At 43.7% G+C, this 144,179-nt stretch overlaps 2 protein-coding genes across 6 annotated transcripts in view; one reads left to right on the top strand and one right to left on the bottom strand.

The window, feature by feature from the left end:
* TENM1 (teneurin transmembrane protein 1) overlaps window positions 1-53,777 on the top strand; it is a 1,354,271-nt gene extending 1,300,494 nt beyond the window's left edge. For all 5 annotated transcript variants that reach the window (XM_075323916.1, XM_075323915.1, XM_075323914.1 and 2 more), the window contains 5 exons: window positions 32,336-32,632; window positions 35,682-36,069; window positions 40,313-41,533; window positions 45,707-45,849; window positions 46,180-53,777. In XM_075323916.1, coding sequence (XP_075180031.1) covers window positions 32,336-32,632; window positions 35,682-36,069; window positions 40,313-41,533; window positions 45,707-45,849; window positions 46,180-46,938 — 2,808 coding nt within the window. In that variant the 3' untranslated portion in view covers window positions 46,939-53,777. The remainder of the gene's footprint in view (window positions 1-32,335; window positions 32,633-35,681; window positions 36,070-40,312; window positions 41,534-45,706; window positions 45,850-46,179) is intronic.
* Window positions 53,778-85,042: 31,265 nt separating this feature from the next.
* SH2D1A (SH2 domain containing 1A) lies at window positions 85,043-139,960 on the bottom strand. Its single transcript, XM_075322703.1, has 5 exons — window positions 139,901-139,960; window positions 139,644-139,822; window positions 95,427-95,490; window positions 92,463-92,595; window positions 85,043-85,220 (listed from the first exon to the last, which is right to left on the bottom strand). Exons 2-5 carry the CDS (start codon window positions 139,778-139,780, stop codon window positions 85,216-85,218), a joined length of 339 nt encoding a protein of 112 aa, XP_075178818.1. The 5' UTR covers window positions 139,781-139,822; window positions 139,901-139,960; the 3' UTR covers window positions 85,043-85,215.
* Between the last annotated feature and the right edge of the window lie 4,219 nt (window positions 139,961-144,179).

Raw genomic sequence — 144,179 nt, 5'->3', positions numbered from 1 at the left:
ACAACGCACGTGCTGTGCCACCTGTCCGGTTGTGCCCCCTACGCGCACGGACAGCGTACTCCAGGACCCCTGTGGAGTTAACAGGGTGTTCCTTATTTTCCTCGGCTTCCCGGTCAACGCTACTAGTGTACCCATCTGGCCTGACGTGTCCTACACACACGTGGCCAGTCGAGAGGTGGCCAGAAACGCTAATCGGAGGACCGTTCGGCCTGACGTGTCCTACACACGTGGCCGACAGGGCGCTTTCGTGGCGGTCTTCCGGTCAACGCTACTTGGTTACCACCCGGCCTGACGTGTTTCCTGCACACGTGGTTGGTGTAGCGCTAGGTGCACCAAATCGCTAATCGGGTTGTCGTCCAGTCTGACGTGTCCCAACACACGTGACTGGTTCCCAGAGTTCCTGGGTTATCTCAGAGCCATCCAGCTCTATAGTCTCCGCCTAACCCTCAGGTGCCAGCAGCTCCATTGTCATCTGGAGCACGGTGGGCCCCGACTGGCGATTAGGATATATACCCCCTGGTCCTAATCTGCCGGTCCCCCCGTAACATAGATCTTCATCATTTCCGATGCTTTCAATTATAGTAAGATGAACTAATTTTGGAATTTTTTTGAGGGTGAGATTATGTAAAGAAAAAAGAAATTCAAACACAATCGCAGATTAAAGTAAGTTGGAACATTTACAGCGTAAACGTGTGTAACAATGGAAAGTAGAATCCGACACATATTTCCAATAAAGTGTTTCATTCTGAATCAGAGATATTATCTGTTCTGTTGTGTTCAGCACAATTCAGAGCCTGTATTTCTGTATCTCTGCAGAGGTCAGTGCTCATAATACCACAGATCAGACAGTTTATGATGTAGCTTATTATTTGCAACATAAAAGAGTACAAGTGTCAAGGATGGATTTATGTCCCTACAGTGCTTTGCAGCCCAGACCTATCATTTCGTAATAAATTGTATCTGCTCGTTACGCACGTACGTGTCTCTGCATTAACACGTGCTATAGTGAATTTCTTAAAACTTAACATCTCTGAGCATAATGGGGTCATAAATTGTAACTGTTACGAGAATGCGGGTAAATGAGTCATTTTTACAAGTTTTACAAACAACAGTCATTCAAATGTACGGCAGAAAGTGAAAGCAGAAAGCGTAGATGTAGAAATGATACGCTGTATCTTCTGCTTCATGTATAATGATGCCAGGCTGGGCTCCACATTACAGATCTAAACCAATTGAAACTAATGTTATGTATGAATAGAAAATTTGTCAAAAAAGACTATCGCTATTCTATAGACGTGAGTACGACATGGACAAGCACACAATACCACTAATCCCTAATTGGCATATTTTATGAAAGAAAGAACTATATGAGCTCGCGCTTCTACATTACAGCTAGGCTGTGTTCATTGTCATGAATGAAGAGGTCACCGTGCATTTTTCAAACCTACCAAAGAGCTGCACATACATGTTTATGAGATAGACAATGATCCCAGTGGTGTGACCTGCATATAACGGTCCAGGGGTGGACATATCATTGGTGCAACCTGTGCAGCCGCACAATGGCCCAAGAGGTTGGGGGGGACCCATATATACTTACAAAACAGGTGGAATTGTGAATTTTCAATGAGTTATTCGACTGAAAAGGGTCCATATACTGTTTTTGCACAGGGGCCTTTTTCTGTCTGTGTCCGCCAGTGCATCGGTCAATAACTCCATATCCTCTCAATATGATGTAAATGTTCTAGGTGGGCTAACCTCTTTAAAGGGGTCATCTGAGACTTTAATACTGCTAATCTTATTTTAGAATGTCATCAATGTCTGATCAGTTGAGGTGCAAGACCCAGCACACCTGCTGATCAGCAGTTCCTGGTCGGAAATACTCAGTTGCGGAGATGCACAGCTCCTTCAACTGTATAAAAGCTGTGCCTAGGTACTGCATATCCTCCCCTTATTCAAATCAATAGGGAGCAGTTGTGCAGTACCTGCTGCAGCCTACTGGGTTGTGCAGCGCCTGCATTGAGTAGTTCCAGCTGATGGCAGCACCATGAGCAGTTGATCAGTGCGAATGCTACTTCTTGCACCCCTTCCAATCGGACATTGATGACATATCATAAGGAAAGGTCATCACTGTTAGGGGTGCTTTACACATTGCGACATCGCTACCGCTATATCGTCGGGGTCAGAGTTGTTGTGACGCACATCCGGCGCCGGTAGCGACATCGCAGCATGTGACAGCGAGGAGCAACGATGAACGAGCGCAAAACAGTCAAAAATCGGTGATCTGTGTCTCGTCGTTCATTTTCATAATGTCGCTCCAGCTGCAGATATGATGTTGTTTGTCGCTCCTGTGGCGTCACACATCGCTGTGTGTGAAGCTGCAGGAACGACAAACGTCTCCTTACCTGCGTCCACCGTCAATGCGGAAGGAAGAAGGTGGGCGGGATGTTATGTCCCGCTCATCTCCTCCCCTCCGCTTCTATTGGCCGGCCGCTTAGTGATGTCGCGGTCATGCAGAACGCACCTCCCCCTTGAAGGAGGGATTGTTCGGAGGTCACCGCGACGTCGCCGAGCAGGTATGTGCATGTGAGGCTGCCGTAGTGATAATGTTCGCTACGGCAGCAATCAACACATATCGCATGTGCGACGGGGGCGGGTACTATCGCGCTCGACATCGCTAGCCGATGCTAGCGATGTCGCAACATGTAAAGTACCCCTTAATGTCCCGGACAACCCCTTTAATTCTGAAGTCAGGCAGTACTTTCAAAGATCAACTCCCCTATCTACTTTGATTTTGTATGCAAGTATGCACTGTTTTAGATCACTTTAGGGTCTATCTTTAGGTGGGTATTGCTTTAGTTATCTGAAGTTGCCTACTGGTGGGCCACTTGCTAATCAGAGCCTCTTTCACCCACAGCATTTCCTAACAGTCCAGCTCAAGAAACATGACCTTTACCAAGCCTGCATACTCACCACACACACCACCTGCAGCTGTTTCTTCCAAGAACCAGTAAAGTTTTCTTAAAGGGAATCTCTCAGAAGGTTTTTGCTATGTAATATGAGAGAAGCATGAAGTAGGGACAGAATGGTGTAATTCTAGGGATGTGTCACTTAGAAGTCTTTTTGCTGCAGGTTCAATAACATAAGTGCTTTATCAGCAGGAGATTATCACTACTGGCCTAGCTATCAGGTGTTTCCTAGACCTGATGTTCTGTGTAAGCCCATCCCCCACCACTAATTACCAGCTTTCTCTCAATGTATAGGGTACACAGTTGCCAATCAAGGGAGATACATAGACCAGCTTTCTGAGCCCTGCTACATCTGCAGCAGAGAAATAATGATTTTACGAAAACTGCTGTAAACTAAGTTACACATCACTGGAACCAGGGTCTCTGCCCTTAGGTCATGCTGCTCTGAGATGGAGTAACCAAAACCTAGTGACAGATTCCCTTTAAGTATGATGAACTACACTGTGATTGCTTACTGTTAATCTTGGCCTCATATAATCCCCTGGTGGTACAGTAGCTGCATCCATCTGTGTCCCAACCATCATTATTACTATCCGCTATGCTCTTGTAACACAACTGTGTAGAGGAGATATAGCTTATTCTTCTTCACGGGACGGCTTTCATCCCTAAATATTAATACATTGACTAAATTCTCACCAAGAAAAAATATTTTGCAGACATATTCTTTGTAAAGTTACTGATATCTTCAGAGAAATAGCTTCAGTTTTATCAAGCACCATTGGGCTGGACTATTTCATATTCCAATTCACAAGTGAGTGATATGATATGATATGAGTAATATCAGGTCAAAAGATTAAATCTTTGTGATACAGTTCATAAGGATATCAAGCAAAAGCAAACAATTACGGTATTTCCAAAGATATTACTTCATAGCTTAAATGTAAATCCACCAAAATAACTCATTCAGCAAATACTAATGTGTTATGTAAATTTGCAGGCTTTTACATGTTGGGGACCCTTCTAAGAAGAAAAGTCCAAACTTTGATGTCTTCATTGCAGGTGGCAGAGTTCAGCAATGTTCAGTCTAGGAGCTAAGTAAACATGAATGCAGGTTAAATCATACATGAAACTGCATTTAGTGGGTCATCCGCCAGGTTCATGTGGTTTCCTTAGCTCATTATCGCAAACTGATTATGCCCCAGAAATGAGTTTAGCGGTAACAACCAAATGAGCTGAGGGTTCTACCAAAAATACCTCTTGAGGCTGATGAATGGCAGGTCAACTGTAAGCTTTTAAACCATTACTTAAAAATCCAAACCCAGAAAGAACAATTCCCAACGTCCCAGCAAAATAAATTTGCCGAGAAGACCAAGTTTTAATAGACTTTTTATCTATCAATTTACAAATCACTTTTAGCATTTTTCCTAGTTGGAATATGACAGAAATATTTTTTAATGTAGTCTGTCTGAACAAAATGACATTTCAAACCAAGCACAAGCACTCAGAACACCACTTACATAGCCAAGCAGTCAAGTGCTTCTTTCCACTTATTGGTTTTCCCAAAAACCAAAGCCAAAGCAGGGGATAACACAGGGTATATAAATCAGTGAAACCAAAGGGAAAAAAACCCTGTTAAAAATTAACTTTTAATAGATTAGTTTAAAAGGCCCAAGACAAACAATACATATAGAGTATAAAATATAAAGCAGAACAAGGTACCACAATAGATCAGGGGGGCAATCATAGTCACATATAGGATCTCACAGATATAGTATATAATACACTCAAGCTAGGTAGGTGAAGCAGGGAATAATCCCTTCCAGTCAATAAATACAAAAATTCAGGGCAGATGACCCTATTAAGCCTTAGAAATCCCTACCTAGCAATGGAGGGTGTGACACCATAAATGTTTTGGGCGCCCCAATTCACCGTCGGGAAGCCCTAGGCAAACCCTAACAGTGACCCTGTCCAGAAATGACACACCAAAGGGTTCATCAGAGGATGATGATCAGGAGTCCCAAGTCAGAGGACCAACGAAAAAAGACAGCTGTGTGCCAAGAGGATGATACCTGTATCATCCTCTTGGCACACAGCTGTCTTTTTCCATGGGTCCTCTGATTTGGGACTCCTGATCATCATCTCTGTTCCCCTGATGAACCCTGGCATATTGAATAACAGGGAGAAACGCGTCGGGACACTTCTGTTGGATAACCAGATAAGTAATTTACCTTTGGTGTGTCATTTCTGGACAGGGTCACTGTTAGGGTTGGCCTAGGGCTTCCCGACGGTGAATGGGGGCGCCCAAAACATTTATGGTGTCACACCCTCCATTGCTAGGTAGGGATTTCTAGGGCTTAATAGGGTCATCTGCCCTGAATTTTTGTATTTATTGACTGGAAGGGATTATTCCCTGCTTCACCTACCTAGCTTGAGTGTATTATATACTATATCTGTGAGATCCTATATGTGACTATCATTGCCTCCTGACCTATTGTGGTACCTTGTTCTGCTTTATATTTTATACTCTATATGTATTGTTGGTCTTGGGCCTTTTAAACTAATCTATTAAAAGTTAATTTTTAACAGTGTTTTTTTCCCTTTGGTTTCACTCACTTATTGGTTTTCCCAACTATATCCAGTCTTCTCTGGCTCCTGTAAAAGCCAGCCCTGCCAATCATGGAAGAGGCAGGCGGAAATAAATTATAAAAAAAAGCTGGGAAGCGACATTGAACTGTTTGGCCACATTAAGGGTGCACTGTGCAGCCGCACACTAACTATAGGTTAATACAAGGTTTCCAAAACAAGACCCCTTGGTACTTGGTCAGGAGTAGTGTTGATTGACCCGGGGATATTCGGATTCCCCAAATCTGCACTGACTAAAATAGGTTGGGTTCAGGAACTGAACTTGACCTAAACTTGACCCCGGATAACAAACCCCATACAAGTCAATAGGGACAAGAAATTCTGTGCTGCAGGTCTGATGTAAGCAACACAACATCTTATGACGATCCCAGCTCTGCTACTTCTGGAGTCTGTTAGTGATCGAAAACATTTTCGGTCACTACAGCCTCTGTGACACACTGATGAAAGCAGGGAGCTGAGGGCTTCCCTGCTGCCATCAGTGAACTCAGTTGAACCCCCTTCCAGATTGCGGGACATAGTGGCACAGCAGTTCGGTAATGTGCCAGTGGTTTCAACAATCCAGCAATAGTTCACTCAAAGGGGAGTTGAACTATTGCTGGATTGTTGGATTACTTGACACAACAGCACAACAGTCCGGCAATATGACAGTAGTTCAAATTAGTTCACAGCTGTAGGTTTCCACAGTGTGAACTAAGTTGAACCCGATGCCAAATTGCCAGACTATTATGCAACTGTGCCCCAGAATCTGGGAGCGGATTCAAGATTCGAGTTCACTGAGAGCAGCAATGGAGCCCAAAGTGTGAACTTCGGTGACCTGACTGCCAGACTGTCAAACTGCAGGACACAGTGGCACAGCAGACCGGCAATCGGCAGTCAGGTAAGTCAATTGGTGCCATAAAAGTCTAACAATCCAGCAGTCAGGTCACTGGAGTTCACACTCAGGGGCTCCCCCGCTGACCTCAGTGAACTCAGTTGAACCCGCTAACGCTTGCTGGACTGTAATATTGCGGGACATGGCTGCACAGCAGTCTGACAATCCAGCAGCGAGTTTAACCACTGAGGGCGGCAAGGAGCACCCAGTGTGATCTCCGGTGACCTGACTGCTGGATTGTCAGACTTCTATGGTGCCGTGTCCAGTAATCTGGCAACATGGTAGTGGGTTAACCGGCAGTCACATTTGGTATCATGGGAACCCAGCTGTGACCTCCAGTGAACACACTGACATGACAGCTGGAATCCCTGCGTTTTCCTTCACTTCAGCTTCTGGATGTAGCAGAGCCAGGATGATTGTGGAACGTTGTGTGGATCATGTCGGATCTGTGGTGGTGTTTGGGAGGTTAATAAAGTGGTGAAAGAGGGAGTGTGTTTTTATTTCAAATAAAAGGATTTTTCTGTGTGCTTTATTTCCTTTGACTTGCAGGTTAGTAATAGGTGTCTTGTAGACTCCTCACCATTACTAACATAGGGCTTGATGACAGCTGTGATTTTTGATGAATCACAACTGCATTCAGTTCATATATTACCCCGATTGCCACCACACCAGGGCAATCAGGATGAGCCAGGTAAAGTTCCGAATTGGTGCACCTTATGGATGCCCCACCTTTTGGGCAGCTGTGGGCTAGTGTTTTTAGACTGAAAGGTGCCAATTACCATGGCTCTTCTCACCTTGATAATACATGCCACCACCATGGCTAGTTATCAAAAATGGAGGTAACCCCAGGTTGTTTTTTTAATTATGGGATCTCCTCTATTTTAGATAACAAGCCACGGTAAAGCAGACTGCTGGTGGTTGCAGCCTGTAGCTGCTGCTTTACCTCCACTGCCTATCGAACTTAGAACGGGAGCACATGTAATTTTTTTATTTTTTTTTTTACAGTGGTGCGCTCGCCAATGATAGCCATGCCAAAACTTCACATGAGTGTGATGGAGTCAGAAGTGCTCAAACCGAAAAAACATGCTTATTGGCTGTTTTGCAGCCTTTCAACCAGCTTTATTTTTATGACAAAACCGAACAGGAACTGGACGTACAGTAAAAAGTTCACGTTCGGATTCAGCACCGGAGATTAGGTATGCGGTACAAATGCCAAACTTTACAGTTTGGGTTTGCTCATTCCTAGTCAGAAGTTCCTTCCTAACGTACATATAGAATTTTACTGCAGAATATTTATACTGCTTAATCTATGTAGCTATAATCTAATATAGCAGCAAATCAGTGCTAGTAGTGAACAATCCAGCAGTAAAACTATTAAAAACAGTGATTTTGTTTTACTTATTGTAATCAAAATACCCTTATCTTGGATAGTAGATTGTGCCTACAAAAACATGTAACTATAAATATTGCATTAAGTACTTGACAGATTCCATAACAGATAATTAGGAAATCTTACCGCTGCCAGTTTATATAATATCACATCAGTACCTATTACATCTACAGTTGAAATCAAAATTATTCAGCGGGATTACAAATTAAGTTCATCAGCAAAATTTCCAAACCGTCTATTCAAATCAACTAAGGCTAAGTTCCCACTTGCGTTGTTTTGCATTAGTCACAATCAGTTGTGTGACTGATGCAACGGATGCGTTGCAGATAGTGGCACAACTGATGTGACTGATGCTGCAAAAAAAATAATCCGTTGTTTTTTATTTTACCGTTTTACCGGCAGCCGGCTTTTTTGAATGATCAGCTGATCGCCCGGCAGCCGGCTTTTGTGAACGATCAGCTGATCGTTCACAATAGCCGGCCGCCGGCTGATCAGCTGATCGTTCAAAATAGCCGGACAATCAGCTGATCGTTCACAATAGTCGGCCAATCAGCTGATCGTTCACAATAGCTGGCCACTGGCCGATCAGCTGATCATTCACAATAGCCGGACGATCAGCTGATCGTTCACAATAGCCGGCCAATCAGCTGATCATTCACAATAGCCGGCCGCCGGTCGATCAGCTGATCATTCTGGCCGCTGGAACTGGAACTCAATTTACAGTCGATCATGGATTTTTACTGTGCGCATGCTGGCAGTAAAAAACCGATCCGCCGCACACAAAACTCGTTACAGTCAGCGTTGCTCCCGCCTGACGGTCAGTCAATAAACGACTGATCTGTCACACGGCAGATGCAATGCAGGGCCATCAGTCACAATGTGTCGCTAATAGAAGTCTATGGGGAAAAATCGGATTCCTGCAAAATATTTTGCAGGATACCGTAATTCTTCAAGGCGACAGATTGTGACTGATGCAAAACAACGCAAGTGTGAACTTAGCCTAATACAACAAGTGGTTTCTCTAAATTCAACACAAAATGCTATTTTTAATGGCTATTACAGTCTCAGCAGAATTCTTCACTTTTAGGACAAGCATCTTTAGTACTTAGTAGTAGAGTTGAGCGCGGTTCGTGGTTCGTGGTTCTCCAGTTCGCGGCTCGAGTGATTTTGGGGCATGTTCTAGATCGAACTAGAACTCGAGCTTTTTGCAAAAGCTCGGTAGTTCTAGAAACGTTCGAGAACGGTTCTAGCAGCCAAAAAACAGCTAAATCATAGCTTGGTTTCTGCTGTAATAGTGTAAGTCACTCTGTGAATCAAACTATTATCACATTTCAGTGTATAGTGTGCGTGAACAGCGCCTTCAGATCACTGCTGTTTCTATAATGGCGATCGCCATTTTTTTTTTTTTTTTTTCTTGTCTTCCTTCCCTAAGCGCGCGCGTCTTGTGGGGCGGGCCAGCATGTCAGCCAATCCCAGACACACACACAGCTAAGTGGACTTTGAGCCAGAGAAGCAACGGCATGTGTGATAGGATCTGCATGTCACATGTCCCTGCATTATAAAACCGGACATTTTCTTCACGGACGCCATTATCTGCCTTCTGCGTCTTTGGTGTCAGACATCACTGTCGCAGCTCCGTCTTCCTGAGTCCTATAGCCGATACAGCTGTATGCGCTGCATACACAGCGTTAGACAGCTTAGGGAGAGCACTTTATAGCAGTCCTTTTAAGGGCTCCAACCGGCAGGGTCAGAGAGCCATAGGTGACAGGTCCTGCAAACAGCAACAGCGTCTGTGTAGCCCAGGTCAGGGATTTCCTACCTGCATTTCACCATTAGGAGGGAATAGAAAGGCAGGCTTCCATTCCTCTACCCAGAGCACCACAATCCTGCCACTGTACCCTCTTGTCCTCTGCACACTCCAACTGATAACTAAGCCATTATACTAGCAAACACTCAGTGTACCTAGTGGCATCCTATACGTGGCTATTGGACTTTGCTATAGTCCCACTAGTGCAAAGACATTTGCAGAGCGCGTCTGCCTGCATTGCACACTACAACTCATTCTAACCAAGCCATTATACTAGCAAACACTCAGTGTACCTAGTGGCATCCTATACGTGGCTATTGGACTTTGCTATAGTCCCACTAGTGCAAAGACATTTGCAGAGCGCGTCTGCCTGCATTGCACACTACAACTCATTCTAACCAAGCCATTATACTAGCAAACACTCAGTGTACCTAGTGGCATCCTATACGTGGCTATTGGACTTTGCTATAGTCCCACTAGTGCAAAGACATTTGCAGAGCGCGTCTGCCTGCATTGCACACTCCAACTCATTAAAACCAAGCCATTATACTAGCAAACACTCAGTGTACCTAGTGGCATCCTATACGTGGCTATTGGACTTTGCTATAGTCCCACTAGTGCAAAGACATTTGCATAGCGCGTCTGCCGGCATTGCACACTCAAACTCATTTTAACTAAGCCATTATACTAGCAAACACTCAGTGTACCTAGTGGCATCCTATACGTGGCTATTGGACTTTGCTATAGTCCCACTAGTGCAAAGACATTAGCAGAGCACATCTGCCTGCATTGCACACTACAACTCATTCTAACCAAGCCATTATACTAGCAAACACTCAGTGTACCTAGTGGCATCCTATACGTGGCTATTGGACTTTGCTATAGTCCCACTAGTGCAAAGACATTTGCATAGCGCGTCTGCCTGCATTGCACACTCAAACTCATTTTAACTAAGCCATTATACTAGCAAACACTCAGTGTACCTAGTGGCATCCTATACGTGGCTATTGGACTTTGCTATAGTCCCACTAGTGCAAAGACATTAGCAGAGCACATCTGCCTGCATTGCACACTACAACTCATTCTAACCAAGCCATTATACTAGCAAACACTCAGTGTACCTAGTGGCATCCTATACGTGGCTATTGGACTTTGCTATAGTCCCACTAGTGCAAAGACATTTGCAGAGCGCGTCTGCCTGCATTGCACACTCCAACTCATTAAAACCAAGCCATTATACTAGCAAACACTCAGTGTACCTAGTGGCATCCTATACGTGGCTATTGGACTTTGCTATAGTCCCACTAGTGCAAAGACATTTGCATAGCGCGTCTGCCTGCATTGCACACTCAAACTCATTTTAACTAAGCCATTATACTAGCAAACACTCAGTGTACCTAGTGGCATCCTATACGTGGCTATTGGACTTTGCTATAGTCCCACTAGTGCAAAGGTATTAGCAGAGCACATCTGCCTGCATTGCACACTCCAACTTTTTTAAACTAAGCAATTTTACTAGCAAACACTCAGTGTACCTAGTGGCATCCTAAACGTGGCTATTGGACTTTGCTATAGTCCCACTAGTGCAAAGACATTTGCAGAGCACGTCTGCCTGCATTGCACACTACAACTCATTGTTACTAAGCCATTATACTAGCAAACACTCAGTGTACCTAGTTGTATCCTAAACGTGGCTATTGTACTTTTGTCTATTCACAGTATTGGAACGATATTTGCAGCACGTCTGCCTGCATTGCACACTCTAACTTTTTTAAACTCAGCCATTTATAGTAGCAAACACTCAGTGTACCTAGTTGTATCCTAAACGTGGCTATTGTACTTTTGTCAATTCACAGTATTGGAACGTTATTTGCAGCACGTCTGCCTGCATTGCACACTCAAACTTTTTTAAACTCAGCCATTTATAGTAGCAAACACTCAGTGTACCTAGTTGTATCCTAAACGTGGCTATTGTACTTTTGTCTATTCACAGTATTGGAACGATATTTGCAGCACGTCTGCCTGCATTGCACACTCTAACTTTTTTAAACTCAGCCATTATACTAGCAAACACTCAGTGTACCTAGTGGCATCCTATACGTGGCTATTGGACTTTGCTATAGTCCCACTAGTGCAAAGACATTAGCAGAGCACATCTGCCTGCATTGCACACTACAACTCATTCTAACCAAGCCATTATACTAGCAAACACTCAGTGTACCTAGTGGCATCCTATACGTGGCTATTGGACTTTGCTATAGTCCCACTAGTGCAAAGACATTTGCAGAGCGCGTCTGCCTGCATTGCACACTCCAACTCATTAAAACCAAGCCATTATACTAGCAAACACTCAGTGTACCTAGTGGCATCCTATACGTGGCTATTGGACTTTGCTATAGTCCCACTAGTGCAAAGACATTTGCATAGCGCGTCTGCCTGCATTGCACACTCAAACTCATTTTAACTAAGCCATTATACTAGCAAACACTCAGTGTACCTAGTGGCATCCTATACGTGGCTATTGGACTTTGCTATAGTCCCACTAGTGCAAAGATATTAGCAGAGCACATCTGCCTGCATTGCACACTCCAACTTTTTTAAACTAAGCAATTTTACTAGCAAACACTCAGTGTACCTAGTGGCATCCTAAACGTGGCTATTGGACTTTGCTATAGTCCCACTAGTGCAAAGACATTTGCAGAGCACGTCTGCCTGCATTGCACACTACAACTCATTGTTACTAAGCCATTATACTAGCAAACACTCAGTGTACCTAGTTGTATCCTAAACGTGGCTATTGTACTTTTGTCTATTCACAGTATTGGAACGATATTTGCAGCACGTCTGCCTGCATTGCACACTCTAACTTTTTTAAACTCAGCCATTTATAGTAGCAAACACTCAGTGTACCTAGTTGTATCCTAAACGTGGCTATTGTACTTTTGTCTATTCACAGTATTGGAACGATATTTGCAGCACGTCTGCCTGCATTGCACACTCTAACTTTTTTAAACTCAGCCATTATACTAGCAAACACTCAGTGTACCTAGTTGTATCCTAAACGTGGCTATTGTACTTTTGTCAATTCACAGTATTGGAACGTTATTTGCAGCACGTCTGCCTGCATTGCACACTCAAACTTTTTTAAACTCAGCCATTTATAGTAGCAAACACTCAGTGTACCTAGTTGTATCCTAAACGTGGCTATTGTACTTTTGTCAATTCACAGTATTGGAACGTTATTTGCAGCACGTCTGCCTGCATTGCACACTCAAACTTTTTTAAACTCAGCCATTTATAGTAGCAAACACTCAGTGTACCTAGTTGTATCCTAAACGTGGCTATTGTACTTTTGTCTATTCACAGTATTGGAACGTTATTTGCAGCACGTCTGCCTGCATTGCACACTCTAACTTTTTTAAACTCAGCCATTATACTAGCAAACACTCAGTGTACCTAGTTGTATCCTAAACGTGGCTATTTTACTTTTGTCTATTCACAGTATTGGAACGATATTTGCAGCACGTCTGCCTGCATTGCACACTCTAACTTTTTTAAACTCAGCCATTATACTAGCAAACACTCACTGTACCTAGTTGTATCCTAAACGTGGCTATTGTACTTTTGTCAATTCACAGTATTGGAACGTTATTTGCAGCACGTCTGCCTGCATTGCACACTCAAACTTTTTTAAACTCAGCCATTTATAGTAGCAAACACTCAGTGTACCTAGTTGTATCCTAAACGTGGCTATTGTACTTTTGTCAATTCACAGTATTGGAACGTTATTTGCAGCACGTCTGCCTGCATTGCACACTCAAACTTTTTTAAACTCAGCCATTTATAGTAGCAAACACTCAGTGTACCTAGTTGTATCCTAAACGTGGCTATTGTACTTTTGTCTATTCACAGTATTGGAACGTTATTTGCAGCACGTCTGCCTGCATTGCACACTCTAACTTTTTTAAACTCAGCCATTATACTAGCAAACACTCACTGTACCTAGTTGTATCCTAAACGTGGCTATTGTACTTTTGTCAATTCACAGTATTGGAACGTTATTTGCAGCACGTCTGCCTGCATTGCACACTCAAACTTTTTTAAACTCAGCCATTATACTAGCAAACACTCACTGTACCTAGTTGTATCCTAAACGTGGCTATTGTACTTTTGTCAATTCACAGTATTGGAACGTTATTTGCAGCACGTCTGCCTGCATTGCACACTCAAACTTTTTTAAACTCAGCCATTATACTAGCAAACACTCACTGTACCTAGTTGTATCCTAAACGTGGCTATTGTACTTTTGTCAATTCACAGTATTGGAACGTTATTTGCAGCACGTCTGCCTGCATTGCACACTCAAACTTTTTTAAACTCAGCCATTATACTAGCAAACACTCACTGTACCTAGTTGTATCCTAAACGTGGCTATTGTACTTTTGTCAATTCACAGTATTGGAACGTTATTTGCAGCACGTCTGCCTGCATTGCACACTCAAACTTTTTTAAACTCAGCCATTTATAGTAGCAAACACTCAGTGTACCTAGTTGTATCCTAAACGTGGCTATTGTACTTTTGTCTATTCACAGTATTGGAACGTTATTTGCAGCACGTCTGCCTGCATTGCACACTCAAACTTTTTTAAACTCAGCCATTATACTAGCAAACACTCACTGTACCTAGTTGTATCCTAAACGTGGCTATTGTACTTTTGTCAATTCACAGTATTGGAACGATATTTGCAGGACATCTGCCTGCATTGCACACTCAAACTTTTTTAAACTCAGCCATTATACTAGCAAACACTCACTGTACCTAGTTGTATCCTAAACGTGGCTATTGTACTTTTGTCTATTCACACTACTGCAAATCTATGTGCAGCACCTCTGCATGACAACCTCGTGCTCTGTTTTTAATAAGCTATAATGATAGCACAAAATACTGCCATTTTGTGGCATCATAGAACTGGCTGTTGTATTCCATTAGTGCCCCACTGGTGACAAGCTATTTCTAGCACCTCTACATCACACCCTCATGCACATTTAGCTACGCTAATGTTATAGCAAACTCATGGAATTCATTGCTGCATTTCATAATTCGGAGGGATAGAAAGTCAGGCTTCCTTTAGCTTTTCCTTCTGTTCATAGACAGCATCTCCAAGACAAATTTCCCCTCCACGTCTAAGTGTGGAGAGGCAGCTAGTGCGCATGCGTGTGCCGATGTACCCCAGCTGCAGCATAATTACAGTGTTTCGCCTAGTGAGTATGCTCAGCCTGACTGTGCCATTCCTGACGCTAAGTCTTCATTTCGGGATACAGCGCATGCTCCCACACTAAGTGTGAAAAGCCTCTTTGCACAGGTGCTTGCATTCTGTGCCGGGTCTAAGTCCTGTTTTGTGCCTAGACACCATGCTAAAGCTGATAGTCTTTTTTCAGAGACTGTATTTCATGCTACTGAGCATGCTCAGGCACTTCCTGCATCAGAGACTAGGTCCGGTAATGAACTCTTTGGCCCTGGCCCTGATGTGGGGGTCCCATATAGACCACAGGGCATCAGGTGTCCTCCCAAATGGCTTGCAGAGGCCCACACCTATGACTTGTCACCGCATTATTGATGGTCAGACGATGACTGGTGAGGTGTTTGGGTCATGGCAGCCATGAGGTCATCATTGAAGTTGCGTTTCCAAATAGGACGCTAGTTATGCCACTCATGACGTGTCACTCTGCTTTTGTCTCCAGGAGGTGCATTGTGGTTCACCCTGGTTTGGGGCGGACCCAGGTTATAAAAGGGGCTGGAGCCAACAAGGAGGTGCGCAGTCTTCTATTATGCTCCGAAAGAGCACACCTCCATGTGTTGAACCCATTGCGGCTTTAGGCCAGAGGTAGGCAGGGATAGAGTGGTGGATGCAGGCCACCACCACAGTTGGTAACGCAGAACGGTTAAGACCAGCTCCTGTCCTAACAGTCCTGCTTGTGCAGCCCAGTGGCATTAACAGGCCTGCTGCTGCTGATGCGCCTGCTGTCCACAGGTGTGGCCCCTACGCACACGGTCAGCGTACTCAATGGCCCCTGTGTTGTTAACAGGGAGTTCCTGGGCTGGGTGGGCATGTGGACCCTGTGACGCTAACAGGGCTCACAGTCTCCAGATCCGAATGGCGTCTAACTCGGTTCAGGCTACTATTAGTTTCATAGCCACACAGCTCTGTATCCTCCACCAAACCTTCAAGTTGCCAACCTCTCCTTTTCCAACTGGGAGCACGGTGGACACTGACTGCTGAAGGTGATATATACCTTTCTCTTTCTTTTCTTATTAATTTTTGTTATATAGCGGTCACAGATTATATACCACTTTATCCAAATCTGCCAGTCCCACTGTAACAGATGTTGTTTCTTCAGCAAATGTTACAGTTGTTTAACCACCAAATCCACGGACCAAAATTTTTTTCCCCTTTCCAACACACCTGTTCCCCTTTCCAACAGCATCTGTCCTTTTTCAACTCATTTTGGGATATGACCAAAAGTGCAACTATGCAGGGACACCGTACTCAACGCCATCTCAGCACAGCAGCCATCCCTCGGTCCCTCCGATGTGGACAAGTAAAAGACCATTTCCTCCTATCCATGACAAAGTGTTGAGATTCACTCTGTGCAGCACTGGTGTTTAGTGGAAAAGTAGATCTAAGATTGCGTACCACATTCTGCAGATACTCCTGTATACGTGCGTCTATTTCTATGGCAGGAATTAGTTCGCCAAATTTTGTCTTGTACCGGGGATCTAACAGTGTGGCAACCCAGTATTCAGGATTACTTCAAATTCATACAATCCGAGGGTCATGTAGGTAGTGCAGCAAGAAGGCGCTCATGTGTCTTGTGCATCCAGGAGGACCAAGTCCTTGGTGTGTTGGTGGCAGAGAGGTGAGAATCGTGCATCCTTCCTCTGCCCTCTACCCACAACCTCGCACAACCGAAATGTGAGCAAGCTCTCACTCATCTGCTGAGTCTTCCATGCCCATCGCCAGTTCGTCCTCCATTTCTTCATGGGCTCCTGCACTTTCATCAACACTTTTTGCTGATACTATGCGCCCTTGTTAATCCCTCTCCCTCACCATGACTGCCGCATAGGTGCCGCTGACCATCTGGACCTCGTAGATCTTGTTATCCCTTCCGCATATGACTCCTCCTGTACTTCCTCCCCTTCCTCTTGTCCCAACACCTGACTCCGAATAATAATTACAGTGTGCTCCATCATGTAGATGACCAGAATTGTCACGCTGAGAATGACATTGCCAGTGCTAAACATCTTCGTCGACATTTCAAAACTGTGTAGCAGGGTGCATAGGTCCTTGATCTGACACCACTCCAGCAGCGTGATCTGCACCACCTCTGGATCAACTTATCCCAGGCTATATGTCTTACCGTATTTCAGCAGGGCTCTGCGGTGCTGCCACACACGCTGCAACATGTGCAGATTCCAATTCCTGCGTGTCGGAACATCGCATTTCCGGCGTTTAACTGCCAGACCCTAAGACTTCCGGAGTGATGAAAGTTGTTGAGCTGCTGTGTGCGTGTGGCGCCCCTGACCTGGTCAGGCACCACTGAGTACTGCACCCATGCTGGGGACAGTACAATACAGGTAATCCAGATGGCTGACAGGGGTGTGGAACACAGGCGCATAGTGATCAGGTCTCACACATGTACCCATGAGAGGACCCCTGGGGATCCCAGGAGGGGGCAAAGCCTATACCTCCACTGGAATAGTGGCAGGGGGTTAAAAAGCCTCCATCTCCTCTCAAGGGGTGTGGTGGAGAGTCTGGTTGCTAGGTGGCGTAGGCAGACACAAGTGGGGAAGGAAAGAGAGATAGGAGGAGTTAGTTAGAGCTGGGAGCTCGGACTGAGGAGATGTCAGCAGAAAGAGCAGAGATGGAAAAACCCACCAGTGAGTCAGTTAGAGCAGAGAACTCCAGAGGGCTCAGTGAGGAGCAGACCTGTGGGGCTGATGCTGTCTAACAGCGCCCGCGCAGTGACTACAGACGGGGGAGAACGGTCAACTAGAAGTGCTGCCTGAAAGCCAGCTTCAGCTAGAGAGTGCACGGAGTGGGAAGTAAGGAGACTTCTAGAGAGCACCAGGCCCAACCGGGCGGCAGATCCCGAAGCGAGGATAGATTCACCTTTCCCTGCTAAACCTGCCGGTGTGGGGCTCTTACAGCCCACACCACAACAACCAAAAGCCGCAGCCACGTAACCGCAAGTAGGGCCCATAGGTCACAGGAGGCAAGAGGCTGGAGTGGCCTGGCCCGGGGAACAAGCACACGGCAAAACAAGAAGGGGAGAGAGGCTTGGAGCATCTTCCCTGGGTGACCCCCATAGGGACTCAAAGTCGGGGTCACCCCAAACCACCAAGGGCTAAGGAAGGCGAGTTTGTAGTCACCCTCATACAGTCAGCCGGAAGGATACCTGGTTCCCACCTGGTTAATCCCAGCTACGCCCGGGTTACTCACCCTGCCACCTGAAGTGAGTAAAAACCCTGAAAGACACTCTGCCTGTGTGTGGTCATTCTGCGACTTGTGGTACTACAGCTTTACAAAGGGCCCTGGGGCTTGCCTCACTCTCAGGAGGCTACTACACCCGACTGCACCCACCATCAGCCCCAGGTGCCTCCTAATCTGCAGTGGCGGTCCCCTCTGACCGCAAATCTGAGAGTGGCGTCACGATCAAAACTGAAGATTCCCTACCTGTGACCAGCACCAGCTACGTGGAGTCCCTGAAGGTATGCACTGATACAACACCGGCGGGGCTTCACATGCGCACGATGGAAGTGAGCACATAGCGAGCGTGCCCGCTGCACAAGGCCATGTAGGCCGTGATGGTGTTTTAAAAATTGCTGGAGAATTCGGATCAACACGTGAGCCATAAAAGGCACGTGTGTCACATTGCCCTGAGGATGGCCCGCAGCCAGGTTTGCATCATTGCCGCACACGGCTGTTAAGTCACCAACGGAGTCCGCTCCGTCAATTTGTACTCCGGTCGCCAGGTGACAACGTGTTCCTTTCATGAATAGTGCTGATGATGGGAGAGTAGTCGATGCCAGCGGCGCAGGTGGACGCAGGTTATGCTCACCCACTGGGCTGCATTACCTTGACAGATGCAGAATCTCTGGCTGAATGTAGCTGGTGGGTATCTCACAGATGAAATACCATCATTCAGCTACAACCAATGGGAAGACACCACACCCTTTTTTATGCCCATCCTGTCTGCAGACCACTGCCAGACATAGCTATGAACCTCTGGTTAATTTTACCCCCAGTTCAGTTTTATGATTTTGTGTGCTTGTTACCTGACTACTTTTCCTGCTTGCTGTTTATGTACCTTGTTGGCCGATACGCATTTCACCTCTGCTTGTTTTCTGATTAAGTCCTGGCCGTCCCATTCTGTTCCTGTTCCTCAATTAATGTTTTGACCCTGCCTGACTACTATTCTCTGTAATAGCGGTGTGACTCACATTTCCCATACATTTCAAAGTAAAACTTTGACCGCCTGATGGCATTGAGCTCTGCTGCCAGCATAGTAAGGAGGTGTGTGGTAGTCCTTGTGCGCAGTTGCAAGGAAGGGTGGCCTGACCACACAGGGTTTGCGCAAAGGTAGAGGACCCACACGAGGTTGAAGAGGCAGAAGCAGTGTATTAACTTCTACATACAGAACAAGGATTGAAACAACTCGTGGGGACGGCAAGACTTGTACAGCAGACCCTTCTCCATCTCTCACCATAGTTTGCCAGTGCCCAGTCAGTGACATGTAATGACCCTGTCTATGCTTACTGGTCCAAGTATCTGTGTTGAAATGCACCCTGTCGCACACAGATTTTCTCAAGGAAGTGGTGATGTTGTGTGCGACATGCCGGTGTAGCGCGGGCATGCTTTTCTTGGAGAAGCAGTGGTGATTGGGCATCTGGTACTGGGGCACAGCGACAGACATAAGGTCTGTAAAATCCTGTGTGTCCACTACGCGTAAAGGCAGCATTTCGGTAGCCAACAGCTTACAGAGGGATAGAGTCAACCACTTAGCTTTGTCATGGGTCGCAGTAAGTGGCCTTTTATTTGACCACATCTGAGGGACAGAGATCTGGCTGCTGTCTGTAGACGGTGTTGAGTAGGGTGTCCCTGGAAAAATGCAGGTTTGTGAGAAAAGTGCAGGCGGAGACATGATGTTGGCTTCATCTTGCCTTCAGATCTGTTCATCTTGTATCATTTTTAAAAAACACAGCAAGCAAGGGTTACTCCAAGCGGAGTCTCCCTTTTTTTCCAAAAATTGGGCCCCACACAGACACCTTATCAGTGGCAGCACTTGTGCCCTAGTTGCAAACAGGATGTTTTGATTTGCATCAAGCACATTCCAAATCCACAAGCATTTACTCTCCCCAGGATGACACAGGGGTAGTAAATTCCTTCTGGATCCATGACTTGTTCATTTTGATGAACGTCAGTCTGTCCACATTGTCACTGGACAGACGCGTGCGCTTATCTGTCAGCACACACCCAGCAGCACTGAAGACACGTTCAGAGACAACGCTGGCAGCTGGACACGACAAAATCTTCGAGGCGTAACTGGAGAGCTCTTGACATTTTTCTAGATTTGAAGCCCAAAAGGAGCAAGGCTCCATTTGCAAAGTCATTGCATCGATGTTCATTTGGAGATACTCCTGTATCATCCTCTCCATCCGTTGACTATGTGTCAGACTTGTTGTCTCTGGTGGCCTTGCAAAGGAGGGTCTAAAAAAATTATGAAAAGATTCCATAAAATTGCTGTTACCAGCACCAGATACGGTCCTACTGGTACGGGTAGACTGTTGAAGATGACGAGGCCGTCCCATGTTTGTCAAGTTACAACTGGGAGAATCACTCCCTTCACCTGCACGGTTGTTTGGTGGAAAAGCCGAGCTAAGATCGAGTAACAGCTTCTGCTGATACTCCTGCATACGTGCGTCCCTTTCTATGGGTGGAATTATGTCACAAAATTTGGACTTGTCCCGGGGATCTAATAGTGTGGCAAGCCAGTAGTCATCATCACTTCTAATTTTGACAATACGAGGGTCATGTTGGAGGTAGTGCAACAAGAAGGCACTCATGTGTCTTGCGCAGCCATGCGCACCAAGTCCACGCTGTGTTTGTGGCATAGAGGTGCTAACCGTTCTTTCTTCCTCTGTCATCTCCCCCCAACCTCTTTCAACTGAAATTTGACCAAGGTCCCCCTCATCTGCTGAGTCTTCCATGTCCATGGACAGTTCGTCCTCCATATCTTCATGTCCTCCTGCACCTTCCTCAACATCTCACCTGCTACCATGCGCCCTTGTTGATCCCTGTCCCCCATGGTCCCATGCCTGCCGCGTTGGTGATGATGAACGTCTGGACCTTGGTGATGTTGTTGTGTCTTGCGCATATGAATCCTCCTGTAGTTCCTCCCCTTCCTGTTGTCCCACCCCCTGACTACGAATAGTGTTTAGCGTGTGCTCCAGCATGTAAATGACTGTAATCGTCATGCTGATAATGGCATTGTCAGCGCTAAACATATTCGTCGCCATGTCGAAACTGTGCAGAAGGGTGCATAGGTCCTTGATCTGAGATCACTCCATCAGGGTGATCTGCCCCACTTCTGCATCTCGTTGGCCCAGGCTATACATCATGACGTATTGCACCAGGGCTCGCCGGTGCTGCCACAGTCGCTGTAACATGTGGAGAGTTGAATTCCAGCGTGTCGCCACATCGCATTTCAGGCGATGAACCGGCAGGCCGAAAGACTTCTGGAGCGATGCAAGTCGCTCAGGTGCGGCGGTTGAACGGCGGAAGTGAGCACTGCAGACAGTTTCCGTGCCCTGGTCAGAAGGCCATCTAGGCCGGGATAGTGTGTTAAAAATTGCTGGACAACAAGGTTAAACACGTGAGCCATACAAGGCACGTGTGTCACCTTGCCCAGGCGAAGGGCCGCACCCAGGTTTGCAGCATTGTCGCACACGGCCTTACCAGGCTGCAGGTTGAGTGGAGACAACCATTTATCAAAATCAGTCTCCAGAGCTGCCCACAACTCAGTCGCTGTGTGACTCCTATTTCAAAGACATGTCAAGCTAAAGACCGCCTGATGCCGTTGCGCTCTGCTACCAGCATAGTAATGAGGGGTGCGTGATTCCTTCTGCGCAGTGAGAACGCTGGTGGCCTGACCAGGCAGGCTTGGGGCGGAGGTGGAGGACCCAGATGAGGTGGAGGATGCAGAAGCAGTGGCGGAACTTGGACAGACAGAGGATTGACACACAAGTCGTGGGGACGGCAAGACTTGTGCAGCAGACCCTTCACCATCTATCACCATAGTTACCCAGTGGCCAGTCAGCGACATGTAACGTCCCTGTCCATGCTTACTGGTCCAAGTATCGGTGGTGAAATGCACCCGTTCACACACAGAGTTTCTCAAGGAAGCGGTGATGTTGTGTGCGACATGCTGGTGTAGCGCGGGCACACCTTTCTTAGAGAAGTAGTGGCGACTAGGCATCTGGTACTGGGGCACAGCGACAGACATAAGGTCTCTAAAATCCTGTGTGTCCACTAGGCGGAAAAGCAGCATTTCTGTAGTCAACAGCTTACAGAGGGATAGAGTCAACCTCTTCGCTTTGTCATGGGTCGCAGGAAGTGGCCTTTTATTTGACCACATCTGAGGGACAGAGATCTGGCTGCTGTGTGTAGACGGTGTTGAGTCGGGTGTCCCTGGAAAAATGCAGCTTTGTGAGGAAAGTGCAGGCGGAGACATGATGTTGCCTTCATCCAAAGTTGGTGCTATCGATGTCTGAGAGAGCTGTACACACTCACTTGTTTCCCCTTCCAAACCAACTGACGACCTACCAAGCAAACTGCCTGTTGCGGTTACAGTGGTGGAAGTTGTGGGTGGAAAAACAGGTGTGACAGCTGTCCCCACAGTCCTAGAAGATGACGAGCGCGCGGATGCACTGGAAGGGGCAGGCGGTGGATGGTTCGCTCCGCTAGGCCGCATTGCAGCACGGTGAGCTTCCCATCGGGCCATATGATATTTATTCATGTGACGATTCATGGAAGAAGTTGTCAAACTGCTGAGGTTTTGACCTCTACTAAGAGAACCATGACAAATTTTACAGATCACATAATTTGGGCGATCTTTTTCTATGTCAAAAAAGGACCTGGCTAGGCAAGGCTTAGAGGCCATGCGACCTGTTGATCCACCCCGAATAATGCTCAGAGGCAGAGTGGTGGCTGAGGATGCAGTTGTAGACGTGCTACCAGTGCTCCGACTGTGTCCAGGAAGGCGCCAGGTTACTTCGACGTCGGTTGCATCCTCCTCCACCGCCTCTGTTGACCTCCTCGAGTGTCTGACTGTGGGTTGACAGTAGGTGTGATCTAGAACTTAATCATCAATTGTTGTGTTTGCACTCCCCTACCCCTCAGACCGAGTTTCTTCTTGCCCTGACCGAATATTTAAGTTGTCATCCCAATCGGGTATCTGCGTCTCATCTTCATCAGTATGTTCCTCATTGCCTATAACCACAGTTGTTGGAAAGGCAGCATTTTGGTAGCCAACAGTTTGCATATGATGAAAGTCAACCTCCAAGCCATTTCATGCCCTTCTAAAAGCATGTAAAACACAGCGAGGGGACTCCAACCACAGTCTCCCTCGTTGCCACTAACTGGGCCACACACACCCCACTTGACTGGCATCGGTTGAGCCCCCTTTTGAAAAAGAAAAAGATGCTTTGCATGAAGCACTCTCAAAAATACGCGTGCCTTTCCCGTCCCCTGGCTGACCCAGGGGAAGAAAAGTCCTCTGAGAGCCATGACTTGTTCATCTTGGTTCTTTTAGAGACACAGCGAGGGGACTCCAACCACAGTCTCCCTCGTTGCCACTAACTGGGCCACACACACCCCACTTGACTGGCATCGGTTGAGCCCCCTTTTGAAAAAGAAAAAGATGCTTTGCATGAAGCACTCTCAAAAATACGCGTGCCTTTCCCGTCCCCTGGCTGACCCAGGGGAAGAAAAGTCCTCTGAGAGCCATGACTTGTTCATCTTGGTTCTTTTAGAGACACAGCGAGGGGACTCCAACCACAGTCTCCCTCGTTGCCACTAACTGGGCCACACACACCCCACTTGACTGGCATCGGTTGACCCCCCCTTTTGACAAAGAAAAAGATGCTTTGCATGAAGCACTCTCAAAAATACGCGTGCCTTTCCCGTCCCCTGGCTGACCCAGGGGAAGAAAAGTCCTCTGAGAGCCATGACTTGTTCATCTTGGTTCTTTTAGAGACACAGCGAGGGGACTCCAACCACAGTCTCCCTCGTTGCCACTAACTGGGCCACACACACCCCACTTGACTGGCATCGGTTGACCCCCCCTTTTGACAAAGAAAAAGATGCTTTGCATGAAGCACTCTCAAAAATACGCGTGCCTTTCCCGTCCCCTGGCTGACCCAGGGGAAGAAAAGTCCTCTGAGAGCCATGACTTGTTCATCTTGGTTCTTTTAGAGACACAGCGAGGGGACTCCAACCACAGTCTCCCTCGTTGCCACTAACTGGGCCACACACACCCCACTTGACTGGCATCGGTTGACCCCCCCTTTTGACAAAGAAAAAGATGCTTTGCATGAAGCACTCTCAAAAATACGCGTGCCTTTCCCGTCCCCTGGCTGACCCAGGGGAAGAAAAGTCCTCTGAGAGCCATGACTTGTTCATCTTGGTTCTTTTAGAGACACAGCGAGGGGACTCCAACCACAGTCTCCCTCGTTGCCACTAACTGGGCCACACACACCCCACTTGACTGGCATCGGTTGAGCCCCCTTTTGAAAAAGAAAAAGATGCTTTGCATGAAGCACTCTCAAAAATACGCGTGCCTTTCCCGTCCCCTGGCTGACCCAGGGGAAGAAAAGTCCTCTGAGAGCCATGACTTGTTCATCTTGGTTCTTTTAGAGACACAGCGAGGGGACTCCAACCACAGTCTCCCTCGTTGCCACTAACTGGGCCACACACACCCCACTTGACTGGCATCGGTTGAGCCCCCTTTTGAAAAAGAAAAAGATGCTTTGCATGAAGCACTCTCAAAAATACGCGTGCCTTTCCCGTCCCCTGGCTGACCCAGGGGAAGAAAAGTCCTCTGAGAGCCATGACTTGTTCATCTTGGTTCTTTTAGAGACACAGCGAGGGGACTCCAACCACAGTCTCCCTCGTTGCCACTAACTGGGCCACACACACCCCACTTGACTGGCATCGGTTGACCCCCCCTTTTGACAAAGAAAAAGATGCTTTGCATGAAGCACTCTCAAAAATACGCGTGCCTTTCCCGTCCCCTGGCTGACCCAGGGGAAGAAAAGTCCTCTGAGAGCCATGACTTGTTCATCTTGGTTCTTTTAGAGACACAGCGAGGGGACTCCAACCACAGTCTCCCTCGTTGCCACTAACTGGGCCACACACACCCCACTTGACTGGCATCGGTTGACCCCCCCTTTTGACAAAGAAAAAGATGCTTTGCATGAAGCACTCTCAAAAATACGCGTGCCTTTCCCGTCCCCTGGCTGACCCAGGGGAAGAAAAGTCCTCTGAGAGCCATGACTTGTTCATCTTGGTTCTTTTAGAGACACAGCGAGGGGACTCCAACCACAGTCTCCCTCGTTGCCACTAACTGGGCCACACACACCCCACTTGACTGGCATCGGTTGACCCCCCCTTTTGACAAAGAAAAAGATGCTTTGCATGAAGCACTCTCAAAAATACGCGTGCCTTTCCCGTCCCCTGGCTGACCCAGGGGAAGAAAAGTCCTCTGAGAGCCATGACTTGTTCATCTTGGTTCTTTTAGAGACACAGCGAGGGGACTCCAACCACAGTCTCCCTCGTTGCCACTAACTGGGCCACACACACCCCACTTGACTGGCATCGGTTGACCCCCCCTTTTGACAAAGAAAAAGATGCTTTGCATGAAGCACTCTCAAAAATACGCGTGCCTTTCCCGTCCCCTGGCTGACCCAGGGGAAGAAAAGTCCTCTGAGAGCCATGACTTGTTCATCTTGGTTCTTTTAGAGACACAGCGAGGGGACTCCAACCACAGTCTCCCTCGTTGCCACTAACTGGGCCACACACACCCCACTTGACTGGCATCGGTTGACCCCCCCTTTTGACAAAGAAAAAGATGCTTTGCATGAAGCACTCTCAAAAATACGCGTGCCTTTCCCGTCCCCTGGCTGACCCAGGGGAAGAAAAGTCCTCTGAGAGCCATGACTTGTTCATCTTGGTTCTTTTAGAGACACAGCCAGGGGACTCCAACCACAGTCTCCCTCGTTGCCACTAACTGGGCCACACACACCCCACTTGACTGGCATCGGTTGAGCCCCCTTTTGAAAAAGAAAAAGATGCTTTGCATGAAGCACTCTCAAAAATACGCGTGCCTTTCCCGTCCCCTGGCTGACCCAGGGGAAGAAAAGTCCTCTGAGAGCCATGACTTGTTCATCTTGGTTCTTTTAGAGACACAGCGAGGGGACTCCAACCACAGTCTCCCTCGTTGCCACTAACTGGGCCACACACACCCCACTTGACTGGCATCGGTTGACCCCCCCTTTTGACAAAGAAAAACATGCTTTTCATGAAGCACTCTCAAAAATACGCGTGCCTTTCCCGTCCCCTGGCTGACCCAGGGGAAGAAAAGTCCTCTGAGAGCCATGACTTGTTCATCTTGGTTCTTTTAGAGACACAGCGAGGGGACTCCAACCACAGTCTCCCTCGTTGCCACTAACTGGGCCACACACACCCCACTTGACTGGCATCGGTTGAGCCCCCTTTTGAAAAAGAAAAAGATGCTTTGCATGAAGCACTCTCAAAAATACGCGTGCCTTTCCCGTCCCCTGGCTGACCCAGGGGAAGAAAAGTCCTCTGAGAGCCATGACTTGTTCATCTTGGTTCTTTTAGAGACACAGCGAGGGGACTCCAACCACAGTCTCCCTCGTTGCCACTAACTGGGCCACACACACCCCACTTGACTGGCATCGGTTGAGCCCCCCTTTTGACAAAGAAAAAGATGCTTTGCATGAAGCACTCTCAAAAATACGCGTGCCTTTCCCGTCCCCTGGCTGACCCAGGGGAAGAAAAGTCCTCTGAGAGCCATGACTTGTTCATCTTGGTTCTTTTAGAGACACAGCGAGGGGACTCCAACCACAGTCTCCCTCGTTGCCACTAACTGGGCCACACACACCCCACTTGACTGGCATCGGTTGACCCCCCCTTTTGACAAAGAAAAAGATGCTTTTCATGAAGCACTCTCAAAAATACGCGTGCCTTTCCCGTCCCCTGGCTGACCCAGGGGAAGAAAAGTCCTCTGAGAGCCATGACTTGTTCATCTTGGTTCTTTTAGAGACACAGCGAGGGGACTCCAACCACAGTCTCCCTCGTTGCCACTAACTGGGCCACACACACCCCACTTGACTGGCATCGGTTGAGCCCCCTTTTGAAAAAGAAAAAGATGCTTTGCATGAAGCACTCTCAAAAATACGCGTGCCTTTCCCGTCCCCTGGCTGACCCAGGGGAAGAAAAGTCCTCTGAGAGCCATGACTTGTTCATCTTGGTTCTTTTAGAGACACAGCGAGGGGACTCCAACCACAGTCTCCCTCGTTGCCACTAACTGGGCCACACACACCCCACTTGACTGGCATCGGTTGACCCCCCCTTTTGACAAAGAAAAAGATGCTTTGCATGAAGCACTCTCAAAAATACGCGTGCCTTTCCCGTCCCCTGGCTGACCCAGGGGAAGAAAAGTCCTCTGAGAGCCATGACTTGTTCATCTTGGTTCTTTTAGAGACACAGCGAGGGGACTCCAACCACAGTCTCCCTCGTTGCCACTAACTGGGCCACACACACCCCACTTGACTGGCATCGGTTGACCCCCCCTTTTGACAAAGAAAAAGATGCTTTGCATGAAGCACTCTCAAAAATACGCGTGCCTTTCCCGTCCCCTGGCTGACCCAGGGGAAGAAAAGTCCTCTGAGAGCCATGACTTGTTCATCTTGGTTCTTTTAGAGACACAGCGAGGGGACTCCAACCACAGTCTCCCTCGTTGCCACTAACTGGGCCACACACACCCCACTTGACTGGCATCGGTTGAGCCCCCTTTTGAAAAAGAAAAAGATGCTTTGCATGAAGCACTCTCAAAAATACGCGTGCCTTTCCCGTCCCCTGGCTGACCCAGGGGAAGAAAAGTCCTCTGAGAGCCATGACTTGTTCATCTTGGTTCTTTTAGAGACACAGCGAGGGGACTCCAACCACAGTCTCCCTCGTTGCCACTAACTGGGCCACACACACCCCACTTGACTGGCATCGGTTGAGCCCCCCTTTTGACAAAGAAAAAGATGCTTTGCATGAAGCACTCTCAAAAATACGCGTGCCTTTCGCCTCCCCTGGCTGACCCAGGGGAAGAAAAGTCCTCTGAGAGCCAGGTCCACATTGTCAGTGGACAGACACGTGTGCTTATCTGCCAGCAGACCCCCAGCAGCACTGAAGACAGGTTCCGAGAGAACGCTGGCTGCAGGACACGACAAGATCCTCAAGGCGTACGTGGCGAGCTCAGGCAATTTATCCAGATTGGAAGCCTAAAATGAGCAGGGCTCAAGTTGCACAATAATGGAATCGATGTTTCTTTGCATATACTCATATATCTGTGTGTCTCCCTCTTTTTCCTTGTCCAGCTGTTTTGTTTTCACATGAGTATATGTCCTTGTCACTTTCCCATGTGTTTGTGTTATGTTGTGAGTTGTTTGTCACCTTTTGGACACCTTTCAGGGTGTTTTCTAGGTGTTTTACTGTGTTTGTGATTGCCTGCCATTGTTTCCTATGGGCTCGAGTTCGGTTCGTCGAACGTTCGACGAGCCGAACTCGAGCCAGACCCCCCGTTCGGCGAACCGCCTCGAGCCGAACCGGGACCGGTTCGCTCATCTCTACTTAGTAGACCACCTTTGGCAGTTTTGACCTTCTACAAAATTGAGGCAAAGGCATACACTAGATTCTGCCAATGTTCCTGGGGAATCTCAGCCAAATCTTCATGGACAATAGAATCCAGTTTACTAATATTCAAAGGTTTACGTGCTGCAATTATGTTCTTAATATCCCACCAAAGATTTTCTTTGGGGTTCAAGTCAGGTGACTATGACAGCCAATCTAAAAACTTCCAGAATTTTTGGTGGACTATGGGGTATGATTTGGATCATTGTCCTATTGGAAAGTCCAATGATGCCCAAATTTCAGATTCCTTACAGAAGGCATGATGTTTTTTGCCTAGGATTTTCTCATACTTGATTGTATCCATCTTGCCTGCCATAACTTGCATGTTCTCAGCACCAGAAGTGGCAAAGATGCTTCATGGACAAGTCTTCCTTGTTGCATGATCCTTGTCTAGCTTTTAAAGGAATATTTTCTCTGAAATATTGCAGCATTTTAGACTAAAACTGCAATAACTGAGACAGTCTCTGATACATGTTGTTTGTGCTTTAGTTACTTTTAAAGGCAATATGTCAGCAGGTCTTTTCTATGTAATCTGATATAGGGGATGAGACTCTGATTCCAGTGATGTGTCACTTAATGGGTTGTGTGTTGTTGTTTAAAACAACATGTGTTTTATCCATATCCGCAGAACATTATCACTACAGAACTTGGTGCCTCCTGCTATCTAGTCCTGCTGCTCAGCTCTGCCCTGCCCCATCACTGATTAACAGCTTTCTATAAATATACAGTGTACACTCCCTGACAGAAGTTCTGTCGCTTATCCATGTTATGCAAATAAAAGCTTATAACCTGACTTTAAATTCATCCATTGGTTTTCGGGGTACTTTATATTTTTACTCTTTTGAAAACTGAAACCCTCCCAAATTTGGTTTAGCTTTTGTAAATAAAGTTGCTGCAGAGATGAAATATTGATAATTTCATGAACACAGAAAGGTCAGATTTTGGCAAGACAAAAATGTTGTCGCCTTGTCATATAATGCACCCAATCCTAGTTTACATCCTCACCTGTGCTCACTAAATGACCGGTTAATTAGTGGGTATGTATAAAAAGAAACCCAGCACCCCAGACCTTCAGTTGAACTGCAACTTGACCTCTGACTACATACCAAAAATCCACCCTGCAACCAAAGCCTTGATTATTAAGAGGCTGAAGACCAGATCCACTGCAGAGGTGGCTGGCACCTTTAATGTGTCTCAGCGTCAAGTACAAAGAATTAAAAAAAGATTTGAAGAGACTGGAGATGTTTTTGACAAGCCCAGGTCCTGGAGACCCTGCAAGACAACTGCTCAGGAGGAACATTTGTTGGTTAGAAAATCCAAAGTCAACCCTCTTACACTGCAGCAGAGCTCCAACAGGCCTGGTCACCTCAAGTCCTTGTGTCAACTAAAACAGTTTGTAGGATTCTGTCTCAAAATGGCCTCCATGGTCGAATCAGTGCCCTGAAGCCAGCACTAAACAAAAGGCATTTAAAAAAACGTGTGGCATTTGCCAAGTCCCATAGCCTGCTAAACAGATGGATGCTGGAAAAGTGGCAGAAGGTGGATTTCTCTAATGAATCTTCAGTTGAATTACACCATAGCCACCGCAAATACTGCAGGAGACCTGCTAGAGCCCACATGGATCCAAAATACACCCAGAAAACAGTTAGGTTTGGTGGTGGAAAGATCATGGTCTGGGGTTACATTCAGTATGGGGGTGTGCAAAACATTTGCAAGGTGGAAGGCAATATCAATAGACTAAAATATCAAGAAGTATTAGCTACCTCTTACATTCCCAATCATAAAAGGGGTGACATTCTGCAGCAGGATGGTGCTCCATCTCATACATTCATCTCTACAACAAAGTTCCTCCTGGCAAATAAGATCAAGGTGCACAAGGACTGGCCAGCCCAATCACCAGACATGAACATCATTGAGCATGTTTGGTGTAGGATGAAAGAGGAAGCTTGGAAGACAAAACCAAATAATCTAGATGAACTCTGGGAGGCAGGTAAGACGCATTCTTTGCTATTCCTGTTGACTTCATCAATAAATTGTAGAAATCATTGTTGAACGCATGGATGCAGTCCTTCAAGCTCATGGAAGTCACACAAAATATTAAATATGGCTCTAATAGCACCACAACTTCATTCACCAATGTTATGCAACATATCTTTTTACTAGAAGTTAATTATTTGTTTAAATCACATTATTTTCTGTGGGCGACAAAACTTTTGTCTTGTCAAAATCTGACCTTTCCGTGTTCATTAAATGATCAATATTTCAGCTTTGCAGAAACTTTATTTTCATAACCTAAACCAAATTTGGAGGGTTTCAGCTTTCAAAAGAGTAATTTATAAAACCAATGGATGAATTTAAAGTCAGATTATAAGCTTTTATTTACATAACATGGATAAGCGAGAACTTCTGTCAGGGAATGTACATACAACGCTACCAATCGCTGTTGTAGGCGGAGTTATCCAGAGCTCAGCATTCAAAGTACTGCTAGATCTATAGCAGAGAAAACTGTGATTTTATTACAATCCTGGCACCTAATAAACTAAGTGAAACATCACTCAAATCAGGGTGTCTTCCCCTTTATCATGCTGCTCTTAGATGGGATAGAAAAAATATGGGGAAACATTTCCTTTAATGTCTATCTAGGTTGCAGGTATGCTTCTGTAGCGATGGCAGGCGGACCACTGACGTGTAGAGTATGACCACAAAATACAAGTTGAGGTTGCAGAAACATAGGTTTGCTTTATTTACAGGCAAAACACACAACAACGGTAAAAGCAGTCATTGGGATATTGCTCAGTGAACAATATGTTTTCCAATCTTAGGCTACTAGCTGGGGCCGGCAAATTGCACCTTTCCCCAACTATCACAGATGCAAGATTATAATTGTGCAACAAACAAAAACAATGCAATTGCTATGCTACACTACAACCTAACTGACCTCTGCTAACAGGGCCATGCAGTTACCACGCTGTGGCTGATGAGGCCTAAGCTAAACCCTGTATAGTACGCACACAGTACTGACTCATGGTACCGCTGAAGGGAAATCAGTCCAGCTACTAGGCCTTTAGTGTCGGTGTAAGCTTTGGCACACACATCTCCAAGCGGGGCAGGGTTCTGCTCTGGAGTCACTCATGGTCCAGTTACGGTTAGATGCTCGCACTTGTCCCGTAATACCTCCTACAATGCAGTTCTGCAAGGTTATCCACTGGATGGTTCCTCTTCTCCTGTCCATGATCTGCAATACTCTTCAACAACATGTCTCAGCCCACGACACCCTCTTGCGCCTCCTTTCCTTCTTTTCGCTCTTTCAGCAGGCTCAACCAAGAGTCCAGTTACACAGGAGGGAAAAACAAGCAGGCCCAGAAAAATCGGCCAGTCCATGAGAACTGAAACAGGGGTTCTGTCTTTTAAAGGCAACACGTACCTCTTGTAGGGATACCCCTTACACTTCCTGTAGCCAGAGTCATGTATCCTATGGGGCTGAATATCATTATACAAATCATTTCTTTCAAGCTAACTCTATCGAGGCGAGCGTGAGAATGTCCTGTTTTCATTTCATTTACTAGTTGCTTCTTTGGGATTTGTGTTTATAACTCATTTGTGCTTACATTTTAGGCTCACAACCGAAACTTATTATCCATTGATTTTGACCACATCACCAGAACAGGAAAAATTTATGATGATCACCGAAAATTCACACTTCGAATTCTTTACGATAAAACTGGACACCCCATCTTGTGGTCCCCAAGCAGCAAGTATCAAGAAGTTAACATCACATACTCCCCAAATGGACTGGTTACCTCGATTCAAAGAGGAACGTGGACTGAGAAAATAGAGTATGATCAAAATGGAAAGATGGTTTCCAGAATTTGGGCCAATGGTAAAATTTGGAGTTACACATATGAGGAAAAGGTATGTAAATGCTTAAATCCTTGCAGGTTTTTTCTGTATAAGTTCATTAATAGCGAGAAGGAAGAAAAAGAGATTCAATGCTCTAACAATGAACTGAGTGAAGGCTTATTTATTCTTTTACTAAAGAAGAATAATCGTTAAACCAAGTAGCACAATAGAAAACAAAGAGAAATGAAAGGATATCACCACAATGCCTTCCAGCTGTCTTTTATGACTGAATAATGGTTCATTCCCGTTTACATATAAGTCTCTTAAATAGTCAATTGATCACAGTACTTTCATAAGATATAAAAGGAAGCAGATGTCATTAGTTTTATAAAAGTCTTGCTGCTAAACCATCTCCTAAATGGCAATCTATTAAAGAAAGAATAGAAAATGTGCCTTAATTCAGATATGTTCTATAGTAATAAAACAGTGATTTAGTAATATATATAAGCCATATCTACATAATCATTTAATCTCTTTAAAGTACAAGTTCCCCTTTAGACAAGTTAGAGCCAATAGCTATAAAATGGAAAAATATCTCACTTTGTTAGATACTTTAACTATTTTGCTTCCTCTGGGTTACATTTACATTCAACACATTTGTAGCAGAAATTTCTGGAAAATAATTTCCATATATCTGGATGAAGTTGTTCTTGCAGTGGGTGCATGGACTTTTGCAAGTCCTATTCAGAGGAATACAACAATTGCAGAGATTTCTGCAGCAAAGCTTCTGTGTGTGGTCCGTATTATATTTCACAGCTTGATGTATTTATTACTATCATACAAATAAAAGTATTCAACTGGTGCACCCTCACTACAAACAGTCTCCTGTGTAGTCAGGCTCAGTAGAAGCTTTCTTGCACTCTCCAACACATAGGTTTAGTGGTTTATTGTGTAGCTGCATCCTCTCAGGCACAGAAGCAATGACTTAACAAGTGGAATGAGAAAAGGTTGTCCAAGTAGTGGACAACCCTTATCATTCCCCTTGTTCATCCCCATAAAAATAGATAAGCCTATACTCACCTCCGGTGCGGCTGCTGCTCCAGCAATATCTAAAGCTGCATTCCCTGGACCAACATGACATTGTTATGACACACAGACCCCATGACCCGTGCCCGGCATCTGTCTCCCCGCCTTTGGACATTTGAGCAGGATGTGAGCACTGTGCTGATTTCTTGCTCAAATGTCCAAAGGCGTTGAGGAGGAAGCAGGCGCTGATTGGTCACGGGACCCACATTTCATAATATCATGTGGGCCCCGGAAGTGTGGCTTTAACATTGCTGGAACCACGGCCGCACCATAGGTGAATATAGGCTTATTTATTTTACGGGGGCGAACAAGGGGAATGAAAAGAAGTTGCCCAAGTAGTAGACAACCCCTTTAAAATAACTATCTCATCAGCAGGGGGAATAAAAAGGTTGATTAGTCTAGACTCATAAGGAGGATTGGAAGAAGATTGCCACCTTGGAGTAGAAAACAAAAACTCACATTTTAGAAGCAAGCTGTGCAGTATTTTAGAGGTGGATCTTTTCTGCAACCTGGAGTCCAAGAGGTAATGGACCTATTTCCAACTGCAAAGCAGATGGAATTGTGCATTATGATGGGATACTGGACTGCAAAGAGCCAATATATTGTTCTTGCACAGGGGCCTTTTCCGTCTATGTCCACCAGTGCAGTATATTCTACAATGGCAGTTTTCTGCTGTTAAGCATTACAATATGGGAGAAGGAAATTAATCAAATAACGTGTGCAAGAGTTGCATTTTGGCAGCGTTTTTTGTTGCATTTGTCTTGCAGATTTTCACAAATCTGCAAGGAGATCCTTATGCCAGCTATATCTATGAGAATCCTGAAGTGTAGTGCACATGTTCAGGATTTTTTCCCTTGCAGAATTTGGTTGCAGAAAAAATCTGCAGAATGTCACTTCTTTCTGCGTTTTTGGCTGCATTTTCACCATTGAAAGCAATTAAATAAATGCATTAAAAACACTGCAAATCGAGGCAAAAAAAACACAGCGAATCATGGCAAAAAACATGCATTTTTGCTGCAGCAGTTTTCTTGCCAGAACATGCAGATTTGGTGCTGAAATGTCTGCAACCAAATCTGCAACGTGTGCACATAAGCTATAATTAGTCAACAACCTGAAAGTGTAGAAGTCTGAGCAACAAGTAAAATAAAACTAGGCTACTAAAAGTAAATGATACATTTGGACTCTAAAGTGGGCTTTACACGCAAACGACATCGCTAACGAGAGGTCGTTGGGGTCACGGAATTCGTGACGCACATCCGGCCTCGTTAGCGACGTCGTTGCGTGTGAAACGCACGAACAACCGTTAAAGATCAAAATTACTTACCTAATCATTGATCGTTGTCCAGTCGTTCCTATCACGATTATCGTTGCTAGTGCAGGACACTGGTTGTTTGTCGTTCCTGCGGCAGCACACATCGCTACGTGTGACACCGCAGGAACGAGGAACATCACCGTACCTGCGGCCGCCCGCAATGAGGAAGGAAGGAGGTGGGCGGGATGTTCGGCCTGCTCATCTCCGTCCCTCCCCTTCTATTGGGCGGCCGCTTATTGACGCCGCTGTGACGCCGAACGAACCGCCCCCTTAAAAAGGAGGCGGTTTGCAGGCCATAGCGACGTCGCTAGGCAGGTAAGTATAGTGTGACGGGTGTAAGCGATGTTGTGCGCCACGGGCAGCGATTTGCCCGTGACGCACAACCGACGGGGACGGGTGCTTTCACCAGCGATGTCGCTGTGTGTAAAGCCCACTTAAGGGTTTGTTCACACAAACTTTGTGCTGTGGATTTTAGTGCAGTGTTTTTTTTCTTGCATTGTCTACCATTATTCTGAATGGGTGAAAAATGCTGCCAAAAAAATCTAAAAGAATTGGCATGCTGCGGATTTAACAAAACATCCAGCAGCTTAAAAAGCGCACTTCACTTTAATGGCCTTTTAGTTCCTCTTTGAATCTAAAATACAGGGACCCATTGAACCCACTGTAATGTTGATATTATGTAACACATGTAATAACCCAAGCTCATTTATTCTTTTATTTCAGTCTATAAGCCTTTTTCTGCATAGTCAGCGACGTTATATCTTTGAATACGATCATTCGGACTACCTTGCTTCAATAACCATGCCTAACATGGTCCGCCATAGTCTCCAGACCATGCTCTCTGTTGGATATTACCGAAATATATACAACCCACCAGACAACATTGGCTCTTTTATTCAAGATTACAGTGGAGATGGACGTCTGATGCAGACATTACATCTTGGAACGGGACGTAGAGTCTTTTATAAATACACAAAGCAAACGAGGCTGTCCGAAATTCTGTATGACACTACCCAGGTTACATTCACCTATGAAGAGGCTTCAGGAGTCATTAAAACTATTCATCTTATGCATGAGGGATTCGTCTGCACCATTAGATATAGACAGACAGGTATGTAATATTGTAATCACTTATCAAACAAGTCATGTTTATAGGGATAACTGATGTATTTCATTGGCCATTTAATGTAGATCATTGCTGATTATGAGCCACTGTAAAAAAAAAATGGTGAAAACCCACCGAACAAGCAAAATGCTTATTCTTTGGGTTATTGGACCATTTTTGCAAACATAAAGAACATCAATACTAGCAGCACATAACCCCCATGTAAACAAGGCATGTGCTGCAGATATCATGATGCTGTATGGCAGGGGTCAGGAACCTTTCTGGCTGAGAGAGCCATGAACATCCATAATTTAAAATGTAATTCCGTCAGAGCCATACTCACCAGGGGAGAGCAGCGGTGGTGGAGCGGCTCAGAAGGTCCCAGTAGGCAGGGTAGGCGATGCTGCGGCCACGGAGGAGGGGTGTTGTAGCTCAAGAGGGTCAGTGTGCGGGTGGTCGGCAATACTACTGTGGCCTCGTGGGATGTCACGGCAGTGGACGCCACTGATCTGCCGGAGGGCTGCTTTGAATCTCCGCAGTTGATAAGATCGATTTCAAAAAAATGTCACGGCGCGGGCACAGAACGACGTGATGGACTTCAAGAAAGAGTCCTATCTGCACTTGTATCACCTCCGCACCCATTTACTTGAAGTCGATTTCATCAATTGCAGGAGATTCAAAGCAGCCTGCAGTCCACTGGCTACTGCGAGCTCACCACCGTGACACCCCACGAGCCTGCAGTATCGCCGACCCTGCACCACCACTGCCACCCCGGTAAGCCATATGCGGTTTGTAAGACACATCGCCATTTTTCCTCCAATTTTGGGGGAAAAAAGTGTGTCTTACAAACCAGAAAATACAGTATTTTTTGTATTAAAAATTTGTCTGCGAGCTAGATGCAGCCATCAAAAGAGCCACATCTGGCTCATGAGCCATATGTTCCTGACCTGTATGGAGACAGAATGATAATTTTAACAGTTGTTCTGCTCCCAACAAAATTTGCCAGCCTATTTAAACAAACAAGTAAATGAGCATCGATAAGATTTTTATATAGTAAACTGGGGCTCACTAAGTGCCTGAGATCCTTAACCTCAACCTGTCTACCTCCATCTTAAAAGATAAGGATGCTATATGAGGGATTGCCTCATCAATTAGAAAAGTATAACCCAAAATGGTGAATGTACAAAAATAGTTTTTCTAGCTTGGACAACACATTTACAGGCTAACTGTCTTTCTTCTGCATGTACTCTGACAAGCAAAAGGGTAACAATGTTTGAACTTTTGACTTTCAGGCTCCATATCTCACAATCCACTACACCTTCGAACATGAGACTACCATAATTTTATAGACAATCATCTTGGCTATCTCATACATAAATTTGACTTGCAACTATGATTAGGTATCCATATTCTTCTCATGTCACTGCATTGTAGTACTATGGGTATAAAAAGGATGACCGTGTTCCAGCAGAACAACTATCCGAAGCATACATCAAGATTGCCAAATAAATAGTTAAATGACAATGAAGTAGAGGTGCTGGATTGTCCCCCACAGTCCTCAGACCTCAACCTAATTGAACACTTGTGGGTAGAGTTGATAAGAAATCTGTGAGTCAACTAGTATGCACCAACATTGAGAACACATAGAAGAGACCTGGGATTAGATTTTTCTCAGGACATGCTTGAATCTGATAGAGAGCATGCCCAGAATAATTCGGGCAGTGTTAATAAACAATGGTTGATTTACAAAATGCTAACAAAATAATACAAATCTGAATTTAGATTTTTAGGGGCAAAACAGTAACAATGCAGTGACATGACAAGAATCTGCATAACTAAATAGTTGCAAGTCAAATTTATGTACGAGCTAGCCAAGATGATTGTCTATAAATGAACACTCGGGAACACTTTATTTGTGGAACAATTACTATGCTGCTGGAGATACGACACACATCCAGGAAAGGTATAATGAAAGGTTGTTTAATTCAATGCGTTTCGAAGTGTAACCCCACTTCATCATCAGGAAATCCACCAGTTGGTCATATTGGTGGATTTCCTGATGAAGAAGTGGGTTTACACTTTGAAACGAGTTTAATTAAACCACCTGCCATTATACCTCTCCTGGATGTGCGTCGTATCTCCAGCAGCGTTGTAATTGTTCCACATTTACAGTGTTCCTGAGGGATCTTATTCTTCTTCAGCACGTGGTCTCTGCAGCAGCTGGTTACAGGCTTTACTTCTGGTTGTGTAATACACAACCCAATAAGGTGAGCATATTCCCTTATTATTTTTATTCTTTGTTACTGGTTAAGACCCTATTGCACTCTTTTCCCTCCAGCTATGTATACAATGAAGGCAGTCTAACGTTAGAAGCTGAAGAGGATTGTTAGATATGGTGCCTGAAAGTCAAAAGTTCAAAACATTGTTACCCTTTTGCTCGTCAGAGTAAATGCATTTTTCATAAATTCAATTAGCCCAATAGTTTAAGACAAACTTTTAGATAGATTGAATGACTATGATTTTATTCCTACTCACCAGAAAATCCTTTATTATTTTTCTTTGTAAATTGAAAAAATATGTGGACTTCTTTGGGAGTAAATTTGACACATTACTCATCTTCACTAAAAGATGAGGGAAGATGGAATCCTGTGACCTACATAACAATCTGAGCCTCATAGATCAGCGGATCTTTCAAAATTTAAATTTGCCAGGTTCATCAAATTTTCTCCCAAAATTCAATTTGTGTCATAATAAGAGAGAGGGGCCAAATTAGCACTGAGGGGTTTAATACTGACCTTCTTGTTGCAGTGTAAAAAATAAAAAAAAGGCTGTTATTAATGTGCTGTTACTGCAGTATATCTCAGATCAATCAATTCAAAGTTATAGCACTTCCCGATATATCACTAGAATCTTTGAATTAATACAAACCCTATTCTCAATCTGCTTCAACAGAAAAGTAGGACAATACAATCAAATTAGGCTTTTCTGTATCCCCACAGGAAATGAGCTGTTCTGTCTGACCTCCTATCCCTACACTGTTGAAGCATAAAATGGTGCTCCTTACCAGCCATCATGTTTTATACTACACAGTAGAAATAAGGCCCGCAGCACTCTGTTTCAAAGGACACAGAGTCCAAAAAACCAACGAACCCACTTGAAAACGATATACATTTAAAAAGTAGCAGACAATATCCAAATAGGTGATATGCCAACACAAGATATAGCCGTATATAAAGACAATGTTTCATTCTACCTCAGGTCTTTGTCAGGGGCCACTTAACAGAGCAAAAAAGGACACCATTCACAGCTCACCATTCCAGGAGGACCAGTGCAGTTTCCGTCTTTGTCTGACATTTAACAAAGACCGGCGATAGGTCAAAATGTTGCCTAAAGCGAGCTTTACACGCTACGATATCGTTAATGAATTATCGTCGAGGTCACAATGTTTGTGACGCACATCCGGCGTCATTAACGATATTGCAGTGTGTGACACTTATGAGCGACCTTAAACGATCACAAAAGCGGATAAAATCATTTGCTGCGGAGAGGTCATCCTGAAACAAAAAATCATTTTCTGCTTATTAGCGAAGTTGTTCGTCGTTCCTGCGGCAGCACACATCGCTATGTGTGACACCGCAGGAGCGACGAACATCTCCTTACCTGCCTCCACCAGCAATGTGAAAGGAAGGAGGTGGGCCGGATGTTACGACCGCTCATCTCCGCCCCTCCGCTTCTATTGGATGGCTGCCGTGTGACGTCGCTGTGACGCCGCACGAACCGTCCCCTTAGAAAGGAGGCGGTTCGCCAGCCAGAGCAACGTCGCAGGGCAGGTAAGTCCGTGTGACGGGTGTAAGTGATGTTGTGCGCCATGGGCAGCATTTTGCCCGTGTCATACAACCGACGGGGGCGGGTACGATCGCTTGCGATCTTGCTAGCGAGATCACAGCGTGTAAAGCCCGCTTTAGTGTATGTCAGAATAAAAAATATTTTGGATTGGATTATCACCTGTTTGGACACTGTCTGAACCTTTTGAACCATCTTTTATACTGGTTGACTTAAAGTTGATCCTTTGATCATCTCAGGTATTAATAAATCTTTTATTAGTTCAATCCTAAATACATAATTAAACTTTATTAAAGTGCATTACTAGATGGAGGAAATCAATTACTCAGTATACATGGCTTAAGTATTGTTATATGTGTCCATAACAGGAAGTCTCTATACTAAAATATTCAAATCTTCCCAACAGGGCCTCTTATTGGGCGACAGATCTTCAGATTCAGTGAAGAAGGTCTTGTCAATGCAAGATTTGACTACAGCTATAACAACTTTCGAGTAACGAGTATGCAAGCAATGATAAATGAGATTCCTCTTCCCATAGACTTATACCGATACGTTGATGTGTCGGGGAGAACAGAACAGTTTGGAAAATTTAGTGTCATCAATTATGATCTTAATCAGGTCATTACAACATCAATGATGAAGCATACTAAAATATTTAGCTCAAGCGGGCAAGTTATTGAGGTGCAATATGAGATTCTAAAAGCTATCTCCTATTGGATGACAATTCAGTATGATAATATGGGTCGAATGATAATGTGTGGAATACGAGTGGGGGTAGATGCGAATTTAACAAGATATTCATATGAATATGATCCTGATGGACAACTTCAGGCTGTGTACGTTAATGACAAACTTCAGTGGCGGTATAGCTATGATCTAAATGGAAACATAAACCTGCTAAGCCATGGAAATAGTGTCCGCCTAATCCCCCTGAGATATGACATTGGAGATCGCATTACTCGGCTTGGAGAAATCCAGTATAGAATGGATGAAGATGGTTTCCTCAGACAAAGAGGCAATGACATATTTGAGTACAATTCTAATGGCCTTTTAAGTAAGGCTTATAACAAGGTTGCGGGCTGGAATGTCTATTACCGATATGATGGACTTGGACGACGCGTTGCAAGCAAAACCAGTACTGGTTCTCATTTGCAGTACTTCTATGCAGATCTAGCTAATCCAATCAGAGTTACTCATTTATACAATCACAGCAGTTCAGAAATAACGTCACTGTATTATGATCTTCAAGGACACCTAATAGCCATGGAATTAAGCAGTGGAGAGGAGTATTATGTAGCGTGCGACAATACAGGAACACCTCTGGCTGTATTCAGCAGTCGAGGTCAAGTTATAAAGGAAATTCTCTACACGCCATATGGTGACATCTATGAAGACACCAATCCAGACTTTGAAATCATAACTGGATTTTATGGAGGACTTTATGATTCCTTTACTAAACTTGTGCACCTTGGACAAAGAGATTATGACGTTGTGGCTGGTCGATGGGCTACACCCAACCATCACATATGGAATAGAATAAGCACTGATCCAAGGCCATTTAACCTGTATTCATTTGAAAAAAATTACCCTGTGGGCAAGACCCAGGATGTGGCACAGTACACAACAGGTACAGCGATGTTTTTTATATTGTATCCTAAAGATTAAGAGTTTTGTAAAGAGGTGAAATGCCCAAAGCTCTATGTATCTAGACAACGTAAATGATATTCTATTATTAAGTTAGTTGATGAAATCAACAATGTGATAATGAACTTAAAGGGGTTGTCAAGGATAAGTCATTAAAGTGGTTGTCTCATCATCTTAAATCAGTAAAATTGCAGAGTGCTTGTTAAAATAAGGAACATTGCACCTTTCTTCTTATTAAAAATCTTTTCTGTTCTCAAGTGGGGAGGGATTTTTAATTTTAGAAATGTGTAAATACAAGTCGATCCTTATCAACAGGATACTATTAATAGTAGGGGGTAACAAGGTATAATAGAAGGTTTCCAGGTGCACTATTTCAGTGTTTTTTAATTTGTGGTTTGTGCACACAAGCATCATTAGGGAGATGTGCCATGATTAAGAAATGCAGCTTGCCCCTTACACTGATTCATACGACATTTCTACTGGACTCGCATGAGAATGTAGTCTGAGCAGTATGGCCGGGCAAGAGCTTACTGCTTTCTGTATAGGTGTAGGTAGGGGCTCTGTATGTTATTATACTCAGGGGAGCCTAATATACTATATACAGGGGGATATGGTTTTAATTACACTGGTGGGACCTATTATACTGAAGGGAATATGGGTGCAAAGATATTGGGGGTCCTTTTATTAAGGGGGATACGGATGTCATTATACTTGTGGGCCTCATACACTAGGGGCACTGTGGATGTTAGCCTCAGGGATGGGGAGAAGATAGATATTGTTATTTGGGGGGATGCCAATGGATGCAATCATAAAAGGAAAGTTTGTCTGACTGGCACAATGTTATATGGGTCTGGATTTAGTACTGTATATAGATGGGATTGCTATCTGGAAGGTCTGTATACAGGATTCTGGCCAGGGGTCTGTTAACAGAAATTGAGTCTGCAGTGTGGTTTCCATTCATATTTGAGGACATATATACTTACAGTCATGGCCAAAAGTGTTGACACCCTTAAAATTGTTTCAGAAAATGAAGTATTTCTCCCAGAAAATTATTGCAATTACATGTTTTGGTATACACAAGTTTATTTCTTTTGTGTGTATTGGAACAACACAAAAAAAGCAGAAAAAAAGGCAAATTGGACATAATTTCACTCAAAACCTCAAAATGGGCTGAACAAAATTGTTGACATCTTCCATTGATATTTGGTTGCACACCCTTTGTAATAAATAGTTAGGTCCAGAAATATTTGGACAGTGACACAAGTTTTGTTATTTTAGCTGTTTACAAAAACATGTTCAGAAATACAATTATATATATAATATGGGCTGAAAGTGCACACTCCCAGCTGCAATATGAGAGTTTTCACATCCAAATCGGAGAAAAGGTTTAGGAATCATAGCTCTGTAATGCATAGCCTTCTCTTTTTCAAGGGACCAAAAGTAATTGGACAAGGGACTCTAAGGGCTGCAATTAACTCTGAAGGCGTCTCCCTCGTTAACCTGTAATCAATGAAGTAGTTAACAGGTCTGGGGTTGATTACAGGTGTGTGGTTTTGCATTTGGAAGCTGTTGCTGTGACCAGACAACATGCGGTCTAAGGAACTCTCAATTGAGGTGAAGCAGAACATCCTCAGGCTGAAAAAAAAGAAAAAATCCATCAGAGAGATAGCAGACATGCTTGGAGTGGCAAAATCAACAGTCGGGTTCATTCTGAGAAAAAAGGAATTGACTGGTGAGCTTGGGAACTCAAAAAGGCCTGGGCGTCCACGGAAGACAACAGTGGTGGATGATCGCCGCATACTTTCTTTGGTGAAGAAGAACCCGTTCACAACATCAACTGAAGTCCAGAACACTCTCAGTGAAGTAGGTGTATCTGTCTCTAAGTCAACAGTAAAGAGAAGACTCCATGAAAGTAAATACAAAGGGTTCACATCTGGATGCAAACCATTCATCAATTCCATTCTTCTTCTTCAAACTGCTCCAGGACTTTCTTTTTTGAAGGATACCTTCTCCAAACATCAATTTTATGACCTCTCTACTGGAATTCATTGGGACTTACAGCTGGACTCATTGCTGGCCACTTCAGTACTGTTATGTGCTTTGTTTCCATTCATTTCTGGGTGCTTCTTGAAGTATTTTGAGGGTCTTGGACTTGCTAGAAGACCCATGACCTAGGACATAATCCCAGCTTTCTGACACTACATTGTAACAAATAATCTATTGGTAATCTTCAGATTTCCAGATGCCTTGCACACAGTCAAGGCACCCAGTGCCAGAGGCAGCAAACAACCCCCAAAACATCTTTGAACTTCCACCATATTTCACTGTAGGTACTGTGTTCTTTTCTTTTTAGGCCTCATTCCATTTGTTGCTAAACAGTAGAATGATGTGCTTTACCAAAAAGATCTATCTTGGTCTCGTCTGTCTACAAAACACTTTCCAAGGCCCCCTTCACACGCACTTGTCTCCGGTACGTGTTTGGCAGTTTTCTAACGTACCGGAGACACGTACACACGTAAACCTAGGTGTTCCTATGGTTTTGGACACACGTAAGTATTTGCGCACGGAACGTGTGTCCGTTCCGTACTTACGTGTATCCATATGTTTCTCACACCAACATGTCCGTTTTCTCTTCGGCATCAAGGGTGTCACACGGAACGCAAACGTGTTACATGTAACACACACGGACCACACGGATGTGTTCCGTTTGACACACACCAGAGAGAAGACATGTGTCTGTGAGAAAAAAAAAACAAAACTTTACTCACCTTTTACAGCCCTCCTGTCTCTGCCGCTGCTGTCACTTGCTCCAGACCGCCGCTCATTATGCTCATTGAATATTCACTTCACTGCGGCCGGAAGCAGCAGCAGCGGGGAATCGGCGGGACCGGAGACCGTAGATCAGCACCACGGACAGCGATGCCAGGGACAGGTAAGCAGAAAGTTCCTGTTCTCCATGTGTTATCACGGATAACAAACAGAGAACACACGTAGGCCATGCACACAGCACACTGAGGAAAATATGCACCTTTGACACATCCATGAAACACGTGCGTGATTTTCACGGACGTGTAAAAGAGGCCCAAGAATGATTTTGGCTTACTCAGGAAGATTTTAACAAACTGCAGTCTAGTGTTTCATGTTTCTGTCAGCAGTTGGGTCCTCCTGCCTCACGTGCCATAGCAATTCATTGCATTCAACTGTCAATGGATAGCTCATGCTGACACTGATGCCATTTGAGCCCGCAAGACAGCTTGAATTTCTTTGAACCTTGATTGGGGCTGCTTATCCACAATCCACACTATTTTGCGATTAAACTTTTCATCAATTTTTCTCTGTCATTCACGTCCAGCAAGATTAGCTATAGTGCCATGAGTTGTAAACTTCTAAATTATGTTGCGCACCACCTTAAGGTTGTTGATATTTTTCAACAATTTTGGTTCTCAAGTCCTCACGGTTTACTTCTCTATCTGTTCTCCATGCTTAGTGTGGCACACACAGACACACAATGCAAAGATTGAGTCAACTTCTCTTCTTTTTATCTGGTTTCAGTTGTGATTTTCATATTTCCCACACCTATTATTTGCCACAGGTGAGTTTGAATGAGCATCACATGCTTGAAACAATTCTGGAACAGAGCGAACAAGTTTGCCCGGCCAATTTTTGGGATTTTCTGTGAAACTATATCAAATTTGCCTTTCTTTATATATTTTTTTGTCGTTCCAAAGCATACAAAGAAAATAAATCTGTATAACAAAACATGTGTAATTGAAATAATGTCCTGGGATAAATATTTAATTATCTGGGACAGTGTTAAGGGTGCCAACACTTTCAACCATGACTGTATGCTATAGGTTGGGTCATATTTTTATAACAAGTAGGACTGTAAGCAAAAATGTTGAATGGGGTGCTATTAGATTAGCAAAAAATGGTGCATGGTTGTGTTCCATACATGCCTCGAGTAGCCATGTCACAGTTTTGAATCTACCCTTGGGATACAAGATCGAAGGTATTTATCACTAAGAGGATCTATGCTTGAAATGGTTGAAAAGATATCCTTTTTCAATTTGCTAACATGGTACCATACCTTGTTTACTATTAACTGAAATGGTTGAGAAACACTGATCTATTTACTGTTTTGTTGTGGTCTATTTAGACATTGGAAGTTGGCTGGAGCTGTTTGGTTTCCAATTACACAATGTCCTTCCTGGGTTTCCCAAACCAGAGGCAAGAGGCTTTGAATCAACATATGAACTACTGCAACTTCAAACAAAAACCCAGGAGTGGGATCCCGGGAAGGTCGGTATATTTTTTTACCACTTTTAACACCTGAAAGTCCAATTCACCACGTGACATAAGTAATTCACATGGAATGAATTAAGTCATTCTTGCTTCAAATGTAGATATAGAAAATCACCATTATTTCTAGTTTAGCTTTTTCTTCAATATCGGTAACAAACGTAAAGCAATATAAAAGTAAACTAAAAAGTAAAACAATGTTTTTAGCTCTTTATAGAAGTTCTCATTTCCCTGACCTATTTGCTGAAACAGTTCTGTTTGAAAGAGTAGATATTCATTGCTATAAAGATATTCTGACTGAACTAACACACATTATTTATAATCTTTTAGACAATTCTTGGAATACAATGTGAGCTTCAGAAGCAGTTGAGAAATTTCATTTCTTTAGATCAGCTTCCTATGGCTCCGAAGCACGATTCTGAAAAATGTCATGAAAATATGAGATATCCCAGATTTGCAGCTGTGCCATCTTTATTCGGAAAAGGGATAAAGTTTGCTATAAAAGATGGAGTTGTAACAGCTGATGTGATTGGGGTGGCTAATGAAGACAGTCGCCGTATTGCTGCCATCCTAAACAACGCCCACTACTTGGAAAATTTACATTTTACCATTGAGGGTCGGGATACGCACTACTTCATTAAGTTGGGCTCCTTGGAAGAAGATCTTACTCTAATTGGAAACAGTGGAAGTGGTCGTATTCTGGAAAATGGGGTCAATGTGACTGTATCGCAGATGACATCAATGGTCAATGGGAGAACTAGACGATTTGCTGACATACAGCTTCAACATGGCACCTTGTGCTTTAATGTTCGCTATGGAACAACCATTGAAGAAGAAAAAGATCACGTTCTAGAATTAGCGAAACAGAGAGCAGTGACCCAGGCTTGGACTAAGGAGCAGAAGAGACTTCAGGAAGGAGAAGAAGGCATAAGATTGTGGACAGAAGCTGAGAAACAACAACTACTGAGTACAGGAAAGGTCCAAGGCTATGATGGATATTTTGTTAATTCAGTGGATCAGTATCTAGAACTTTCTGATAGTGCCAACAATATTCACTTCACGAGACAGAGTGAAGTAGGCAGGAGGTAACAAAAAAACAAAAGACACTCTTTGCCTTTGCGTCACCAAAGACTGCCTGTTTTTAAAACATAAAATGGTTTATTGTACCAATTTTCTAGATCAGATCTCTGTACATGTAAATATGAAGAAAACATATCCAACTGCCTTTAAATGTGACAAAAGATGGTATTTTAATATTGTTAGTTTTCACAGTGTCATCCGGATAGCACTGGTGAGGTCTTTCACCACGATGCTCAGCAATGTATCTAAAGTGCACTTGCAGAGTTCAAGTCGAGTCTTTCTGGATTGAACTGATAAATTAAGAGTGCAAACTATGATTCCACCAAAAAAGAGGTGATCCCCATAGTCTACGTTCTCATGAAATGTTCTGCAATCCACAAAATAGCTGCCTCTACTGTATCAGTGACGGCGGCCCTTTAAGACCTCTCAAGTGCTAACGGGATTTAAAAATGACAGTAAAGCTTCTTATATCTTGTGTGGCGGTATTCAGCATTTTTGCATACATATTAATCATTACAGAGTTGCTACTCTTTTCTGGAGACTAGAGCTTGTGTGATGATATAGCTTCTAGATAAAATAAAAACAAGATCTACCTAAAGAGTATTAGTAAGTATATGATAAAATCAAAGTGTGTAATACTGGAAACCTGTCATTGTTCCTTATTTCTTTTTTTTCATAAATGAACAATATTTCAAAATAAAAAAAAAATAAATAAATGTTGTGAGTCATATATAATCATATGGAGCTCTAAACATGCTTGCTCCAAATGTTCATGTAGTACTCTCAAAGTATTAGAAGTTAGGATGTTAAAGCAGGCTGACAATATTTGGAAAATTCCAACTCAATATCAAAATGAGGTTAATGCAAGACTTTAGGAATCAATTTTTCCCATGGACCCCCAAAAAATAGGCAACGGTGCCGAAAACGTTGCTTGTGTTCTCTGGTGAATAGAACACTTTTTTTATAAAATGTTTAATGCTGCTTATTGTAAAGTGCTGCTTCTCGCCTTCCTCTTAAAAATATACAAAATGGCATCAAGTTTCAAACAGCATGTCTCCCAAAAATTAAAGCAAAAACTTTGAAATTTGAAGGTCAATATTGTCTGCTTCCTAAATTCTTAAGATATTGTATTTAACCATGTATTGTAGAGATGAAGGAATCAGCCAAAATTTGAGTCCAGGATGTTCTCTCAAATTCAGCTGGGAAATTGGATTTAATCAATGCAAATTGAAAGTGCCCCGGAATCTATACAAAAGATGTGCTGAGATCTCTACAAATTGATCTCTGGAATGGGATAAAAAAATATATATTATTGTCATCTTTCCTGCTACTGTAGATCACACGTCGTGACCTGAAACTCGCTCCATCTTCCAGCAATCAGCCCTTGGCCTACAGCACTTCCAACTTCAATAAGGTCACACACATTACTGACATCTAACATCTAAGTTTCACCCCCATGACTTGGCACAATACCTATCATAGAGGCCAATGATGTGTGCAGCCTAGTCGGCATGGCCAAGAAGTCACCACTGGAGTACTTGAGGGAGTGAGCAGAGGACTGAACAGAGAGCTTTAGCAGCAAGACATGTGAAAATAATATTTGATTATCTTCCTGACCCTAAAAAGAGTAATTAAAATGCAAATTTGAGCAAATCGAATTGAAAAACAATCTGATTTTGGTGAATCAGAATGTTTTGTGAAATTCATAGTTAATTTGATTTACTTCAAATAGATTCAGTCATCTAGGGTCAAAGAAATACGTTGATATAACAAATCTTGAAGGTAATTTTTTTTCATATACATGTACTCTATCTTTCTTACACAATCTTGTGCAAATAGCCAGAACCAGAGAAACCTCAATTCTCAGCTATTTATCCAATAATTCACTGCAATCTATAATGATAGCTGTAATAACAAAAGGACTGGAACTTTCTTCGCACCCCAGTTTCTAAGGATGAGCAAATTTATGAGATTTCAATTGAATTCTCCACTATTTTGCTGAATTGTAGCGGGCCAAGGAAGCATTAAAAAAATAATACTCCTCTCATAGCTCACCTGCCCCGCTATCCCAAAGGTTTGCCATCCAGTCGTCTGGATCTTTTTCTTTTCCCCTTCCCCTGCCCCTCGCATACACTTCAGCCTTTACACTCCAGACCATGGATCCAGCTTGACTAGCCCTCTAGCAATACTGTGCGCCATGCTGATATGGTGCACATCGTGTTGCCATGATGAATGTCGCCTGAGTGAGGTTACAGTACGCAGTAACATCTGAGGTCTAGTCAAGCAAAAAATTATGGCCTAGAATGAAGAGGACAAAGTGGATGTGCATGAGGGGATGAGGGAAAGCACAAAAAAGGTGCAAATCTCTCTTTAAAATCCATGCAATTTGGCAAGTTTGAATCTTGTTAGATTTCATTGTCTCTACCTGTAACCCGCAATCTTTTCAGACCTGTCTCGGCACAATTCTGGTAATAGTTTTTGTGTTCGATATCTGCACTGGCACAAAATCAAAGGTAAAAAAAATACATACAGTTATATAACAAAAAGCTATAAAAGAATTCAATAAATGGGACAAAACTATACACAAGTCTGGGTATTCCCCAACACTCATACAATAAAAACAATATATCCCTTAAAGGGAAACTGTAAGCAAGCTTTTTATGTGTAATCTGAAGACAGCATGCTGTAGGGGTTAAAAAAAATCATAAATGTGTCTCTTATCAAGGTACTTGCTGTTGTTTACTTGCAATGATTCTTTTAGCACCAGGACCTTATTTTTGCTTGGACTACCCCAGCTACAGCAGCATGTGAGCCCTAGTCCGACACTCCCCCCTCCTTTGATAAACAGCCCAGTGTCTAAAGACATTGTACATAGAGAGCCTTGGGTGGGGATTAGCTTTCTGAGCTCTGTTGCATTGCTAAATCTAAAACTCCAAATGTGTCACAACTACTTCATCCAGTAAACTAAGTGATACGTCATTGAAATTAGAGTCTCTTTTCCTACATTATGCTTCTCTCAGATGTGGTAGCAAAAACATGCTGACAGATTCCCTTTAAGGTATTCAGTAAAAATAAAAGCTGTGTAAATAAAAATTAACAATGATAATATGCCAACAGATATGTCCCTCTGAATGGTGCTCAGAAAAAATAAAAAAAATAAAAAGTTGTTATGGTTTTAAGAGTATAAGGGGATATTAAGAACATTCTTCTAGTCCTAAAACCTTAAAAAAAACCATTTGTGACTCACCATGGTTGCTGAATCAAGTATTAAGAAGCGTTACACAATAGGTAAATAGGGATTTCGATCTCCAGGGAACTATGAGAAAAAGGGAAGGCTATTAGTAAGAATTTCTCTATCCTTATTTTGTGTCCAAAAGTGTAACTGCTGATATACGGTATTAGCAAGCTTATGAAATACTATTTACAGATGCTATACTAGAAATAAAGGACATAGCAAACTATTACTAATTGTAAAATTCTGTTATATTTGTGTGCAACATGTAATAACTGTATTTTTATGACAGTTCTCCTATAAGGAGTATGGTTCCCCTTGGCACCTACTATTAAAGATTGTACAGTTTGTTTCGGTGGTGAGTTTCTTATGAGGGCAGGGCTCCATAGAAATCAAGTGCAATGTTTCGGTTTTTAAAATCAGGATGGTGCCCGTTTATAGAAATTTAGATTTTATTTTTGTTAGCACTGAAAATATCTCATCTGTATATTTTATAATGTGTAATTGTCATACTAGGAAATATATGTAGAAGTGAAATCCGAATGTATACATTATAAGTCATTCGTCGGTAAATGTCCAATGTCAGTTGGGAATATGTACTTTTATATAAAATCTGAATGATGCTGTACGTGTTCTGCGATACGCTGCTATTACATTGTATATTTGAGAAATTACAAAATAGTAAGTTAATTTATATTCTACCTCTATGGATATTCTATTAAAGCTATTACAATCATGAAGAAAGTGTGCAAGTTAAGAAACTTCCCAGAGAGAGGTAAACAATGAGGGACTAACCACATCACGGCCAGGATATCTTGCACAACTGGTACTTTAACATTTTTTTAAGCAAATGCCAGGTCTTCTTTAAACACTTTGTAAAAATCCTTGAGCTCCCCTTGTTTTGCCACTTTTTTCTGATTTTCTCAATTGCTCTTTTGCAAAGATATTCCCATTTCTTGCCTTGGAGCTCAGTATGAGAAATGTATAATTTCAAACCAACTGGGTGTTTCTTCAGAGTCTTCTGCATTCTCTGTTATCACTCCTCCATCTCAGATTCTTCCAATCACAGGTAGTTGTCCCAGAAGCTCCTGAGCTGTGATTGGCTGGGAGTCTGGGACGGAGGAGTGAAAGCTCACACCAGAGAAGACTCTGAAGAAAAGACCAGTTGGTCTATAAGCAAAGATTTCACATATTGAACTCCAAAAGCAACACATATAATTATACACAGAATCACCGGCACAGAGCAGAAGAATCAGGGGAGCTCATGAATTTTTACATGGCATTTAACTTATATTTTTTTATAAAGTGCCAGTTCCTCATTAAATCGTAACAATTGTTTTCATTTTTTTTTCATAAATTATTAGTACACATACAAATAAGAAACTTTGAAATATGAGATATAATATCAGAAAAATCTGTTTGTCTCCTCCTGGACTGATCATTAATTCTCAAGATTCTCAATTCGTAATCAAAATCTGTCTTCAGTGAATGGTGCCTCGGCTGGTGCTCAAAAAATTCAATGGAGAGGGGAGAGGGATGAGGACAGAGGAGCTAAAGACAGACACAGATGTTCTGCTGCAAGTTCACCTGCAACAACAGTTACACTTTAAAGTCCACCTCATTGATTGGTAAAGAGGCCATAACTATTGTCTATTCCTGATATGTCTGTTCTAGAAAACAATTATGTTCCCCATGTAATTTTAGTCCATGCTTTTTTATTATTTTGGTGTTTATTCTGTTCCTCTGTAATTTTCCTGAATATTTGTAAATAAATCGGCAACTGGGAGTTACCATTTCCCTTGTCAGAGGTGTGTGTCCCTGCATAGCTTGATGCTGGAAGCACTGAATAGACTTTGTCAAACTGTGCAAGGACACCACCCGCACTGATAACACCTAATAGAAACTTTGGGCTTCAGTTTTATAATGTCTAAAAGAAAAACATTCTTTGATGCCCCTAACCAGCAATCACAGAGCAACTTTACCTTTTTAAACAGCTATGGTACAAATGCATCTCAATGAAATTAGAACATCATCAAAAAGTTAATTTCTTTCAGTAATTCAATACAAAAAGGAAATGCATATATTATATAGAGTCATTACACACAGAGGGATCTATTTCAAGTGTTTATTTCTGTTAATGTTGATGATTATGGCTTACAGCCAATGAAAACCCAGAAGTCTCAGAAAATTAGAATATTATATAAGACCAACCAAAAAAAATTATTTGAAACTTAGAAATTATGGCCTACTGAAAAGTCTGTACAGTAAATGCCTCAATACTTGGTCGGGGCTCCTTTGTCATGAATGACTGCATCAATGCGGCGTGGCATGGAGGCGATCAGCCTGTGGCATTGCTGAGGTGTTATGGAAGCCCAGGTTGTTTTCATTGTTGGGTCTGGTGTCTCTCATCTTATCTATGGGGTTTAGGTCAGGCAAGTTTGCTGGCCAATCAATCACAGTGATACATTGGCTGTAAGCCATAATCATCAACATTAACAGAAATAAATACTTGAAATAGATCACTCTGTTTGTAGTGGCTCTATATAACCCCTTCACCCCCGGCCACTAAAACACCCTAATGACCGGGCCATTTTTTGCAATTCTGACCAGTGTCACTTTGACAGGTTATAACTCTGGAACGCTTCAACGGATCCTGGCGATTCTGAGATTGTTTTTTCGTGACATATTGTGCTTCATGTCAGTGGTAAATTTAGGCCGATATTTTTTGTGTTTATTTGTGAAAATTTAGGAAAATTTTGAAAATTTCGCAATTTTCAAACTTTGAAAATTTATGACCATAAATCTGAGAGATATGTCACACAAAATAGTTACTAAATAACATTTCCCACTTGTGTACTTTACATCAGCGCAATTTTCGAAACAAATTTTTTTTCCGTTAGGAAGTTAGAAGGGGTCAAAGGTCATCAGCAAATTCTCATTTTTCCAACAAAATTTACAAAATAATTTTTTTTAGGGACCACATTACATTTGAGGTGACTTTGAGAGGCCTAGGTGACAGAAAATACCCAAAAGTGACCCCATTCTAAAAACTACACCCCTCACACTGCTCAAAACCACATCCAATAAGTTTATTAACCCTTTAGGTGCTTCACAGGAACCAAAGCAATGTGGAAGGAAAAAATGAAAATTTTACTTTTTAACACAAAAATGTTACTTTAGCCATAAAATTTTCATTTTTACAAGGGAGAAAAGAGAAAGTACACAATACAATTTAGTGTGCATGTTCTCCTGAGTACGCTGATACCCCATATGTGGTAAAAATCAATTGTTTGGGCGCACGGCAGAGCTCGGAAGGGAAGGAGCGCCATTTGAATTTTTGAACGCAAAATTAGCTGCACTCATTAGCGGACGCCATGTCGGGTTTGAAGACCCCCTGAGGTGCCTAACCAATGGAGCTCCCCCACAAGTGACCCCATTTTGGAAACTAGAGCCCTCAAATAATTTTTCTAGATGTTTGGTGAGCACTTTGAACCCCTGGGGGCTTCACATAAGTTTATAGCGTTGAGCCGTGAAAAGAAAAAAAAACATTTTTACCACAAAACGGTTGCTTCAACTAGGTAGCTTTTTTTTTCACAAGGGTAACAGGAAAAAATGCACCATAAAATGTATTGTGCATTTTCTCCTGAGTACGCAGATACCTCATATGTGGTGGAAATCAAATGTTTGGACACACAGCAGTGCTCGGAAGGCAAGGAGCGCCATTTGAATTTTTGAGTGCAAAATTAGCTGCACCTGTTAGCGGACGCCATGTCGGGTTTGAAGACCCCCTGAGGTGCCTAAACAATGGAGCTCCCCCACAAGTGACCCCATTTTGGATACTAGAGCCCTCAAATAATTGTTCTAGATGTTTGGTGAGCACTTTGAACACCTGGGGGCTTCACAGAAGTTTATAGCGTTGAGCCGTGAAAAGAAAAAAAATTTTTTTTACAACAAAACGGTTGCTTCAACTAGGTAGCTTTTTTTTCACAAGGGTAACAGGAAAAAATGCACCATAAAATGTATTGTGCATTTTCTCCTGAATACGCAGATACCTCATATGTGGTGGAAATCAAATCTTTGGACACACGGCAGTGCTCGGAAGGCAAGGAGCGCCATTTGAATTTTTGAATGCAAAATTAGCTGCACTCATTAGCGGACGCCATGTGGGGTATGAAGACCCCCTGAGGTGCCTAAACAATGGAGCTCCCCCACAAGTCACCCCATTTTGGAAACTAGAGCCCTCAAATAATTTTTATAGATGTTTGGTGAGCACTTTGAACACCTGGGGGCTTCACAGAAGTTTATAGCGTTGAGCCGTGAAAAGAAATTTTTTTTTTTTTACCACAAAACAGTTGCTTCAACTAGGTAGCTTTTTTTTTCACAAGGGTAACAGGAAAAAATGCACCATAAAATGTATTGTGCAATTTCTCCTGAGTACGCAGATACCTCATATGTGGTGGAAAGTAATTGTTTGGGCGCATGGCGGGGCTCAGAAGAGAAGGAGCGCCATTTGACAGCAAAATTGGTTTGAATCATTAGCGGACGCCATGTCACGTTTGGAGACCCCCTATGGTGCCTAAACAGTGGAGCTCCCCCACAAGTGACACCATTTTGGAAACTAGAGCCCTCAAATAATTTTTCTAGATGTTTGATGTGCACTTTGAACACCTGGGGGCTTCACAGAAGTTTATAGCATTGAGCCGTGAAAAGAAAAATTTTTTTTTTTACCACAAAACGGTTGCTTCAACTAGGTAGCTTTTTTTTTCACAAGGGTAACAGGAAAAAATGCACCATAAAATGTATTGTGCATTTTCTCCTGAGTACGCAGATACCTCATATGTGGTGGAAATAAATTGTTTGAGCGCATGGCGGGGCTCAGAAGAGAAGGAGCGCCATTTGACTTTTCAAACGCACAGACGCAGTGCACTGATCGGCCGCTGCAGGACGCACGGTCGGATGCGATAAAAAAAAGCGTCGGGGATACGTAAAAAAAAAAAAGTCACGCCAAAAATTGACCATGGATGCAGATACGTTATGTGCATCCCTGATCAGCGCTTGGCGGGACGCACGGACGGATGCGATACAAAAAGCGTCGCAAATATGGAAAAAAGTCACGCCAAAAATTGACCATGGATGCCGATCCGTTATGTGCATCCCTGATCAGCGCTTGGCGGGACGCACGGATGGATGTGATACAAAAAGCGTCGGGGATACGGAAAAAAAAAAGTCACGCCAAAAATTGAGCAGGGATGCCGATCCGTTATCTGCATCCCTGATCAGCGCTTGGCGGGACGCACAGACGGATGCGATACAAAAAGCGTCGGGGATACGGAAAAAAAAGTCACGCCAAAAATTGAGCAGGGATGCCGATCCGTTATCTGCATCCCTGATCAGCGCTTGGCGGGACGCACGGACGGATGCGATACAAAAAGCGTCGGGGATACGGAAAAAAAAAAGTCACGCCAAAAATTGAGCAGGGATGCCGATCCGTTATCTGCATCCCTGATCAGCGCTTGGCGGGACGCACGGACAGATGAGGTGTAAAAATGGACAGGGGATACGGAAAAAAAAAAAAAGTTATACTCACAGTACCCAGAGGACTAGCAGGAGGATCACTGACCAGAAGAGCTGCAGAGGAATAGATGGCAGAGAGATGGACAGCTTTACAGGAGCAGCAGGCAGATCAGCAGAATGCCCAGGAAGGACCCAGCGATGGACGCAGATGTGATCAGGCCGGTGAAGACAGGTAAGAGGACGTCGGGGGAGAGCAGAGGGGGAGAGGGGGGGGTGAGAGCAGAGGGGGGGGGGGGAAGCAGAGGGGGAGGGGGTAGAGCAGAGGGGGAGACCGGAGAGGGAGCTGCAGAACAGAGATAATGGGGGAGGCAGTCAGATCGCGGGGGGAGCAGATCGGGATGTCGGGGGGGGTGTTGGGGGGAGCAGATCGCGGGGGGGCACGGCAGGGGCTACCATGGCAGCGCGCAGGGGCACCACGGGAGCGCGCAGGGGCACCACGGGAGCGCGCACGGGCTGGCTGCAAAGTGAGCACAGTACTCACGTGCAGCAGCGGTGACAGCTAGGGCGGCGGCGGCGGCAGCAGCGGCGGTGGCGTGGTACCACAAGTACCAACCACTGCACGCTGCAGACATGTTGGGGGAGGGCTTGCAGGCCAGCACAGGCCTGGGGAGGGCGGCCACCGGCAAATCACACCGCCCCACTGCACACTGATTGGAGCGATTGCGCGTCATAGCACGATCGCTCCAATCAGTGCTGCAGGGGCTGGGGGAGACATGTTTGAGGTCCACCTATGATATGCTGCAGCAGCTGCGGCATCTCATAGCTGGATCTCACAGGATCGCACTAATTCGGGCATTATTTGCGCCGAAATTAGTGCGATCGATGTGGTTGGCGGTTCAGATTTGAACAGCCAATCACATCGATCGTCGATAGGGGGTGGCGATGCCGCCCCCCCTGGGGTCAAGCAAAGGTCCCCTGCTGTAAGAAACAGCAGGGGACATCATTTGAAAGCCGTTGCTATGGCCACGGCAATCAAATGAAGTTTAGGCAGTAAAATTACGTCCCTGGTCGTTAAGTCACGTTAAAATAGGACGTAATTTTACTGCCCGCGGTCGTGAAGGGGTTAATATATGTGTTTCCTTTTTGCATTGAATTCCGAAAATTAACTTTTTGATGATATTCTAATTTATTGAGATGCACTTGTATAATCAAAGTTGGAAGTAGGAAACTATGGGACAGAACAGAGCAAAAAGGGATGTATCCAACAGATATATGGTGATATATTGAAATATCCTTACCTTGCTAAGTTGTCTGACACACAGGATCAAAAACCTTTACTCAGCTGCTGCACAAACCACAAGCCCCAAGGCTAGTAACAATTTGAAGGAACCAATGATATGGCGTGATGATAACTGCGCTGCTGAGAAGTGGTTCTCCTGAGGATAAAGTGTGACCCCTTCGAAACACGTTGAGAATAAATCACCTTTCATTTGGATCATGAATATTGATCTTTCGTTACTTAACAGCAGCGCAGTCATCATCACTACATATCTTTGGTTCCATCACAAAATAAAAGTTGCCCTGTGGATGTTTACCTATTCGCAAAAATAGTTTTTATTTTGGACAGTTTAATAAATCTGCTGTATTATCTGTACATTTTAAGGAATTTTAACATAGGAAGATGCTTCACTCGGGAGAGTCAATAGCTCCTCGCCCTATGCATAAAGATTTGGCCACAATTTGATGAATATGAGTACAAATAATACCTACAATGTAAAAGATTTTTCACCCAAAAATATTCACATCATCATGAGTGACGCATTTCCTTTGCCTTATTTTTTTTTTATTCAACAATAGAATTGTGCTATAATTAGACAAACTAAAAAAAAAAAATCACTCAAGCATGAATCAAAAGTTTATGTTCACACTAATCTTTATTCTGCCATTTTTGAGTGGCGTATTTTTCATTGCCTAATGGATGTCAGAACAATTTGTCAGGGAAAAAAGCTAAAAAAAAGTCTTCAGAAAACATTAACAAAAATGCTTCAGGATAAAAATAACTCTAGCGTTTCCAGAAGCGGTTACCAACTGAACAAACATAATGTGAACATACCTTGACGCCACGATTCATCATTTTCAAGGTTTTTTTTAAGTTACTTTCCTTTTTTGTCTTGTGGTATTAGTGGCCATTTTTGGTGACAAGTTCTTAAAACTGGGGCACATGATTCATGAGTTTGGCTCAAAGTCAAAAACAGTCTTTTTTTTCTACCTTGAACCATATTTTTTAAGTTTTGGCGCCAAAAGTCAAAAATTTCGCAAAAATGGAGCGGTCTGGAGGGGAGTTGTGACAAATTTTGCAACTTGTAAAAAAGTCACAAAATGATGAATCAGGTAAAAATATCTGAAATCGAGAAACTCTGACCACAAGGTGAAAACATAGGCAGCCACATATAAAATAGACCAAAAAAAACTCATAGAATTGGGTGCAATCAAGAAAAGGCGCAAATTGGTGCAATAATACTGGCGCAGTAAAAAATAAATGGGGAGGGACTGGAGAAAAGTTGTGACAAATTTTGCAACTTATAAAAAGTCACAAATTGATGAATCAGGCAAACATATCTGAAATCGATAAACTCTGACTACAAAGTAAAAAAAATAGGTAACCACATATAAAATAGACTTTAGAAAAGAAGCAAGTAGCATTGGGTGCAATCAAGAATAGGTAGAAAACTAGGCAAAAACAGGCGCTAATGCAATGATGAATCGGGGCCTGAGTTTTCTGTTCAATTAAACCATTTTCTATCCTTTGAAAGCAATCACTTTTAGATATATATCACTAATTATTATGGGTCAGCTCATTAATGATGATAATTACACCTATAGTCAGGATTTGAGTACTATGAGGCTCGTTTTCTTCCTTCTGTAAATTCAGAATGTGCACACCTCACCTCATCTGGATGCTGAGCTTTGTATGATCTATCTATGAAAAGGATTACACTGACCTAGCAGAAAGTAGTTACACCAAGCATTTACATTTCTATTAAGAAAAGACTTATTCAAAGCTGAAATCATTATTATTTCCTACACATTTCTTCTTTATAAAGATATGTGCACACAGTGGTTTCTGAGTCAGTCAAAATTTTTATTGGAAAAACGTAAGGAAACGCTCCTTCTTTGCCAAGTTTTTGGAGTTTTTTTCGAGAAGTGGTTTTGAAAAGATGTGGATAAGCGTTTTGGATACTTTTTTCCTGAACAGTTTTTGCAGCCATTTGGATTGGAGAGTGTTTCATTTGAAGTGGATACCACAAGGAGCAGCTTCAAACAAGTGACGTACGCTCTTTTCTCCTACCATGTGTTTGTCAAAACCTGAAACAGAAAAAAATGCTCAAAAGTCTGAACAAATTAACAGAAAAATGATTTTACAATAAAAATGAATAGGAAGAGTCTTTCAAGCCTGTATTGAGCAATTTGTAGAGAAGGCTGCTCAAAAAACGTTGGTCCCAATTCATTAAGTCAGGCAATTTTTTACGCGGCATGGCATTGTTCACGCAGCCTGGCATTGTTCATGTATCCCTTCACATTGTTCACACAGCCCGGCATTATTCACGCAGTCAAGTATTGTTCACACATCCAGACATTTATTAATGCAGCATGGCATTATTCACTCAGCCTGGTATTGTTCACGTGGCCCGACATTGCTCACGCAGCCTGACATTATTCACCCAGCCCTGCATTGTTCACACAGCCCGGCATTGTTCATGCAGCCTGACATTATTCACCCAGCCCGGCATTGTCACACAGCCCGGCATTGTTCATGCAGCTTGGCATTGCTCTCGCAGCCTGACATTATTCACCCAGCCCGGCATTGTTCACACAGCCCAGCATTGTTCATGCAGCCTGGCATTGCTCTCGCAGCCCGACATTATTCATGCAGCCCAGCATTGGTCACGTAGCTCGACATTATTCACGCAGCCCGGCATTGTTCACACAACCCAGCACTGGTCACGCAGCTCGTCATTATTCACGCAGCTCGGCATTGTTCACACAACCTAGCATTGGTCACATAGCTCGACATTATTCACACAACCCAGGATTGCTCACGCAGCCTGACATTATTCACGCAGCCCGGCACTGTTCATGCAGACAACATTGTTCACGCAGTCCAGCATTGTTCACGCAGCCTGACATTATTCACAAACATTGGCTTTGCTCACGCAGCCTGACAATGCTTACGCATCTCAACATTATTCACGCAGCCCGGCATTGTTCACGCAGACAGACATTGTTCACGCAGACAGGCATTGTTCACGCAGACAGGCATTGTTCACGCAGACAGGCATTGTTCACGCAGACAGGCATTGTTCACGCAGACAGGCATTGTTCACGCAGACAGGCATTGTTCACACAGACAGGCATTGTTCACACAGACAGGCATTGTTCACGCACATTGGCTTTGCTCACACAGCCTGGCATTGTTCATGCAGCCTGACAATGCTTACGCATCTCAACATTATTCATGCAGCCCGGCATTGTTCATGCAGCCTGGCATTGTTCACACAGATAGGCATTGTTCATGCAGATAGGCATTGTTCACGCAGATAGGCATTGTTCACGCAGATAGGCATTGTTCACGCAGACAGGGATTGTTCACACAGACAAGCATTGTGCACGCAGACAGGCATTGTTCACGCAGACAGGCATTGTTCACGCACATATGCATTGTTCACGCAGACAGGGATTGTTCACGCACATATGCATTGTTCACGCAGACAGGGATTGTTCACGCGGACAGGGATTGTTCACGCGGACAGGGATTGTTCGGTCAGACCAGCATTGCAGATGCTCCTTATTCATAAAGAGATGAGCTACGGCACAAATCCCACTCCAGTCAGGTACTGGAGTGAGTTTTCTGACATAGAGAATGCATCATGGATTAGACATCCATTTTGTTGGAACTGGGAAAAAGGTTAAAGGTAAAAAGGTAAAAGTTGCAAAATATATGCACAACTCAACCTTGCACATACCCAATGCTTACTCAAACACAGTTTGTCTACACACAGACCAGACTGTTATGGACAATGAAAGACAATTTACATCTTACATTTTAGGAGGGGATATTGTAGATTCTGATACTAAATTAGAGGATTCTCTAATTATTCTAAGAATTCTTTAAAGCCTGTAAAGAATAACATTAATGCTGATCTCAAAGCTAAATGTCAGAACTAAGGTAAACCAAGAATTTTGTCAATAAGTAAATGACCACACTCTTACCTTTTTGACCAGCTTTTATATCATCATAGTCTAGAGTTTCCAGGCACAGACACCCATTGATCACATCAAGTCATCAGCCATTATAACATTAATATCTATAGTCTGCAAATCATACTTAGATGAGGAAAATCAGAATTACCAACACAGGATGAAAGTTACAGCATCATTAGGTCATAAAATACTACATAATGATACAAGGCATTAGTCCATTTAAGGTTTTTATGTTTAGATTAATTATAAAAGTTCACAATCTGCTTTCTTATTCACCTGTAAAATTCAATAATAATTTTTAAGAAAATGTGGGAACAAAAATGAAAAAATAAGCATGGTACAAGTACAATCAGACATTTACCTTGTAGCCCCACCCTATTCTATAGTTAGGCCATGTTTACACGTGCATATTTTATGATCTGGACTGTAATTTCCATGTAATTTCCCAGTCCATACTGTATAGATACATATGATGCTGTACAGTACGGTTGGGTTGGGTGACCCATTGTCAGACTGGGCATCGTGGTCCATAGACTTCTGTGAACCTGACCTACCATCATGGAAAAAAGAATTTTATAGAATATATGCAAAAATAAGTAATTAACCTTGGGAAATGCAGTCATCAGTTTGCAAAGTCATGCGTCATAAAAAAGAGAAAAAAGACCAAATTTGGGTAACCTAACAAAGTTCTATACGAGATAACCTAAGTTGACCTACATCTGGACTTCCTTCTATTAGCTTCATTTCAAGTGACCTGCTGTAATCTTAGTTTTGCCTAAAATGGAACACAATAACAAAAAATGTACTTCCACAGAAATCTTTGTGATGATCTGGTTCTAAAAAATAACCCTGAATGTGGACATCCCCTTAAACACACAGGCCCCGATACATCAAAGTTTTTACACCAGAAAATTGGTGCAACGTAAGACTGCACAAAGATTTTACAATTTTTTGGCATTTTCACTCCATTTTTGCCTAGCCCTGACAAAGTGGGCACAGCTGGAGGCATGGTGACCTCCACTCGCCAAATTCATGCCAGGCAGTGGCGTTCCTTACTCCACAACTCTTACTCTGATCACTAACTGGAGTAAGATTTGTGGCGAGGTATACACTGAGGCGCATGCCACTTTGTTTCTCACCTGATTCATTAACCCCTTCCTAACCAGACAATTTTCCAATTTTGCACTTTTGATTTTTTTTTCTCCCTTGTTCCTAGAGCCATTATTTCTTTCTTTTTTTTTTATGCTATGTTTGTTTTTTATGTCCCAAGTTGTACTTTTGAAGGTAACCGTTAATTTTATCATGTGATGTACTGGAAAGTGAGAAAAAAATGTCCAATTCTGCAATATTTTTTGGGGGGGTATTTACAGCGCTTATTTTATGTTAAAAATGACCTTGCATTATGGTTTTGCAGGTCAGTACGATTATGCAGGTACCAAACATGCATAGCTTTTGCTTTATTTAGGTGGTAAAAAAAAAATGTAGACATTTTTAAAGAAAAAAAATGTTCTCTTCTGTTGCCATTTTCCATGAGTGGCAACGGTTTTAAGGATCTGGGACTGTGTGAGGACTTATTTTTTGCACCCAAGCCAATGTTTTTATTGATACTATTTTGGGGTATATATGATGTTTTGATCACCTGCTATTTTTGTATTGTTGCAGAGGTGAAAAAAAACGCAATTTTGCAGTTTGTTTTTTTTTGTTACGCCGTTGACTAATTAGATTAATTTATTTTTTCTTTTGATAGATTAAACTTTTATGTAGGCAGCAATACCAAATGATTATTAATGGATAAAAGGGAAGTTATTTGAACTCTTAGATTTTTTTAAAACATTTTTTTTAATACTTTTCACTCTATTTGATAGTGCCCTTAGGGTACTTGAACCTGCAATCATCCAATCACTTGTGCTATATACAGCAATGGCAGAGCATTGCTATATATAGAAAAAATAATTGTCTCCTGTGAACGCCAGCCATGGGTTGATTTTCACAAGAGTACCATTATGACAGACAAGAGGGTCTTGAGCAGCCCCCCTGTTGTCATGGCAACCCATTGGCGCCCTGCGAACATGTCACTGGCATGCTAATGGGCACATAGACTGATGCGCCCGCCCTGCCGGTGCTCATTAAATGCTGCTGTCAGAGATTTACAGTATTAAACAGATTAACAGCCACAGGCAGAGTTATGCTATACCCATGGCTGTTAGATGCAGATGATGGCTGAATAACACAGCCATCATCTGCCAAAAAAGATGCCAGCTTCACTTACGAGCCCACATCAAAGGCAGGGAGCCAGAATATGATGTAACAGTACATTATATGTCGATAAAGAGTTAAGGGCATTAGCGTTTTAATAAATCAGTTAACTTGCACTATAACACCCCCCACCACCACCACCATTAAAACTGGCTTGACAAACGCTGGTATTGGTGAATTGTGACCATCGAGCAGCTTTTTTTGCCCTAAAACTACTTGAAATCGCTTAATTCTTGCATAGAAATATTTGGCAAATTTTGGCATATTTACCCCTGTCCTGGACAACTTTTTGAAAATTAATTCCTAATGGATTCATAGCATATTACTCCAGAACTCCCTTTGTTAAGACTGGCACGTAAAATGTTAGCCTTAATGAATTACGGGCCATATGTGCTTCATGCTAAATTTAAATAAATCGGATAAAATACAAAATAACAATAAAAATATATTTTCTGAAAACTCTAGTAGTTAACGCTTGATTTTTGTTGCTAATTAGTAATCCTCGTTATTCGTCTATGAAGGACAAGCTGCACATTTCTCTAGTCAGTTTTTATAAGCTCCCAAGGTGCCATGTTTGCAAACAAGTGTCATTATAGGCAAACAAGTAATTTTTTTTTAACACAGTAATTGCAGCTTTAATTAGCCTCCTGGCTTTGCTAATATGCTTCTGACTGACCAACCTTTAACCACTTGAAATGGAAATTCTACTGCCGAGCTCTCTTCTCCCCACTGGTTTGCTTTGATCTTTTTGTCTAACTAATTCTCAGTAGGTCGAGGATCAAACTTGTGATTCAGCTTCCATACTTAAGAGAAGCTGTCAAGAAAAAATCCGCCTTAACAAAGTAAAAAGGCCATTTCGGTTAAGGAAACAATTTCAAGGGCAAAAGTACATGTGCACATAATTTACCCTAAATTATTTCTTTAGCTTTGTGTACTGTTTTAGCTGCTGATTAGTCAATGTCATGCATTTATCACACCCTATATACTCATTAAGTCTTATCGCTTATGAAAATGTTTTGTTCCTATTCTATATTGTATGGAGCTGTAACATGGCGGTTTATAGAGGTTATTGACCCTATGGTACAAAAAGGAAAAAAAACATTGTTTTGTGTTTTATCAGATGTCATATTAAGTAGGTATTCTTTCCTAAAACCATTGCTTCTAGGTAATATCTCAGTAATACTGTGCTGCATGAATCATCATGGGCAGCACATGTTGTGTCTGAGGTCCCATAGTACAGAGCAAAGTGGACTAAATGTATTACATACAGACTTCACTGCCAAAAATAACCAATTGCAGAGGCAGGAAGTTCCTTTAACCCCATGACTTTACCTATTGGAAACAATACAGAAAGGAAAATAGTGGATAATGGATGATATCATATTTTCTAAGGGTACCATCTCACTAAACGACGTACCAGCGATTCCGACCATGATATGATCTGGTCAGGATCACTGGTGCGTCGCTACATGGTCGCTGGTGAGCTATTAATCAGGCAGATCTCACCAGCGACCAGTGGCCAGCCACCAACCACCAGCGACGTGTGGAAGCGATGCTGCGCTTGGTAACTAAGGAAAATATTGGGTAACTAAGCAAAATGCTTTGCTTGGTTACCCGATATTTACCTTGGTTACCAGCGCACACCACTTCGCGCTGGCTCCCTGCACTCATAGCCAGGGTACACATCGGGTTACTAAGCAAACCGCTTTGCTTATTTACCCAATGTGTACTCTGGCTACGTGTGCAGGGAGCAATGAGCCAGCACTGGCAGCCTGAGAGCGGCGTACGCTAGTAACCAAGGTAAATATCAGGTAACCAAGCAAAGTGCTTCGCTTAGTTACCCGATGTTTACCATGGTTACCAGCGTCCGCAGCTGCCAGACGCCGGCTCCCTGCACATTCAGATCGTTGCTCTCTCGCTGTCAAACACAGCGATGTGTGCTTCACAGCAGGAGAGCAACGAGCAAAAACGAACCAGAGCAGTGTGTAACGATGAGCGATCTCACAGCAGGGCCCAGGTCACTGCTTAGTGTCACACACAGCGAGATCGCTGATAAGGTCACTGGTGCGTCACAAAACCTGTGACTCAGCAGTGATCTCACTATGTGAGAAGTACCCCTTAGTATAATTTCTAATTTTTAGACTAGCTAATTTTCAGCCATGTTTCTGGTTACTATTTAGTTTTCATCCTCTTATCAGATTTAAGTGAAAATAACAAGAGCTTCCCAAATGGATGTCTTTTATGCCTATCGCGAATGTTGACATGACTAGAGAGGAGTGAACCTTTGGATGTTTGGTTCAGATGGCACAGTCGAACCTTAGATAAAATTTGGTTTGTGACCCTGACTTGACTTGAATCTCAATGGAAATCAGTAATTTGGCAGTTTGTGTCTCCGTCCACATGCTGCCAGACATAAGCTGAGTGGTTTGCTTTTGTAACTCACTTGAATTTCGAACATGTGGTTTGCTAATTTCTAAACAAGACTAGAGATAAGCGAACCTTTGAACACAAACTACAAAAAAACAAGAGTTCAGGTTTGAAGTTCGCGTTAGTTACGAGTGAAAACCACTCAAGTGAGCAGCGCTGTGCTTGGGTAAGAGTGATGCTCAGCCCTGTGCGAGCCACGTGCAGTGTTTGAACAGCTCGCACTGGGGGTAAAATCATCATGATGAGATCTAATGATCAGATGTAATGTACACCCAGAAAAAAAAGTTGAAAAATCCCGTCCACCCTCACCTGGAAGTGTTCTCCTTATGACTGGCTGCATATGGGTGGAGATACGAAATGCCCAATTACAGACTTCCATTGATGTTTGGTTCAAGTCAGGGTCAGAAACCGAACATTGTCTAAGGGTCGACTGTGTCCTCTGAACCGAACCTCCTAAGGTTCGTTCTTCTCTAGACATGACCCATACCCATAGTGCTTTCTGAAATCTTAATTTTGGTCCAAGGTGGTAACAATATCCCAAAAGTCCTATACATCATCAGCTTGATGAATGAGACTTGCAGTGTTAGTGTTCATCAGTTATTTCCTTTCGCACTTGCTACGTACCTGAGATGAATATTATTGATAATTTAGCAGGTGCCCTCACAGCCTCTGCAGAACTTAGTGGTTATTGATGAGATTGAAACATAATATATTAAATGCTAAAATGAGCTTGAAAAACAAAATCAGCCTAGTACATCACAATCAAAATAATTATGATTTATTATGATACATCAAAAATACTCTTCTGACAACATTTTTACTCAATTATTATTTGTAATTATTAGCAGATCTCTGGCTCTTTCTTGTTTTTTGAGGGGGCGTATAGTCTGACTTTACAGAAATAAATGAATATATTTCATAACCTGATCCAGATTTTATTATAAAAGTACACGAATAAGTTTAGTCTACATTTCTTTACTTAAAAGAAAAAATCTGAGCAAAACGGAAAATCCCCATGTAGACCACAGTTTGGCTCATCTACAACCTCAACGTTTTACCATGAAAGTTCTGTAGTTGACATCAATGCTGCTTTCCACTAAGCCATAGTCACTCAAACACTTCATACCAAAGTTTCACGCTGAAGAAAAAATCAACTTTTCAAAATGGAAACCTACTCATGATAACTACACACCCGCAGATCCAGCCAGTGAAATTGTGAAACCCTCTTACTAGGTAAATAGATATTTGTACTTAAGCCCCAACAAAAGGTTCAGTCAATTTCATGTGGTCCTATAGGCTTTCATTCCTAAAAAATATATAGTAAATAGCCTCATGCTACCCAAGAGGTTAAAAATAAATAGGGAACTAATAGAATGGGACATTACATTTGCCAAATGGGGCTACACAGGGTTTATTGGAGATCTATAACCAACAAACACTAAAGTGGACTTTACACGCTATGCTAGCGAGATCGCAAGCAATCGTACCCACCCCCGTCAGTTGTGCAACACGGGCAAATCGCTGCCCGTGCCCCACAACCTCGCTTACCCCCGTCGCTTACCTGCCCTGCGACGTCGCTCTGGCAGGCGAACCGCCTCCTTCCTAAGGGGGCAGGTCGTGCGGTGTCACAGATAGAAGCGGAGGGGCGGAGATGAGCGGGACGTAAACATCCCGCCCACCTCCTTCCTTCCGCATTGCCGATGGAGGCAGGTAAGGAGATGTTCCTCGCTCCTGCGGTGTCACACGTAGCAATGTGTGCTGCCGCAGGAATGAGGAACAACATCGCTAACATCCTGAAAACGATTTTTTGTTTCAGGACGACCTCAAACGATTTTGCCCTCTTTTGCAATCGTTTAAGATCGCTCTTAAGTGATACACACTGCGATATCGTTAATGACGCCGGATGTGCGTCACAAACAACGTGACCCCGATGATAATTCATTAATGATATCGTAGCGTGTAAAGCCCCTTTAGATTTACATAGGAGCTATATAAACAAAACAGTAGAATATCTTCATAAAAGCCATTTGTATTGTGTTTTTTTTTATTTTACATGCATCTCTCTCTTCTATTCAAGTTTATAGTAATAATATCTTAATAGACGATTCAGGCCCAGACTGGCCCATTGGGGAGCATAACAATTCCATATATGAGTAGGTCCCACACATCCCTATATGAGCAGTACTTGATTAATTACATTCACTCATTCACTACGCATATACAAAGGCTATGTCTCAGTATTTATGTAGATAACTTCCCAGTTTCCTATTATATAAATTTGTGATTGAGGGTGATGTAACATTTGCATGTAAAATAAAAATATGCAAAATGAATGTGCTGATAAAAACTTATCAAAGCTAAATAATCAGGGACCAAGTGACTTTCAAGTGACCATATAAACACATTAAAATGTATTATAAGAGGGAAGCTAGAATCTAATAGAGTTGTTCCTACCGTATAAGGAATCTGCTATATACGGTAGATGGAATGTGCCATGGCCTTTTTAAATAAAAAAATGTTTACTGAATGGTAAAATATGAACAAGAGAAGGTGTGAACTGCCAAGAGGTGTCCAATATCTAAGGAAGTTTGATTCACCACTCCCCGGTTGGTGACGTGTGGTTCGTTTGTTCGTTGGTTGTGACGTCACAGTCAATCATATTTTACCATTCAAAAGAAAAAGAAACATTTTTCTATCTAAATAGGTTGTGACACAATTCGCCTATATAACAGATTTCTTTTATGGTAGTAACAACTATATTGGATGGTAGCTTCCCTCACTCTACTGTGTTCAAATGTCATTTGAAATTCACTTCGTATCTTATTATTTGGCTTTGAAAAAATTTTATCAGCTCATTAATTTTTGGATATTTTTATCTTATCTATTTCTGAGCACACAAGTAATCAATGTTTTTTCTGAGATCAGCTCTACTAATCTCAAGTTGGAGCACTAGTGTCTCATATGCAACCTTTGGATGTAGCTGAGCAGTGCTCCCTCCCTCCAAGTCAAAGTTACTGGTGCACCCTTACTGACATGCTTAAATTACTTGTGTGGATAGGGAAATCAACAATTAAAAAAATAGTGATTCACATTTTCTGATGGGATACATTGATGACGTTTCAAACTTAGGTTCAACAGCTGTACGAAAAACCGGCACTTAGAAAATTTGTGTTCCATTTGGCTGGTGCTCTTTTTATTTCAGAATGTTTGGAGGGTTCCATAATTGCCCAAAGTGTAAGAAAAGTCAACAATATACATTATATACATAAATGTGTCACATGCTCATAAAAATCAAATATATCACTTTTTAGACACCCTACACTACAGCCGAGGAAAACATAGAAGTAGTCACATGAACACCAAATTAATAACAATTATAGATGCTACATGGAAACTCAACTATCAAAAATGGTAGCGGAATCTCCATATAGAAGATGATGGAATGGCTGTCCTTTATGCCATGTGCAGGAAATTTTATTTTATTTTGGCTGAACATTATGGTATCTGAGCACTAAATGTTGGTTGAAATCAGTACTTGAGCCAGACGAGATCAAGGGGATTTCAGAAATAGTCTGAATGAGTTAAATATTTGTGTAGGTCACAATGTAGCATGAGAACAATGATGAAGGCCAGAGTATCTTGTGATCTGACTTCAATAATATCAGTGTTTGCCTGTCACACATTATATGACTGGATATAAACTACATTTTTGCAGAACTTTGGATGCTGGGTGGTAGTTCGTAACTCAATAACATATTTCCAATGTTACATTTTTGGTCTAGCTGTCTTCATCCAAGGTGATGTAGATTATACATAACAGGTTAATATGGTGGCTTAGATATTATTCATTTTTATATTGGGGGTAAAACAAACTGTGACTTGTCTCCAATGCTTAAAGGCAGTTTACATGAGGCAACAAAAGGTCCAGCATTGGTACCAGTCATCTCAAACGGAAAGGGTAAGCTTGGTACATTTTACATTTCTGCTAACTGTGTAAAGTTACAGGTTGTATTCCTAAAGATGTATGGATAATTGTAAAAACACTAATCATGGCAAGAACGTTGATAATAAATCATAGCAAGAAAGAGAAATGTATCCAATGTTCATTGGATCCGTGTTTGTGGAATACTTGCTTAATCATATGCAGTACCAGTGCTTCTTGGCTATGCTGTCAGGATTTTTCTAGTATGACAGTCGTTTTGACCATGTAGACCATTGTGTTCCTTTGACTTATGCTGTGTTACTAGGGAACAACATTTACAACTTTGTATTTCTGTTCAATTAATGTGCTACCAATGGAAATTATACAAGTTTTGTGAAATGGCTGCAGCTAAATGCTCTTGTTGCATTCTGCTCTGGTCTTTATGCCAGAAGCATGCTTTTTATACAGAAGCATCACGCTGTAAATATATGAAAATATATTGTGTTGATATTTGAAAGAGACAGTATTTGGATATTTCATTTTTTATTAAATAAAGTTGCAAACGAACAATGTGTTATAAGATGTATTTCTTTATGTATTTGTTATGTCAGATGATTATTATCTGGGTCCTCAGTGGGGGGAGCACTAAGAGAGAATTGTAGAACTAATTACTGAGCTAAAATCAGTTGTGTGGTTTCACAAGAAACAGTAATAATTATCTTAAGATGTGACACTGACAAGAGATAAAAAATATTCAAAAAATACAGTAAACAAAACTATCTAAAAGATAAAAGAGGTGAACTCAAAGATCAACGACTTTTTACATAAAAGGCCTTTTTCTCTCAAATACTGTTCACAAATTTGCCTAAGGGCCCCTTCACACATCCATGCATTAAATGCATGTGTGTGACGGTCCGTGGTGCAGGTCCATATGGCCGTCTGTGTGTCCCTGTGTGTGTTCTCCATGTACTGTTCATGTGCTATCCGTATGACATCTGAATCGCACATGGACAGCTTGAACTTGTGTATTTGTCTCTGGCGCTGTGGTCACACTTGCTTCTGGTCGCAATCAGTGCAGTGAATATTCATGCGGCATAATGAGCAGGACTCAACAGCAACAGCAATGCAAGAGACAGGTAAGTATAAAATTATTTTAATTTCAGTGAATGGGTGTCCTCCGGTACGTGTCACACTGATGTTACATGAATCACATCAGTGTGTGTTTCGTGTGACATCCATGCTGCTGGCCAAAAGAGACATATCACCATGAGGAGCACACAGACACACGTGTGCTCCAGACAGACCCACAGTCCATGTCAAAACATGGACGTGGGAGCAAACCAATTGATTTTAATGGGTCTACATGTCTTCGTGTCTCCGGTATGTGTGGAAAAAGACACCACATGTTCCGGAAACACAGAAGTGTAAAAGGGGCCTAAATCTGTGCTAGGGAGGACTTCTTTGCCAAGATAATTAATCCACCTCACAGGTGTGGCATATCAAAATGCTGATTAGACAGCATGATTTCAGCACAGGTATGCCTTAGCCTAACCACAATAAAAGGACATTCTAAAATGTGCCATGTTACAGTATTGAGGAGGCCCAAGGGGGTCAGAAAATCAGTCAGTATCTGGTGTGACCACCATTTGCCTCGCGCAATGCAACCCTTCTTTTAGTAGAGTTGATGAGGTTGTTGATTGTGGCCTGTGGATTGTTGGTCCACTGCTTTTCAATGGCTGTCTGATGTTGCTGGATATTGGCCGGAACCTGAACAGACTTTTGTATACGCCGATCTATCTAGAGCTTCCCAAACATGCTGAATAGGTGACATGTCTGGTGACTGTGAGGTGGATGGATTATCTCGGCAAAGGAGAAATGCTCACTAACACAAATTTAGACAAATTTGTGAACAATATTTGAGAGAAAAAGATCTTTTGTGTACCTAGAAAAAGTCTTAGATCTTTGAGTTCAGCTCATGAAAAATGGGATGAAAAACAAAAGTGTTGTTACATTTATATTATTGTTCAGTGTACTTTATGCTGCATGCAGTTTTATAGCCACCTATTGGCAACAATAAGCCACCAATCAGACTACAGTAAAAGTAGAGATTGCATTTCAAAGAACATAGACATTTGTGAAAATATGGGGTCTCTGCTTGATTTTTTACAAAAAGGAAATGTGTCAGCAAATACAATAAAATGTCATTCTAAAAGAAATAAACAATTGATTTATTACACTGGGTGTGAATTAAAAAAAATTTGGTGCCTTAGTTCAGAGTTGTATCTAGGCTTTCCAGCACCCGAGGCAACATTTCTGTTTGGCGGGCCCCCCAAAGTGATTTGAGTAGTCATCATGTGACCAATCATTCATAGGCAATTTTCTTACTTTCTTACTTATAGTCATGTGCCAGAGAGCCGTTCTCCCTACATTAAATGCAAGTATCACACAATTTTCAGCCACATATAAGCTAAAATGAGCCAGTGATAAAGTCAAAATTTAAAAAGAATACCTTTATTATATATATTTAAAAACAGTAAAAAAATGCCTTAAATAATCATAATAATAGGAGCACGAACTGCTTCGGACTATAAAACAATCCCCGGATAATTACTATGAATGTGAACTGTGCATACAATATAAAGTGAAATAGTGACAACACTTGCCAACATTGTACAATATAAATAATAGTATTACTACCCAGCAAGATAACAACAGAGAGATAAGAAAGTTAAAACACTAAAGGGGGCTTTACACGCTACGATATCGTTAATGTTTTGTCGTCGGGGTCACGTTGTTAGTGACACACATCCGGCGTCATTAACGATATCGCAGCGTGTGACACTGACCAGCGACCTTAAGCGACCTCAAAAATGGTGAAAATCGTTCACCATGGAGAGGTCGTACCAAACTCAAAAATCTGTAAGGGTTGTTTATCCAGGTGGTTCATCGCTCATGCGGCAGCACACATCGCTATGTGTGACACCGCAGGAGCGAGGAACGTCTCCTTACCTGCCGCCAGCCACAATGAGGAAGGAAGGAGGTGGGCGGGATGTTACGTCCTGCTCATCTCCGCCCCTCCACTTTGATTGGCCGGCCGCTTAGTGACGTTGCTGTGACGTTGCTGTGATGCCGAGCGTCCCTCCCCCTTGAAGGAGGGATTGTTCAGCAGTCACAGCGACGCCGCCGACCAGGTAAGTGCGTGTGACGCTGCCGTAGCAATAATGTTCGCTACGGCAGCGATCACAAACAATCGCATGAACGACGGGGGCGGGTACTTACACGTTCGCTATCGCTGCAAATTGCTAGCGATATCGCTGCCGTGTAAAGCCCCCTTATCAGTGTAGCAATGTTACTTCCTGATAAGGTAACCCACAAATAGCTAAAAAGTTCACACAAAATCAGTATCATACCAGTGTCACAGTATAACAGACTACCATAATGTAATAATAACAAGGAGAAGATAATGTTTTTACCTTAAATCAGTGGTGGCAGTGATGAAGATCTGATTGGCCGTGTCCCCTCACCCCGATACATGTTTCGCAAAAGCGTCCTCAGGGGGCTTCCTTTTATCTATTCGTGAGTTATCTTATAAGGAAGTAACGTTGTTACACTGTTAGTGTTTTAACTTTCTTATCTCACGCTGCCATATTGTGACACTGATACCATACTGATATAGTGTTTGAACCTTTTATCTCCTGTTGGTTACCTTCTAAGAAAATATCATTGCTACACTATGTGTTACCTTTCTGAAGGCTACTTTACACACTGCGATATCGGTCCCGATATCGCTAGTGTGGGTACCCGCCCCCATCTGTTGCACGACACGGGCAAATCGCTGCCCGTGCCGCACAACATCGCCCAGACCTGTCACACATACTTACCTGCCCGGCGACGTCGCTGTGACCGGCGAACCGTCTCCTTTCTAAGGGGGCGGTCCGTGCGGCGTCACAGCGACGTCACTGAGCGGCCGCCCAATAGCAGCGGAGGGGCGGAGATGAGCGGGACGTAACATCCCGCCCACCTCCTTCCTTCCGCATAGCGGCCGGGAGGCAGGTAAGGAGAGCTTCCTCGTTCCTGCGGCGTCACACATACCGATGTGTGCTGCCGCAGGAGCGACGAACTACATCGTTACTGCTGCAGTAACGATAATCGAGAATGGACCCCCATGTCACCGATGAGCGATTTTGCACGTTTTTGCAACGATGCAAAATCGCTCATCGGTGTCACACGCAGCAACATCGCTAATGCGGCCGGATGTGCATCACAAATTCCGTGACCCCAACGACTCCGCATTAGCGATGTCGCAGCGTGTAAAGCCCCCTTTAGGCTATGTTCACATTTGTGTTGTTTTGCCTCAGTCACAATCCGTCGCCTTGAGGAATTACGGTATCCTGCAAAATGTTTTGCAGGAATCCATTTTTTCCCCATAGACTTCTATTAGTGATGGATTGTGACTGATCGGCTTGTGTTGCATCCGCCGCCTGATGATCAGTCGTTTACTGACTGACCGTCAGGCGGGAGCAACGCAGAATGTAACGTTTTTTTGTGCAGCGGATTGTTTTTTTACTGTGAGCATGCGCACAGTAAAAAACCATCATCCACTGTAAATGCAGTTCCAGCGGACGGAACGATCAGCTGATCAGCTGATCAGCTGATCACCCGGCAGCCTGCTTTTCTGAGCAATCAGGTGATCGCTCTCTCTCTCTCGTTTTTATACTGTAATCATTTCACCAACGGAATCCTCTTTCTCATGACAATCAATTCCATTTCTTGCCACCCGTTGTACAACGCATCAGTCCCAAGCGTCAAGCAACGTAGGTGACTGGTGCAAAAAGACGGAAATGTGAACATAGCCTTATCCATTTGTGGTTGCCTTGTTGGGTAGTAATACTATTATTTATATTTTACAGTGTTGGCAAGTGTCATTATTCTCCTTTATATTTTGTGCACTGTTCAAAGTCATAGTATTTATCTGGGGATTGAAGTCCGAAGCATTTTGTGTCCATATTATTATGATTATTTGAGGCACTGTTTTTCTGTTTTTAATTACATATAATAAAGTATTCTTTTTATATTTTGACTTTGTCACTGGTTCATTTTAGCTTATATGTGGCTGAAAATTGTGTGATACATTGTGTATTCAGTGCTGTCTGTGATTCTAAGGACTATTTTGTGATATATTAAATGCAGGTAACATCGGTTTTACTCCAAGAAAGAATATTATTTGTCCCTGAAAAGGTTTTAGGTTGCATCAGTAAATAAAGTATAGAAGAACTATTTTGCAATAAATCCTGCCTATATGCCTGCTCTAATTCCAAGCTATCCCTCTTCCAGCAGCTATCCCTACAGTGAATTCAGGTAACAGCAGTTTTACTACAAGAAAGGACAGTAATTAGCTCTGAAAAAAAGACTTTTGGCTTTAGGTTGCAGAAACAGTATAGGTATAGAAGGACTGTTTTGCAATAAACCGTACCTACATGCCTGCACCACTTTAAGCTCTCCCTACTAGATCAACTCTCCCTGAACTGAAGTGTGCCAAACATCACACCCTAAGGACATATATAAGACCTGATGATGCAATGCAGCAGGCCAATCACAGTAATGCCAGTAGCCAACATGGCTACGGCATTATCATGTATTGCAGTCAATCCACGCATGTTTATTGGCCAACAGCCGCAAGATATGCAGAGTGTGGACTTGAGCATGGAGCTTGAGTATCAAGTGTGCCTGAGCACGCTTGAGCATTAGTAATTGCTACCTGTCTGAAGTCTCCAACGACTTTGTTACCTGTCTTCCAGCAGCCTCTTGTAACCCTGATATCAGTCTACAGTAAAGCTGGTGTCACACATAACGACGACGACAACGACGTCGCTGCTACGTCACCATTTTCTGTGACGTTGCAGCGACGTCCCGTCGCTGTCGCTGTGTGTGACATCCAGCAACGACCTGGCCCCTGCTGTGAGGTCGCCGGTCGTTGCTGAATGTCCAGCTTCATTTTTTGGTCGTCACTCTCCCGCTGTGACACACACATCGCTGTGTGTGACAGCGAGAGAGCGACGAAATGAAGCGATCAGGAGCCGGCACTGGCAGCTGCGGTAAGCTGTAACCAGCGTAAACATCGGGTAACCAAGGGAAGACCTTTCCCTGGTTACCCGATGTTTACGCTGGTTACCAGCCTCCGCTCTTGCTGCCAGTGCCGGCTCCTGCACTGTGACATGTGGCTGCAGTATGCATCGGGTAATTAACCCGATGTATACTGTAGCAAGGAGAGCAAGGAGCCAGCGCTAAGCAGTGCGCGCGGCTCCCTGCTCTCTGAACTGTGACATGTAGCTGCAGCACACATCGGGTTAATTAACCCGATGTGTGCTGCAGGAGAGCAAGGAGCCAGCGCTAAGCGCGGCTCCCTGCTCTCTGAACTGTGACATGTAGCTGCAGCACACATCGGGTTAATTAACCCGATGTGTGCTGCAGGAGAGCAAGGAGCCAGCGCTAAGCGCGGCTCCCTGCTCTCTGAACATGTAGCACAGCGACCTTATGATCGCTGCTTCTGCTGTGTTTGACAGCTAAGCAGCGATCATAACAGCGACTTACAAGGTCGCTGTTACGTCACCGAAAATGGTGACGTAACAGCGACGTCGTTGTCGCTGTCGTTTAGTGTGACACCAGCTTAACTCTGCTACTTGTCTGAAGTCTCCAGTGATTCAACTACCACTCTACCTGTGGTCTTCAGTAACTCTGCTACTGGTCAGTGATGTTCAGGACTTCACCTGTTTGTGGTTTCTTGTAATTCTGCTGCATGTCCACTTGTGGCTTTCAAGACATCTACTGTCCTCTTGCAGCTTACAGAACCTTATTCAAACTTTTAGTTTCCTCCAACTATTCTCTGTTGCCTGTTTCCCTTGTGCAATACCCACCTGCTGCACTGACACCATGTCCGTGTGCTCACCTGGACCTTGGGCTTAGAGCAGTGGCGTAGCTAGTGGCTCAGCTTAGGGAGGGGGGGGGAACATCTGAATGGGCCCCTAATCAGGTAACTATTATTATAGCAAAATAAATCTACAAAAAGGCCAACACTGATATTACCGCCATATGGTGACCACATATAGTGGTAGATATCAATCCTGCAGTACATATTTGAGATTGTAGTACAGTTACAGGTGGTGACTTACAGCTAATGTTCTTTCTGATGAAGTCATTCACTTTTCTCGTCTTTTCTTTCTGACATAGTCCGACATGACGACTTCTCCAGCCAGGACTCATCTGCAGAGATTACAACAAAGACTCATCTGACTTCTCACATTTCCAGCCCCGACCCCATCTATTCCTGACCTGCACAGACCCCTCATCCTCCTGATACCCCAATACTGAGCCACTGCTGCCATATGTGCCCCTATTACTGCCTCTGCTGTGTGGTACAATAACAGTGCTCCTCTTACCACCCCACATACTAATGCCACCACTGTACCCCCACATGGTAATAATGCCTCATTTGTGCCCTCTAGATGGTAAAATTGCCTGTAATAATGCCCCCAGTGTGCCTGTGATGGTCACAATGCTCTGAGTGCCCCTATAACAATAATGCTTCTTAAGTGTCCACTTAACATTTAACAATGTCTGCTGAAGTCTCCTAGATACAGCCCTCAATACAGAATATGATGTCCCCACAGTTCGCTATATAGAGTATGATGAGCCCACAGCTCCCTATACACATTATAATGGGCTCACAACTCCCCTATACACAGTATAATGGGCCCACAGCACCTCTATACACAGTATTATGGGTCCACAGCTTCCCTATGCACAGTATGATGGGTCCATAACTCCCCTATACACAGTATGATTGGTCCATAACTCCCCTATACACAGTATGATGGGTCCATAACTCCCCTATACACAGTATGATGGGTCCATAACTCCCCTATACACAGTATGATGGGTCCATAACTCCCCTATACACAGTATGATTGGCCCACACCTCCCCTATATGGTATGATGGGCCCACAGCTCCCCTATACACAGTATAATGAGCCCACACTACATGTTATCAGGTCCTTAAAATATATAGCCCCCCTTCCCCAACTACACAGTCCCTCATTATTTATATGTTATCAGGCCCTTATAATAAACAGCCCCTTTTCTACACACATCACTGTTATGAACTGGTAACCGTGGACAATCACAAAAAAAACCATTAATCAGGAAAAAAACAAAAAAACACAAGAGTAGTTGGAAACTAAGCTGACCGCAATCCCCTATCTATCGGACAACACTAGAAGTAGCAGTGGGATGATCCGAGCACACCTAGACACCTCGTCATTGCCGGAGAAACTTGCTACACCTCAAAGATAGAAATGAGGAATCCTAACTTTCCTCGGAGCAGTCCCCAAAGGAATAGCAAGCCCCCAACATGTAACGACGGTGATGTAAGAAAACACAATACACAGATTAAAAATATAGATTAGCAAAGGTGAGGCCCGATTTACTAGATACAACATAACTGTAAAGATAAAAAACATGCAAAAAATGCCAAACTCGTGATGGAAAAAAGCCTTAAGACTACACGGTCTTTCCCCCACTATATCAGGTACTCTTATGCCAGACACTTTAAACAAAACTGCAGATATAATGGGAAAAAACTAAATCACAGAACAAATAGTATTCAAAAGTGCAAATAATCAAAATCAGAACGGAGAAACTACCTTTCTTGCTGTAGGAACTGCCCTCTCAAAAATAAAAGAGAGACAGATTCTCCCATGCAAGAAAACAAACAGAACAAAATGAAAAAAAAAAACACAAACACCCGTAAGTGCAAAACCAGCAATTAGGAAAAGAAAACCTGCAGACTTATCTGGAGTGAATTCTGGTGCAGGATAAATAGAGGAAACTGAAGGACAACCTCCAAGCCATCTTCAGAGGCAGGAGCAAACATTTATCACTGGCAGCAGCAAAGAAGAAACTGCTCTCCTATATACACTAGTCTGGTCAGCAATAGGACTTCCTGGATTCCCAATGAATACCAACACCTGTTTGAGTTACAAATTCAGACTCAGCTTCATTACCATTCCTGGCCATCAGAGGGAGCTCCACACCAGCACCCACTTGGATGACATTCACAACACATCCCCTCATTACATATATGTTATCAGGTCTTTATAATATAAAGCACCACTCCCACACACATTCCCCTCATTACATACATGTTATCAGGCCCTTATAATATACAGCCCCCCGGAGACACATCCCCTCAGTTTATAAATGTTATCAGGCACTTATAATGTACAGCTCCCCTCCCCCCCACACATCCCCTCAGTACAAACATGTTATCAGGTCTTTATAATATACAGCTCCCTCCCCCCACACACATCCCCTCAGTACATACATGTTAATAGGGCTTTATAATTTACAGCCCCCCCTCCCCCACACACATCCCCTCAGTTCATAAATGTTATCAGGCTCTTATAATATACAGCTCCCCTACCCCCCACACACATTCTCTCAGTACATACATGTTATCAGGCCATTATAATACACAGTCCCCCTTCCACACACATCCCCTCAGTACATACATGTTATCAGACCCTTATAATATAATGCTCCTCTCCCGCCACACATCCCCTCAGTACATGCATGTGATCAAGTCCTTATAATATATAGCCCCCCACCACACACACACACATCCGTTCAGTACATACATGTTATCAGGCCCTTATAATATACAGCTGCCCTCCCCCCACACACATCCCTTCAGTACATACATGTTATCAGGTCTTTATAATATACAGCTCCTCTCCTCCCACACATATCCCCTCAGTACATACATGTTATCAGGCCCTTATAATATACAGCCCCCCTCCCCTCTCATATCCCATCAGTACATACATGTTCAGGCCCTTATAATATAATGCTCCCCTTCCACCACACATCCCCTCAGAACATGCATGTGATCAAGTCCTTATAATATATATCCCCACCACACACACAAATCCCTTCAGTACATACATGTTATCAGACCCTTATAATTTACAGCTGCCCTCCCTCCCACACACATCCCCTCAGTACATACATGTTATCAGGCCCTTATAATGCACAGCCCGCCTCCCCCACACTCACACACATCCCCTCAGTACATACATGTTATCAGGCCCTTATAATATACAGAAACACACATCCCCTCGGTACATACTTGTAATCAGACCCACACACTGCCCAGTAATGGACATTGCCCACTGTCACCACAGTAAATCTCTTCCCTCCCCGACCATACACAATCTTAGAGACTCTCAGGGAATCCTCTGCAAACAGTGCACTGTATGATAGGACCTAAACCTCGTGACACAGCCAAGCCACTATATTTAAAGGTGCAGTGTCATTAATACAGTTTATAGTATTGTAGCTCCGAGTGGGCCCTCTCTGAGCACGTGCCCGGGGCGACCGCACCCTCTGCTACGCTACTGGCTTAGAGGATTAACATCAGCCAGGGAGTCCCTTGTGTTTTTAGACAGGATTGTTTTTAAATTGCTCAGATATTCATAGATCTATGGATTGCAGAGAATTTCTAAATAATGAGAGCTCTTAATATTTTGTCAAAGCTCCAAAAGGGTATTTGCAAAATCCATAAAAACTTACTGTCATGAGATGATTAATGAAGACATGTGACGTGTGAAAAAAAAATAGTTTATTACCTTGCAAAAATTCTTGCACTGCCCCAAACCTCACAAGATTTCCATAAGACATTGTTACGTCACCACCGGAGTCCGCTCCAGCGACTTCTACTCCGATGGCCAGTCGACGCCGTGTTCCTGCCATGGATTGTGCTGTGGTGGGAGAGGAATTGATGCCAGCGGTGTTGGTGGGTGCAGGATCCGCTCATCCACTGGGCTGGGTTTACTTGGGATCTGCAGTACCACTGGCTCATTATAGGTGGCGTGTGTCTTCCAGCTGAAGTTACCATCATTCAGCTACAGCCAATGGGAAGACACCACACCTTTCTTAATTCCCCTCCTGCCTGCTGACCACTGCCAGAGATAGTTCTGATATTCTGGTTCCTGTTACGTCCTGTTCTGTTTTGTGATTCCGGTGTTCTGACTTCTGCTTGTTTCCTGATTACCTCTCCTGCCTGCTGTTTATGTACCTCGCTGCCCGATCCGGATTTGACCTCTGATACGTTTTCTGATTACATCCTTGCCTACCGATTCTGTCCCTGTTCTGCAATTCCTGGTTTGACCCTGCCTGACTACTCTCTCGTAAATAGAAAAGAGAGAAAGCGCATATGAGATACCTGATGAAAGCAACAGTGGATTTGCTGAAACGCGTTGTGTAACTGGCAGCCACTTTAATAGCGCTCTATCAGACCAAAGCACGTATCCTGTTATATGACTACTCTCTTGGACTGCTGCCTTCCACAGGTAGTGATCTCCAAGGCCCTGTGTAATTCCAAATCCCTGTATAAGGGTTAAAGGGTTTCAGGGTTCTGGGGGTCCTGCTTAGTGAAGTGGTTTCCCTCTAGCCTATCCATTACAGCCAGGTATAACAGTTTCGCCATAATGCTTATAACACCAAGGAGGCCACAAGTGGGGACCCCCTAGGGCAAGAGCCTACTCCAAATAGCATGCATGATAGGAGGACAAAGGAGATCAGGCAACAATGTGCACGTAAAAAATTCAAATTTATTAGATAAAATTGTATAAAGACCACTAGTACAAAAGACATATAATAAGACAAGTCAAGCCTGAATGTAGAACTATAGAAAAAGTGGTAAAAAATATGTGGGCAAACCAATGCCACACAGCCTGCCCGTGTACTATACAGAGGTAATTATGTATGAGGGCGTCACATTCCACAGTTGTATGGCGTGGTGATTCAGTGTCAAGGTGACAGCCCCATGGAGAAAAACAGCAGCAAACATACAGTGGCGTGCTATATGTCAGAGTCTTAAATATCAAAAACAATTATCAAGATATACTTTCTCCATATGGGCACATCATAACAGTGATGACACCACGCCGCAGGGACACCCAGGCTAGGACAGGGAAGGGAGTTTCTATTCTAGCATAAATATGCACAATGAGTCTATCCCAGCGTGGGTGGCCCAGCTTTCAAAAGACAGGGAGCGTGAACAATACCTGAGTAATGTGGCAGGGCAGGCTGTGGAGGCAGGGAGCCTCCTTGACAGCTGTTTCGCCTATGGCTTTATCAAAAGGAGGTGTGGATACTACGTATATGCACCGTTTTTATTTAGGAACCAACAGGTGTGTGTGATCAACCTGACTGTGACGTGTGTACTGCGCGTGCGCCGGCGCCGGAGTACGGAGGGCGGCAGGGAACAGGAGGCCCGCTGTGTACGGCGCACGCGCGGGACCACAGGACGCGTCGCTATGGTACCCGGGCGCGCGCACCAGTCAGGCTCGCTCCCCACCGCCGCCCGCAGTCAGCACGCCGAGGGACGCGCAACACCACAGCCAGGTGACCACAGAAGGCGTACACTGGCGGTCGGACAATGTGTAAGTCTTCAATGCATTAGATGAAACAAGGATTACAAGGATTTATACAATTTTATCTAATAAATTTGAATTTTTTACGTGCACATTGTTGCCTGATCTCCTTTGTCCTCCTATCATGTATCTATTACAGCCAGTCTGAGTTTGTGAATCCAGGCAGGCGTTACAGACATTTTGTCAGTCCTTTGCGGAGATATGCCCTTTTTTCTTCATTGGTAGTTAAGGGGATTTCGCAAGAGTTTTCTCTGGAGGGTGTAGTCCTCCCCCTTTTTGACTCTCACCAATCACCACTCAGGAGCACCTGAACCTGGTTTAAAAGTGTTATTTTGTGCTGTAGTATTCCCTTTGCAAGCTGTTCAACCAGGTTAAGATGTTGCCGATTGGTGGTTGGACAGCGTCTAAGAGAAGATGGCCTCTTCAAGCCTGTTCAAACAGGTTATGCTGCTGAAGCACAGTGATTGCACACCATTATAGAGGAGAATTACAATGCAAGGTCACATGGTTCAACCAGGTTCAGATGCTGCCGAGTTTTGATGGGGCAATGTCAAAGACGTGACCAAATACAATGTGAGATCACAGTATCCATCCAGGCTAAAATGATGCCGGTTGGTGATTCGGCAGTATCATAAAAAGAAAGGAATACAGAGGTAGATCATACTCTTCAAACAGGTTCAGATGCTATCTAGCGGTGAGTGGGCAGCATTATAGTGGGGAAGAACTACAGCCCAGCATCAACCAGGTTCAGATGCTGCGGACTGGTAATTGGGCAGCATCATCGAGGGAAAATACTCAGCAGGACATCACATTGTTCATCTATGTGTGATTGTGTAGTGTTATATAGTTTAAGGACAGCAGCATGAGATTGCAATATTCAACCAGGTTCAGATGCTGCTGAAGTGATTGGGCAGTGTCACAGAGCAAAAAGACTATATGCAACTTCATGTAAAATACTTTATCATTTATTATACAACAAACAAACTATGCACCAAGAAAGAAAGAAAGGACATATCTCTGCAAAAGAGTGACAAAATGACAAATGGAAAACAGCAACACGTTGAGGGGGAACACAGGGCGTTTGGTACTTGACATGTATCATCATAAGTTGGAGTGATGTCGTTCAATCTACGATTCACATAAGAAGATTTTCTCTGCAGAGAAACTGTTGGTAAAAGGCATGAGATTTTTTATGTTGTCCTCAAACTTATATGTACACAATGCGCCAACACACTGTGATCAATGAGTCCAACATTGAACTCTAATATTGCTGTTAACATTAACAATGTAAGTCACTTAATTAGCGTTTTTTTAAAGCAAAGAGCACAAAATCCATTTGACCACGTCATGGTGTACCTAAATATGAATGGTCCCTAACACTAATATGTAAACCGAGTGTCGAGGGATTCGTATCAAGATACAGGGGGTCATGGATCCGAAACTAAACCAGACAGTTTAGAAGAACTAGGATGTTTATACTAAAAGGTGTTGAACAGAAATCTCCAACAATGCAACAAGAAAAACCACCAAACTATATTACATACAGCCAGTCAGGATTGATCGGGACCGTCGTGCTGCCCCAATGACACTGACCCAGGATGTTACAAGAATTGGACAGCAAATTTACTATGGTATGCCCTTATAAAATGGCTTCTTGATGGGAAAGCACAACAGTTCACAACCTTATACAAAATTCAATATCTCCCCTCTTAACCCTTACACACCAAAAGAATGTCCGGGCACGAAACATAAACATTGACAGCAATCTGTATTAGTTAACGGTTTAGTTAATTAGATTTTTTGTACAATTCCTGCACCAAACACGATCTTCGCGTCCATGCTTCCCGCCAAGAATATCCACGACAGGGCCTGAGCTCAGGACTTATGTGGGGAAGAGTTCACCAGGTTCATTGCTAATCCAGGAACTGTGGAACCAAACTGGAATATATAACTCATCACACATAGAGGAGGTCCTCTGTCAGGCTACTAGCAATTCCTCCAGTCGTGTTAATGAGGTAGCTTGAGGGGAGATTCAAATCCACAATAGACTGCAGCTACTCCAGGAATAGTCTCTTACCATAGCAAATGCTCCACAAAACTGTTCTCACTTCTCTGGTACTCGACACACTGGCAAATAGGACATTCTCTGTACTTTGGGGCACGATGCTCTCAAGAACATGATGAAGATCTCTCTCACATCCTCAGGCTTTGCTTGCCTCCCAGAGACTGCCTGTCTCACCAGCCTTACCAAAGAGTTTTGTTGCCAGTCTTAACAGATACCCCTGGTGGATGGATGCGTACAATCCATCACCTCACAATCCTACCTTTGCATGAGCCAAGCCAGGCCTCATCTGAATGTAAAGTGAAACAAATCTTGGCGAAAATTGAAATTAAAACCTTGTGTGGAAAAGATATGTGAATATTGGAAAAGATAAAATAGGCCAATCCCACCTAATACTAATATCCTACCTCTCCATGTGTGTATACACCAATTTTTCCCCCACAAGGTTTTAAATGCGAGCTTTACTTGGTTTCCTTTCACCACCCTATTCAGATAAGGCCTGGCTTGGCACATGGAGATGAAGGACATTAGTGTTAGGGACCATCCCTATTTAGGTACACCTTGACGAGGTTGGATGGCTTTTGTGGTCTACGATAAAAAAAATGCTAAGACGCATTGTGTAAAATACATATAATAGTAGTATAATTTAATTCTAAAGGTGTGTTGGCCCAATTTTTCTTTTTTGTATACGCTAACACATGTTATATAGCTTTGTGATTTTTTTTTATTGTCTCAGTCCCAAAGAAATGACATGTCTGTGAACCTCTAGGTCATTTATCAGCCTGGCTCTCTATGGTTCTCCTATTAAAGGAAAAATGCAGATTGTTGCTGGAATTTGTAAAGCAGAGATGGCCTCACTTTTGCTAACAAGGGCAGACAGAACATCATTTGCATACATTCACAGTTCTATAGAAGTCAGCATGTTAATGAGGTGTTACACTACATAATTAAAGTAAGTAGTTTATTAAAAAAAAAACATTATTTTAAATAAATGCAATACAGATACAGCATATTGTCACATACGTATTCCACGTAGACACCTTTAAAATGTACACAATTATATTTTCTCAGACAAAAAAATATTTTCTCGTGAAGAAAGCGAGGTGGTCCATGTCCCATGTTAGTCTGCAATATGGAAAGAACATATAATTCAGAAATAGTTAAACATCAACAATTGAGTGATACTATGAGAATCATCTATAGACTGAAATCCCACATTTGATTAATTAACTAATTTTATGCACTTGTTTTAAAAACTGAAATTGTGGCATTCAACACTGCAGAAAGTTATGCTTTTTTATTAATATATTTTGCATAGTAAATAGGAAATACAGTTGTTATTGAGAATTGTTTGCTTATTTTTTTAAAAGATTTTTGAAAATGTTCTTAAACTTTTTGTCTTATTGTCTTATTATAACTCTCACTAGGGAACTTGCATATTGATTACTGTCACCCTCTGGAAAGTTGTAGCAGACATGAGGGACTACTGTTAGTTTTTTTTTAACCCATCAAAACCCATTTTTTAATTCTGACAGACATCACTTTATGACATAATTACTCTGGAAATGCTTCTACATATCCCAGTGATTCCGATTGTTTTTGCAGCACACCTCATACTTTGAGTGATAAAGTGAGCTCAATAAAATTTGTGGGGATGTATGAAATTTGAAAATTTAGCTGATTTCAAACTTGAATTTTTATTTCTTTATAGCTAATAGCCATATTAAATAAAATAGTTAATAAATAACATTTGTAATTAGTGATGAGCGGACTCGCAGAGACAGTGGGTACAGAAAGTATTCAGACCCCTTTACATTTTTCATTCTTTGTTTCATTGCAGCCATTTGGTAAATTAAAAAAAGTTCATTTTGTTTTCTCATTAATATACACTCTGCACCCTATCTTGTCAGAAAAAAACATAAATGTAGAAATGTTTACAAATTCATTAAACAAGAAAAACTGAAATATCACATGATGATAAGTATTCAGACTCTTTGCTTAGTATTGAGTAGAAGCACACTTTTGGGCTAGTACAGCCATGAGACTTTTTGGGAATGATGCAACAAGTTTTTCACAACTGGATTTGAGGATCCCCTACCATTCTTCCTTGCAGATCCTCTCCAGTTCCGCCAGGTTGAATGGTGAACGTTGGTGCACAGCCATCTTCAGGTCTCTCCAGAGATGCTCAATTGGGTTTAGGTCAGGGCTCTGGCTGGGCCAATCAAGTCAATAGTCACAGAGTTGTTGTGAAGCCACTCCTTAGTTATTTTAGCTAGGTGCCTAGGGTCATTGTCTTGTTGGAAGGTGAACCTTCAGCCAAGTCTGAGGTCCAGAGCACTCTGGAAGAGGTTTTCATTCAGGATATCAATGTACTGGGCCTCATTCATCTTTCCTTCAATTGCAACCAGTCGTTGTGTCCCTGAAGCTGATAAACACCCCCATAGCATGATGCTACCACCACCATGTTTCACTGTTGGGATTGTACTGGGCAGGTGATGAGCAGTGTCTGGTTTTGTCCACACATATTGCTTAGAATTATCACCAAAAAGTTTTATCTTCATCTCATCAGACCATTGAATGTTATTTCTCATAGTCTGGGAGTCCTTCATGTGTTTTTTTGCAAATTCTATGCGGGCTTTCATATGTCTTGCACTGAGGAGAGGCTTCTGTTGGACCACTCTGCCATAAAAGCCTGACTTGCAGTTATAATTGACATTGTGGAAATTTTTCCCATTTCCCTACTGCATCTCTGAAGCTCAGCCACAGTGATCTTAGAAACCAAAGATGATTGTGGCCGAGCTTCAGAGATGCAGTAGGGAGATGGGAAAAATTCCACAAAGTCGTTACCTCTCTCACCAAGGCTCTTCTCCCACGATTGATCAGTTTGGCTGGATGGTCAGGTCTAGGAAGAGTTCTGGTGGTCCCAAACGTCTTCTATTTAAGGATTATGGAGGCTGCTGTGCTCTTAAGAACCTTGAGTACTGCAGAAATACTGTTGTAACCTTGGCCAGATCTGTGCCTTACCACAATTCTGTCTCTGAGCTCCTTGGGCAGTTCCTTTGACTTCATGATTCTCATTTGGTCTGACATGCACAGTGAGCTGTGAGGTATTATATAGACAGGTGTGTGCCTTTCCAAATCAAGTCCATCATTTTAATTAAACACAGCTGGACTTCAATGAAGGAGTAGAACCATCTCAAGGAGGATCACAAGGAAATGGACAGCATGTGACTTAAATATGAGTGTCTGAGCAAAGGGTCTGAATACTTATGACCATGTGATATTTCAGTTTTTCTTGTTTAATAAATTTGCAAAAATTTCTACATTTCTGGGGGGTTTTTCTGTCAAGAGGGGTGCAGATTGTACATTAGTGAGAAAGGAATAAACTTTTTTGAATTTACCAAAAGGCTGCAATGAAACAAAGAGTGAAAACTTAAAGGGGTCTGTAACTGGGACTAGCGGATCCCGGTGATCCAGTTTTTAAAATCCGGTTCCGGATATGTAGAAGAGCTGGAATCATTCTAAGACCTTGTGTGGGTTATATCGGACCTGCCGGGGTGTTTTGGGGGTTAATATAATAGTAAAAGAGGGGTTATATGTATTTTATTTCAAATAAAGAATTTTTGTGGTGTTTGTGTTTATTTACTTTCACTTACAAATTAGTAATGGAATGGTCTCATAGACATCTCCCCATTACTAATCTACAGCTTAGTGGCAGTTGTGGGCTGCTATTAACCTTTTATTACCCTGATTGCCACCGCACCATGGCAATCGGAAACAGCCAGATAAAGCACCAGAATTGTTGCATCTAATGGATGTGACAATCCTGGTTGGCTGCAGGCTGCTAATTTTAGTCTGGGGTGGCCCAATAAGCATGGGCCTCACCAGCCTGAGAATACCAGCCACCAGCTGTCGGGCTTTATCATGGCTGGGTATCAAAATTGGGAGAATGCACACTGTTTTTTAAAGTCTTCATTTAGAATTTAAAAAAAGCCGCATGCAGTTCCTCCTATTTTGATACACAGCCAAGATTTGCGCACAGCTGGGGGCTGCAGCTTGTAGCTGTATGCTTTATCTGAGCTGGGTATCATAATACTGGGGACCCTACACCAAATGTTTTATTTATTTATTTATTTTTATACCATGATACTGACCTGCAGACAGCACCTGTGATTTGTTGCAGTCAGACACTATCACACAGGCTGGGGGGCGCGTCTGACTGCAACAAATCACAGACGCCAGGATGGTTGGTGGGAAAGCAATGCATATGGATGAGCAATAATGAGTGGCCCAGGAAGTGAAGGAGAGGCTGCGGGAGCAGTGTACAGCCGGGCCAAAGCCTCTGTAAGTATGAAGAGCTTGCTTCATTCTTATTTTTTTCATTTTTCCTATTTTTTTTTAATTTCCCCAGTGCCGGATCCGGATCAATACCCGGAATCCTGGGCCCGGGTCCAGTACTCGGGTACCTTTGATACCATGTGGATCCGGACTTTTACAGTCCGGGTCCACCCATCATTATTGGTAATATGTCTATGTTACATCAACAACATGTTTCCAAAGATATTTTGTTTTGTTAGAATGTTTGAAGGGTTAAGTTCACATATTTTGAAGGAAATATAAAAATCCTATTTTTGTATGTATCTGTTCAAGTTTGCAGTGATTTTGTTGGACTTTATATCTGAAAACTCCAAAAAGTGATACCACTTTACAAACTGCAGCCCTCAGTGTAATAAAAATTACTGTCAGAAATGTTCTTGACCCTTCAGATGCTTCAATGGAATTTAGGCAAAAAATGAAATTACATTTCTTCCTCTAAAATATTATTTTAGCCCAAGATTTTTCTTTTTCACAAGGGATAATAGGAAAAAATAAACCTTAAAATGTATTACTCAATTGCTCCCTAATGCAGCAATACTCAAGATGAGCGGTAATGTCACTCAGGTTATTAGCGGCCACAGGTGGAAGACCATGGGAATCTCCAGCTGTGACCACAAATAACCTCAGTGACGTCACTGCTCATCCCTCCAGCTCAGTCTCTGCCTGAAGCCCACAGCATGTGGATATGTTCTGTGCCCGCGCACTGTGACTTTAATATGTATGTAACAGAGCTGGAATCATCGTGGGACCTTATGTGGATTACATGGGACCTGCAGGGGTGTTTTGGGATTCTAAAGGGGTGAAAAAGGGTTTTTTTGTATTTTATTTCAAATAAAGGATTTTTTCGGTGTTTGTGTTTATTTCTTTTCACTTACAGATTAGTAATGGGGGTGTCATAGACACCTCCCTTTACTAAACTAGGACTTACAGCTGTGAGCTGTCAATAACCCCTTATTACCCTGATTGCCATCGCACCAGGGCAATCGAGAAGAGCTGGGTAAATGGATGCAACAATCCTGGGCAGCTGCTAATTTTAGCCTGGGGCCAAATAACCACGGTTCTCCTCAGCCTGAGAATGCAAGCCCCCAACTGTCGAGCTTTATCATGGCTGGGTATCAAAATTGGGGGAACTGCAAGCCATTTTTTAAATTATTTATTTAAATTTAATAAAAAGCTACATGGGGGCCCTCTTATTTTGATACACAGCCAAGATAAGCACACTGCTGGGGGCTGCAGCCTGTAGCCATATGCTTTATCTGTGCTGGGTATAACAATATGGGGAATCCTACACTAATTTTTTAATTTAATTATTTATTTATTTTTACACCTATATAGACACACACAGTGTTTGATTGAAAGCAGTCAGACACACTGTCACACAGGGTGTGGGCATTGTCTGACTGCACCTAATCAGAGATGCCGGGACTGCTTGCGGGCAGAGGAAGCAGTGCATATGTATGAAGGATAATGAATGAGCGGCCACAGAAGTAGTGTGAGCGGCCCGGAAGCAGTGTTACAGCAGCACAAGAAACTAGGTATGTATAACGCGCCTGCCATAATACCCCTTTTCCTACTTTTATACACTAAAGAATTTTTTTTTACCATACTTTGAGAGCCATAACTTTTTTATTTTTCCACTGACAGAACCATATGTGGTATTACTTTCTTGTGGGATGAAATGATATTTTCAATGATACCATTATTTTTTACATATAATATTTTTAATTTACTTTTACTCCATTTTTTTTGCAGCAGTAAAAAGAAAAAAGATATATATTTTTACGTTTTGAGGTTTTTGTACCGTTTTCATTATAAATGATGTGACAATTTTATAGTTCTGGTCATTCTTGATGCGAGGTTACAAATTATGTGTATATTTATTTGTTTTCACATAAAAACAACTGGTGATTTTAATTACACAACCCAAGATTTATTTGAAATTTTTGTGTTTTGTTTTTTACATTATTACAAATTTTATATTTTTTACATGTTTACAAATACTAATATTTTTTCTTATATTTTTACTTAGTCCTATTACTGGATTTAAATATTCTTCAGGTTGATTGTTAGTGACATACTGCACAGAGATTTGTCAATTTTACACTGACGCATAAAATCTGCGTAGACAGACCAATCACAGTGATCATTAGGTGGGACCAAAATTGATTTTTCCCAGGCCAGCTAGCTGCATGTCTCCTGTGTAGGAGATGGAAGTTTCTTTGAAACTGTCACCGTGCAATTTCGTGCAGTGACAGATGAAATCAATTACGTACATGTACCCCGAAATGCGGGAAGGCCCTGAATTCCCCATTTATATGTGTGTGAATTTGTTTTAAGAGGTTCATTGCCTGCCGAATACGCTTTCATTTTACATTGTATTGGCTTGTTAGAGCTATCTTAGTAAGCTCTTCTGTGGCCGCATGCAGATTTTGTGGCAATTTGTGGAGCAGTTTTTAAAACACTTTTCTAAACCAAAGCAAACCCTGGATTCAGAGGGAATGGGAATATGAACGATGGATATGATTATTTCTCCACCCTGCTGGATCCATTTCTAACTTGGGCTCAAAAACTGTGTTAAATATTGTATGACCTTGTTGGGAGGGGTAGAAGCTTGGGTCCTCTGTTCTAAAATTTAGTGGCAGATATTAGTGGTCAGACCCTCACTAATCTACCCTTTTTCTCCTGTCCTAAGTCCCATTAAGAGCATTTTTAAAGAGAATAACTGTAGCGTAGCTGCCTGAACGTCATAGGGGGCAGTTGCTCAGAGCCCACTCACGTGCTTGGGTCCACGTAGAGTAACTACCTTCCTTAATTGTGTATGTGTGCACTATATTCAATAGACCACAGGTTATTTTAAGCCTGCGTCCTATAGAAATACAGGAGCAGGCATAGGATGTCAGGGCCCTGGTGCAAGTAACAAAATGACATCACCGCATCATTCCATCTAAGCCGAGATGCTGACCATGAAATCAGGCTCACCAAAATCCGGGGGTAGGTAAGTATAGAGGGTTTCTTATGAGCCAGTGTTTGAAGGGGCTGTGGGAATATCCTACTACTGTGTGTGGGTTTGGGGGTACTACGTTAGGGTCATCATACCATGTGGGGGTATTGATTGTGTGGGGACATCATACTGTGTGGGGGGTCTGTGTGGGCATCAAGACGTTATTACTTTTTTAGAGGCACAAAAGGGACAATACTGAATGTTATGTGGGCAGTTAAGAGGAAATATTACATATAGGGGCACTCAATGAGCAAAAAGGAGGCATTATTACTTTCTGGGAGGGGACTAAATGTAAGCATTATTACTTTACATGTCCAAAACAGGGCATTCATATTTTTAGGGACCAATTTTACTATCTAGAGGGCAGAAAGGAGGCATTATTACTAGATAGGGTACTAAGAAGAGTAATGTAACGATTCAACTCAGCAGGTGCAATAATACGGTCAAATACGGCAGCAGTGGCTCAGCATTCAAGAATCAGCAGGAAGAGGAGTTTGTACCAGTTGGGAAATAGATGGGGACGTTGCTGGAAATGTGAAAAGTCAAATGATTTTTTGTTGTAAACTCTGCCGATGAGTTGTGGCTGGAAAAAGTTGTGAGACCGGTTTTTGCAAAATAGAAATGTTGGCAAAAGTAAATGGCTCCATCAGAAAGCACGTTACTTGGAAGTAACATAATATAACAATACTGTAATCTATTATATGTTCTTCAGGACTGGTATCTGCCACTGTATGGTCATTGGAAAGTGGTAATTTTGGTCTTGGACTTTCTATAGTATTTTTTTTTCTGTGACAGCATTGTTATCTGCTGAGATTACCCTTTTATGCGCTAAGAGTCAGCACCCTACTTGTAAAGAGGGATGGCGGCCTGCTCAGATATGTTCCCGCCGCATCCCATGAGTGTATTTACATCTTTAATATAATTACTAAAACATTAGGACATAAATAGAGTCTAAAAATAGCAGAGTACAACTTTTCACATAATACCACCTTGTGCCTTATGGTGCGTATTCCTCTGAACTGGGTACTGCAGGTGGGTAGCAATTCCTTGACCTGGTTTTGTGTAGGCAGAGATCAGATTCTGAATCTTCCTGAACATCCTTTTATGGACCCCTGGTGCTGCCTGGATATAAAAATGTAATCAAAGTAAGAGAATGATTATTGACATGTTAAAAATCCTACTTTTTATAAAAAGAAATCTATGATTGTCTTTATACAAACATGGCCAAACATTTTGAAACGAGAAAAAATTTGTTTTTTTACAAAGTTCACAGTTAACATAGTTGTTTTAGATCTTTAGAGTCATAAGTTTTTAAAAATACGTTAATTTTATATAAAGTAAAATCTATCAGTAAATATAGTTTTGAACCTTATTTTCAATCCATTCTTACCTAATGTTTGCTTGGAGTTTATCACAATTTCTGTGCTGTCGTTTTTGTTGGTCTACCCACTTTTGGAGGATTGACCTCAAGTTCTCGTAATTGACATCTGGGGAGATTCCTGACCATGAACCTAAAATTGTAATGTTTAGTTCACCAAGCCACTTAATTATTATTTTGCAGTGTGACATGGTCTCCATTATGCTGGAGAAAGCATTTTTAGCATCAAATTCCTCCAGGATCATTTGGAGAAGTTGCTCTTGGAGGATGAATCATTCTTTCTGATGTCTTAGAGAATCTGACAGGGAGCTTCAGCAGAGGAAATAGCTTTGCAGAAAGTACAAGTATTTGACTACAGATGACTACGGTAAAGTTATTTTCTCTGATGAAGCCCCCCTTCAGACTGGGCTGACTTACAGTTTTATCTAAGAACACTACCATGAATAAAGAATAGTTTCTAACCATCTTCCAAAAACAACAACTTCTAATGATTCAGGAATTTAGTTATGATTCATGAATAATCATTTTTCCAACATGATGGAGGCCATATCACAAGGCACAAGTCACGTCTAAAGCCTGCTTTACATGTTGCAATTTCGCATATGTTATCGTATACGATCGTAACCGCCCCCATCGTATGTGCAGCATGTTCAATTTGTTGAACGTGCCGCACAAACGATTAACCCCCATCACACGTACTTACCTTCCATACGACCTCGATGTGGGCGGCGAACGTCCACTTCCTGGAGTGGGAGGGACGTTTGACGTCACATCGACGTCACGTGGCAGCCGGCCAATAGAAGCGGAGGGGCGGAGCTGAGTGGGACGTAAACATCCCGCCCACCTCCTTCCTTCAGCATTGCTGGCCGGGAGCCGCAGGAGGCAGGTGAGATCTGTTCATCGTTCCCGGGGTGTCACACACTGCAATGTGCGCTACCCCGGGTACGATGAACAATCTGACGTTCAATTCGTCAGGAATGAACGATGTGCATGCGATGAACGGTTTTTTGTTCAATCGCAATTGCACGTCGCTGTCATACGCTACAACATACCTTACGATGCCGGATGTGCGTCACTTACGACGTGACCCCACTACAATACGGTACGATACATCGTAAGGTATCTTGTAGCGTGTAAAGCGGGCTTAAGTGAACTTGTGATCTTGATATTTTGGATCCACGGTCAAGATACTGTGCAGGTCTCAATCCCATAATGAACTCGTAGTTAATCCTCAAAAATCTGATAGACAAAAAAAACATAGAATTTGTGATGGGCTTCATCCACTGATTAGGCAAGAATAGGTTGTCATCAGAATCTGATACCCACCACAACGAATTGCAGAAGCCTTGAATAAAAAATCGTCAACATTGTAAATATTGAGTCTTTGCATAAACTTGATGATTTCTCAATAAAAGTATAAAAAGGTAGGAAATGTTTATTATTGTCCTTGAGTTACCACAGAAACATCTGACTACAAGAACAAAAAACAAAAACAGGAAACTTTTTGAAAACTAAAATTTATGTCAGTTTCAGATCTTTTAGCCATGACTACTGATAAATGAGCAGCACCTTTATAACCTAAAAGAAGCCAATTAATATATATTGATGAACATGACTTAGAGATATAGTAAGACTGTAATAAACATTTAAAAAAATGCAATTGTATAGAAAGGGTCCATAACTAAATGATAAAAAGACTTTTAAAAAGTCAATATCATATCATACAACCAAGTAGCACCTGCTAACAAAGAATGAGTCCAGTAAGGTACTGTACAGGCCTACAGAACATATGACTTTTGTACGACTACCTAATTATGAATAATGGATATTCAAAAAGTAAGGACTGATGTCTGAAACGCGTCAGGTGGCCTGTGTTTTATAATGTTTTTAAAAAAAAATTAAAAAATTTGAGAGTTGTATCCATATTGGTCCTGGACAAACATTTATCTTTGTCTAGTTTCCCGTGGAAGCCAACCACGCTTCTCCGTGCACCTGCAATTTATCCGGATCAACACAGTGGCTGTTTGGACATTCAACAGACTCGTGGTGAGCTGATCATTTTGGGGTTTTTTTCTCAAAAAACTAATACTTATCTCTCTGCTAAACTCTCTGCTCTCCACACAGTTTTCCGCCCACAATCTGCTCCTCTTCTTTTCAGTGTCACATGCCGCATCTCCGGTTTCTGAACCAGAGGCCAGGATTTCCAGGTCAGTGATCACTGGGTGTCATAAGATTGTGTCATCAAAATCTTATTACGTGCAGTGAGCTCCAAGCCTGTAGTTAAGAGGCCGGAGACGCAACATGCGACGGTGGAAAGAAAAGGACCAGATGGTGTTGACCAACAGTGGAGTGGCCAGAGAGAGCAGGGAGGTTTTAGGTGTTTTCTTTCTAGTTCCTTTCCAACTTACAAATGTATTCAGGTTACGAACAAACCTACAGAACACATATAGTTTGTAACCCAGTTACTGCCTGCATACACAACCATAATCCATATACACCAATTTATTAGTGTCCCCAACATTATGGATAATTAGTAACTTAATTTTCATGCACTCTGGTATAAAAAGGCTCTTACCTCTGCTGACCAGGACCCGGTTGATGTTTTCGACACCCTGTATGTGTAAATGGCATCTTTATGCCTGCAAACATTCACAAATATATGTATTAGTACATTTTATGGTGAAAATTATATATTATTTCAGGTAACGTTTTTGTATAAAGTACTAGCTGTAGTACCTGGCGTTGCCTGGGATAGTAACTGTCTCTCTGTCTCTCTCCCAGTCTCTGTGTGTCGCTGTCTGTCTCGCTGTCTGTCTCTTTCCTTGTCTGTCTGTTTCTATCTCTCTGTATTTGCATCAGTCTATCTGTCTCAATCTCTGTATCTGTCTCTCTCTCTCTTTCCCTTTGTCCGTCTGTCTCTTTCCAGGTCTGTCTCTTTCCAGGTTTGTCTCTTTCCCCGTCTGTCTCTTTCCCCATCTGTCTCTTTGCCCGTCTGTCTCTTTGCCCATCTGTCTCTTTGCCGGGCTGTCTCTTTGCCGGGCTGTCTCTTTGCCCGTCTGTCTCTTTCCCCGTCTGTCTCTTTCCCCATCTGTCTCTTTCCCTGTCTGTCTCTTTGCCGGGCTGTCTCTTGACAGGGATGTCTCTTTCTCCGGCTGTCTTTCTCCGGCTGTCTCTTTCCCCGGCTGTCTCTTTCCCCGGCTGTCTCTCTATGTCTGTCTGTCTTTTTCTGTCTCTCTCTATCCATCTATCCTATCTTATACTAACAGTTTATTTTGTTCCTATAGCAACCACTGACAGTTGCTATTTATAGTCTACTACAGCTCCCAGCTTCATTCAGTTTAATGGCTGCAGGATTTTTGTAGAGTAACTGGAAAGCGCGGGGTTAAATTTTCCCGCCAAAACATAGTCTATGACGTTCCCTGAGTCACATGGAGTGTCTGTGCAAAATTTCATGATTGTACATGCGACGGTGCGGATTCCTTTAGCGGACATACACACACACATACACACATACACACATACACTGAGCTTTATATATTAGATTTTTTCCTAGGCTTTACCATAACAAGATTTTGTGGTTTATCGTCAGTACATGTATATGTTGGACTGAGACATCTATTCATACTGAAGAGGAAATATTAGATCTAAACAAAGAGTCTTAACCCTTGCACATGATGGCTATTCTCTGTTTTTGCATTTTCATTTTTTCCGCCCTTGTTTCAAGAGACATATTTTTTTTTATTTTTCCATCAACATAGTCATATGAGAGTTTAGATTTTCCCTTTCCTTATTACACTGTTTAACAATTGGGTTGATTAATTTTAGATTTTGATAGATCAAAGATTTACTGGCGTGGAACGTGGAGATACCATGTATCTGATTTTTTTTCTAATTTTTTTTTTTCATATTTTTAAAAACATGTTTTCACTGTATTTATTAGTCCCATTATAGCTCCTTGGAGACCTTGACATCAGAACACTAAAGTGGGCTTTACACGCTGCGACATCGCTAGCATCGGCTAGCGATGTTGAGCACAATAGCAACCGCCCCCGTCGTACGTGCGATATTGTGTGATCGCTGCCGTAGCGAACATTATCGCTGCGGCAGCGTCACACGCATATATCTGCTCTGCGACGTCGCTATGGCCGGCGATCCGCCTCCTTTCTAATGGGGCATGTCATGCGGCGTCACAGCGATGTCAGACGGCAGCCGTCCAATAGCAGAGGAGGGGCGGAGATGAGCAGGACGTAACATCCCGCCCAACTTTTTCCTTCCACATTCCCGGTGGAGGCAGGTAAGGAGATGTGCGTCGCTCCTGCAGTGACACACACAGCGATGTGTGGTGCCGCAGGAACGAGGAACAACATCGCTAACATCCTGAAAACAATTTTTTGTTTCAGGATGACCTCTCTACGGCAAATGATTTTGCCCTGTTTTGCGATCGTTTAAGACCGCTCCTTGGTGTCACACGCTGCGATCTCGTTAATGAAGCCGGATGTGCATCACAAACAATGTGACCCCGACGATAATTCATTAACGATATCGTAGCGTGTAAAGCCCGCTTTACTCTATATCCAACTATATCCAATAGTTCTTACTATGGTCTCATCAGCAACTTTCTCTATATTCAGATCTGTGCTCTTCATTGTAGTGAGCCCATACGGATTCTGTATGAAAAACACCTAAGTTATACTTTGGGGAATATTATTTCCTCCACTCTATCTCCCCAGGCTATTATGCCTGGTGAGCTTCCATAATACTTAGCTTTTTCATGTATTTCTTCTTAAAGTTACTCCGCATGTGTGCTCCATTACTGGAGGTGTGTCTCCGGCTCACAACGTGCACGGGATATGTGTTGAGTTCCTTCGGTCTGCGCATGTGCTGGAAACGTTCCTTTCAGTAGGAACCTTCCGTGTCACACATTTTCTGCAGTGGACGTTATTAAGAGCAGCACACTTCCGGCTGCAAAACTTCCTGGTTCCGATCGGAATCTATGTGAGATCTGCACACATCCTATGTAAGCATCATCATCTGCCGTCACGTCACAGCCAAATAGGTGTTGTATATAAACTTTAATTATTTCAATTTGTGTAATATATAAGGCACCCCTTTTGTGCACGTGTTAATACCCCATTTTTCCCTGAGGAAGCCATCCTCGGATGGCGATACGCGTCGGGGGGTACTTTTCTGAGTCTCCTCCTCCATCATGACTGCCATTCCACTACTTTATTCCATTCCTTAGGAATCATTTTGTACGTTCTTCCTTATTTGTGACCCTGGTAAGGATCATAGCGTTTTGTATGTCTGTTGCATTCTTTTGCCTGCTTCATCCATCTATAGGTATTTCTTATATACTTTAACCCTGCTTTGCCATCTTGGCAGGTTTGATATTCAATTTTGAGGTTTTCTCGCATGCTCATTTTTTGCATACATTTGTAATTGGCTGATCCTTCCTTGATTGTACCATTGTGCAGTGTATTATTGTAGGTTATTAGTGGTCACAGTGCATGGTCTACATTCTTGAGGAGGATACCTGTTGGGTTTTGTGCTGCATTATAGCAAACCCCTGGTATTTTTTGCACTTTATGTCTTTTAGATATTTTTAAAATTTGTATTGGTGTCTTTTTTCAACAATAAAAATGTGTGTATTTTTTGCTACCATTTGTCCTGGTGATCTCATTTATAGCACACCCTCTTCTCCTTTTTCAATTATTCTACTTTAGGTGTGCACCTGGATGATCCCATTTACACTGCCCTAGTCAACTAGTGCCCTCATACCCTTTTCTTCATACTATATCCAAAAAATAGCACAATACTGATGTATATAGCAAAAATCACAGTCTTCTATGATTCAACTAATTTGAGTAAAATTGAAAATATTGTACTGAAAGTTATTTTATTAACCTAACATTTGTGTTACGGGTTAAAAAAATGTTCTATGAAATGGAGTCTTGTGAAAATATTGCAAAATTGTTTTTATATTCTACAGTAACTGTGCAGTCCAGCTCCATTCAATGCTTACCTCTAGCAGCTGAAGCAAATAACAGCAGATCAGTAGGGTTGCCGAGTTTTAGACTCCCCACCATCACATATCGATGACTTATATAAAGCACTGGACCCTTAAACTGATATTCTCAAGTTTGGAAGTTATCCCTTCTAATTGGGTTAGGCGATAACTTCCCAATCACTGGGAGTCCGATCAGTGGGAACCAAACTGATCCCAAGAACCAAGGCTCTGAAGAGAACCATGTGAGTGGACAGTGGTCAGTCATGCGCACGGCTGGTCTAATCATTTTTAATAGAGCTGCGGTAGATAGCCAAGCTGGTCTTCGTCACTCCCAATGAGCTTCAGTGAGCATGATTAACTATCGCTCAAACCACATACGGCACTTTAGAGCCCCAGTTCTCATGATCAGTAGAGTTCCCAAAAGTAAGACCCTGAAAGAACAAGACATTTATGCCTATTCTATGGATTGGGGATTATTTCCAAGCCTGAAAATTGAATGTATGAGTGCCCAGGCGCTACTCTCTCATTATCCCAATCAGCTGCAAACAGCTATGTGCAAAATCCCCCTAATTGCAGACTAGATAAATTATATAAAATAAATCAATATGAGCTCAATTAGAATAAATGTAATGTAGACTGTAGGGTAAATTCACCGTAAAAAGCTATATATTACAACACATGAGTATACATCAAACATTAAAACATACTCTAACAAGGGTAATATTCATAAAAATATACTGCAATTAAATAATCATATGGCTGCATGACAAGTTAATCCGTAATTACAAAGTGAAGGGGTGAATATTGTAATGTCTAACCAAGTCCGTAGCATAGAATTGTCCAATATTAAGCTCCAAACAATCCTCCTTTGTTTCCTTAAACATTGCCGTTAGGAGATTGTCTTCAATTTCAGAGTTGTGGATTTTACTGCAATTTAAGCGCATATACTGGATTTTAATAATAAAACCAAACAATACCCAAAAGAACAGGTCCACTTTATCAAGGATTTCATTTATTCAGTTTACTGACAACTATTTTATAAATCGGGCAAACTACCGCATACAGCAATGGGGTACAGCCGTGGGGACCAATTTCGCACCAAGCAATGCAAACCTCTATGTGGGTAGGCAGGAGGATACCTACATATACCCTGGTGGTGCAATTCAAGAGAATCTGGTCCTCTGGCAAGGATTTATAGATAATATTTTATTCATTATGTTGAGTGATGAATACTCCCTATTGGAGTTTTTTTATAATGTGAATAAAATTGAGTTTTATTTAAATTTTACACTTACAGTAAACAAGAGATACATTTTTTGGATTTAACTATTTATGTAGAGAAAGGAAATATTTATACACACACTTATAATAAACCAACAGACAGCAATAGCTATATATCTTTAACTAACCGCCATCTTTACAATTGGCTCCTGAATGTGGAAAAGTCAGTATAAGTGGCTACAGGAGAAATTACAGTAAAAGCCAGGACTTTGAATTTAAAGCCAATCTACTAATAAAGATGTATACTTAGTGTTGTAATCTATAGTTTGTACTGTGAATTTACATAACAGTCTACGTTACATTTATTCTAATTGAGCACAAATTGATTGATCTGTTTATATGATGAATCATGAGAATACCCTTTGTGTGGTCACATTTCTCAAGAAGGGTTCCCTTAAATGTTTTAGTTGTGCGTGCACGTGTATAAATTTTAGTGTTTTACATTATAATAATGCATTTGATCCATGCGATTATCAAAGAAAAAAATAGGTTTACGTCAGCTCACCAGTGCCATTAGAAGAGTAGCCGTCATGGATTCAGTGAGACTCCAGCACAAGTAATATAAGGAAAATTCTCTAGCTTCCGCTCTTCTAAAATCAGTTTTATTCCAAAATTCTTTTAAAAAGATGTACAATCGCTGGTGCATGAAGGATAAAAACAAATTCATTACATAATCATCCCCGGGATGCCTGAAGTCTGTGTACACACAGACATGTCTGTCCGAAACATGTCTGTGTGTACACAGACTTCAGGCATCCCGGGGATGATTATGTCATGAATTTGTTTTTATCCTTCATGCACCAGCGATTGTACATCTTTTAAAAGAATTTTGAAAAAAAAATTGATTTTAGAAGAGCGGACGCTGGAGAATTTTCCTTATATTATTTGATCCATGTGATTCACAAACCATACTTGATTATTGTCGTAAAAGTGAAGCACTAGCTTTTACAGTTTACAAATTTATGAAAGTAGTAAATCTGGTCACAAGACGATTTGATCCAAATCCGACCCATATTATGATAATTCTTGTATAGTTGGATTCCAGACAAAATGTAAAATGTAAATGTAAAAATAAAATTGTGGTTGACATTATTGGCATCTGATATGATTCAGGGACCAGGGAGGATCAAATAATGCGGAATCACAAAAAGTAACAGAGTGGCTGGAAACTTAACGGACTGCAGACCTAATCCTGACACACAACTAACAGTAGCCGTGGGGCGTGCCTACGATGACCTGGACGCCTCGACAAAGCCGGAGAACTAAATAATCTCACAGATAGAAATATAAGAAAGCTAATCTGCCTCGGAGTAGTCCCCAAAGATAGATAGATAGCCCCCCACATGTAAAGGCTGCGGTGATATAGAAAAACACAATACAAAGCCAGAAAGGACAGATTTCAGCAAAGGTGAGGCCCAAACTATCTTAATAGAAAGGGATAGGAAAGAGCAACTGTCTGCAGCCGTAAAAACCCTATTAAATTCCAGCACTACTGATTTGGAAAAACCTGAGGTTACTAAAATCTCTCCCCCACTGTACCAGCACTCAGATGTTACTGGGATCCAAAAAACACTAATACAGATGAGGGACTGAAAAATACCAAGCATGACAAAACACAAATCCTGCAGAATCATGGAGCTAAGTATACAGACACTCCCAGCAGGAAATGATCCATTCCACCACAACTCCATACAGACAAATTAGAAATCATGCATACTATCAAAGCAGAAGAACAACAAAAGGTGGTAAACAAATAACAGAGGTACAAGACCACTTATCTGAGGGAAGTTCTGGAAGTGAGCAGAGCTGGTTGCAGAATGTCCTGGACACACAGGAGCAAATGACCACTGGCAAGTAACAAGAGAAAGCTGCTAAGTTAAATAGCCCAGTCAGACCCTGATTGCCAGTCCTCTGCAGGTATGTTGCTTCCATTCCACACATCAACTGAACTTCCAGACCACAAGAGGGAGCTCCGAACTGGAAGACGTATTCACAACAGGCATCCTTGGGTACAAGTCTACAGAAACAGGTGACTTTGTTCCAACTATGTATCATTAGATTGTTTTAATAGCATACCAAAATATACTCCACAAAAAGTTGGCCTGTACATATAGTCCAGATAGCTGTGGCCCCCTGTGCAAGATAGTAAATGTGCCCCTTACCATCCAGCATCTCATCATACAGATCCCTCTTATGTCTTTTTTACAATTGCAATTATTTTTTAAAATTCCTCGGCTGAAGCACTTACCTGCAGTCTAATATCTGATATCTGACATTGGCAAAATTAAGGGCACCCATTCTTGGCTGCACAGCCTTAGGGGTGCTTCACACATAGCGAGATCGCTACCGAAATCGCTGCTACGGCACGGTTTTGGTGACGCAGCAGTGACCTCATTAGTGATCTCGCTGTGTGTGACACTGAGCAGCGATCTGGCCCCTGCTGCGAGATCGCTGCTCGTTACACACAGCCCTGGTTCGTTTTCTTCAAAGGCGCTCTCCCGCTGTGACACACAGATCGCTGTGTGTGACACACAGATCGCTGTGTGTGACAGCAAGAGAGCGACAAATGAAGCGAGCAGGGAGCAGGAGCCGGCATCTGGCAGCCTGCGGTAAGCTGTAACCAGGGTAAACATCGGGTAACCAAGGTGGTTACCCGATATTTACCTTAGTTACCAGCCTCCGCAGCTCTCACGCTGCCTGTGCTGCCGGCTCCGGCTCTCTGTACATATAGCTGCAGTACACATCGGGTTAATTAACCCGATGTGTACTGTAGCTAGGAGAGCAAGGAGCCAGCGCTAAACAGTGTGCGCGGCTCCCTGCTCTCTGCACATGTAGCTGCAGTACACATCGGGTTAATTAACCCGATGTGTACTGTAGCTAGGAGAGCAAGGAGCCAGCGCTAAGCAGTGTGCGCGGCTCCCTGCTCTCGCGGTTATGATCGCTGCTTCGGCTGCTGTTTGACAGCTAAGCAGCGATCATAACAGCGACTTACAAGGTCACTGTTACGTCACAGAAAATGGTGACGTAACAGCGACCTCGTTGTTAGTGTGAACCAGCCCTTAGGCAACAATTGCAGTCACCAAATATTTTTATAGCCATCTGTTCTTCCACACCAATTTTGGCAAATTTCAGCTATAGCCAGGAGATCAGGACCCATTAAAATAGTCCATTTTTCCTTCTTTACCAATCTTGTGTGGACATGTGCAGTGGGTCATCACCTATTATTTGTACCCATGTTGGCTGACCTAAACCTAGTTTTCTTACCGTGGAGTGCACATTGGTCGCTAAAATGTGTGATCTTTTAATTACATGTTTTCTATGCCTCTAGTCTTATAAGCAGCAAAGGAGCCTCATAGTATTATGTATCCTCCACCATGTTCCACTGACGGAATTTTCATTCATCTCTCAACTTTATATTATGTACTAGTGTTCAAAGTGTTACCTCCAAATTTCCCCTTTTTCACTTTAATTGAACATTTATTGGATGTTCATTAAAAACAAAACATATCCACAAAAGTTGCACCTTACAATATTTAAAAAAGACCATTCATCATGTTGTACATGTTAAACTGGCCACATCATGATGAAATGCCTGAAGATTTGAATGAAACATATGTTTAATATTTTTTATTTCTCATCTCCATTGCCAAGATAGTAGAGTGTAACGTTTACATACTAATTTCCCCTTTAATTAAGGGGGCAGTACAAGATATTGGTGTCTGGTGGGGTTATTTTTTCTCCTGTATGGCGTTGTCTTGTCATAAGAAGGCAGCGTCATATTGTAAAAAAAGAAAACACCTCAGGGAAGCTTAGAATATGCTCTCTCAGTGTGATATGGTGAAGCTGATGGGTGTAAATGGGTCACACAGATCTCACTGCCAGCGATTACTGACAGTACAAGCACAGGAAAAGAACAGCTTCAGTGTGAGTCATTTCATACACTGCTTTGCATCTATCTCCGGCATCGGGTAATAATTAGAGATGAGCGAACCGGTCCCGGTTCGGCTCGAGGTCGGCTCGCCGATCGGAGGTCCCGTTCGAGTTCGGCTCGTCGAACGTTCGACGAACCGAACTCGAACTGCATAGGAAACAATGGCAGGCAATCACAAACACATAAAAACACCTAGAAAACACCCTCAAAGGTGTCCAAAAGGTCACAAACAACTCACAACACATGGGAAAGTGACAAGGACATATACTCATGTGAAAACAAAAGAGCTGGACAAGGAAAAAGAGGAGGAGACACAGATATATGAGTATATGCAAGGAAACATCGATTCCATTATTGTGCAACTTGAGCCCTGCTCATTTTAGGCTTCCAATCTTGATAAATTGCCTGAGCTCGCCACGTACGCCTTGGGGATCTTGTCGTGTCCTGCAGCCAGCGTTCTCTCGGAACCTGTCTTCAGTGCTGCTGGGGGTCTGCTGGCAGATAAGCACACATGTCTGTCCACTGACAATGTGGACATGGCTTTCAGAGGACTTTTCTTCCCCTGGGTCAGCCAGGGGACGGGAAAGGCACGCGTATTTTTGAGAGTGCTTCATGCAAAGCATCTTTTTCTTTTTCAAAAGGGGGCTCAACCGATGCCAGTCAAGTGGGGTGTGTGTGGCCCAATTAGTGGCAACGAGGGAGACTGTGGTTGGAGTCCCCTCGCTGTGTTTCTAAAAGAACCAAAATGAACAAATCATGGCTCTCAGATGACTTTTCTTCCCCTGGGTCAGCCAGGGGACGGGAAAGGCACGCGTATTTTTGAGAGTGCTTCATGCAAAGCATCTTTTTCTTTTTCAAAAGGGGGCTCAACCGATGCCAGTCAAGTGGGGTGTGTGTGGCCCAGTTAGTGGAAACGAGGGAGACTGTGGTTGGAGTCCCCTCGCTGTGTCTCTAAAAGAACCAAGATGAACCAGTCATGGCTCTCAGAGGACTTTTCTTCCCCTGGGTCAGCCAGGGGACGGGAAAGGCACGCGTATTTTTGAGAGTGCTTCATGCAAAGCATCTTTTTCATTTTGAAAAGGGGCATCAACTGATGTCAGTCAAGTGGGGTGTGTGTGGCCCAATTAGTGGCAACGAGGGGGACTGTGGTTGGAGTCCCCTCGCTGTGTTTCTAAAAGAACCAAAATGAACAATTCATGGCTCTCAGATGACTTTTCTTCCCCTGGGTCAGCCAGGGGACGGGAAAGGCACGCGTATTTTTGAGAGTGCTTCATGCAAAGCATCTTTTTCTTTTTCAAAAGGGGGCTCAACCGATGCCAGTCAAGTGGGGTGTGTGTGGCCCAGTTAGTGGAAACGAGGGAGACTGTGGTTGGAGTCCCCTCGCTGTGTCTCTAAAAGAACCAAGATGAACAAGTCATGGCTCTCAGAGGACTTTTCTTCCCCTGGGTCAGCCAGGGGACGGGAAAGGCAAGCGTATTTTTGAGAGTGCTTCATGCAAAGCATCTTTTTCTTTTTCAAAAGGGGGCTCAACCGATGCCAGTCAAGTGGGGTGTGTGTGGCCCAGTTAGTGGAAACGAGGGAGACTGTGGTTGGAGTCCCCTCGCTGTGTCTCTAAAAGAACCAAGATGAACAAGTCATGGCTCTCAGAGGACTTTTCTTCCCCTGGGTCAGCCAGGGGACGGGAAAGGCAAGCGTATTTTTGAGAGTGCTTCATGCAAAGCATCTTTTTCATTTTGAAAAGGGGCATCAACTGATGTCAGTCAAGTGGGGTGTGTGTGGCCCAATTAGTGGCAACGAGGGAGACTGTGGTTGGAGTCCCCTCGCTGTGTTTCTAAAAGAACCAAAATGAACAAATCATGGCTCTCAGATGACTTTTCTTCCCCTGGGTCAGCCAGGGGACGGGAAAGGCACGCGTATTTTTGAGAGTGCTTCATGCAAAGCATCTTTTTCTTTTTCAAAAGGGGGCTCAACCGATGCCAGTCAAGTGGGGTGTGTGTGGCCCAGTTAGTGGCAACGAGGGAGACTGTGGTTGGAGTCCCCTCGCTGTGTTTCTAAAAGAACCAAGATGAACAAGTCATGGCTCTCAGAGGACTTTTCTTCCCCTGGGTCAGCCAGGGGACGGGAAAGGCAAGCGTATTTTTGAGAGTGCTTCATGCAAAGCATCTTTTTCTTTTTCAAAAGGGGGCTCAACCGATGCCAGTCAAGTGGGGTGTGTGTGGCCCAGTTAGTGGAAACGAGAGAGACTGTGGTTGGAGTCCCCTCGCTGTGTCTCTAAAAGAACCAAGATGAACAAGTCATGGCTCTCAGAGGACTTTTCTTCCCCTGGGTCAGCCAGGGGACAGGAAAGGCACGCGTATTTTTGAGAGTGCTTCATGCAAAGCATCTTTTTCTTTTTCAAAAGGGGGCTCAACCGATGCCAGTCAAGTGGGGTGTGTGTGGCCCAGTTAGTGGAAACGAGGGAGACTGTGGTTGGAGTCCCCTCGCTGTGTCTCTAAAAGAACCAAGATGAACAAGTCATGGCTCTCAGAGGACTTTTCTTCCCCTGGGTCAGCCAGGGGACGGGAAAGGCAAGCGTATTTTTGAGAGTGCTTCATGCAAAGCATCTTTTTCTTTTTCAAAAGGGGGCTCAACCGATGCCAGTCAAGTGGGGTGTGTGTGGCCCAGTTAGTGGAAACGAGGGAGACTGTGGTTGGAGTCCCCTCGCTGTGTCTCTAAAAGAACCAAGATGAACAAGTCATGGCTCTCAGAGGACTTTTCTTCCCCTGGGTCAGCCAGGGGACGGGAAAGGCACGCGTATTTTTGAGAGTGCTTCATGCAAAGCATCTTTTTCTTTTTCAAAAGGGGGCTCAACCGATGCCAGTCAAGTGGGGTGTGTGTGGCCCAGTTAGTGGAAACGAGGGAGACTGTGGTTGGAGTCCCCTCGCTGTGTCTCTAAAAGAACCAAGATGAACAAGTCATGGCTCTCAGAGGACTTTTCTTCCCCTGGGTCAGCCAGGGGACGGGAAAGGCACGCGTATTTTTGAGAGTGCTTCATGCAAAGCATCTTTTTCATTTTGAAAAGGGGCATCAACTGATGTCAGTCAAGTGGGGTGTGTGTGGCCCAATTAGTGGCAACGAGGGAGACTGTGGTTGGAGTCCCCTCGCTGTGTTTCTAAAAGGACCAAAATGAACAAATCATGGCTCTCAGATGACTTTTCTTCCCCTGGGTCAGCCAGGGGACGGGAAAGGCACGCGTATTTTTGAGAGTGCTTCATGCAAAGCATCTTTTTCTTTTTCAAAAGGGGGCTCAACCGATGCCAGTCAAGTGGGGTGTGTGTGGCCCAGTTAGTGGCAACGAGGGAGACTGTGGTTGGAGTCCCCTCGCTGTGTTTTACATGCTTCTAGAAGGGCATGACATGGCTTGGAGGTTGACTTTCATCATCTGCAAACTATTGGCTACCAAAATGCTGCCTTTCCAACAACTGTGGTTATAGACAATGAGGAACATACTGATGAAGATGAGACGCAGATACCCGATTGGGATGACAACTGAAATATTCGGTCAGGGCAAGAAGAGGCTCGGTCTGAGGGGGAGGGGAGTGCAAACACAACAATTGATGATGAAGTTCTAGATCCCACCTACTGTCAACCCACAGTCAGACACTCGAGGAGGTCAACAGAGGCGGTGGAGGAGGATGCAACCGACGACGAAGTAACCTTGCGCCTTCCTGGACACAGTCGGAGCACTGGTAGCACGTCTACAACTGCATCCTCAGCCACCACTCTGCCTCTGAGCATTATTCGGGGTGGATCAACAGGTCGCATGGCCTCTAAGCCTTGCCTAGCCTGGTCCTTTTTTGACATAAAAAAAGATCGCCCAAATTATGTGATCTGTAACATTTCGCATGGTTATCTTAGTAGAGGTCAAAACCTCAGCAGTTTGACAACTTCTTCCATGAATCGTCACATGAATAAATATCATATGGCCTGGTGGGAAGCTCACCGTGCTGCAATGCGGCCTAGCGGAGCCAACCATCCACCGCCTGCCCCTTCCAGTGCATCCGCGCGCTCGTCATCTTCTAGGACTGTGGGGACAGCTGTCACACCTGTTTTTCCACCCACAACTTCCACCACTGTAACCGCAACAGGCAGTTTGCTTGGTAGGTCGTCAGTTGGTTTGGAAGGGGAAACAAGTGATTGTGTACAGCTCTCTCAAACATCGATAGCACCAACGTTGGATGAAGGCAACATCATGTCTCCGCCTGCACTTTCCTCACAAACCTGCATTTTTCCAGGGACACCCTACTCAACACCGTCTACACACAGCAGCCAGATCTCTGTCCCTCAGATGTGGTCAAATAAAAGGCCACTTCCTGCGACCCATGACAAAGCTAAGAGGTTGACTCTATCCCTCTGTAAGCTGTTGGCTACCGAAATGCTGCCTTTCCGCCTAGTGGACACACAGGATTTTAGAGACCTTATGTCTGTCGCTGTGCCCCAGTACCAGATGCCTAGTCGCCACTACTTCTCTAAGAAAGGTGTGCCCGCGCTACACCAGCATGTCACACACAACATCACCGCTTCCTTGAGAAACTCTGTGTGTGAACGGGTGCATTTCACCACCGATACTTGGACCAGTAAGCATGGACAGGGACGTTACATGTCGCTGACTGGCCACTGGGTAACTATGGTGATAGATGGTGAAGGGTCTGCTGCACAAGTCTTGCCGTCCCCACGACTTGTGTGTCAATCCTCTGTCTGTCCAAGTTCCGCCACTGCTTCTGCATCCTCCACCTCATCTGGGTCCTCCACCTCCGCCCCAAGCCTGCCTGGTCAGGCCACCAGCGTTCTCACTGCGCAGAAGGAATCACGCACCCCTCATTACTATGCTGGCAGCAGAGCGCAACGGCATCAGGCGGTCTTTAGCTTGACATGTCTTGGGAATAAGAGTCACACAGCTGAGGAGTTGTGGTCAGCTCTGCGGTCCGAGTTTAATAAATGGTTGTCTCCACTCAACCTGCAGCCTGGTAAGGCCGTGTGCGACAATGCTGCAAACCTGGGTGCGGCCCTTCGCCTGGGCAAGGTGACACACGTACCTTGTATGGCTCACGTGTTGAACCTTGTCATCCAGCAATTTTAAACACACTATCCCGGCCTAGATGGCCTTCTGAACAGGGCACGAAAACTGTCTGCTCACTTCCGCCGTTCAAGCGCCGCAGCTGAGCGACTTGCATCGCTCCAGAAGTCTTTCGGCCTGCCGGTTCATCGCCTGAAATGCGATGTGGCGACACGCTGGAATTCAACTCTCCACATGTTACAGCGACTGTGGCAGCACCGCAGAGCCCTGGTGCAATACGTCATGACGTATAGCCTGGCCCAACGAGATGCAGAGGTGGGGCAGATCACCCTGATGGAGTGGTCTCAGATCAAGGACCTATGCACCCTTCTGCACAGTTTCGACATGGCGACGAATATGTTTAGCGCTGACAATGCCATTATCAGCATGACGATTCCAGTCATTTACATGCTGGAGCACACGCTAAGCACTATTCGGAGTCAGGGGGTGGGACAACAGGAAGGGGAGGAACTACAGGAGGATTCATATGCGCAAGACACAACAACATCACCAAGGTCCAGACGTTCATCATCACCAACGCGGCAGGCATGGGACCATGGGGGACAGGGATCAACAAGGGCGCATGGTAGCAGGCGAGATGTTGAGGAAGGTGCAGGAGGACATGAAGATATGGAGGACGAACTGTCCATGGACATGGAAGACTCAGCAGATGAGGGGGACCTTGGTCAAATTTCAGTTGAAAGAGGTTGGGGGGAGATGTCAGAGGAAGAAAGAACGGTTAGCACCTCTATGCCACAAACACAGCGTGAACTTGGTCCGCATGGCTGCGCAAGACACATGAGTGCCTTCTTGTTGCACTACCTCCAACATGACCCTCGTATTGTCAAAATTAGAAGTGATGATGACTACTGGCTTGCCACACTATTAGATCCCCGGTACAAGTCCAAATTTTGTGACATAATTCCAGCCATAGAAAGGGACGCACTTATGCAGGAGTATCAGCAGAAGCTGTTACTCAATCTTAGATCCGCTTTTCCACCAAACAACCGTGCAGGTGCAGGGAGGGAATCTCCCAGTTGTAACTTGACAAACATGGGACGGTCTCGTCATCTTCAACAGTCTACACGTACCAGTAGGACCGTATCTGGTGCTGGTAACAGCAATTTAATGGAATCTTTTCATAATTTTTTTAGACCCTCCTTTGCAAGGCCACCAGAGACAACAAGTCTGACACATAGTCAACGGCTGGAGAGGATGATACAGGAGTATCTACAAATGAACATCGATGCCATGACTTTGCAAATAGAGCCTTGCTCATTTTGGGCTTCAAATCTAAAAAAATGGCCAGAGCTATCCAGTTACGCCTTGGAGATTTTGTCGTGTACAGCTGCCAGCGTTGTCTCTGAACGTGTCTTCAGTGCTGCTGGGTGTGTGCTGACAGATAAGCGCACGCGTCTGTCCAGTGACAATGTGGACAGACTGACGTTCATCAAAATTAACAAGTCATGGATCCAGAAGGAATTTACAACCCCTGTGTCATCCTGGGGAGAGTAAATGCTTGTGGATTTGGAATGTGCTTGATGCAAATCTAGCTGTGAAGTGTACAACTATGGCACAACTGCTGCCACTGAATGGGTGGGTGTGTGTGGGGCACAATTTTTGGAAAAAAGGGAGGCTCCGCTTGGAGTAACCCTTGCTTACATTGTTTTTAAAAGGAGCCAAGATGACCAAGTCATGGTTCAGCAAAGACTTTATCTACCTACCCCGGTGTCATGCTGGGGACAGTTAATTATGGCGTATTTTTGAATGTGCTTGATGCAAATCAAAACATCCTGTTTGCAACTAGGGCACAAGTGCTGCCACTGATGGGGTGTCTGTGTGCCCAATTTTTGGAAAAAAGGTAGACTCCGCTTGGAGTAACCCTTGCTTGCTGTGTTTTTTAAAAATGATACAAGATGAACAGATCTGAAGGCAAGATGAAGGCAACATCATGTCTCCGCCTGCACTTTCCTCACAAACCTGCATTTTTCCAGGGACACCCTACTCAACACCGTCTACAGACAGCAGCCAGATCTCTGTCCCTCAGATGTGGTCAAATAAAAGGCCACTTACTGCGACCCATGACAAAGCTAAGTGGTTGACTCTATCCCTCTGTAAGCTGTTGGCTACCGAAATGCTGCCTTTACGCCTAGTGGACACACAGGATTTTACAGACCTTATGTCTGTCGCTGTGCCCCAGTACCAGATGCCCAATCACCACTGCTTCTCCAAGAAAAGCATGCCCGCGCTACACCAGCATGTCGCACACAACATCACCACTTCCTTGAGAAAATCTGTGTGCGACAGGGTGCATTTCAACACAGATACTTGGACCAGTAAGCATAGACAGGGTCATTACATGTCACTGACTGGGCACTGGCAAACTATGGTGAGAGATGGAGAAGGGTCTGCTGTACAAGTCTTGCCGTCCCCACGAGTTGTTTCAATCCTTCTTCTGTATGTAGAAGTTAATACACTGCTTCTGCCTCTTCAACCTCGTGTGGGTCCTCCACCTTGGCGCAAACCCTGTGTGGTCAGGCCACCCTTCCTTGCAACTGCGCACAAGGACTACCACACACCTCCTTACTATGCTGGCAGCAGAGCTCAATGCCATCAGGCGGTCAAAGTTTTACTTTGAAATGTATGGGAAATGTGAGTCACACCGCTATTCCAGAGAATAGTAGTCAGGCAGGGTCAAAACATTAATTGAGGAACAGGAACACAATGGGACGGCCAGGACTTAATCAGAAAACAAGCAGAGGTGAAATGCGGATCGGCCAACAAGGTACATAAACAGCAAGCAGGAAAAGTAGTCGGGTAACAAGCACACAAAATCATAAAACTGAACTGGGGGTAAAATTAACCAGAGGTTCATAGCTATGTCTGGCAGTGGTCTGCAGACAGGATGGGCATAAAAAAGGGTGTGGTGTCTTCCCATTGGTTGTAGCTGAATGATGGTATTTCATCTGTGAGATACCCACCAGCTACATTCAGCCAGAGATTCTGCATCTGTCAAGGTAATGCAGCCCAGTGGGTGAGCATAACCTGCGTCCACCTGCGCCGCTGGCATCGACTACTCTCCCATCATCAGCACTATTCATGAAAGGAACACGTTGTCACCTGGCGTCCGGAGTACAAATTGATGGAGCGGACTCCGTTGGTGACTTAACAGCCGTGTGCGGCAATGATGCAAACCTGGCTGCGGGCCATCCTCAGGGCAATGTGACACACGTGCCTTGTATGGCTCACGTGTTGAACCGAATTCTCCAGCAATTTTTAAAACACCATCACGGCCTACATGGCCTTGTGCAGCGGGCACGCTCGCTATGTGCTCACTTCCATCGTGCGCACACAGCAGCTCAACAACTTTCATCACTCCGGAAGTCTTAGGGTCTGTTAGTTAAACGCCGGAAATGCGATGTTCCGACACGCAGGAATTGGAATCTTCACATGTTGCAGCGTGTGTGGCAGCACCGCAGAGCCCTGCTGAAATACGGTATGACATATAGCCTGGGATAACTTGATCAAGAGGTGGTGCAGATCACGCTGCTGGAGTGGTGTCAGATCAAGGACCTATGCACCCTGCTACACAGTTCACAAATGTCGACGAAGATGTTTAGCACTGGCAATGTCATTCTCAGCGTGACAATTCTGGTCATCTACATGATGGAGCACACTGTAATTATTATTCGGAGTCAGGTGTTGGGACAAGAGGAAGGGGAGGAAGTACAGGAGGAGTCATATGCAGAAGGGATAACAAGATCTACGAGGTCCAGATGGTCAGCGGCACCTATGCGGCAGTCATGGTGAGGTAGAGGGATTAACAAGGGCGCATAGTATCAGCAAAAAGTGTTGATGAAAGTGCAGGAGCACATGAAGAAATGGAGGACGAACTGGTGATGGGCATGGAAGACTCAGCAGATGAGTGAGAGCTTGCTCACATTTCGGTTGTGCGAGGTTGTGGGGAGAGGGCAGAGGAAGGAGGCACGATTCTCACCTCTCTGCCACCAACACACCAAGGACTTGTTCCTCCTGGATGCACAAGACACATGAGCGCCTTCTTGCTGCACTACCTACATGACCCTCGGATTGTATGAATTTGAAGTAATCCTGAATACTGTGTTGCCACACTGTTAGATCCCCGGTACAAGACAAAATTTGGCGAACTAATTCCTGCCATAGAAATGTACGCACGTATACAGGAGTATCTGCAGAATGTGGTACGCAATCTTAGATCTACTTTTCCACTAAACACCAGTGCTGCACAGAGTGAATCACAACGCTTTGTCATGGATAGGAGGAAATGGTCTTTTACTTGTCCACATCGGAGGGACCGAGGGATGGCTGCTGTGCTGAGATGGCGTTGAGTACGGTGTCCCTGCACAGTTGCACTTTTGGTCATATCCCAAAATGAGTTGAAAAAGGACAGATGCTGTTGGAAAGGGGAACAGGTGTGTTTGAAAGGGGAAAAAAGTTTTGGTCCGTGGATTTGGTGGTTAAGCAACTGTAACATTTGCTGAAGAAACACCATCTGTTACAGTGGGACTGGCAGATTTGGATAAAGTGGTATATAATCTGTGACCGCTATATAACGAAAATTAATAAGAAAAGAAAGAGAAAGGTATATATCCCCATCAGCAGTCAGTGTCCACCGTGCTCCCAGTTGGAAAAGGAGAGGTTGGCAACTGGAAGGTTTGGTGGAGGATACAGAGCTGTGTGGCTATGAAACTAATAGTAGCCTGAACCGAGTTAGACGCCATTCGGATCTGGAGACTGTGAGCCCTGTTAGCGTCACAGGGTCCACATGCCCACCCAGCCCAGGAACTCACTGTTAACAACACAGGGGCCATTGAGTACGCTGACCGTGTGCGTAGGGGCCACACCTGTGGACAGCAGGCGCATCAGCAGCAGCAGGCCTGTTAATGCCACTGGGCTGCACAAGCAGGACTGGTAGGACAGGAGCTGGTCTTAACCGTTCTGCGTTACAAACTGTGGTGGTGGCCTGCATCCACCACCCTATCCCTGCCTACCTCTGGCCTAAAGCCACAATGGGTTCAACACATGGAGGTGTGCTCTTTCGGAGCATAATAGAACACTGCGCACCTCCTTGTTGGCTCCAGCCCCTTTTATAACCTGGGTCCGCCCCAAACCAGGGTGAACCACAATGCACCTCCTGTAGACAAAAGTAGAGTGACACGTCATGAGTGGCATAACTAGCGTCCTATTTGGAAACGCAACTTCAATGATGACCTCATGGCTGCCATGACCCAAACACCTCACCAGTCATTGTCTGACCATCAATAATGCGGTGACAAGTCATAGGTGTGGGCCTCTGCAAGCCATTTGGGAGGACACCTGATGCCCTGTGGTCTATATGGGACCCCCACATCAGGGCCAGGGCCAAAGAGTTCATTACCGGACCTAGTCTCAGATGCAGGAAGTGCCTGAGCATGCTCAGTAGCATGAAATACAGTCTCTGAAAAAAGACTATCAGCTTTAGCATGGTGTCTAGGCACAAAACAGGACTTAGACCCGGCACGGAATGCAAGCACCTGTGCAAAGAGGCTTTTCACACTTTGTGTGGGAGCATGCGCTGTATCCCGAAAAGAAGACTTAGCGTCAGGAATAACACAGTCAGGCTGAGCATACTCACTACGCGAAACACTGTAATTATGCTGCAGCTGGGGTACATCGGCACACGCATGCGCACTAGCTGCCTCTCCACACTTAGACGTGGAGGGGAAATTGCTCTTGGAGATGCTGTCTATGAACAGAAGGAAAAGCTAAAGGAAGCCTGACTTTCTATCCCTCCGAATTATGAAATGCAGCAATGAATTCCATGAGTTTGCTATAACATTAGCGTAGCAAAATGTGCATGAGGGTGTCATGTAGAGGTGCTAGAAATAGCTTGTCACCAGTGGGGCACTAATGGAATACAACAGCCAGTTCTATGATGCCACTAAATGGCAGTATTTTGTGCTATCATTATAGCTTATTAAAAACAGAGCAGGAGGTTGTCATGCAGAGGTGCTGCACATAGATTTGCAGTAGTGTGAATAGACAAAAGTACAATAGCCACGTTTAGGATGCCAATAGGAACACTGAGTGTTTGCTAGTATAATGGCTGAGTTTAAAAAAGTTTGAGTGTGCAATGCAGGCAGACGGGCTGCAAATATCGTTCCAATAGTGTGAATAGACAAAAGTACAATAGCCACGTTTAGGATGCCAATAGGTACACTGAGTGTTTGCTAGTATAATGGCTGAGTTTAAAAAAGTTTGAGTGTGCAATGCAGGCAGACGTGCTGCAAATATGTTTACAATAGTGTGAATAGACAAAAGTACAATAGCCACGTTTAGGATGCCACTAGGTACACTGAGTGTTTGCTAGTATAATGGCTGAGTTTAAAAAAGTTTGAGTGTGCAATGCAGGCAGACGTGCTGCAAATATCGTTCCAATAGTGTGAATAGACAAAAGTACAATAGCCACGTTTAGGATGCCAATAGGTACAATGAGTGTTTGCTAGTATAATGGATGAGTTTAAAAAAGTTTGAGTGTGCAATGCAGGCAGACGTGCTGCAAATATGTTTACAATAGTGTGAATAGACAAAAGTACAATAGCCACGTTTAGGATGCCAATAGGTACACTGAGTGTTTGCTAGTATAATGGCTGAGTTTAAAAAAGGTGAGTGTGCAATGCAGGCAGACGTGCTGCAAATATGTTTACAATAGTGTGAATAGACAAAAGTACAATAGCCACGTTTAGGATGCCAATAGGTACACTGAGTGTTTGCTAGTATAATGGCTGAGTTTAAAAAAGTTTGAGTATGCAATGCAGGCAGACGTGCTGCAAATATCGTTCCAATAGTGTGAATAGACAAAAGTACAATAGCCACGTTTAGGATGCCACTAGGTACACTGAGTGTTTGCTAGTATAATGGCTGAGTTTAAAAAAGTTTGAGTGTGCAATGCAGGCAGACGGGCTGCAAATATCGTTCCAATAGTGTGAATAGACAAAAGTACAATAGCCACGTTTAGGATGCCAATAGGTACACTGACTGTTTGCTAGTATAATGGCTGACTTTAAAAAAGTTTGAGTGTGCAATGCAGGCAGACGTGCTGCAAATATGTTTACAATAGTGTGAATAGACAAAAGTACAATAGCCACGTTTAGGATGCCAATAGGTACACTGAGTGTTTGCTAGTATAATGGCTGAGTTTAAAAAAGGTGAGTGTGCAATGCAGGCAGACGTGCTGCAAATATGTTTACAATAGTGTGAATAGACAAAAGTACAATAGCCACGTTTAGGATGCCACTAGGTACACTGAGTGTTTGCTAGTATAATGGCTGAGTTTAAAAAAGTTTGAGTGTGCAATGCAGGCAGACGGGCTGCAAATATGTTTACAATAGTGTGAATAGACAAAAGTACAATAGCCACGTTTAGGATGCCACTAGGTACACTGAGTGTTTGCTAGTATAATGGCTGAGTTTAAAAAAGTTTGAGTGTGCAATGCAGGCAGACGTGCTGCAAATATGTTTACAATAGTGTGAATAGACAAAAGTACAATAGCCACGTTTAGGATGCCACTAGGTACACTGAGTGTTTGCTAGTATAATGGCTGAGTTTAAAAAAGTTTGAGTGTGCAATGCAGGCAGACGTGCTGCAAATATCGTTCCAATAGTGTGAATAGACAAAAGTACAATAGCCACGTTTAGGATGCCAATAGGTACACTGAGTGTTTGCTAGTATAATGGCTGAGTTTAAAAAAGTTTGAGTGTGCAATGCAGGCAGACGTGCTGCAAATATGTTTACAATAGTGTGAATAGACAAAAGTACAATAGCCACGTTTAGGATGCCAATAGGTACACTGAGTGTTTGCTAGTATAATGGCTGAGTTTAAAAAAGTTTGAGTGTGCAATGCAGGCAGACGTGCTGCAAATATCGTTCCAATAGTGTGAATAGACAAAAGTACAATAGCCACGTTTAGGATGCCAATAGGTACACTGACTGTTTGCTAGTATAATGGCTGAGTTTAAAAAAGTTTGAGTGTGCAATGCAGGCAGACGTGCTGCAAATATGTTTACAATAGTGTGAATAGACAAAAGTACAATAGCCACGTTTAGGATGCCAATAGGTACACTGAGTGTTTGCTAGTATAATGGCTGAGTTTAAAAAAGTTTGAGTGTGCAATGCAGGCAGACGGGCTGCAAATATGTTTACAATAGTGTGAATAGACAAAAGTACAATAGCCACGTTTAGGATGCCACTAGGTACACTGAGTGTTTGCTAGTATAATGGCTGAGTTTAAAAAAGTTTGAGTGTGCAATGCAGGCAGACGTGCTGCAAATATGTTTACAATAGTGTGAATAGACAAAAGTACAATAGCCACGTTTAGGATGCCACTAGGTACACTGAGTGTTTGCTAGTATAATGGCTGAGTTTAAAAAAGTTTGAGTGTGCAATGCAGGCAGACGTGCTGCAAATATCGTTCCAATAGTGTGAATAGACAAAAGTACAATAGCCACGTTTAGGATGCCAATAGGTACACTGAGTGTTTGCTAGTATAATGGCTGAGTTTAAAAAAGTTTGAGTGTGCAATGCAGGCAGACGTGCTGCAAATATCGTTCCAATAGTGTGAATAGACAAAAGTACAATAGCCACGTTTAGGATGCCAATAGGTACACTGAGTGTTTGCTAGTATAATGGCTGAGTTTAAAAAAGTTTGAGTGTGCAATGCAGGCAGACGTGCTGCAAATATCGTTCCAATAGTGTGAATAGACAAAAGTACAATAGCCACGTTTAGGATGCCAATAGGTACACTGAGTGTTTGCTAGTATAATGGCTGAGTTTAAAAAAGTTTGAGTGTGCAATGCAGGCAGACGTGCTGCAAATATCGTTCCAATAGTGTGAATAGACAAAAGTACAATAGCCACGTTTAGGATGCCAATAGGTACACTGAGTGTTTGCTAGTATAATGGCTGAGTTTAAAAAAGTTTGAGTGTGCAATGCAGGCAGACGTGCTGCAAATATGTTTACAATAGTGTGAATAGACAAAAGTACAATAGCCACGTTTAGGATGCCAATAGGTACACTGAGTGTTTGCTAGTATAATGGCTGAGTTTAAAAAAGTTTGAGTGTGCAATGCAGGCAGACGTGCTGCAAATATGTTTACAATAGTGTGAATAGACAAAAGTACAATAGCCACGTTTAGGATGCCACTAGGTACACTGAGTGTTTGCTAGTATAATGGCTGAGTTTAAAAAAGTTTGAGTGTGCAATGCAGGCAGACGTGCTGCAAATATCGTTCCAATAGTGTGAATAGACAAAAGTACAATAGCCACATTTAGGATGCCAATAGGTACAATGAGTGTTTGCTAGTATAATGGATGAGTTTAAAAAAGTTTGAGTGTGCAATGCAGGCAGACGTGCTGCAAATATCGTTCCAATAGTGTGACTAGACAAAAGTACAATAGCCACGTTTAGGATGCCAATAGGTACACTGAGTGTTTGCTAGTATAATGGCTGAGTTTAAAAAAGTTTGAGTGTGCAATGCAGGCAGACGTGCTGCAAATATGTTTACAATAGTGTGAATAGACAAAAGTACAATAGCCACGTTTAGGATGCCACTAGGTACACTGAGTGTTTGCTAGTATAATGGCTGAGCTTAAAAAAGTTTGAGTGTGCAATGCAGGCAGACGTGCTGCAAATATCGTTCCAATAGTGTGACTAGACAAAAGTACAATAGCCACGTTTAGGATGCCAATAGGTACACTGAGTGTTTGCTAGTATAATGGCTGAGTTTAAAAAAGTTTGAGTGTGCAATGCAGGCAGACGTGCTGCAAATATGTTTACAATAGTGTGAATAGACAAAAGTACAATAGCCACGTTTAGGATGCCAATAGGTACAATGAGTGTTTGCTAGTATAATGGATGAGTTTAAAAAAGTTTGAGTGTGCAATGCAGGCAGACGTGCTGCAAATATGTTTACAATAGTGTGAATAGACAAAAGTACAATAGCCACGTTTAGGATGCCAATAGGTACACTGAGTGTTTGCTAGTATAATGGCTGAGTTTAAAAAAGTTTGAGTGTGCAATGCAGGCAGACGGGCTGCAAATATGTTTACAATAGTGTGAATAGACAAAAGTACAATAGCCACGTTTAGGATGCCACTAGGTACACTGAGTGTTTGGTAGTAAAATTGCTTAGTTTAAAAAAGTTGGAATGTGCAATGCAGGCAGACGCGCTCTGCAAATGTCTTTGCACTAGTGGGACTATAGCAAAGTCCAATAGCCACGTATAGGATGCCACTAGGTACACTGAGTGTTTGCTAGTAAAATTGCTTAGTTTAAAAAAGTTTGAGTGTGCAATGCAGGCAGACGTGCTCTGCAAATGTCTTTGCACTAGTGGGACTATAGCAAAGTCCAATAGCCACGTTTAGGATGCCACTAGGTACACTGACTGTTTGCTAGTATAATGGCTTAGTTAAAAAGAGTTGGAGTCTGCAATGCAGGCAGACGTGCTATGCAAATGTCTTTGCACTAGTGGGACTATAGCAAAGTCCAATAGCCACGTTTAGGATGCCACTAGGTACACTGAGTGTTTGGTAGTAAAATTGCTTAGTTTAAAAAAGTTGGAGTGTGCAATGCAGGCAGACGCGCTCTGCAAATGTCTTTGCACTAGTGGGACTATAGCAAAGTCCAATAGCCACGTATAGGATGCCACTAGGTACACTGAGTGTTTGCTAGTAAAATTGCTTAGTTTAAAAAAGTTGGAGTGTGCAATGCAGGCAGACGTGCTCTGCAAATGTCTTTGCACTAGTGGGACTATAGCAAAGTCCAATAGCCACGTTTAGGATGCCACTAGGTACACTGAGTGTTTGCTAGTTAAATTGCTTAGTTTAAAAAAGTTGGAGTGTGCAATGCAGGCAGACGTGCTCTGCAAATGTCTTTGCACTAGTGGGACTATAGCAAAGTCCAATAGCCACGTATAGGATGCCACTAGGTACACTGAGTGTTTGCTAGTAAAATTGCTTAGTTTAAAAAAGTTGGAGTGTGCAATGCAGGCAGACGTGCTCTGCAAATGTCTTTGCACTAGTGGGACTATAGCAAAGTCCAATAGCCACGTTTAGGATGCCACTAGGTACACTGACTGTTTGCTAGTATAATGGCTTAGTTATAATGAGTTGGAGTGTGCAGAGGACAAGAGGGTACAGTGGCAGGATTGTGGTGCTCTGGGTAGAGGAATGGAAGCCTGCCTTTCTATTCCCTCCTAATGGTGAAATGCAGGGAGGAAATCCCTGACCTTGGCTACACAGACGCTGTTGCTGTTTGCAGGACCTGTCACCTATGGCTCTCTGACCCTGCCGGTTTGAGCCCTTAAAAGGACTGCTATAAAGTGCTCTCCCTAAGCTGTCTAACGCTGTGTATGGAGCGCATACAGCTGTATCGGCGATAGGACTCAGGAGGAGGACGGAGCTGCGACAGTGATGTCTGACACCAAAGACGCAGAAGGCAGATAATGGCGTCCTGGAAGAAAATGTCCGTTTTTATAATGCAGGGACATGTGACATGGACATCCTATCACACATGCCGTTGCTTCTCTGGCTCAAAGTCCATTAGCTGTGTGTGTGTCTGGGATTGGCTGACATGCTGGCCCGCCCCACAAGACGCGCGCGCTTAGGGAAGGAAGACAAGGAAAAAAAAAAAACATGGTGATCGCCATTATAGAAACAGCAGTGATCTGAAGGCGCTGTTCACGCACACTATACACTGAAATGTCATAATAGTGTGATTCACAGAGTGACTTACACTATTACAGCAGAAACCAAGCTATGATTTAGCTGTTTTTTTGCTGCTAGAACCGTTCTCGAACGTTTCTAGAACTATCGATCTTTTGCAAAAAGCTCGAGTTCTAGTTCGATCTAGAACAGGCCCCAAAATCACTCGAGCCTAGAACTGGAGAACCACGAACCACGAACCGCGCTCAACTCTAGTAATAATGCCCTGATACCTGGAATAGATGCAGAGCTGTGTGTGACATTGCTTGCTCACTGCAGCTCTTATCTCACTACACTGTCATGTCATTCATAGTGTAATGAAGACTGAAAGCAGGCATATTTCTCAGAATCTATTCCAGGTATTGGACAATTAGTCTCCCATACCTGGAATAAAAGCAGAATGGTGTATGAAATAACACACAGTATAGCTGTTTTGATCCTGTGCTTGTAATCATAGTAGATGAGATTTCAGTGTTTTCTGGTGAGACAAATAATTATTACCGTATGTAGCTAGTTTAGTATGTAAAAAGTGGTAAAAGGTTACTTTAAAAGGAGCTTTATCATATTCTCAATCAGTAAGGCATTGCTCCCCAGCCTCCCTGTTTCCTGCTTGTTTGGAGTGGTGCACTGTGGATTTACAGTTCAGGCTAGCAGCACTGTCACATCATTAGCCTAAACTATGTATTCTCTCATGTTGGAGCGCGCCATTCCCCACTCCCATTGGACATAATCTCAGGATGGCGAAGGGTTGACATGTGCTGGAGCTGCGGGTGATGTGCTGGAGCTGCGGGGGACTGTGCTGGGGCTACGGGCAGTGTGCTGGAGCTGTGGACTCAAGATCTCATCTGTGCACATGCCACTTCCAGGAGCCAATTTCCTTAAGTCCGCTGCCGGGAGATCAATGGCCCTGAAGCGACGCGTGCGCAGATGAGATCTTGAGCTCCATATGCGCACACGTTGACTCTGGGCGCCATTATTTGAAATCTGCACCACCGACATTTTCAGGATGGCTCCCACAGCCCCAGCACAGCACAGCATCCTTGGCCCACAGCCCCAGCATAGTGCAGCTCCAGCACAGCGCCTGGAGCTCCAGCACATCAACCGTAACTCCAGCACAGCGCCTGCAGCTCCAGCACATCGCCCGCATCTTAAGCACATTGCCCACAGCTCCAGCCCATCACCCGCAGCTCAAGCACATCGCCCAAAGCTCAAGCACATCACCCGCAGCTCAAGCACAGTGCCCACAGCCATAGGACAGCCCCCACAGAATCACCCTGTTCCGCCTCCTGTGACCCCACTTCACCACCATTGCCACCTGCTCTTAGTAAGACACCACCGGATTGTAAGACCGACCCCCTTTTTTTAACTCTTTCTTCCTCTAAATTTGGGGTGCGTCTTCTAATCCAGTGCATCTTATAAACCTAAAAATACACTACGTTCTCCAAAACTGCTGTATATAAACAGCCATAGACTACTGGGAGACCATTACAGATAAATGTATGGGAATAATGCATACTAGAGGGCAAGAAAGGTCCACAAGTTCTCAATAGAGTTTCAGTCCGATGAGGAAGGGGCCGCGTCGTTATTCTTTCTTTTTTAAGGCCTTTGCTGGCAGCAAAGAAGTGTCATTCTACAATGCATGAGATGGAACATTGTCCTGCATAAAAGTCATGGTGTTCTTGAAAGATGCAGACTTTTACTTTACCACAACTTGAAGAAAGTGTCTTCTAAAAACTGGCAGTAGGTTTGAGAATTGATTCTGAGTTCATCTTCAACCTAAAAAGATACAACTAGCTCATCTACAACAATATCAGCAGTGCCCCACTTCCACCTTGCTGGCATCTAATTTGAAGTGGAGGTCAGTACCCATTTCTGATCCAGCCATGAGCCCATTCATCTGGTCCATCAAGGGTCACACTTATCTCATCAGTTTTGAAAAATCTGTGCTCAGATATCTCTTGGCCCAGTCTTGACGTTTCCACTTCTGTGTCTTGTTCTGTTTTGATCGGGTTTCATCCTTCCTTACCTCAGACATGACTCTGAGCACTGACCACCTAGTATTTCTGGGCCCTCCAGGGAGGTTGCAGTTCTGGAACATGCCAGCACTGGAGGATAATGGATTCCTAGTTGCTTCACATTTAATTATTCTCAAATCTTTGCCAGTTATTGTGTCCATCTACTAGGAATTCTTCTGTAGTCATACTCAAAGTCTTACCAAAATCTGTTTGTTTTGTAATTTTATTCCTAGATTCATGGGGTATTAATTTGTCACATAATGGAATAGTAGACATTAGCCAGTCTACTAAAATGTTAAACGTTATGGGTCATTTTTTTTTAACCTCATTGCATATATTTTAGGCTAAAAATCACTTTTCATGTTTGGTTTCACCAACATTTTTCACTGTTTACATTCTACAGCCTCTGTCTATGGTGGTCTATAACTGGCTGCAGAATTGGTTAAATAAGAATCAGTCAATTAGCTCATTCTAAAGAAGAGTTTATAACTGTTCTCTTCCTTTCTGAGTTACTCTCAGCAGATTTGTGACCACATGAAAGTTTAGCTCAGAATTGTGGTCATAAAATACCTGAGAGAAAGTTAAAATAAGCAAAATAAGCGTTATATAAATAGTGATGATAAAAACTGAACTGTAAACTTCAGGGTTCATACCGGACACTTGGGGTACTTTACATGTTGCGAAATCGCTACCGATATATCATCGGGGTCACAGTTGTTGTGACGCACATCCGGCGCCGGTAGCGACATCGCAATGTGTAAATCCTAGGTGCGACGATGATCGAGCACAGAAGCATACAATATCGCTGATCTGTGTAACGTCGTTCATTTCCATAATGTCGGTTCGGCCGCAGGTACGATGTTGTTTGTCGTTCCTGCAGCTCCACACATCGCTGTGTGTAAACCCGCAGGAACGACAAACATCTCCTTACCTGCATCCCGCCAGCTATGCGGAAGGAAGAAGGTGGGCGGGATGTTATGTCCCACTCATCTACGCCCCTCCGCTTCTATTGGCCGGCCGATTAGGGACGTCGCGGTGACGCCGAACGCACCTACCCCTTGAAGGGGGGATTGTTCGGCAGTCACAGCGATGTTGCAGCACAGGTATGTGCGTGTGCAGCTGCCATAGCGATAATGTTCGTTACGGCAGCAATCACTACATATCGCATGTGCAACGGGGGCGGGTGCTATCATGCTGGATGTCGCAACGTGTAAAGCCCGCCTTAGTGTCCAATGCTGAACTCCGAACATGGACTTTAAACCGAAGACTGTTGTACTGTTTGGGTTCGGATACCAAATAGTTTGTTCAAAGGCTGGAACGCAGCCAATCAACAAGCTTTTCAACTGTGGGCACTTCCAGACCCATTACAGGCATGCAAAGTGTTGGCATGGCTATAATTGGTAGGTGCACCACGTTAACCGGCCTGTATAATTGACAGATCACTGGTGGCACCGCCATTCTGTTCTGAGCCTGGTGCAAAGTAGCCTAACAAAACTTGTTGCAGACTGGCCTTTTAAAGCCTGGTGCATAGTGCCCTAATAGACCCTGGTGCACAGTGCCCTACCAGAGTCTGGTATATCTAGTGTCCGGTGTTGAACTCTGAATATAGACTTCTCACCGAAGTCTGTTATACTGTTCAAGATCGGACGTCAAATAGTTTGTTGAAAGGCTGCAGCGCAGACAATCAATAACCTTTTCAGCTGTGGGCACTTCCAGAGCCATTCTGTTCTGAGCCTGGTGCAAAGTACCCTAGCAGAGCCTGGTGCAGCGTACCCTAACAGAGCCTGTTGCAGAGTGCCCTAACAGAACCTGTTGCAGAGTTCCCTAACAGAGCCTGGTGCAGAGTACCCTAATAGAGCCTGGTGAAGTGTGCCCTAACAGAACCTGGTGCAGAGTACCCTAAAAGAACCTGGTGCAGAGTGGCCTAACACAACCTTGTGCAGAGTACCCTAATAGAGCCTGGTGCAGAGTACCTTAATAGATCCTGGTGATTTGTGCCCTAACAAACATTGGTGCACAGTACCCTAATAGAACCTGGTGCAGAGTGCCCTAACAGAGCCTGATGCAAAGTACCATAATAGAGCCTTATGCAAAGTGCCCTAACAGAGACTGGTGCTGAGTGCAATAATAGAGCCTGGTGCAGAGTGCCATAATGGAGCCTGGTGCAGAGTGCCAGAATAGAGCCTGGTGCAGAGTGCCATAACAGAGCATGGTGTACAATGCCGTAACAGAGCCTGGTGCAGAGTGCCATAATAGAGCCTCATGCAGAGTACCCTAACAGTGTAATCTGCTGGGCACGCTTACTCTCTTCTCTACTGTGTATTTTTTGGGGGTGCAGAGGATGAGGGGAGCATCAAGTAGGGGATGTTGTTGTAAGCATGATGCTACTGGTCCTGGTGTACTTGCTACAGGGAGAGGACGTGGTCGATCTGTGCCTGCTATGCACCCATATGAAACACCTTCCCCTTTTGCACATAGACAACAGGCTGTTCCACTTAATTTTGCAGGCCCAAGTACTGCTGTACAAATAGTCAGACCAGAACAAAAAGATAGAGTTTTAGATTGGAAGGCTGAGTTTGGTTACAGGTCCTTTGCTTTGTCTTCCACCAAATCCCCTGCTAAAACAGCAGAGTTTGACCCTGCGGCTTATATTAATCTGTCTTCTACCTCACCCCCTTGCAAGTCAGCCAAGCAGTCTAAGCCACTAGTCATGCAGCAGTTACTTTAGCTTTTTGATGACTCCGCTGGCTGGGGTTCCATGGCCATTCTCCTGGCCCTGCCCCATAAGTAAAAGATTGAGTGCACTGATGCCCATCCACTTGTTGTGTTTGAGGATGAGTATGTGGGTGGCATAGTGCACATGGTCAGCAGACCACCGTAGCATATCTCTGATGATGACGAAACACAGATGCCACCTGCTGCGACTTGTTCTGTGCAATGCAGACTGGCAAGAAGGTAAAAGTGGGTGAAAGATGATGTGGGGGATGATGAGGCCCTGGAGTGAAGACCATCCAAGTGAAGTGTGCAGTTCGAAGGAGAGGAGGGGGTCACACTGTCTCAGCTTCACAGCAAAATAGTGAGCAGGGTACAATACCACAGCAGCCATCCGCTAGACAGTGTGTAGGCTGCTACTGTCCAGCGCACCAATGAACTAAACACACCAAAGCCAGCTCAAAGGAGTTCCCTGGTGTGGCATTTCATCATTTAATGTGCTGACGAAACACAAGGGTAGTGTGCACGTTGTGAAGGGCAAGCCTGAAGAAAGGCATATATGTTCTTAAAATGAGCACCACCTGCATGTTGAGGCATTTGATGCAGAGCACAAGCTGCAGTGGAGTAGACACCTAAAAAAAACAGGAAAGATCTGAGTGTCCTCCAGCTCCCTCTTCTAATGCAGTCTCGCTCTCTTCCTTCCGCTCTTGAGCAACAGGATCACTTGGCTTCTGGCAGAGTGAGGATGTGACAGCACCCTCAGCACCAGCAGTGTCACGGAGCATCTTCACACCATCCCATGGAAGCATTCAGCTGTCCATCGCTCAAACATTGCAGAGAAATAGAAAATACCCGCCTACCCACCAATGAGCCTTCATCTTGAATGACAGCATTTCAAAATTTCTGGCATTCAAAATGCTGCCACTCCATCTAGTGGAGACCGACACTTTAAAAAAAACTTATGGCAGTGGCTGTCCCACAGTACGTGGTTCCAAGCCACCACTACTTTTCCAGGCAGGCCATGTCTGCCCTGCACAAACATGTTGCAGACAGGTGTGCACTGTGCAACAATATTAGTGGCATGGTCCACATAATCACCGATAAATGAACCAGCAAGCATGGGCAGGGATGATATATCTCCCTAACTGACCCCAGGGTAAATGTAGTGGTGGCTGGGCATGAGACGACATGTCCTACCACCACCGAGAATTGCTGGATGTTTCTCTGTCCATGTTTCCTCCTCCTCCTACTCAGCTTCCTGCACCACCTCCTGATCCAGTAAGCATAACACCTGCACCATCAACGTCAGCACAGCCAGGGGCAAATGACAGCAGGCTGTTCTGAAACTCATCTCTTTGGGGTAAAAATCCCACACACCTCAGGAGCTGTGGACAAGGATCAAACAACAGACTGATGAGTTGTTGTTGCCGCTGAACATCAAAACCAAGCCTTCTGGTGTGCGATAATGGGTGAAATCTCATAGCAGCTCTGGCCCTAGATGTGTTGATGAACATTCCCTGCCTGGCGCTGGATTTGGTGGTGCAGAGCTTCCTGAAAAATTACTCCGAGATGTCAGAGCTGTTGCAGAAAGTGCTGGCCGTCTGTGCGCACCAGCGCTGCAACTTCCCTTTTGCCTTCCCGCTCTCCTTCTCATATCTGACATACCCACAAGGTGGAACCTCACCTTGCATATGCTGGACAGACTATGCAAGCAGCAGCAGGCAATAGTGGAGTTTCAGCTGCAGCACGTGAGTCGCTGTGCAGAACAACAACATTTCCCAACCAGCAAATGGGCTTCCATGTAAGACGTGTGTGCCGTGTTGCGCTGCTTCGAGTACTCCACAAAAATGGCCAGGGCTGATGATGCCAGCATGAGCATTAATATCCACTTTTATACCTCCCTGAAAAAAGGCTTCCAGCGATGATGGATGAAGTGGTGGCACAGAAGGAGGAGAAGTAGGAATAGGGACCATTCACATTAGTATTGAGCCAGTTATCCACACACGGCTCAGGTGGTGGGATTCTGTACCAGTTTTGGAAGATAAGGATGAGGATGAGGAGGAGAACCATGTTAACAGCTGGGTTGCACTAAGAGCAGCTCAAGGGCATGGCTGAGGGAATAAAGAGGACACAGATGATACAGCTCCCAATGAGGACAGCTTTTCGTTGTCTCTGGCCATCCTGGCCCACATGAACTAATAGATGCTGCTGTACGACCTCCGAGTTGCCCAGATTGTTTTCAGTGCTGATTACTGGGTGGCCATTCTGCTAGATCCTTGCTACAAGGACAACGTGCCATCTTTACTTCAGTCACTGGAGCATGATCAGAAAATGTGGGAATTCAAGCACACACTGGTAAACGCACTTCTGACAGCATTCCCACCTGAGAGCAGGGGCTCAGTGGAAGCACAAGGCAGTTGAGAAGTGGAGCACCCCAAGGGGTCTTGGGAATACTCATCACCGAGCCGGTGAGGGTTAGGGGGTGTCATGGGTGGCCCTGCCCGGTTTCGTGACCCCGAGGTGTCCACAAAAGGGGAATGGATGATGGGATGGTAAGGATGGAGGGGTTGAGGATGTGGGGAGTTGTAGTTGTCTCGTGACACCACCAGCAGTTAACCTGTTCCTTACCCGGGATGAGTACCGCATCTTAAGTGAGGTGCAGTGCCCTGTGGAAACTGAAGCCTCAGGGGCGCCACAGAAGAAGGATGTGGCCAACGCTGCGTATTTTTTACATCTTGAGCTGACGTTTTTAATTATATCATTCTAGGGTAGATGCGATGTTTTAATGGCGTGTTATTGTATTTTAATGCAATGTTGTGGTGACCAAAAAATAATAATTTTGGCATTTAGATTTTTTTTCTAACTACGCCATGTACTGATCAGATTAATGTATTTTATATTTTGATAGATTGGGCATTTCTAAATGTATTTTTTTATATTTTTTAAAACTTTTTTTTTTACTTTTTTACCGATTTTATTTGTCTCCCTTGGGGTATTTATGATTACACTGTGTAATCGCTTGTGCTGAACAGAGCAATGTACTCTGATCAGCAGAAATGTTGTGTTCCTGTGAGTGCTGGTGCTCTGCCAGCATTTACAGGAAGTGAGTCATGGCAGCAACAGAGGTCATGAGTTGACCCCGCGCTGCTATGCCAACCAATAGACATCCCATAATTGCATCCTAGGTCCCCCAATGGCAGCTTGGAACGATGTGAACCCCACCAGAGTGTGATAGTTTGTGTAGTCGGAGTTTGACAGCGTAATCTAAGGGGTTAAAAGGCAGAGAGCCACTCGCGCCTGTTAGCTTCACATTTTTGCTGATCAGATCAGATTGCAGTGGGCTTGCCATGTGACCCCGTGTTTATTGGGACAGACACGGTCAAAGACGTACCAGTACATCCTTGGTTGTGAAAGGGTTAAGGCGATGTTCACATACTGAATTTTCTTAATCCCAAAGATGCAGCGTTTTTGGCCCCAAAAAATGTACCTACAGCAAAAACGCATTAAAAAACACATGATTTTTTTTTACTCTGTTTTTACCGCGATTTACCCATTGCATTTCTAAGTCAAATCTATTGACTGGAAGGGTTCAAAACACTGGCAAAAAAGCAAAAAGAATTGACATGCTGTGTCGCGGGTGGAGGGAACACGCTCGCCACACTCGGGTCCGGGGATTCTGCTGCAGCTACTCGGTGGCTCGAGCGGGGGGCTGGACCTGGGGACTCGAGCAGCGCTCCTCTCCCGTGAGTGAAAAGTGGTGGTTGATTTGGGAGATTGTTCGTGACGCCACCCACGGGTCGTGGTGATTATTAGCACCACCGCTGCTGGTGACGGGGATCCCGGGATAGATGGTAGGGAGCAGCTAGGATGTCGTCCCCTCCGTGGGTAGGGGGTTGGTGATCCCGGGGCCCGGTGGTGATACGTGGAGGCTGGATGGCTGGGGTGCAGGGTTGCAAGGACAGCGCGGCGCGGTGCCGGACGGCACTGGTGTACTCACTCAGACAGTCAATGACAGAGTCTCTGGTAAACCAAACGGCCGGATGGACGGGTCCCGCAGCCGGCTGCAGTGTTGTTGTGCTCTCCCCGGACGGCTGATGGTGACTGTCTTTCCCTGCACCTGTTAGAATGTTCTGACTCCTGTGGTTGCCCACCGGTAGTCCGCTCCCCGGCGTATAGGTGCCGTAGGAGCCCGTTTTGCCCGCAGGCGCTGGCCCTTGGATCTCTAGCCTGTGGCGGTGGCTGTATATCCTCACGGTGTGAGCGGTTGCCTTCTAGCAGGACTTGGTTGTTGGGAAACCCCTGGGGTTCCTGTCACACTCGGTTTGACTATTGTCGGCGGCTCCAAGCCTGGTCGGGGTCCGATGGCCCTACTTGCGTGCTTAGCTTCACTCCGCTCCCCGGTTTGGTACTGGTGGGCCACCACCCAATCCCGGTCCTACGGCTCTGCAGAGTTCCGCTAACTCCTGCAGACGGCCACCACCATCTGCCAACCTTGCGGTCAGTACCTGGGCTAGTGCCCAGGCACACGCAGACGTTTCACTCCTCTCACTTTCACCTCCTAAACTCATCTGACTGTTTTCCCGCCTCCAGGCCTGTGAACTCCTCGGTGGGTGGGGCCAACCACCTGGCTCCGCCCCACCTGATGTGGACATCAGACCCTGGAGGGAGGCAACAAGGGTTTTTTGTCTGACTGTTGTAACTGTCTAGGGTGGGGGTGTGTGTATGTTGTTATGTATGTGACTACCTGGCTAGTCCAGGGCGTCACACTCCCCCTTGGTAAAATGCAGACCCGAACGGGAACGGGTATGGTGTCTCGCACCCGGCTGTCACTTCAGGGGACCCCACATCCAGGTGGATCCCTGACCCCCAGAGGGTGGCCACTGGTCCAGGTGGTGGCCGGGCCCCAGCCTCCTCTGCTGCGGGCCCTTCCTCCAATCTGCCTCTCCTGAGGCGGCACGGAACGGAAAACCGTCCCACAAATTATTTACAAAGCCACAAGTTCGTGGGAGGCCTGCTAGTTCTCGGCCATGTTCATGAGCAGTTTCTCATGTGGGCGGTACAAATACAGAGAGTCCCTCCGGGGACAACTTGTCTTACAACGGCCGGGATAATCAACTGGTTGCTGATCAGGTGAAACTTCGGTTTGATTAGTGATCATTCATTCAACGGAAAAACAAAGTGCTGAGGGTCCCAACGGGGACAACTTTGCTGCAACGGAGGGCCGCTGCCTTTACTTGAGGTCACACTCATCAAGGACCTCCTCCAGCTCGACATCAGGACAGCACGGTTGGGGAGGGGCTGGGGCCGCATCTGCACACTGCGGCTTTTTCTCTGTTTCACGTCTAGGGCATACCAGCCCCTCTCCCCGCAATGTCGGGTGTAGGTCACCAGGTCGCCTGGCAACAGACCGCGACCTGGGTGGCCCGTTGGGAGAGGCGAGTTCACGTCGCAGCGAGCCAAAAACACTTTGGCCTCCAGGCCCGGTTCATAGATAAAGCCGAACCCCCTTTTCGGGTCAAACTTCCTGACTTGGCCCTCATAGATCGGGCCCCACACTCGGAAGATGGAGTGCCGTAGGTGGTCCTTCTCCCGTATGGTACGGGCCACCACGTCGGCTCTCTCCCGCTCCCTGGCGGCTATTTCCTGGCCCAACGGGTTCAACTGTTTGTCCCAGTACGGGGCGTTGGCATACCCCTGCGCTCGGGTCGGGCCCCGCCGGATTGCCCCCATGCCGGCTACAACCAGCATGCTCTTTGGGGGGTCCGCCGGTGACGTGGCCTGAGGTGCTGCCCTGCAGCGACGACCCGGCACAGCCTCAGCCGAGGCAGGGAGTTCAGGGACAGATGGCCTCCCTGGTTGGGCCTTCGGGCCCGCAGCGGCCGGTTCTTCCACGGCCGCGCAGACTGCCGGGGCCGGGTCATCTATGGGTGCGGCCACTTCCAGGGCCGACGGCTTCGCTTCACGGACGGGCACCTCCGAAGGGACCTTCCACAGCAGTGGAAGCGGTACGGGCCGTCTCCGGTTAACGCCCACAGGCCGGTCCTCTAGGGCGGATGGGTTAGATTCCGCTACCGATGTTGGGGGTAGCGGACCAAGTGGAGGGGCAACAGCAACCGGTACGGATGGCAGGGGAGACAGGAGGGTGAGCGCACGCAGACCGGGCCCCTCAGCTGCAGCGACCGGTCCTTCTCGGACACAGGGTCGTGGGTCGCTTACCCACTCGTCCAACACTGCCTCCACCTCACGTCTCCGCATGGCCGCCGCCACTTCCTCCATCTCAGCCACCCAGCGCTCCATCAAGAACCGGACCTGGGTCTGCAGGCGGCAGCACATTTGTGCGGTCCGGGCTTCCACCCACTCCGCCGTACCTGATGTGGGCTCAGGAATTTCGGCATCATTGGACGGGACGGACATGCTGCTTGCAGGCTTCCAGGAACCGGATATTTTGCAGAGTCCTGGCGTCCCTGCTTTTTATGCCCTCAGCTACATTAGGCAGGCTTTCACCTGCCCCCCCCCCCCCTTGGTTCTTTCTAGCACTTCCTCTTTGACGGCGGGGCTTCACTTTCGCGCCTTCCCTGCTCGGGGAAGACGCTCGAGCGGGAAATTTTTGCGCCTAAAGATGGCGGCACTTCAAAATTTTCAGACGGACGCCACCGGCGGGGACTGCAAGGCGCACTTCTACCGGTAGGTAGATCGGTTCTATCCTGTTCGTGACGCCAAGTTGTCGCGGACGGAGGGGACGTGCTCGCCACGCTCGGGTCCGGGGCTTCTGCTGCTGCTGCTCGGTGGCTCAAGCGGTGGGCCGGACCCGGGAACTCGAGCAGCGCTCCTCACCCGTGAGTGAAAAGGGGTGGTTGGTTTGGGAGATTGTTCGTGACGCCACCCACGGGTCGTGGTGATTATTAGCACCACCGCTGATAGTGACGGGGATACCGGGATAGATGGTAGGGAGCAGCTAGGATGTCGTCCCCTCCGTGGGTAGGGGGTTGGTGATCCCGGGGCCCGGTGGTGATACGGGGAGGCTGGATGGCTGGGGTGCAGGGTTGCAGGGACAGCGCGGCACGGTTCCGGACGGCACTGGTGTACTCACTCAGACAGTCAATGACAGAGTCTCTGGTAAACCAAACGGCCGGATGGACGGGTCCCGCAGCTGGCTACAGTGTTGTTGTGCTCTCCCCAGATGGCTGATGGTGGCTGTCTTTCCCTGCACCTGTTAGAATGTTCTGACTCCTGTGGTTGCCCACCGGTAGTCCGCTCCCCGGCGTATAGGTGCCGTAGGAGCCCGTTTTGCCCGCAGGCGCTGGCCCTTGGATCTCTAGCCTGTGGCGGTGGCTGTATATCCTCACGGTGTGAGCGGTTGCCTTCTAGCGGGGCTTGGTTGTTGGGAAACCCCTGGGGTTCCTGTCACACTCGGATTTGACTATTGTCGGTGGCTCCAAGCCTGGTCGGGGTCCGATGGCCCTGCCTGTGTGCTTATCTTCACTCCGCTCCCCGGTTCGGTACCAGTGGGCCACCGCCCAACCCCGGTCCTACGGCTCTGCAGAGTTCCGCTAACTCCTGCAGACGGCCACCACCATCTGCCAACCTTGCTGTCAGTACCTGGGCTCCTACCCAGGCACACACAGACGTTTCACTCCTCTCACTTTCACCTCCTAAACTCATCTGACTGTTTTCCCGCCTCCAGGCCTGTGAACTCCTCGGTGGGTGGGGCCAACTGCCTGGCTCCGCCCCACCTGGTGTGGAAATCAGACCCTGGAGGGAGGCAACAAGGGTTTTTTGTCTGACTGTTGTAACTGTCTAGGGTGGGGGTGTGTGTATGTTGTTATGTATGTGACTACCTGGCTAGTCCAGGGCGTCACAGCTGCATCTTCAAAAATGCAGCCAAGATGCAGCCAAAAAAAAGATGCCCAGTATAGACAGTAAAATCAAAATTTCATAGACTTTGCTGGGGAAGGAAATGCATGCATTTAGGTGCATCTTTGTGACCTCAAAAATGCACCAAAAACACAGTAAAAGATGCAGTGTGTGAACATAGCCTAACTCATTCTGCAGCCGGCAGTGCAGCACAGAGGGGATAGAAGTGAAACAATTCAAAATTTATAATGAAAACCAACTGGTATGAATAAAATACATTCAGTTAATATGACTGGCCTACCTTTTTCCTTTGCTTTGAATTTATTTTTTTCATATAACAGAAAAGAAAATAGTACATAAAAAATGCATTAACCTGCCCTGTGTGTACATTATCTAAAATACTTTGCAGCTCACATTTCTAAGAACATTTCATAATGTATTTGTAGAACTATTCCATTGCATTCGTCAGTTCACACTTGCCTTAGGACTTCTTTGCTTTGGCTCTGAAGTAGTTAACATTCAATGAGATGCAATGTGCCGCATTACCTTATAACCTGCTCGCTTGTTTTGTTTAGTCGTTTCTGCTAACGGAATTGATCTTATCACCACAGCCCTCTATATTGTAATAGTCACTTTATGCCACCACTTCAAAGTGCTGCACATCCACTTTAACTGACATATTGTTTTCCTCTCACACTAGAAAATCTGAAATACTGAGTTTGCAGACTTCTCTCTTTATATCTGCTCCTTATAAAATGGCTTGTGATCATGTATTAAAACCTAGCTCTATATTCTTTATCCTCACTATCAACATTTATCTCTAGGTTTTGAATGGGTTATTATAGGGGTATTATGATCATAAAAGTCACACAGTACTCTAAACACATGATGTCTAGGAGTATTCTGGCCATCTGGTAGGGGTTTGATTCTCATAGTAGTCATGTTGCAGTGGTGCTTTATCATGATTTTGCTTGGCTCCATAGAAAACTTAAGAACAGTTACATCAGTGCTATTTTGGTATGTAGGACAATGAAGGTCATCTTAGGATGAGAATATGTGTTATGAAGGTCATCTGTGCAACATTACTGAAACATAAAGGTCACTTGCAGTGGTGTTATAATACTATTTGCGGTTGTTATTGTTATGCTATTGGCAGTGGTATTTGATATTTCTGACAATTGATCCCCTGAAGTAGGCAGCCAAACCGGTGAAACACTTATGGGCGTTTTCACAAACATGAACTTTTGGCCATCATGTAAAAAATGGAAACAAGCTATAGCTTCATTTGATCTTTCCATTTTGGAATTTTGTTTCTAGTTATTTGTTGTATTTTGCATTATTTGATGATGTCTTCTGTAGACTTTATTAATTGGCAGGATTGTTTTCCTCATCTTTGGGCAGAGTTTTGGCTTATTTTTGGCTTTCACCTGTAGGTGCTGTACTCTTCATCTATTTTGTGTATTTTCTTCTATAGGGTCATCTGATCGCAGTAGGGTAAGCCCCTAACGCCCCTATAGTATACCTCACAACTTTTGAAGAACAGGAAGAGGGGCAGATTTTGACCACGCACCTAGTCACATCCATTTGGCAGTGAGGGACCTTCACATTCACGCCCTGGACTATTCATTCATAGTTGTAGCAGCCAGTACTTTCTTATCTTTATGTTGCTTCACTATATAATGTTGCTTTTTTGTATCTGTATGGCCGTGTTCACATATTCAATAAATACTGTGTTTTTTGTTTTCTATAGGTGACTACACCAAACTACATAATAACAATCTTCTTGCATTTTTGCTGCATTTTTTATGCTTTTTCTAGCTTATTTGATGCGTTTTTGGTGCAGATGTGAAGCCACATTTTTAATTTTTTTTATAGTACGAAAAGCTTGAATTCTCCACTTATAAAAGTAATTACAGTTTTTTACATTCGTTTTTTTAAGCTCCACGTAGAAGAATCTAGAGGGGAAAAAGCAGCAAAACAGCACAGTTCAGCGACGTTTTGAGACCCACAGTCGATGAAGTTTTGATGAAAATCACATCCACTTTGCTTGGACAGTAAAACACAGCACAATTTTTGTGGAAAAAAAGCAACGTAAATACAGCCTGAATGTGCAAGCAAAGTGGATGTGATTTCATGAAATCTCCGCCTTGGTGCAACTAAAGATACTGATGAACTATGTGGTTTTGTTCTATTTTCTTTCTCTATAAGCTTCTATGTGGAGCTTGAAAAAATGCAAGCAAAAGAAAAATGCTGGTTGCATTTTTAAATGCAGAATCAAAACTTTTATGTAGTATTAAAAAGCATAAAAATCACATCTGTATCACATGTATCAAATATTGGGGGAAATACATAAAAAAAACAGCAGCAAACGCAATAATCAGAGAAGATTGTTTTTGCATTGCATGATGCAGACATCTGGAGAAAAAACTCAGCATTTATGCTATGTTGAACACGGCCTCAGGGTTACATTTTTATTACTTTTTTAAGGGGTTTAATAGAGAAAAATAATCAATCATGCCATGTTTTTACATCATTTACCGATCCACAAATAATCTGATCCCTGTGTTTTCTGGGTCGTTATAATTACAGGGACACCAAATACTGTATGTCCATGTTTTTTTCTGATTTGTGATGTTTATTTACTTTTTTTTAAAAAATTCATTAAAAATGACATTATTCTATTTTATTTTAACTTTTTAGTTATTTTATTAGAAGATAAAAATCTCTTTTATTCTCCCTCTAGAATATAGGTACACAGTGATGCATTGCTCTGTACAATGATTCCTTATGTCCAGTGTAATCTTCCTGCGGACACAAAGGCTGCAATGCAGCTTCAAATATACTAAATCCTCCCTGTGACATTACCGGTGTCTGTAGTTCAAAGGTTAGAGTTCCTGCTGAAATGCTTGTAGGTTGTTGGTTCAAGTCTTAGGGAGGAGGGAAAATAAGTTAAAATTATTTCGATAATTATTTCTCATTATTTTAGAGTAGTTTTATATGGACAAAAAATCTGACTTTTTTTTACCTATAAAGACATAGAGATATACTTACAATCTATCTCTATGTAGTTGAATAATCTGCTTCTATGTTCCCTGCCTGCAATACAAGAATACCAAATCCTCCTATATTTCTTGGTCCTAGCAGTGGCAAAATGGTAGAGCTGCTGCCTATGGACAAAGAGACGAGGGAGACCAGAGCAGAGAAGAACTGTTAATTTAATTTATGCACTGCATTGAGATGCTGGGGCCACCCCCTGAGAAAGAGATGGCAGAGGTCTGTTGTCTGAAGCAGCAAATCAGGGCAAGAAAATTGTCTGGTAACAAGGTCAAAACCAAGATGGCAGCCAAGGTACAAAATCATCACGCAGGAGAAACGTCAATAAAGAAGCCAAGGTCAAAACAGGATACACAGACCACAAATAGAGTAGCACAAAGCTACATCTGGCAGATTTCAGCAGTAAGCTGTGAGGTTTAGTAAGGGGTACTTTGCACACTAAGACATCGCAAGCCGATGCTTGCGATGCCGAGCGTGATAGTCCCCGCCCCCATCGCGGCTGTGATCTCTCGTGATAGCTGCCGTAGCGAATATTATCGCTACGGCTGCTTCACATGCACTCACCTGCCAAGCGACATAGCTCTGGCCGGCGAACCGCCTCCTTATTAAGAGGGCGGGTCGTGCGGCGTCACTGTGACGTCACACGGCAGGCGGCCAATAGGAGCATCTTATTAAACATCCCGCCCACCTCTTTCCTTCCGCATAGCTGACGGGAGCCGTGGTGACGCAGGTAGGAGATGTTCCTCGCTCCTGCGACTTCACACACAGCGATGTGTGCTGCCGCAGGAGCGAGGAACAACATCGGACCGTCGCGTCAGTGTAATTATGGAATTCGCCGACGCTACACCGATGATACGATTACGATGCTTTTGCGCTCGTTAATCATATCATCTAGGATTTACACACTACGATGTCGAGAGCGATGCAGGAAGTGCGTCACTTTCGACATGACCCCACCGACATCGCACCTGCATTGTCATAGTGTGCAAAGCCCGCCTAAGGTGTGGTGCTTTCCAATTGCCTGAAGGAGCTTTTAACTCTAGCTGGAGAGCACACATACACCCATACTATCAGACTGTAGAGCACCATAAGTGAAAGCCACCCTAAACTTAGTAGCCAGCCATAGCCTGTGCCGTAAAGAGCTTTTCGTTCCAGCATCTTTTCTATCACCAGCACCACTCACAAAGTGAATATGGTGGTGCCTGGTGACACAAGCAGATGTCACAGGAGCAGGTCCTGATGGACATGTGAAATGGTCCTTTGCAGTGATACTATTTTATATTTATGACTCCAATAGTATACTTGATGATTTGGACAATAAATGTCATTTGAAGTGATATTATTTGGAAAATGAGGATCATTTTCAAGAGTATTCTTTTAATTTTGGACAATTAAGGTCATTTTATAAATAGGTGAATTATGATCATTTGCAGTGGTGTAATTTCATCCCTTGAACAATAAGTATTATTCGCATTGCTGTGGTTTGATATCTCAGGCAATGAAGGTGATTTTTAGTGGTATTATTTCCTTCCTTCGTTGGTCAAGAAGGGACATTTGCATTCGTCACGCCTTCGTTTTTTACAGGGGTGTAAGTTTCAGAAGTGAGAGAATATAGCTTGTTTTTTCTACCATATGCAGATGGTACTCATTTTAAATGTAACTGTCAGAAGAGACATCTACAAGGACTATACAAGGACTATCTCTTCAAAGGGCAAATTTAATAAATTAAGATTCATATTATTATTATTTATTTTAAAGCATCCTTTAATTACTGGGTGTTGTATATGATAATGGTAAAAACAGTGTTTCAGTACATTACATCGGATAAAATGCAATTCGCAGTAACTGAAGTGAGTGACACCTTGGCACAGAAGATTGGGCCCTGCCCGAAAAAGCTTACAAACTACAAAAAAAGGGGGACGGAGGCAGTAGGTGATGGTAGAAGCTGCTTATCTGGAAGAGTACAGGCGCATAGGTTACTTAAGATTAAAAGCTTTTCTGAAAGGGGGGGTTTTCAGGTTTCTTCTAAAAGTTTGTGAAAGTGGGTTGTCTATGAATTGAGGGTGAGTTGGGGGGACAGTTGAGTGAAGAACAGACAAAGAAGGAGGTCTTATGAGAATTGTAGCATACGTGTGGAGAGAGACTCCGAGAGATTAGGTCGGATATGCATGAAGATAATAGATTATGTCTAGCCTTGTAAGTAGTTGACAATATTTTGAAGGCCACTTAAGACATAAAGGTATAGGTATGTACTTATGTTATATTTAATAATTTGTTAATCACTACCACCTATTATCATATTGCTGTAAAACTGAAATGAGTTATTTCTAAATTTAATACCATCAGATATACAGTTTTAGAAAGCATGCATGTGTGTATCATCTAGGCCATTCGGTGCCTATCAAGTCCACATCTGTTTTACCGTCTATTTAACATTCTTAATTCAATTATCAGTGCGATCTTTGAACTCATTTTGCTTGCTCGCTGCCATCAAAGAGTGAAGAGGAAGCACATACTACGATCATGCAGTGAAAAGAGCATAACCTACACACAGCAGTACACGCATGTTGTCCAACTAGGTCATTTTACTGTATACACTGGTGACCATTGGTTGCTGGTGAGTGGTTTATTTGTAAGTATGGTGAATATAGTGAAAATAATCAACTAGTGGGCAGAATAGACTCGCAGTTGTTTTCTAAATTGGCTGTTCGGTAACTGATGACGAGTGGTTAAATTAAGGTAATACAAATGAAAAAAATTAATCTTACTAGGTATACTATATATTCTTGATGGTAAAATAGTTTACAGTGGAATATATAATAATCTGAATTAAAAAAATCTCAATGAAATATGAAAATGTAAAGTATAATACCATTTACATTACTGATCAGATGTTTTATAACTACATCTATAGCCCATCTGTATGTGGGTAAAGAAGAGCATGGCATAGACTAACGATATCGTCTTACCTTACAATCTTAGAAAAATAATTTACAATAGCTCTATAAAAGATAGAAACAGGGAAGGGAACATAGAACACGAAAAATGGTCATCATAAGTACTTACAGGACACAAAGACAATACACGCCAGGTTTCGTCTCGCTATCACGTATTAAGTAACTTCCATCTTTTCCAGCCTCGCATAGAAGTTTCTCACCATCCTCTCGACTAATCTTCCCATGGTAAACCAAAATATTCTCCATTTTCTATAAATTGTAACCTGAAAATAAGGGGAGTTGGTCTTCCTGAATAAAGGTAAAAGATGATAACTGAAAAAAGAAGTCTGTAAACACAGAAGTGTAACCAACAAACTGATGCCATACCGTTACAGGGTGTTTGATATAGGGTGTGAAGTGTGACAAATCCTTTACATCACCTCCTCTGTGCAGTAGAGCACTGAGTAATCTCCAAGGTTCACAGTATAAGAATAACATATGAAGAAAATTTCCATGTGACTTACATTAGGGTGTCATTGAAATAAAAATCTCATGTTCTACTAGAAATGCCTATGATTGAAATTAAGTGTTGGCATTTTCCAATACAATAAACATTGATTAGAGGAAGTCCTATATAAGGTCTTATTAAACAGATTATACAAGCTTCACATTATTATGACCTGCTTTCCATTGTTTGGAGACATATAATCAAATTAAAGGAAATGTGTATACCGAAAATATCTTATGGTTTAAATAAAAATGTTATACCTTTTCAGTGATTTTTATTTTTGTTTTTTTTCATGTTACTATCTATAGTAAAGAAAGCACTCAAATTTTGCAGTTTTAATTTTGACTGGTAATCTTAATTCTATATAGATCATAGAACTCATGTCATTATCAGCAAAGGCAGAATATTGATAGATTGGAGGAGCGGATCTTTTTAAACTTCAATTTGCTATCTTCACTGAATTTCTCCCCCATGTTTTATTCATGGCAAATAGACTTGTACAAATCTCAACATTGGAGCACTTGTAATTGCTCAGAAAATACACATCGGAAAGAGAGAGAGAGAGAGAACATCCCACTGACCATAAGAGCTTATATTCTACAGGAAAGAGAGGACCCCACTGACCATAAGAGGTTATACTCTACAGGAGAGAGAGGACCCCACTGACCATAAGAGCTTATACTCTACAGGAGAGAGAGGATCCCACTGACCATAAAAGCTTATACTCTACAGGAGAGAGAGGACCCCACTGATCATAAGAGATTATATCCTACAGGGGAAGGAGAGGACCCCACTGATCATAAGAGCTTATACTCTACATGAGAGAGAGACAGGACCCCACTAATCATAAATATATTATACTCTACAGGAGAAGGAGAAGACTCCACTGATCATAAGAGCTTATACTCTACAGGAGAAAGCGAGATCCCACTGACCATAAGAGCTTATACTCTACAGAAGAGAGAGGACCCCACTGACCATAAGAGCTTACACGCTAAAGGAGAGAGAGGACCCCACTGACCATAAGAGCTTACACGCTAAATGAGAGAGAGGACCCCACTGACCATAAGAGAGTATACACTACAGGAAAGTATCTCACTTTACAGGTGATAGAGGAGAGAGGACCCCACTAAGCATAAAAGCTTACATTGTACAAGAGAGAGTGACTCTGGAGATGAAAAACAACTCTGCAGTCCAAACTGTGCACCACTGGGTTCACATATCCAAAATCATCCATTTTACAGCCAGAAAAAAATCTGATGATTTTTCATCTGTATTGTTATCCAAGTGTGTCTATTATTTATATCCAAATGCAATCTGCTTGTACATTTTATACATCCATATGACATGTTTTTCACATGCATAATTTCATCTAATATATAAACCTGAGTGTATGTGTGTGTGTATGTGTGTGTGTGTGTGTGTGTGTGTGTGTGTGTCCACTAAAGGAATCCGTACAATCGCATTTACAATCACAAAATTTTGCACAGACACCCCATGTGACTCGGGGAACGTCAGACTATGGTTTGATGGGAAAATTTAACCCGGCGCTTTACAGTTACTCTCTAAAAACCCTGCCTCCATTAAAGTGAATGAAGCTGGGAGCTACAGGTCATTAATAAGAGCTGTGATTGGTTTCTATAGGAACAAAGGAAATTGTTAGTATAAGAAGCTTATGTGTGAGGTAATATGATGTCGGTGGAGAGACAGACACAGACAGAGACAGACTGATAGACAGAGAGCGATAGACAGAGAAAAAGGCAAACATAGGCAGACAGGGAAAAAGACAAACAGACAGAGACAGTCAGAGAAAAAAGACAGACAGGGAAAGATATAAAGGGAAAGAGACAGACAGATGCAGACAGGGAAAGAGACAGACAGAAAGAGGCAGACAGGGAAAGAGACAGACAGACAGGGAAAGAGAGATAGGGAAAGAAAGAGACAGAGACAGACAGGGAAAGAGACAGACAGGGAAAGAGACAGACTTCCCATCCAATGATGAGGAGATGAAACCGCATGCTACTGGGGGAAGAGAAATCAATGGTGGAGATCGCTGCCCAATATGTCACCACTTGTCATAAGATGAAATGAACATAAGACCGCCAAAAGGACTTTCAGAGCATAAATTGGCCCCCAACTCCCCATAACCCTGATCCCCTCCCAAAACACTTACTGTATTTCTCTTGCTTTGGCAATACTAATTGTATTTTGGTCCTGCCATTAAAGCTTATTTGAATTTGAATTTGACAGGGAAAGAGACAGACAGAGGCAGACAGGGAAAGAGACAGACAGGGAAAGAGAAAGGGAAAGAGACAGACAGGAAAAAAGACAGACAGACAGAGGCAGACAGGGAAAGAGACAGAGACAAAAAGACAGAGAGACAGGGAAAGAGGCAGACAGAGACAGACAGACAGGGAAAGAGACAGGCAGACAGAGAAAGAGACAGAGAGAGACAGATAGAGACAAACAGACAGAGAGATAGGGAAATTTACAGACAGGGAAAGAGACAGACAGACACACAGAGATAAACAGACACACACACAGACAGCGAGATAGAGAGAGACAGACAGAGAGCTAAAGAGAGACAGACAGAGAGCTAGACAGACAGAGACAGACACTGATAGAGACAGAGACAAACAGACACACAGAGACAGACACAGACAGACACACAGATAGACAGACAGACAGAGAAAGACAGGGAAAGAGAAATAGAGACAGACAGAGATAGACAGACAGATAGAGAAAGACAGACAGATAGATAGAGAGATACAGATAGAGACATACAAAGAGATACAGAGACAGACAGGGAAAGAGACAGACAGAGAGACAGATGGACAAATAGACAGAGACAGAGAAAGAGAGAGACAGACAGAAACAGAGAGAGACAACAGACAGAGAGAGACAGAAAGAGACAGACGAAGAGATACAGAGACAGACCGGAAAAGAGACAGACAGACAGAGACAGACAGAAGTAGACAGGAAAAGCGATAGACAGACAGAGACTGACAGGCCAAGAGACAGACAGAGAAAGACAGGCCAAGAGACAGACAGAGACAAACAGAGAGATAGAGAGACAGACAGAGAGAAACAGACAAACAGAGAGAGAGACAGAAACAGAGAGAGACAGACCTATAGACAAATAGAGAGAGACAGATAGAGACAAAGAGATACAGAGACAGACAGGGAAAGAGACAGACAGAGTGACAGACAGAAGCAGACAGGGAAAGAGACAGACACATAGAGACTGACAGGCAAAGAGACAGACAGACAAACAGAGAGACAGACAGACAGAGACTGGGAGAGAGACAGAGAAAAGAAACAGTTACTATCCTGGGCAATTCCGGGTACTACAGCTAGTAAATAATAAAGAACAATTACTGTTTCCTATTTTTTAATTGTATCCATGACATACTGATGCTAAACATTTATGTATGTGATCTGTTTTTTGCACACCCATTGACTTATGATGGGTGAGTGTGATCCCAAATATAGATCAAAGTAGTGCACTTTTACATGTAGATCATCGATCCATGTGCACAAACACTCATGTGAACACACTGAATTGCACTGTTCGATGTACTGCCTGTATTCTATCAATTTTCATACAGACAGCACACACATGTTTAGTTTGCTCATCCGAATGTGCCTAAGAGGACACAAAGCAATTACGACAGAGGTGTATCTAGGCTTTCCGGAACCAGAGGAAAGACCTCACCTGTGCACTCCCCCAAGCGGTTTAAGTAGTTGTCAGGTGACCGCTCATTCATATGCAATTTGCACACTTAGGGGCACTTTGCACACTACAACATCGCAAGCCGATGCTTGCGATGCCGAGCGCGATAGTCCCCGCCCCCAGCGCAGCTGCGATATCATGGTGATAGCTGGCGTAGTGAACATTATCGCTACGCCAGCTTCACATGCACTCACCTGCCCTGCGACGGCAGGCGGCCAATAGAAGCGGAGGGGCGGAGATCAGCGGCACGTAAACATCCCGCCCACCTCCTTCCTTCCGCATAGCTGGCGTGAGCCGCAGGATGCAGGTAGGAGATGTTCCTCGCTCCTGCGGCTTCACACACAGCGATGTGTGATGCCGCTGGAACGAGGAACAACATTGTAACATCGGTCATTTCCATAATTTGGCGCAACACCGATGATACG

The sequence above is a fragment of the Anomaloglossus baeobatrachus genome, chromosome 9 (genome assembly GCF_048569485.1).
Source record: "Anomaloglossus baeobatrachus isolate aAnoBae1 chromosome 9, aAnoBae1.hap1, whole genome shotgun sequence".
In the NCBI taxonomy this organism is placed as follows: Eukaryota; Metazoa; Chordata; class Amphibia; order Anura; family Aromobatidae; genus Anomaloglossus; species Anomaloglossus baeobatrachus.
Note: the sequence above shows the minus strand (reverse complement) of the source record. Positions and strands in the feature narration are given on the sequence as shown.

Excerpts from the sequence above, each read along its gene's own strand:
- SH2D1A (XM_075322703.1), bottom strand. The coding sequence starts at position 139,780 with ATGGAGAATATTTTGGTTTACCATGGGAAGATTAGTCGAGAGGATGGT. Across the intron at positions 95,491-139,643 it reads GTGTATTGTCTTTGTGTCCT|GCATAAAGATGCCATTTACA; the intron begins GTAAGTACTTAT and ends GAATGTTTGCAG. Across the intron at positions 92,596-95,426 it reads CCGGGTCCTGGTCAGCAGAG|GCAGCACCAGGGGTCCATAA; the intron begins GTAAGAGCCTTT and ends TTTTATATCCAG.